This window comes from Erythrolamprus reginae, chromosome 5 (genome assembly GCF_031021105.1).
Source record: "Erythrolamprus reginae isolate rEryReg1 chromosome 5, rEryReg1.hap1, whole genome shotgun sequence".
Taxonomy (NCBI): Eukaryota; Metazoa; Chordata; class Lepidosauria; order Squamata; family Dipsadidae; genus Erythrolamprus; species Erythrolamprus reginae.
The window spans coordinates 65,373,514-65,517,692 of record NC_091954.1 but is presented as its reverse complement, the minus strand read 5'-3'; positions in this window follow the sequence as shown (position 1 = coordinate 65,517,692).

Genomic DNA, 144,179 nt, shown 5'->3' with positions numbered 1-144,179 from the left:
TTTTTTGTATATGTTGTGAGCTGCCCTGAGTCTACGGAGAGGGGCGGCATACAAATCTAATTATTATTATTATTATTATTAATAATAATAATAATAATAATAATAATAATAATAACAATGATAATGTTTATTTATTTATTTATTTTTATTTTATTTTTTTTATGCCGTCCTTCTCCTTAGACTCGGGGCGGCTTACAACATATTAGCAATAGCACTTTTTAACAGAGCCAGCATATTGCCCCCACAATCCAGGTCCTATTGTTTTGCTGGTGTGGCGTAGCAGGTAGAGTGCTGTACTGCAGGCCACTGAAGCTGACTGTAGATCTGAAGGTTAGCGGTTCAAATCTCATCACCGGCTCAAGGTTGACTCAGCCTTCCATCCTTCCGAGGTGAGTAAAATGAGGACCTGGATTGTGGGGGCAATAGCCTGGCTCTGTTAAGAAGTGCTATTGCTAACCTGTTGTAAGCCGTCCTGAGTCTAAGGAGAAGGGTGGCATAAAAATTGAATACATAAATAAATAAATTTCTTTTTTGTGTCCATCTATACCATTTAGTCCATTTATACCATTTAGTAGTAGTCAGAGTCCTTTTGGTCATTTAGTTCCATCATTAATCGGTCCATTTCTTGCTTGGAACTTTCTGGCCAACTTGCTACACCTCAGTCAGCCTGAAGCTGTTGCTCGATTGATTGACCCAGCTAAGACTGCACCATCAGACCAGGCCAGCATTCTCTGAGCGCTGATACTGACCAATACTCAGATTCACGCTTTCCTCTGCAGACTCAAACTCACCCTCCTCCTTTGAACTCTTGCCTGGAGAAGAGGGGTGGATTTATGACAGTCGCATACTGACTGACATACAACATTGTCTCCATCAGTGGAACACCTTTAAATTGTTACTAGGTAAAATAATTTTAAAGAAATAGTTTTCCCATTAACCTGGCATTTGCAATCTCAAAGTGTGCAAACGTGTTATCTTGGAGAATGCATTCAGCTGAGCTGTTGTGGGCATGACTAATGTTGGCAAATATGGATGTATCCTTTCTCCTTTGGTTAATAATCATTTTTCTCCAAGAATTTGAATTCTGTATTCTCATTTTGTTTTCAGTTCCCCTTCACATATATCACCTGGGATTTTCTAGAAGTCTCTTCCTCCAAATTAACCAGTTTTTAAACCAGAAATCAATCAAAATTGTTTTTATTTATTTATTTATTTATTTATTTATTTATTTATTTACTTATTTATTTACTTATTTACTTATTTACTTATTTACTTATTTACTTACTTACTTATTTTATTAGATTTGTATGCCGCCCCTCTCCGAAGACTTGGGGCAGCTAACAACAATAAAAAAGACAACGTGAACAAATCTAATATTAAAAATAATCTTAAAAACCCCAATTTAAAGAACCAATCATACATGCAAGCATACCATGTATAAATTCTATAAGCCTAGGGGGAAGGGAAAATTTCAATTCCCCCATGCCTGATGACATGTTTTGGTGCTGTCAGATATACATTTACTTCAATAATTGTTAGTGTACATTTCCCTACATCTGGCTATTATCTGGTATGTGGGTAAGAAAAGGAAGACCCAACTGATATCTGAAACTGTGAACCAGCATTCCTTAAATGGCCACCTTCCATATTTGCAGGACCACAACTCCCAACCTTCCAATTCATTGTGACTTTTGTTCTAGAGGTTTTAGCTTCCAGACTGGTTGATTCCTTTAAAAAAAAAGTCTCCAATAATGATTGTCTCTGAATGGGCCCTCAGGTACAAAACATATGCTATATGGATAGGTGATAAAGAAGAGAGAAGCATCATTGGATTACTGTATCTTGATTCTCTTCTTCCATAGTCACAGATGGTCCAGTGGAAGGGCTGAACAGAACATGCCAGAAAAGTTAGTCGTAACTTTCTTTCTTTCTTTCTTTTTTGGCCTGCCTTAATGGGCAGCTTCTTGTGGGAAAGCAAAGAAGGTAGATAGGTCAAAGACTGCAATACCTTTGGAACTGAGCTGCAGTAGAACAGATGGCTGGAAATGGGAGCAGAGGACTGGTCTCCTTCTGTATATAGGAAATGTACAAAATGTACATACTAGTAAGGCTTGCAAGATGGCCAAAACAAGGGGATAAAAAAGAAGTATTATATTTGTTCTGGTTAGCTCTGGCCCAGCTCCTGCCCCAAGGAATGTGCAGGTGGATGTGGGCGAAACATCCACATGCCGCAGGCCTGTTTTGCTCCCGATGGAATCTGCCGACGAAGCCTCTTCTGACCAAGGAAGTGTGAGTGACAGGGAAGAGGGGAGTTTGACAGACAGCCCAGGAGGAGATCAATCATCTGTATCATCCTTGGATTCTGAACAAGAATTAATGACACATCCACACATGCATAGAGTGATGCATAGGAGACAACAACTGAAGGATTATTACAAGAGAAAATGAAGCCACCTGCTGTAATTAGTGCTACAGATAAAAGTGCAACCTGGTGTTTTAGCCTCATGGCAGTTTATCTGATTCATTGTTTCATCAAGATCATGGTTTTTGTGCTGTTCAAGATTGTATGTGGACTCTCTGGACTTTAGAATTGGACTCAATTTCCCAGTTACTGGGTGAGCAATTGGATTGCATTTAACCTGTGCCTTGTGTGTACCAGAAAATCCCTTTGACATTTAAAAAGGGAGCTGTTTCTGTTTTTCTGTTTATAAAAACTTTTGGGTTTTCCTTTTATTGTGTGGTGTGTGTCTTCCTGGACTAATTACCCTGTAATTACGGGCGGTTGAAACACGCCGGCAGAACAATATTCAGGTCTCCCTTCTCGCTTTGACCAATCAAACCAACTGTCACCTTACAGATGGCTTAATCCTTTCAATCTCAAATCAGGGCTTGACATTTAATACAAGAATAAAGTTTTGATAGTTTATATATTTGGATATTTTGTAGGGTGGGCCTTGCTTAGATACCATTCCTAGGAAAGAGTGGTTGACTATGGAATAGAAACCAGTTCCCTGGAATTCTCTAAGGCCTCCCCTTCCATCTTTCAGGTGGATGTTGCCTCTGTGGGATTTTCTCTGGTTTGAGAATGCTCAATTTTTGACATTTTGAGGGATTTTGCTAATGTGGTTGGTTTTCAAAACTTAAACATGCGGCAAAAGAGAGCTCTGTTTGTTCTGTTTTCCTCCTGACACAAGATGTACAGTGTTCCCTCGCTACTTTGCAGTTCACCTTTCATGGACTTGGTGCATCGCGGGTTTTTATAAAATATTAACGGAAAAAATATATCATGGATTTTCACTACTTTGCGGGTTTTCTGCGGAACCCGCCTGCCCGAGACGCTACTTGCCTACATGAGATTGTAAACAACACACAATTGCTTGATTGATGGAGAAGTGACCAACTTTTGTAAGTGGAAAATGGTTCTTGAGAAGAGGCAAAAAAATCTTGAACACACAGTTCTTATCTAGAAAGGTTTGTAGATAGAGGTACCACAGTAATCGCTTTGAAACAGGGAGTCCTAGTTCCCTGAGAGCGGCCTACCCCATGGCTCCCACCATATTTATTTATTTTATTCATTAATTGGATTTATCTCCCGCCCCTCTCTGAGGACTGGGGGTGGCTTATATCAACAAATACAATAGCAAATCTGTTGTGATTCAGCCTGAGGCTGCTCAGGGACCAGCTATGTCTCTGCTGGCTCCATGCCCGGAGGAGGATGACAGCGCAGAGGAGGGGGCTGAACAGTTGGACGGGGGAGAGGAAAATCAGGAATGGGATGAAGGAGAACAGCATGAGAGCCCCGGGGGGGGGGGCTCTCCCCAGCCAGTATCTTGGAGTCATTAGGTGATGACGCACAAGCTGTCATTGACATGAGACAGCGACGTTCAGAGCAACGAAAGGAGCAATTAAAGAGATATTATCACCATTGAAGTAGAAACAGCTGGGTTTGGGTGTGGTCCTCATCAGCAGGGTTTAAAAGGCAGGCAAGCCCTTGAAGCCATGTGGAGTGTTATCAGCTTGGCGTGGCATTATCCTGTCTTGTTTCTCGGCGTCTCTGTTCCTGGCTTGTGGCACAGCAGCTTTGGAAGATCCGTGGGAGGTGTAGGTCTGCTATCTACAGCCTTGGCTTGGCAGCAAGAATTCTGTATTGCTGCATGGACTTTTGGCCTTTGTGAATATATCTGAAGATACAGCAAATATATGACTTTAGCAATCGAGTTGTCGAAGCATGGAACTCATTACCGGACTCAGTAGTGTCAACCCCTAGCCCCCAACATTTCTCCCTTAAACTCTCCACTATTGACCTCTCCAGGTTCCTAAGAGGTCAGTAAGGGGCGTACATAAGTGCACTAGCCTGCCTTTCATCCCCTGTCCAATTGTCTCTCCTTATCTCATATCTCATATATCTTTTCTTCCTTTCATATATCTTCTCCTCTACTTTAATATCTTTTCTTTATATATAATACTTCATGTCTATCCTCTTCAATATGTATTGTGTATTGGACAAAATAAATAAATAAAATAAAATAACCGCAATACCCCAGCTCTTCAACTCCTCAGAGGTCCCCTCCCTCATCACTTTGGGGGGGGGGCTTCCCCTGCAGGCAAAACCTCCCATCCATATTGTTGTGAATCAGCCTGAGGCTCCTCAGGGAATTTATTTATTTATTATTATTTATTTATTACTTAGATTTGTATGCCGCCCCTCTCCGAAGACTCGGGGCGGCTAACAACATGTAGAAACAAATCATAAGCAATCAGACAAATTTAAAATATTTAAATATTTTAAAAACCCCATATGCTAACAGACACACACACAGACATACCATGCATAAATTAAACGTGCCCAGGGGGGAGATGTTTCAGTTCCCCCATGCCTGACGGCAAAGGTGGGTTTTAAGGAGTTTACGGAAGGCAGGAAGAGTAGGGGCAGTTCTAATCTCCGGGGGGAGTTGGTTCCAGAGGGCTGGTGCCGCCACAGAGAAGGCTCTTCCCCTGGGGCCCGCCAACCGACATTGTTTAGTTGACGGGACCCGGAGAAGGCCAACTCTGTGGGACCTAATCGGTCGCTGGGATTCGTGCGGCAGGAGGCGGTCTCGGAGATATTCTGGTCCGATGCCATGAAGGGCTTTAAAGGTCATAACCAACACTTTGAATTGTGACCGGAAATTGATCGGCAGCCAATGCAGACTGCGGAGTGATGGTGAAACATGGGCATACCTAGGTAGGCCCATGACTGCTCTCGCAGCTGCATTTTGCACGATCTGAAGTTTCCGAACACTTTTCAAAGGTAGCCCCATGTAGAGAGCATTACAGTAGTCGAACCTCGAGGTGATGAGGGCATGAGTGACTGTGAGCAATGAGTCCCGGTCCAGATAGGGCCGCAACTGGTGCACCAGGCGAACCTGGGCAAACGCCCCCCTCGCCACAGCTGAAAGATGTTGTTCTAATGTGAGCTGTGGATCGAGGAGGACGCCCAAGTTGCGGACCCTCTCTGAGGGGGTCAATAATTCCCCCCCAGGGTAATGGACGGACAGATGGGATTGTCCTTGGGAGGCAAAACCCACAGCCACTCCGTCTTATCCGGGTTGAGCTTGAGTCTGTTGACACCCATCCAGGCCCCAACAGCCTCCAGGCACCGGCACATCACTTCCACCGCTTCGTTGACTGGGCAGGGGGTGGAGATGTAAAGCTGGGTATCATCCGCATATTGATGATACCTCACCCCATGTCCTTGGATGATCTCGCCCAGCGGTTTCATGTAGATGTTGAATAGCAGGGGGGAGAGGACCGACCCCTGAGGCACCCCACAAGGGAGAGACCTAGGAGTCGACCTCTGTCCCCACACTAACACCGACTGCGACCGGCCAGAGAGGTAGGAGGAGAACCACTGAAGAACAGTGCCTCCCACCCCCAGCCCCTCCAGCCTGTGCAGAAGGATACCATGGTCGATGGTATCGAAAGCCGCTGAGAGGTCAAGGAGCACCAGGACAGAGGATAAACCCCTGTCCCGGGCCCGCCAGAGATCATCCATCAACGCGACCAAAGCGGTTTCCGTGCTGTAACCGGGCCTGAAACCTGACTGCTGGGGACCTAGATAATCGGCTTCTTCCAAGGACCACTGGAGCTGGAGTGCCACCACCTTCTCAACAACCTTCCCCATAAAGGGAAGGTTGGAGACTGGACGATAGTTATTAAGCACAGCTGGGTCCAGGGAAGGCTTCTTGAGGAGGGGGCGCACAAGCGCTTCTTTATAGAGTGATGGAAAAACTCCCCTCCCCAAGGAAGCGTTGGTAATCTCCTGGGCCCAGCTCCGTGTCACCTCCCTGCTGGCCGAAACCAACCAGGAGGGACACGGATCCAGTAAACAGGTGGCGGAACTCACAGCTCCAATGGCCTTGTCCACTTCATCAGGTGTCACCAGATAAAACTCTTCCCAGACAGGTGGACAAGTACGTGCCCCAGTCACCTCGACTGACTCGTTGTCAGTCGACTCTGTTTTACAATTGGAGTCGAGGTCGGCCCGAATCCGAGCGACTTTATCAGCGAAAAACGTGTTAAAATCCTCGGCACTACTCTGCAAGGGCTCCCCAACTCCCCCCTGATTAAGAAGGGAGCGGGTCACCCTAAACAGAGCGGCCGGGCGGGATTCCGCTGATGCAATCAAGGCGGCATGGTACGCGCATCTTGCCGCCTTGAGCGCCACTTTGTAAGTCTTAATAAAAGCTCTTACAAGTGTTCGATCGGATTCAGACCTACTCTTCCTCCATCGCTTCTCTAGACGTCTCTTTTGGCGTTTCAACTCCCGGAGCTCCTCGTTGAACCATGGGGCTCTACGGGGTCTAACGCCTCGGAGAGGTCGCAAAGGCGCAATCCGGTCGAGAGCCTCCGCAGCAGCCGTGTTCCAGGCCTCCGCAAGAGACTCCGCCGAACTGTGGACGAGTGCCTCTGGGATAACCCCAAGCGCCGTCTCAAAGCCCTCTGGGTCCATCAGGCGTCTGGGGCGGAACATCTTCATTGGTTCTGCCTCCCTGCGGGGGAGGATTGGAGCCAGAAAGTCAAGCCGTAGTAGAAAATGGTCTGACCATGACAAAGGCAATGCTTCTAAGCCCCTTAGTCTCAGACCATTACTCAGTTGCTCGGAAAGGAATACCATGTCAGGTGCGTGCCCCCCCTCATGAGTCGGACCCCGTACTACTTGAATCAGGTCCATGGCTGTCATGGTGGCCATGAACTCCTGTGCCAACCCAGAGGTTTCGCCGAGTGACGGCAGGTTGAAGTCCCCCAAGACAATAAGTCTGGGGAACTCCACCGCCAACCCGGCTACCTCCTCGAGTAGCACAGGCAGGGCTTTTGACACGCAGCTGGGAGGCAGGTACTTGAGAAATAAGCCCACCTGAACCCCTAAGTCCAACTTCATCAAGAGTGACTCGCAACCCGCAATTTCCGGAGCAATGAGTCCACGTAGGCAAAGGCTCTCCCTGGCTATAATAGCCACTCCTCCCCCCCTTCCCTGGGGTCGAGGTTGATGCCATATCTGAAACCCAGCTGGGCAAATTTCAGAGAGAGGAACTCCTCCCTCTGGGCCCAGCCAGGTTTCAGTAATACATGCCAGGTCGGCCTCCTCATCCAGGATCAGATCCCGGATGAGGAGAGCTTTGTTTACCACCGACCTGGCATTAAGCAGCAGCAATCTGAGCCCAGGGCCAGAGTTACACTCATCACCAGTACCCAAGATTGGGCTCACAGAGCCAGAACAAGGGATCGTTATTAAGCAACGGTCCCTCGTTCCCCTGGAACGGCTAACTCCGTGGCCCCCGCCATATCTGCCTCTCCCCAGCAACACAGGAATATTCCGACCCTCTGCCACCCCAGAGATCGGTGCCCCATATCCTCCCGCCTCTTGAGCGTCAGGTGGGCCAAATCTACCATTCATACTCTTACCATTCTTCTCATCCATACCGTAGCCCCTCCCACCCCAGTCATCCCAATCATACCAGACATTCACCTCATGCACACAGGTAATTCTGTCCCAGTCATCCATTTAAATTTAGAACCCCCAATACTAAAAATAACACTTTAAAACACTAATAAATATGTAAAAAATGCAATTAGTTAAACATTAAAACAGATAGAAGTATAAAAATATAAAAATAGCTAAGAATAAAATGTATTAAGATGTATTAAAAATATAGCAAAATATAGAAAAAAGGAGTCAGTCAGCAATTCTTAAATAGTCAATAGCGAGGTGGTACCAAAGTCTAGGTAAATGGCTTCTTAAGATTTTATATAATTGTCCACTTAACAATTTTCCAGGTTTCTGGGGAAAAAGATCACCAAAGTGCTGGCCCTGACCACTGACCAGCATCCCCAGTCCAAGTCTATATGGTTTAGTGGAATGGCTGGAACTCTGCCGGATCCATGCTCAGAGGGGGAGGACGATGAACAGGAGGGGGAGGACCAGGCAGAAGAGGAAGAGGAGGAGGGAGAGCAGCCTGAGACCCCCGAGGGGGGGTTCTCCCCAGCGATTAGCCTGGATTCATTAGATGAAGACGCCCAGGCTATCATAGATATGAGGCAGAGACGGGCAGCCCAAAGAAGGGGCCAATTAGCAAGGTATTTCCATCCCTGAATTGGCAACAGCTGGGTTTGGGTGTGGTTCTCCTCAGCAGGGTTGAAAAGGCAGGCCCGCCCTTACTGTATTGTGGAGAGTTATCAATTGGGAGTCCTGTGACCTTGCTTCGATTCTTGGCATCTCTGATCCTGGCTTGTGGCTTCGAAGGCTGAAGACTTGGGGGAGACATGGTTTTTATTACCTCCAGTGTTGTTTTTGCCAGCAAGAATCCTGTTTTATTGCCTGGCCGTCGTGAAACCTCTGTGAAGCTTCATAACGTTCCTGTCTGTAAGAACAGTTTTTGTTACCTGTGTTTGCTTTCAAATATATAAACTGCCTTTGCTTTGTACCAGTGTGTCTGGATACTCTTTTTAGTTGGTGTTGGCGTCTGGGGGGACGCAGACAGAACACATATCAGGCGGGGGGTCATAACCGAGCTCCCATTGGCTGCTGTTTGCACACTCAGCAGAGAGGGCTCCATTTCTCAACCCCAGGTATCTCATTCCTCCCCAGTTCAGTCACTCCAACTTCATTCATTCTATCCAATCCATCCACATACATAAAGCACACACATGGCAAGGACAAAAAATATAAATATCGAGCACAGCAGACAGTGAATACAGGCAAGGAAATGCAGGGAAGTTATGGAAAGCATATGTACTAGACAGGGGTGGGCTACTGCCTGGACCCGGGGGGGGGGGAACGCAGTGGGGTAGCGAAAATGAAGCTCTACCCCAGAACACCCAATTTGCACTGAAAGATGTTGAAAGAAAATGCAGGGCATCCTGCATAAGCCACACCCACAGTGCGGTAGTAAAATTTTCAGTAGCCCTTCACTGGTACTAGCCCTCCAAGCCAACAGGGGGCGTCTTTTCTCGAGGGGAAGTTTTTCTCCACCTTGAAGATTATAAGAGTAGTTATGAAATATCTACCTAATCATTTCCTTAAAAAAAAACATTGTGAGGTCTAGAAGACACATATAATATTATACAGTGATACCTTGTCTTACAAACTTAATTGGTTCTGGGACGAGGTTCTTAAGGTGAAAAGTTTGTAAGACGAAACAATGTTTCCCATAGGAATCGATGGAAAAATGATTAATGCGTGCAAGCCCAAAATTCACCCCTTTTTCCAGCCGAAGCGCCCATTTTTGTGCTGCTGGAATTTCCCTGAGGCTCCCCTCCATGGGAAACCCCACCTCTAGACTTCTGTGTTTTTGTGATGCCACAGGGGAATCCCAGCATCGCAAAAACAAGCGCTTTGCTGGCAACGGAAGTCTGGAGGTGGGGTTTCCCAGCGAAGGGAGCCTCAGTGAAATCGCAGCATCACAAAAACACCAAAGTCCTCGAAACCCCACCTCCGGACCTCTGTGTTTTTGCGATGCTGCGATTTCACTGAGGCTCTCCCCGCTGGGAAATCCCACCTCCGGACTTCCGTTGCCAGCGAAGCGCCCGTTTTTGCACTGCTGGGATTCCCCTGCAGCATCACAAAAACACGGAAGTCTGGAGGTGGGGTCTCCCATGGAGGGGAGCCTCATGGGAATCCCAGCAGCAAAAAAGGGGGGTTCGCTGGCAATGGAAGTCTGGAAGCGGGGCAACCCAGCGGTGGCAGTGGGTTTGTAAGGTGAAAATAGTTTGTAAGAAGAGGCAGAAAAATCTTAAACCCTGGGTTTGTATCTCGAAAAGTTTGTATGATGAGGCGTTTGTAAGACGAGGTATCACTGTATTATATTTTGTCACAAGCCTTTGGTTTGCCATTCTGGGCAGAGTATTTAGTTAAGCTTGTTTCTTAGACAGAAGCCAGTGCAAATCTGATTCTTTCCAGAAGATGGTGGCAATGGCATATGAACACCTCCCAATGAATCTGCATTCTGCCCCTTAGTGTGATACCTGTGGCCACCATGTGGCAGGTTGATGAATGCACAGTATCACAGCAGCTTCTCTGTTAAACTGAATTACATAGGTTTAAGGAAGCCCCCAGCAACTTGACATAGGATTTTACAGTTTAAATTTTAAAAGGAAAGGAAAAGAGACACAAAAGCAAGCAACACTCTTAATGAAACCCCAACTTTGATTCTAAACATCTGATATACTATTTAGATTGGTGAAGTACTAAGCATTTCGGATGAAATATAAAAACAACAACAAAAGCTAATCCAAGAAACTGTAATGTCATCTAAGTAATATTCAAACATAATCTTGGTGATTAATAGTGTGTCTGTGTGTATATGAGATGATCCTGAGTTTGTTTTATGTTTATCTAACTTTCAAAGTATAGGTATAAATATACGACATGTGCCTCTTAGCAAACAGAGTATGTGAATATGGGTTAGAAAGGCTTTAAGCCAGTTAGAATAGTTTTTTTTTAAAATATAATTTTATTGATTTTTTAAAAATTTTACAAAAGACAAAACATATGCATAAAATGTGCCATTACCAAAAAGAAAAAGAAAAATTCCCTTCACCAGGGAAGATTCAATTTTGTATCCTTCATTTGCTTCATCTCTGGGTTACATTGTTCATTCTTTAGTTTATTTATTTATTTATTTATTTTATTGGATTTGTATGCCGCCCCTCTCCGTAGACTAGGGGCAGCTAACAACAGTAATAAAAACAGCATGTAACAATCCAATACTAAAACAACTAAAAAACTCTTATTGTAAAACCAAACATACCACGCATAAATTGTAAAGGCCTAGGGGGAAAGAATATCTCAGTTCCCCCATGCCTGACGGCAGAGGAAGGTTTTATGGCGCTTACGAAAGGCGAGAAGGGTGGGGGCAATTCTAATCTCCAGGGGTAGTTGGTTCCAGAGGGCCGGGGCTGCCACAGAGAAGGCTCTTCCCCTGGGCCCCGCCAAACGACATTGTTTAGTTGACGGGACCCGGAGAAGGTACTCCATCTCTCTAAAACTGTTCTTATACCGTAGTAGCTCTCCAATTTCCAACCAAGGTCTTCTCTATCATCTGCTTTCAAGGTCTTCTTACTGGAGATGCCAACAACTGAAATTGCACACACAAAGTACCTTCTCTGCGTATTGAACAACAAACCTTCTTTGGGAGCAATGGCTGCTGCTGCTCTTGAACATAAGTCATGTTGTGTCTAGCAAGCTCACTTGTGCCAATGAACCACATTTTCTGGACTATGATAACTGTCAGTTCTGCACAATTGCAAACCAGATACATCAACAGTTAGTGATATCTACAATAGCCATTTAGACAAACCTGTACCTGGATGCATTGGTATAAAATAAATGTTTTGGTTGGCATTATCTTAAATCTTAAAGCATCTTATAGTATGGATCATCGCTTTAATAAAGGCCTACCCTCCTTTTTTATATTGCTTTCCTTAGAAAAACTACTATCTTCTAAAGTGGCATGTTCAAGATCCGTAAAAAGGTATCCGAATCCTTGTTGGACTTGTACATTTGCATTGAAAGAATGAGAAACATTCACTAGTTTATCAATATTCCGTTTTGCTCTCCAATTTTGTCCACAGTGTCATATTGTGGTTCTAAAGAAGATATGCAGGTCTTCGAATCTCTTCAAACTAGGATCAGATAATGGTAAAATATTTCCTATGATTCAACATATTCCAATAAAACCTGGAGACGATTATGTCAAGTAACAGATTTCTGGCTTATGCCATTCCACAATAGCACCAATGCAGTCAAGATGATCTGAAAGACTTTTAACATCCTCTAGAGCAGTGTTTCCCAACCTTGGCAACTTGGAGATATCGGGACTTCAACTCCCAGAATTCCCCAGCCAGCATCCGCTGGCTGGGGAATTCTGGGAGTTGAAGTCCAGATATCTCCAAGTAGCCAAGGTTGGGAAACACTGCTCTAGAGCTGGGATGGGGAACCTATGGCTTGCATGCCAAAGGTGGCACACAGTTCCTTCTGTGGACATGCGGGCCATCACCCCATTTCAGCTCCACCATGCATGCGTGCACACCTCCCACTGGCCAGCTGGTCATTGGTCTCCCACATATGTGGGGGGCACATGCGGAAGGCCATGTTTGCATTCATAGGGGCAGAGTGTGTGTAGGAAGCTATGTGTGCATGAGTGGGGAAGTGTATGTGCAGGGAGTGCACACATGAAAGGGGACACATGTGGGGGCATGATCCATAGGGGCAAGGTGCATGCACGGGGAAGCACACACATTGCATTTTGGGGGTTCACATGCACACGGACGTGCTTTGGGCACTCCATACAGGAAAGGTTAGCCATCAATCCTCTAGAGCATGCGCCCCCTTCCAAGGCAGTCTCCTGGAAGCCTCTGTGCATGTGCAAAAAGTCCTACTGTCCACCTCAAGATCCATCACACCGGCCAATGGTGCACTAATGTTCTCAGATTTCTCCTTCTGCCCTGTGACAATGAACTCACCAGAGTAAAACGCAACACGGCAGATCTGAAAGGAATAGTTTGAATGTACCTTACAATAGTCATTAAAACAGAGTGTTTGTTCAAATGCATATTGTAAAAAAGAAACAACCATCAGACTTGAGTATCTCAGCTTTACCCATTGGGGAGACTTATAAATTAAAGGGACCACATTATAATTTTGGTAAAGCGGACACCATGGACCGGGCCAGGGGGGGGGCACGACTGAAAAAATCTCTGGAGCTCCGGAGAGGTGCACTCTCTCTCTTACACACACTTACTCACTCTCTCTCTCTCTTTCTCATTCTCTCTCTCTATCACTCTCTCACACACTGTCTCTTGATCTCTCTCACACACACATACACACACACTGTCTCTCTCTCACTTTCTTTCTCTCTCTCTCTCTCATTCTCTCTCTCTCTCACCTGATGAAGAAGAGGGCCATTCAGCGAATCCGCTGCTTCAGCTTCTATGGAAAGCCACCCAGGACTCACCGGCCACCTTGTCCATCCCATCTTTCTCTCTCTCTCTGCAAGGGGGCGCGCCGTCGGCCACTCAGCGATGAGTCAGACAGGCTGAGGAGCAGTGGCATCAGCACCTCTTCAGCAACATTGCCGCCAGGGCCCTCCGTTACATCCCTCGTGCCCATTCCAGCCCCATAGTGTGGAAGCTGAGTTACTTGCCAGCTGATCCTTCAAGCCACTTGATCGCACAGCGAGCAGCTCCAACGCAATCTCCAGCCGGCGTTCAAGCCGCCGGCTGGTATGTCTTCCAAAAAAGTGGGACTTTTTAAAAACCCCGCAGGACGTGGGACAAAGTGGTAAAAAGTGGGACTGTCCCGCCAAAAGTGGGAGGTCTGGTCACCTTATTATACGTGTATCAGGACTGAAACTTTCAGAGCTCAGGAATTTTTACAATTTAATTTTAACATATTTATACAGTATTACTGTATCTCATTGTATAAGGAAAATAATTACGTTTTTAAATGTTGCTGGAACAAATTAGAATGATCAGTGATTGTAACAGGCATTTAAGGAGTGCAAGAAGCTCTAATAAGGCCTTTGGTGGATGCTGTTTACCTTGATTACATTCAAGGATAAAAATTCAGCACATTTCCGTTACACATAGGGAAAAGTTTCATGCGTCCGAATGAGCTGTTTCAGAAAATAAATATGCAAAAATAAATTAGTTAAGCTTTAGGGTGGAACCAGACACTGTTGTTTTTTTGTTGCCACAGCCTTTTCCCAGATCCTCTGTTCAAAGTAGGATTGGTGTGTGCCTTGGTCTTATTTCATTTATACCGATCTAGCAGGAAGAGTCACCTAGAGACAATCTCTCCCCCTGAGGCTGAGGCTGCCACAGTGCATGTCAGTGATGATTTAATCAGCAAGAGAGAGATAGAAACTGCCAGCATTGACATTAGGGGACAGGTAGAGGAGAAGTGAACAAGTTAGCAATAAGAGATAAAGGTATAGCTAGACTTTATCAGGGGGAGAAGCCCCAATCTGGGGACAGATACTGCCACAGCTTTCTACAACCTCACGTCTCTTGAGCCTGGAACGCCTGGAATTCCAGATCAATATGGTCTTGTCTATTCCCAGCACATTTGGTGGGTTCCAGTTTGAGATAAATTGATACAGGCTCTGGCAAAAGAGCCTGTAAGAAAACTCAAAGGTTATTAATAAGGGTGTATAAAGAAACTCAGTTCTATGATTCCATTGTAACTGAATTCTGAAGTTTGTATTTAAGTATGCATGTATTTTCTCTGACAGGCAGTCAAAGCAATTTTTTGCTTGTTGCCATTATGAAAAATATAATAATCAGTACACAAATATACAATAAATGCTATGAACATTGTTTCTAGAAAAAGAAGTAAACATTCAAAGGAGATATGGAATATAGATGAAAATTGACTGATAAACAATCACCTTACTACTGAGATTAAACTCAGGATTTGTTCTGGTTTCTGGTAGAATTTTAGCTATTACAAATAACTTTTACTAAGTGCAGTATTTCATAAACAAAGAAGCTCCATCTTTATTCTCTTCCTTCCGTATTCAAAATACACTTCATACTAGCACATTTCTTGTTCTCTTGTTATCTCTCCTAATTACATTCCTTTTGCATTCCTCCCAGCCTCCTCCGTTCACCAAGATTTATGTACTCACAGCATGATTCAAAAACAGCAGAAATGACTAGAAAATAACACAGAATGAGTTTGCTTGCTTGGGAGCTGAACGGGAACACCTTCCATTTTTGTTCTACAACATTGAAACGCCACCCTTCTTCCCCACTGACCCAATGACGTACCAAATACATCACTCCAGTATTTAACCCATTCTTCCCCTTAATATCTTCTTCCAAACACTTGTTCCTTATGTTTTTGGACCCTTCTGAATTTAGGATCGACCCAGCAAACGTCTGATTCTTCCTTGCTAGATTCTGGACTCATAGCAACATCCTGTGGCTGGCCTCCCACCTGTTCTACTACCTGTAACCCCGGGCCCACCAGTAATTCATAAACACTATCTGTATCAGAGTCCTCAAGTTCTTCATCATCCTCCAACTCACCAGGAGTATGTACAACAGGATTTAGGAATTAACTCTTTTAATTTGGTCTTTTCCTGGTTTTGTCACTTTGGGAATTGACATCAGCATAATTTTAGTCTACATCGCCAGTATTTGGAGAATTGTAGATTTGGGAGACATGAGAACTAAGTAAAAAAAAAAGATGACGCAATACTGGAAGAACAAAAAAATTGCACTGATTTGTTTTTAGTTTTTATTTTATTTAAAGAATATATTGCTGCCTATTTTGAGCAACTCTGAGTAGCTCAACAATAAAGCCTTAAAGCAATCAGAAAAGAGTAAACAATATCTACAATGGCACTGAAAGAAAGAGACCGGTCCTCATGCTTAGGATTGTCGGAATCCCTACAGACAAATGCTCAAGATTTGGACCTTTGAGAACCAGCATGTATTTATGACAATTGCAAGTCTTGGCCTGGAGGATTGCTACTTGCAACCTTCCCAGAGGACTTTCAATGAACAAAGTCAATAAGGTGGTGGTGGGGTGTTGGACTAGATGACCTACAGGGTCCCTTCCCACCCTGTAAACCTATAAGGACAGTTAGATTTGCTTAACAACCATATGGTTCTCTTAACAACTGCGGTGATTTACTTAACAATCACAGCAAACAAGGTTGTAAAATCAGACTTTACTCACTTAACCACATCACTTAGAATTGACATTTTGGTTCCAACTATGATTGTAAGTCGGAGATACCTTATTTAGGATATGCCTAAATTCTTTTGGACTTTCTTTATACTGTAACATAATTTCCAGAAAATTTATTTCTTTTTCTTGTCTCCCTTTATTATCACTGCTATTAAATTTGTAATTATATTGTTTTCATAATACTGTTATATGTCTCTGTTCTTCTCTTCTATTGATAAACATAATAAATTTGGGAGAGACAATTGATTCACAATGACTTCTGCAGTGACAAGGCAACAGCCAAGCACCAAGTCAAGTCTTTTGCCCATCCAGCTGTATATTTCTCAAACCAAAACAGGGAATCTCCAACCTATAGGCTTAACCTGATCCCCAGAAGTCTTTGGGGATCTCTTTTTTTGAAAAAAACATGCTAACTTTTTTTGACATCTCACTCTCTTTGTTTATCATCTGAATTTAAGTCTAAGTTCTTGTCAGAATCAAGTTTGCCAAGCACCTTTCAATAACTTTTTTTTTGCGCTGGTCCTTGTTTTATATTTCTAGAATACAGCAATCTTAACTAGATAATTTCTGGGAAATTTGTAACTTTCTCCAGTGACATATGTAAAAGAATGCATGAGGCTTGGATAGCCTTCCTTGTTTCTGAGATATTTATAGTGAAGGAAAACTTGACCTTGGGGAATAGGAAGATAATCAAGTGTCATTTTCTTTCTTTCCTCTAAAATCTTGGGCTGTTTGCTTAAAATGTGATTTCTGAGTTACTTATACCAAAAAAAATTATTTAGAATTATTTAGAACTCTGGAATCCTTTATTTTCATCCTTAGCTAGTGGCCAGGTCATCCTTAGCTAGTGGTCAGGTCAGTAGGATTTGATGAGACCTATTTTGCAAGTGAATATGGACAGTATAATGTTTTTATTAAATTAACGGAATTTACCTTTAATAGACATGCATAAGGTTCTACTTTTTGAAGTAACTACATACAGGGCGGCATTAACTAACTAACTAACTAACTAACTAAATAAATAAATAAATAAATAAATAAATAAATAAATAAGATCTGGGCTTGTAAAATCTAGATGGTCACTAGATGACAGCAGAAAGACTTCCTTTTTCTTTGTCTTGCCAAAGGAAAAAGAGAGACCTTTACAAGGTTGTCTGGATATTTGCAACCTAAATACCGTAGCCATAGCCATTCTTCTTTAAATTCTGGAACTTAGCCCTTCCTTACATTCTCCAAATTAGAAATGGTTTCTGGAGCTGAAAAAAAATTCCCTATTCCTGGCTTACATCAATCCGTGTCACTTTCCACATGAGACTCCTTACATATTCAGGAATTAATTGTTAATTTCAAATGCAGATCATGTCCTCTGCCATTGAAGTTCTGCCCATCTTTTCAAAAATGATAAAGGCAGTCAAAGCAAATTGAATTCCAAAGACCTGGAACAAACTTCCAGCAGACGTGGTTGGTAAATCCACAGTAACTGAATTTAAACATGCCTGGGATAAACATATATCCATCCTAAGATAAAATACAGGAAATAGTATAAGGGCAGACTAGATGGACCATGAGGACCTTTTCTGCCACCAATCTTCTATGTTTCTATGTTTCTAGCTAGAAAATGAAACTACTGACAAACAATGGAGGCGTCTATTAATATTGTGGTGTTATTTACATCTTTGCATTTGTGTAGATTCTGTCATTCTAGGAAGTAAAATAACACATGTCTATATTATTTATCGGGTTGCTGAGGACCCCCACTAGTAATCACAGTAGCTTCTATTCTTATTATTGATTCAGCGATGACTGGATGATGCTAGATTGAAGATGCTCCAAGTCACCAGGAGAGATTCTGTCAAAATAAGAAAAGGATCACTTCTGGAATAGAGACGGCAGGACAGGAAAGGAAATATTCATTTCCTTTGATGAGATAAGTCTTTATTTGTCTTAATTTTTTTTCCCCCTTCTCAGCGCTATCTTTTCCTCAGGAAATATTTTTTTCCTCTTCATTTTTGAATTCAAGGGACAGGTTTAGCTGTGTGGCCTTGAGGAAAACTTAACCTCTTTTAGCCTCCGATTAAAAAAAAAGAAAAGGGAAGAAATATGTGCACACACTGCACAACAAACCAGAAACTCTCTGGAGGGCTAGAAACCGGTATATTAATCTCACCCAGGCGCAGGCGCATGCCACAAAGACACACACACATGCGCACCGCACATGCTATCTCCCTGTCAAGTTCTTTTTGTGCAGTTCTCACTCATCCTTCCACCTCCTCTCTGTCTCCTTGCCTTTATTTATACTAAAACTGCTGCCAGAATAAAACATCCATGTAAAATCCAATTTCCTCTGAATCTCTCTCAGAGACGAAGCCTTCAGACTGAGTAGGTAACCTCCACAGTAATTGCCTGAACCACTCCTGTTTGCTGGAAAGGTGAGATCCATTTTTCAATTATCTATCTGCTGTGACAGCAGCCAGCCACCCAGCTAAGAAGAAAGGGAGAGAGAGCGGATCCAGCCAAACAAGAGCCGTCTGTGTCAATCCTAGCAAATGGGAGGTAGGATAGATGCGGTCACAGCTCCCACCATCAATATCCTCTAATATAAATGTCAGCGATGCCATTTTACCCACACTCATTTCCCACACTGCTGATTACATTATCGTCTAATAGAGGGGGGCGCCAGTCTCACTGCTTTCTCTCTAACCCTCCTTGCGGTAATGTGTCAATAGCCTGCCTCCATGAAACAAGTCAATTTTCTGCAGGCTTGGCAGAGGAATAAATCTGACGGATATCTGGAGAGCTGGAGATATTTATACATGCCTGGCTCTTGCTCTTCTCCCCCCTCCACGCACACACACTAGTGTGTGTGTGTGTGTGTGTGTGTGTGTGTGTGAGAGAGAGAGAGAGAACATATCTGTGTCCTCAGCAGAATTGAATGATTTTCAGCCCAGACTCAATAAGAAGAGAATTTAAAGCAGTCCCACAGCTTGGCTTCCAGTAACAGCCTTACACGTTTATTTTCTTTCACTTAACAGGAAAGAGAGAATTATGGTGGATTTATATGACAAGGGCAACACTGCACAAATCCTTTTTTCTGAGGAAGGAATGAGGGAGGGAGGGAGGGAGGGAGGAAGGAAAAGGCTGAAAATTATTTTTCAGGTTAAATAATGTATTTTAATCAAAGGACTACTAGTAGTACATTTACAATAAAACAAAAGGCCAGTAGTAAACCTTGTGTGAGTTATGGATTAGCTGGCAAGCACTTGATACCATCATAGTTTTTTATAGCTGGAAAAAGCCATAATTAATGCTGTTTAAGGTTATAATGTAAAAATCACATTAAATAACTTTATGTAGCATTTGTTTTCTTACGACATAAAAAAAGATAAAAGCTAATGAAACAATCTTTTCTCCATTTAAACAAATCCATTTTGGAGGTGAAAAATATTATCCTTCCATTTTTAGAAACTCCGTAGCTTCACTGCCTGGGAATTTTGTATTTGAAGTCCCAATGTATCTATAAAAACCAGGTTGAAAAGACTGTTTCAATTCATTGCATTAGCGATCATATACAATAATGAAGAGTAGTCCTTCATTTATTTTATTTATTTATTTATTATTTAGATTTGTATGCCGCCCCTCTCCGCAGACTCATAGAAACATAGAAACATAGAAGTCTGACGGCAGAAAAAGACCTCATGGCCCATCGAGTCTGCCCTTATACTATTTTCTGTATTTTATCTTAGGATGGATATATGTTTATCCCAGGCATGTTTAAATTCAGTTACTGTGGATTTATCTACCACATCTGCTGGAAGTTTGTTCCAAGGATCTACTACTCTTTCAGTAAAATAATATTTTCTCATGTTGCTCTTGATCTTTCCCCCAACTAACTTCAGATTGTGTCCCCTTGTTCTTGTGTATACTTTCCTATTAAAAACACTTTCCTCCTGGACCTTATTTAACCCTTTAATATATTTAAATGTTTCGATCATGTCCCCCCTTTTCCTTCTGTCCTCCAGACTATACAGATTGAGTTCATTAAGTCTTTCCTGATACGTTTTATGCTTAAGGCCTTCCACCATTCTTGTAGCCCGTCTTTGGACCCGTTCAATTTTGTCAATATCTTTGTGTAGGTGAGGTTTCCAGAACTGAACACAGTATTCCAAATGTGGTCTCACCAGCATTCTATATAGCGGGATCATAATCTCCCTCTTCCTGCTTGTTATACCTCTAGCTATGCAGCCAAGCATCCTACTTGCTTTCCCTACTGCCTGACTGCACTGTTCACCCATTTTGAGACTGTCAGAAATCACTACCCCTAAATCCTTTTCTTTTGAAGTATTTGCTAACACAGAACTGCCAATACAATATTCAGATTGAGGATTCCTTTTCCCCAAGTGCATTATTTTACATTTGGAAACATTAAACTGCAGTTTCCATTGCTTTGACCATTTATCTAGTAAAGCTAAATCATTTACCATATTACAGACGCCTCCAGGAATATCAACCCTATTGCACACTTTAGAGTCATCGGCAAATAGGCAAACCTTCCCTACCAAACCTTCCCCTATGTTACTCACAAACATATTAAAAAGAATAGGACCCAGAACAGACCCTTGTGGCACACCGCTTGTAACTTGACTCTGCTCAGAATACTCGCCATTAACAATAACTCTTTGATGTCTACGCTTCAGCCAGCTGCAAATCCATTGAACTATCCAGGGATTAAGTCCAATCTTCACTAATTTATCTATCAGCTCTTTATGTGGAACCGTATCAAAGGCTTTGCTGAAGTCCAGGTAGGCAATATCCACGGCACCACCTTCATCCAACACCTTTGTGACATAGTCAAAGAAATCAATAAGATTAGTCTGACATGATTTGCCTTCAGTAAACTCATGAAAGCTATAATGCAAATAAGGCACTAACTTTTTTATATAGTCTTCCATTTTTATTGGGAGAAACTTTGAACAAATTGTCTAACAGAATTTGCCTATCCTTAAGCTTATTGCCTCCTAGTAATTGAGTCCAGTCACATGTCAATGTTATGCTTTGGCACCCCAAGCAATGATTCATTCTTGAATAATATTCTCTGATTATTTTCTTTCAAGCATGCATTAGGGTGTATTTGGTGAGAAATGTCTGAAGTGAAGGTGTTTCTCTACCATTCTTACAAGAATTGCAATTTTCATTACAAGTCAGGGTTATTTTTTCAAGCTAGGTGAGGAGATAAGTAAATGGGGGTACATATTACACAACACATTTCAAGTGAACACAACAATAACTTCCAGATTTTTAAAATTATCTGAAAAATATTCATAAAGAATAGGACAATCAGTCTTGATGACTGTCAGGAAGTATGCTTTGCTAACTACCAAGGATCAATAAAAGTACAGTACAGTACTGTAGACTTTTAAGCATTATCAGATTTAGGTTGCAAACATTAAAAAGGCCACATGGTGGAAGCAGAGAATTAGTTTTATGAAAGATATTGCTGCCACCCAGTGGTCATCTGCATCTTGCAGCTCAGATGAGGAAACCCTATTATTTTTCTCAGTACATTGTCAGCTTCAGGATACATTTGAATAATTACTTTTTGACTCAGAAGCTAAACTTCTTTGCCTTTGGCCTGGTCCAGTAGTACACTTCTTGTGCTCTTCTGTTTTCAAAAGAAAAATATCTCCCCATCCCCTCATTTGTATAATATATCCCCCAGACTTTAAGCTATAAAGATGAATTATAATACTTTTTTCAAATAATTCAATAGAGATTATAGTTAAAAAGATAAAAACTACAGTATATAAAATATCAGATGGATGGATGGATGGATGGATGGATGGAAGGGGAGAGAGAGGGAGGGAGGGAAAGAGAGAAAGAAAGAAAGGAAAGAAAGAAAGAAGGAAGGAATAAAGGAAGGAAAGAAGGAAAGAAAGAAAGAAAGAAGGAAGGAAGGAAAGAAAGAAGGAAGGAAAGAAAGAAAGGAGGAAGGGAGGGAGGGAGGGAGGAAGGAAAGAAAGAAAGAAGGAAAGAAAGAAAGAAAGGAAAGAAGGAAGGAAGGACGGAAAGAAAGAAAGAATTAGGATGTATTAATACTAGTGAGAGAGAAAGCTTATACAATAATTTGAGCCAATAAGTTTCTACCTATAAATAGTTCCACCTCTCACATATGTGCAAATAAATGTCTTCTTTAGAGCTATCTCCTCTAAACTGTTATCTTTTAGATACAAGTGATTTTAATCCTCTTGATTCTGACTCAAAACAATATTTGTTTTCTACTGGAGGGTGTTGGCGTTGAAGTTCAGCATATCTATCTAAAGGGTGCCAGGTTGAAGAGGTTTGTTCTAGAATCTCTCCTCTTGTCAAGTGTATAGTTCAAATCACTAATGTGGTAAAGAAAAAGTACCAAGCTACATCATGTGCAACCAACCTAGCAACAGCTGCTGCTGTTAGCACTCTCTTACATCTATTCAGGGAAAAAAATCTTTAGTTGACTTCTATTTCTATGAAAGAGAACTAAAATGATGATGGCATCTATTGCCCACTTTCACCATTGCAGGTGGTTTGCAACTGATACGATAAGGTGAGGAGGAAGTCACTGGCCTGTCTCCCAATTATCTCCAGGCCAGCTTTAGCCTCCTACAATGCCACATCATGCTTCCCTTATTTCTCCTCTAAAATAGTAAAGAGACAGATCAAAGATAAGAGACAAAACAATGGGTTGAAGCAGCCAGCTATCAATTCACAATTATTGTTTTCCCTAATTAAAAATAAATATTAGCAAAGTTTGGGCAGTCAAGCCCTTCTCTACTTATATTTGCTTTTGGATAAGCTAGAAGGCAGTGAGCATGTTTTAGCCAAGCACCAGTGATGGGCTTCTATGGGTACAGTCAGGTACGCAGAACCGGTAGAAAATTATGCTTTTTTTTCTATTCTGGGTTCTGGGCATGTTTTTCCTATCATAGTAAATGAGGTTGAATGTGTATAATTTTAGAAGAGCTGTGCGTGCGTGTGTTTACTACAGTTTATGTAGTAGATAATGTATATTTTTGTGTGCCTACGTGTAATATGTATGTACACATATGGCATATATACATAGAATTAAATAGCATATTTTGGATGTTCACTAACAGTAAATAGATAGGGAAATTGTATCTCTTTGAGGCGAGAAGAGGCCAGGCACACTAAGCTGGCCACCTTTAAGCCAGTCACATGACCTTTAAGCCACCCCCAGTCGCATGATCATCAAGCCAATCCCACCTGGTCACATGGCTGGCAAGCCACACCTACAAAATAAGCCATACCCACCGTGTGGTTTTGCAGCCCTTCATTGCCAAGCCCTGACAATTTATCGTTATATAAATTGTTTTTTTTCTTAACTTGGGAGCAATCTGTGCAATGTAATAAGAGGACATCGGATCAACACTCATGAAATACAAATATGATTTTTTAAAAATTGTTTTAAAAACATTTATTATCTTCCATTGCATTCTATAATGGGGTATAGATCAATAGTTAAAACATATGCCCATGTTTTAAATAATTCAAAATTTGTATTTTCATGTTACAGCTTTTCCCAACCTGATACACTCCAGAAGTGATTGTCTGCAGGTCCTAGAACTGCCAGCTATCAGGCACAAAGTTCTGATGTAAAAGGTCTACAGTGGACATTGAGAGGAAAAGCAGTTGGGGGAGAGACACTGAGGTATTAATCATAAGCTTCTGGTGCTAAGAACTATTACTTTTGCCAATAATTCTTTCAGACATCTCACAGTGATGTGAAACAGCCAGAAACATTTATTTTATCACCCAGAGAGAAAGTCAACATGAAAGATGCTAGCTAGGCTAAGAAATTCTGGAAGCCCAGACATCTGCCAAGTTTGAAAAGCTGACAGCTCCCACACTTGGCTTTTCTTATCTCAAACATCATATATACAGTAGTTTTCTGCCCCTTTTCTAGATTAGATGGGGGATTTTTCAAGTTGTTCAGCTGATCTGGTATGTCAAATGATATTCTTGCAAACCAAGAGAGCAAACTTTCTTTTTGTTTCCAAAACCTTTTTTGAACTTTTGGGCTTAGGTAGCTTAGAACTTCGTCACCTTCAATCTGATCTAAAAGTGGTTCATAAAATCATCTTCCACAATGTCCTACCTGTCAATGACTACTTCAGCTTCAACGGCAACAACATATAAGCATACAATCGATTCAAACTTAATGTAAAGTACTCCAAACTCGACTGCAGAAAATACGACTTCAGCAACAGAGTGATCAATGCATGGAATTCACTAGCTGACTCTGTGGTTTCTTCCCTAAACCCCCAAAACTTTAACCTTTAACCTTTAACCTTACAGTCGACCTCACCACATTTCTAAGAGGTCTGTAAAAGGCGTGCATAAGCACAACAGAGTGCCTACTGTCCCTGTCTTACTGTCCTATCTACCTGTACCTACTTTGCTAATTCTTTATTGGCCAAGTGTGATTGGACACACAAGGGATTTTCTTGGTGCATATGCTCTCAGTGTACATAAAAGAAAAAGTTACATTTGTCAAGAATCATGTGGTACAATACATGATTGTCATAGGGGTGAAATAAGCAATGAAGAAACAATATTAATAAAAATCTTAGGATACAAGAAGAGTCTAGACCAGTGGTTCCCAATCTTTTTTTGGCCGTGCCCCACCTAAGCATCTCTAAAATGTAAATCTAAAATGTAAAGTGTTGGGGATTTGTCATCCCCAAACCCCCAACACTTTACCCTTAGATTATCTACGGTTAACCTATCCAGATTCCTAAGAGGTTAGTAAGGGGCGAGTACAAGTGCACTAGAGTGCCTGTCCCCTGTCCTATTGCTCTCCTATATCTCCTATACCTTTCTTCTATTCCTATATCTCTTCTTCTATTCTTTCATTGATATGTTCTATTACTATATCTTCTTTTCTATTATTTCTTAAATATATTTTACTATGAGTATCTCCTCTATAACCTTCATCATGAATTTTACTATGTGTATATAGATATATATACCCACTAAAACCCTCATTGTTGACAAAATAAATAAATAAAATAAAAATAAAATCCTGATCTACACACACAAATACAATTCTCACTGTACAAAAAGTGAACTGGTCAAGCGGAGGAAGTCTAAAGGCCATTAACTTGGTTTAAACAAGGTCCCAATTGCTCCCATTAAAACTCAGATCCTCCCCCTGCTGGGGGCATAGGAACCACTAGTCTAGACAGTCCTTTGTCTGAAATAGTGTAGGGGCTGCACTAGAAGACCTCAAAGGTCCCTTCCAGTTCATCCCTTCTACTCCCAATTTCAAGCAACCCATGCGTTGTTTATCAGCCAGTCCCATTTTAGTGCTGCTCATTGCATTAGTTCATTGCATATTTATACCAATGCAAGCTATCTTGTACATGTTTGACAAACAAACAAACAAATAAATAACTGAAGGTCATGCAGACAATATATAAAGCCCTAAGAGCATATTGTGGTTACCAGGATGAGTTGCTTTTACAGATACTAACATTTCCACGAAACCCATAAAACCATGATGGGTGAAGTCTAGTACAGTGGTACCTCTACTTAAGAACTTAATTCGTTCCATGACCAGATTCTTAAGTAGAAACGTTCTTAAGTAGAAGCATTTTTTCCCATAGGAATCAATGTAAAAGCAAATTATGCGTGCAAACCCATTAGGAACAAAGAAAGTTCGGAACTTGGGTGGGAGGAGGAGGAGGAAGAAGAGGAGGAGGAGGAGAGTCACTGCCAAAGGAAGAAGGTGAGGTGAGGTGAAACAAAAAAATCCAAAACTTTAAGGCTTAAAAAAAAAAGAGGGACTCTGACCCAGTGAAGAGGAGCTCACGCCTCCCATACACTGGCTGCTGCTGCTGCTACCTGCTGCCTCTTCCTTCCCATGCTGAAGGGCTCCTCTCTCTTCTCGCTTGCTCGCTTTGTAGCCGGCACCTTTCCTTCGCTGTGGTGACTCCTCGGCTGCTCAGAACGAAGGGAGCGTTTCTTTTCTCTGGGCACTGGCAGAGAAAGGAAAATGCTTCGTTCTCTCTGGACTGCCAAAGCCTCCTTAAGCGCCACCAAAAGGCTCCTCTGGCAGCCCAGATGGCCGGGATTAATGGGGGAATGGCAGGAAACTGTCCAGGCCTTTCTGCCGTTATCAAATTTCCTGGGAAATTTTTCTGGGCTTCAGTTCTTAAGTAGAAAATGGTTCTTAAGTAGAGGCAAAAAAATCTTGAATACCTGGTTCTTATCTAGAAAAGTTCTTGAGTAGAAGTGTTCTTAAGTAGAGGTATCACTGTAGTAGGTTCTAAGACCCTTTACTACTGGTTTGTGTGTGCGCTTGCGCATACCGGTTCTGCACATACACAGAAGCATTCTGGGCCGGCAGGCTTAACCTCCTGCCACTGGTATTACTGGTTCTAAGAACCTGGTCAAACCAGGAGCAACTCACCACTAGTTCAGTCCCATAAAATTATTGATGTAGTTTCCAGAGTTCTCCAAATGCTGCTGAATTGTGATTTTTGTTCTCTGTGAAAATTATTAATTACATTATTTGTATCTAATTAACTTTTTCTCTTGGTCATACTTATAAGACACAAACCTACACTTTAAGTGCCAAGCGCAGCCTTCAGTCTGGAAAATATTTCTCTTCCTTATCCTAATGGATTATATGTACCACTCCTGGATCTATTGCTATAATTAAAGGCTTAAGCACCTCTGGTTCATGGAGCATCTTTTACCAACTTCAGCTAGTATCACTGCTATAATGTCCTCTAGAAAGGGGATAATTTAGTTTTAGGGGTCCTTCCTCTAGTGACCATTTGCTCAGATTACTGTAATATATTATACAAAAGGCCAAACAAGTCAAACCAGAAACTTCAGCTGGAACAAGGCAGCAAGAGTTCTAATATCAATAAAATATTGTGAACAAATTATCACAAGACTGTGTGAAGCAACGATTTCAAGATTCAATTCAAAGACAATTCAATTAAATCTCTCAATTTACTCAAGTTTCCAAATTAGAACAATTTGGATTGAATCATCAAAATGAGTCCTATCTTTGAGCTGATTTGTTTTGCATGAATCAGGGGTGGGTTTTTTTAACTCAAATAAAATTGAACCAATCTGATTCGACTATTTGAAGCATCAAATCAAATCGATTTAACACACTGAATCAAATAAATTATTCAAATAAAACCAACAATTTGAACGAAGCTGATTTGATAATTACATTCCTTTCTACTCTTCATTGGTTTCCAATTCATTCTAATATTGCAAGGAGCATATCTTCCTTATAGTACCTACTTGTTCTCTTACGTCTTTCCCTCTGAAATGGAAATTTTGATTTAAAAAAATAATAATGCTTTTCCAAGGATATTTCCTTTCTCTAGAGAAGTCAGTCTATATTATTATTATTTCAGCATCTTTTTAAAAAAAAAAATACTCCAATTTCTTAAGATTCCTTTGAAGTTTTGCTCCGAGTCTTCAGAGAGGGGCAGCATAGAATAGAATAGAATAGAATAGAATAGAATAGAATAGAATTTTATTGGCCAAGTGTGATTGGACACACAAAGATTCGCCCACGTTTCTTCAACACTCCGTGGCTTGCATTGGCTGCCGATCAGTTTCCAGTCACAAGTGTTGGTCATGACCTTTAAAGCCCTACATGGCATTGGACCAGATTACCTCCGGAACCGTCTGCTACCACGCGAATCCGAGCTACCGATAAGGTCCCACAGAGTTGGCCTTCTCCGGGTCCCATCGACTAAACAATGTCGTTTGGCGGGCCCCAGGGGAAGAGCCTTCTCTTTGGCGGCCCCGGCCCTCTGGAACCAACTCCCCCCAGAGATTAGAACTGCCCCCACTCTCCCTGTCTTTCGTAAACTACTCAAGACTCACTTATGCTGCCAGGCATGGGGGAGTTAAGATATTCCTTCCCCCTAGGCCATTACAAGTTATGCATGGTATGTTTGTGTGTATGTTTGGTTTTATAATAAGGGTTTTAGTTGTTTTATTAATTGGATTGTTACATGCTGTTTTTTATCATTGTTGTTAGCCGCCCCGAGTCTACGGAGAGGGGCGGCATACAAATCCAATAAATGAATGAATGAATGAATGAATGAATGAATGAATGAATGAATGAATGAATAAATAAATAAATAAATAAATAAATAAATAAATAAATTTGTCTTGGTGCATATGCTCTCAGCGAACATAAAAGAAAAAGATAGAAGTCTAAAAAATTGTTATTATTATTATTATTATTATTATTATTATTATTATTATTATATTGTAATACCATTTACTAGCATGGAATTCTTAGGGTAGTATCACACTTGTGGAGTAGTAGAGCAAGTAGCACAAATCTGGTTAATAGCTCTATAGACTGTTCTGTTTTATTAGTCTTTGTTCTTGAGGGTATCAGGTGGCTGCAAGGGAATTCCTCTATGCCCCAAAGCAATTATGAGAAGTGAGGTTCTCCAGAAGTGAGAGTGACTGATTGCAAGGTTCCAAGTACACAAATGTAACAAATGAAGCAGGAACAGAAAAGGAAAGAGGTTCCTGCATGGCTGTTTCTATCCTATCACTGTAGCACAAGGGTGGGTTCTGACTTCCCTCGCCATCAGTTTGCTTCCTGATGCATCGTACAGATGTGGGTGTATTGCGTACAGCCTGGGCACGCCACACACATGTATGTGCAAGGTTAAAAACCCAGCTTCTGCACATGTGCAGAAGCACAAAAAAAAATGATGGTACCTACAGCCATGCCGGGGGAGCCAGTTTGGGGGTGTGGCAGGCCTGGATCTGCCCAGACATTGCTCTGTGCCCACCCCCAGGGGAGTGGGGAAAATTCCCGCTACCAGTTCTATAGAAACAGTCGGGAACGGCAGGAACTCCCCTCTGCTGTAGCAGCAGGAGTAAGCCCTTCAAAGATCCCGTCCCTTTCCTTACCTTTAGACTCCTCTCCCCTCCCATTCAGAAATCAGGTGCTGAAGGGGGCAACACCCAGATCTCCTTCTTGAAGATGCTCCAAAACTTTCCTTTAGTTCAGTGCTTCTCAAATAGTGGGGTGGCCCCCTTTGGGGAGGGCACAGAGCAATGCCTGGAGTGGGGTGGCGAATGACCCCGGGGAACGTTCTTTTTTTCTTTTATTTTTGCTGCAGGGATTTTTCTTTTATTTTTGCTAAAGGGATTAGCCGCCCCGAGTCTACGGAGAGGGGCGGCATACCAATCTAATTAATAATAATAATAATAATAATAATAATAATAATAATAATGGGGGTTTTGCACCAAACAATAGCACACAGCACAGAGCAGGAGATATGAAGTGCAGATAACAAACCCTTAAGAGACACCGTGGAAAAATATTTAACAGGAATGAAAAGAAAGGAGGAGAGAGATGGAAATAATGAAACAAGTGTTAAGTCTGCCAAAAGCTAAGATGAGTAAATATGAGGAAGTGTACGTAGCACTTGGTTTCACTGTGACTATGGTGGAAGACGAGGAAAGACCGGTATGTTTACTGTGTCTAAAAATGTTGTCTGCGGACAGCATGAAGCCAAATAAATTAAGGCGTCCCTTAAACACATTACACCCCAATCACACTGATAAGCCGCTTGATTTTTTTTTCAACAAAACATGCTGAATATTGCAAACAATCATTCCGGCAGAGAGTTTGGGGGGGGGCATGAAATGTTTACTTCTTTCTAGGGGGGGACGTAACAGAAAATAAATGAGAAGCCCTGGTTTGGTTGGACATGGCTGGATTGCAAATGCCTGGGCCACCACTAGAGTTGAGAGTGATACTTTGCTCACATCTAGTGGTCAGTTCAGGTTTCGCAGCCCAGATTATTTGTTTATTGATTCACTAATGTGATTTACTAATAAATATGAATAGATGCCAGGAGGTTTCTGAATGGGACACTTCTGCCTTTTGGGTCCAAAACAACTGCCTCCCTTGCCTTTGCTTTCTTTACACCAGTGGTGGCTTCTTACCGTTGCCGTAAGTAACTTATCAGAGCTCTTGAGTTAAAATGGTATATATAAAATACGCCCCCATTTTGGTGGAGGGGTCTGAATGATGTCTGGTGGCGGGCACTAATCACTGAGCACATTGTTATATGTTGTGTGTATGTTCTAAATTATAAAATTAATAATAATAATAATAATAATAATAATAATAATAATAAGAAGAAGAAGAAGAAGAAGAAGAAGAAGAAGAAGAAGAAGAAGAAGAAGAAGAAGAGGAAGGCCAGATTGAAGGCAAAGTGGATAAAAAGAAGACCTGGTCATGGCTTACAAGTGGAACACTCAAAAAGGAGACAGAAGGACTAATACTGGCAGCAGAAGAACAGGCCATTAGAACAAATGCTGTCAAAGCCAGAATTAAAAAATCAACAGACGATCCAAAGTGCAGACTCTGTAAAGAAACAGATGAAACAATCGATCACATACTCAGCTGCTGCAAAAAGATCGCACAGACTGACTACAAGCATAGACATGATGCTGTGGTACAGATGATCCACTAGAACTTGTACCGGAACTACCATTTGCCAGTTCAAAGAACTGGTGGGATCAAAAGCCCGAAAAAGTGGTCAAAAATGAGCAAGCAAAACTACTGTGGGACTTCCGACTTCAGACTGACTGAATTCTGAAGCATAACACACCAGACATCCTGATTGTGGAGAAAAAGAAAGCATGGATCATCGACATCGCAATCCCAGGGGACAACAGAATTGAGGCGAAGCAGCTACAGAAATTAGTGAAATACGAAGATCTAAAAATCGAGCTGCAACGACTCTGGCATAAGCCAGTGAAAGTGGTCCCAGTGGTACTTGGCACGCTGGGCTCAGTGCCAAAGGATCTCAGCGGACATTTGAAAACCATCGGAATTGACAAAATCTCCGCTTTCCTGGGATCGGCAAACATAATTTGTCGCTACATCACGCAGTCCTAGGTGCTTGGGAAGCGCCTGACTGGTGATGAAATAGGAAATCCAGCATTGTGATCTCGTTTGCTGTGTTGTATTGATGATGATAAATATAACATAATAAATATAATATAATATAATATAATATAATATAATATAATATAATATAATATAATATAATATAATATAATATAATATAATATAATATAATATAATATAATATAATATAATATAATATAATATAATATAATATAATATAATATAATATAATATAATATAATATATAATATAATATAATATAATATAATATAATATAATATAATATAATATAATATAATATAATATAATATAATATAATATAATATAATATAATATAATATAATATAATAAAATATAATATAATATAATATAATATAATACAATACAATACAATATAATATAATACAGTATAATACAATACAATACAATACAATATAGATGATAATGATGATGATAATGATGATGATAATGATAATGATAATAAGATAATAATAATAATAATAATATAACATGACATGACATGACATGACATGATGATGATGATATTGATATTGATATTGATATTAATAATAATAATAATAATAATAATAATAATAATAATAATAAAAAGTAACTTAGCAGGGGTGTCTGGTCCTTGTGCTATTTGTGGACACTTGCCTGCTATAATAATTCAGCTTTTGAACCTGTCAAAACAATTTAGACTGAAAGGTAGGCAATAAATATAAACGCTTAATGCTGTGGAGAGCCGATCGTTGGGCAAACTGGTCCCTCAGCTGCTTTGGTTGGGTCTGGTCTCTCTGTGCGCTGCTCTTGATCACGAAGGCAGAAGGCAATTGTGACAGGAATCTGCCAGCCTCCCTGCCACTGCCTCCCAGCACACAGACCGCTGACATTATCCCTTTTTGTTCAGGCTGACAGCAAGCACCTGGCATGCTGTGTGCAATATTGCTGCCGCCGCCACACACATGTGCTTGCCCGTGCGCGCGCATGCACCCCCCCCCCAATACTTCCCTGCAGGTTTAAATAAATGCAAACATATGTTGTGACTAATAGAAGAATCACTGCTGTAAACATGAGTTCTTTTTATTCCTCCTTTTCCCTCCCCTCTCCTGCTAAGTCCACTGGGAGAGAAGGGGTCAAGTGGGGACGGCTCTCCTCCTTTTGTTTAAATCCCTGCCCCCCTCCATTTTCAGGGTCTGAGAGGGGGGAAAAAACGAATTAAGCTAATTGGTGTGCAAGGGAGTTGGGACAATGGCTGGCTGTGTGCTTCTGGGGGTTCCTCCGTTTTCAGAGACTTCTGCAAATCAGCCATACAGAGTTTCACTTTCCTTCACTGGTTTTTATTTTTTATTTTTTGATCTAAGACATAAAAGGCGTAATGCACAAGGTAATTATTTTGCAGAAGTATTGAGCCAAACGAAAGGGAACAATTGAGTTACTAGTCAATGGTGGCAAAGGAGCGCGTTAGAGCAAAGGCACCAAATATTTCCATAATTATCCATTATTGTCTGAAGCTAAACATTTGAATTTGGGTATTTTTGGCTTTCTTATATCTTCCAGAAAGGTTTGTTTTCTTGCACTGCTGGGCCTCTTAAAGGCACAGGGGATACACTGATAAGAAGAAATAGCTGAAATGTTACAGATGAAATACTTATCGTGACTATGATTACACTGAGAAATTCTAGAGTTGGATAGCGCTTTGAAACTGGAATGGATGGTGAACATACAGGCCAAGGATTCATCTAGTTACCAATATGTTCCAATTGAATAAGGGGCTTATAGCTACCAGAGTCAAATCTTTTTATTTTTATTTATTTATTTTGTCCAATACACAATAATACACAATGAATGTTATGGTGGATATAGTAGAGAAGAAATACAAGATATAGGAGAGACTATAGGACAGGGGATGGAAGGCACTCTAGGGCACTTATGTACACCCCTTACTGACCTCTTAGGAATCTGGAGAGGTCAACCATGGATAGTCTAAGGGTAAAATGTTGGGGGTTAGGGGATAATACTACGGAGTCCGGTAATGAGTTCTACGTTTCGACAACCTGATTACTAAAGTCATATTTTTTACAGTCAAGTTTAGAGCGGTTAATATTAAGCTTGAATCTGTTGTGCGCTCTTGTGTTGTTGTGGTTGAAACTGGAGTAGTCTTTGATAGGCAGGACATTGCAGCATATGATCTTGTGGGCAATACTTAGATCATATTTAAGGTGTCGTAGTTCTAAGCTTTCAAGACCCAGGATTGTAAGTCTAAATGGGCAAAAGTAAAGATAAAGTGAACACTTTGACTTCACAGCCAAAAAGGTTCTTTGAGTATCATGACTAACTTTATTAATGAATACCAAAATAGAAAAATTCAAAAGGATATATTTTGGCAGAGTGCTGCAGCTGCCCAAAAAGCCGATACTGGAATACTGCATCCAGTTATGGTATCCATGATGCAGGGGTGGGCTGCTGCCCGGATGGGGGGGAATGGAGTAGCGAAAATGGAGCTCCACCACAGAGCACCCAATTTGCACTGAAAGATGTTGAAAAAAGTCACAGGGCGTCCTGCATAAGCCACGCCCACAGTGTGGTAGTGAAAAAGCCCTTCACTGCCATAATGTATAAAAAATGTTGAGCGATTCTAGAAAGAGTTCAGAGGAGAGCAACAAAGATAATTAGGGGACCGAAGGCTAAAACATATAAAAAATGGTGGCTGAAATTAAATATGTGTAGTTTAATAAAAAGAAGGACTGGGGGGGACATGATAGCAGTGTTCCAATATCTCAGAGGTTGCCACAAAGAAGAAGGAGTCAACCTATTCTCCAAAGCACTTGAATGCAGGATAAGAAGCAATGGGTGGAAACTAATCAAGGAGAGAAGCAAGCTAGAAGTAAGGAGAAATTTCCTGACAGTTAGAATATTTAATTAGTAGAACAACTTGCCTCTTGAAGTTATAGTTGCACCAACTCCGGAAGTTTTTAAGAAGAGACTGGACAACTATTTGTCTGAATTGGTTTAAGGTTTCTTGCCTGAACCATGAGTTTGGATTAGAACAGTGTTTCCCAACCTTGGCAACTTGAAGATATCTGGACTTCAACTTATTATTATTATTTTTTTATTATTTATTAGATTTGTATGCGGCCCCTCTCCGAAGACTCGGGGCGGCTAACAACAATATAAAAAGACAATGTAAACAAATCTAATATTAAAAACAATCTAAAAAACCCCAATTTAAAAAAAACCACTCATACACACAAACATGCCATGCATAAATTGTATAGGCCTGGGGGGGAAGGAATATCTCAATTCCCCCATGCCTGACGACAGAGGTGGGTTTTAAGGAGCTTGCGAAAGGCAAGTAGGGTGGGGGCAACTCTGATATCTGGGGGGAGCTGGTGCCAGAGGGTCGGGGCCGCCACAGAGAAGGCTCAATCTCCAAATGAGATTGTTTAGTCGACGGGACCCGGAGAAGGCCAACTCTGTGGGACCTAATCGGTTGCTGGGATTCGTGCGGCAGAAGGCGGTCCCGAAGATAATCTGGTCCGATGCCATGAAGGGCTTTATAGGTCATAACCAACACTTTGAGTTGTGACTGGAAATTGATCGGCAACCAATGCAGACTGCGGAGTGTTGGTGTAACATGGGCATATCTTGGGAAGCCCATGATTGCTCTCGCAGCTGCATTCTGCACGATCTGAAGTTTCCGAACACTTTTCAAAGGTAGCCCCATGTAGAGAGTGTTACAGTAGTCGAACCTCGAGGTGATGAGGGCATGAGTGACTGTGAGCAGTGAGTCCCGGTCCAGATAGGGCCGCAACTGGTGCACCAGGCGAACCTGGGCAAACGTTTGCCCAGGGGAATTCTGGGAGTTGAAGTCCAAATATCTTCAAGTTGCCAAGGTTGGGAAATACTGGACTAGAAGACCACCAAGGTCCCTTCCAACAGTTCTGTTACATTCTGTTCTGGAACCTGTCTTCTGAAATATTACTGGATTTGAAAAGGGAAACGTAGTCATTCTTGATAAATGCACCTCAATCTATCTTACTAATAATCTACCTTATTAATAATTATTTTCAGCCTGTCTACAAGGCTGATCCTACCATTAGGCAGAGTTAAGCAAACAACAATTTTTGAACTTATGAAAGAACTGCTACTTGTGATTTAATTTATTAGCATTTTATTTTTATTTATTTTATTTTTACTGCCAGATATGGGTAAGGCACTTCTGAGAATTCCTGCAAAAAAACTTGCTTGGATTGAAATTCTTTGTCTTTTTTTAAACCTGGATTTACTACTTTAATAGCTTGGTCCTATGTAACAAATGTATACCCAGTCCTAGGAAGATCAGTCAATGCTATAATATACATTTCTAATTAAAAAAAAGAAAAGGAAGGTTTTACCTTATTTGTCTTGGTTAAATTAAGCTTTGACCATGCCTATTAGATATTATATTAATTGCTGCCTGACTTTACCTGAAAATGATTATGTTTGAGAAAATTATCCAAAAAAGGATGCTTTTTATGTTCCCGACTCATATGCCTTCATATTTTCATTAGTATATCCAAATCCTAAGAAGGCCTTGAAGATACCCATATCAGTTAGCATCAGAAACATAAGCAAGGATACTAGCTTTGTGGTCTCCACATTTTATGAGACCCAACATTTAATATTACTTGTTATTTCCCCCCCCAATTTGGTGCCAACCAGATATGTTTGATTTGAATTCCTATAATGCTCTACCTAGTATACAGGTAACAATAGGAGTGGAAGTCCAAGTCATCTGGAACTCAGTATCTAAATCTAGAGATCAGGCTAGGGAAGTGAAATTAAATAACTACCCTGTTTCCACAAAAATGAGACCCAACTGGAAAATAAGTCATAGCATGATTTTTCAGGAAGCTTGTAATGTAAACCCTACCCCCAAAATAAGTCCCAGTTAAGATCATCAACCAGATGGATATACGTAGTACCGTATTTCCTTGAAAATAAGACCTAACCAGAAAATAAGTGTCTTTTAGAGCAAAAATTAATATAAGACCTGGTCTTATTTTGGGGAAAACATGGGTATTTCTACATTTGCATTTATCGATAATATTAACATACACATATTTGCTTTGTGAAAATTTATATCGTTATTATCTGTTTTCATGGTGCATTCTCTATTTTTAATAATACAGTGTTCCCTCGATTTTCGCGGGTTCAAACTTCGCAAAAAGTCTATACCACGGTTTTTCAAAAATATTAATTAAAAATACTTTGTGGGTTTTTTCCCTATACCACGGTTTTTCCCACCCAATGACATCATATGTCATTGCCAAACTTTTGTTTGCCTTTAATAATTTTTTTTAAAATAAACTTTAATAAATAAACAGGGTGAGTAATAATCTAAACGGTTGCTAAGGGAATGGGAAATTGCAATTTAGGGGTTTAAAGGGCTAAGGGAAGGCTTGTGATACTGTTCATAGCCAAAAATAGTGTATTTACTTCCGCATCTCTACTTCGCGGAAATTCAACTTTCGCGGGTAGTCTTGGAACGCATCCCCCACGAAAATCGAGGGAACACTATATTTAAATAACGATTGTAGATAAGTGCTGGCAACTGTACTGAACTGAGACATTAATTAACAGCCATTGATATTTTTGCCTTTTTGTAGTCTTCTAGTCCCATCATGTCGGCCCATGGACATAACTTTCAAAGAACAATATTTATTTTTATTTTTATTTATTCTTTGTCCAATATACAATACATATGGAATGAAATAAGTAGTATATATAGGGATAGTAAGTAAAAAAGAAGAGGAGTGGATTGAGAGAATATATAGGATATATGAGAAAAGGAAAGGTAATTGGACAGGGGACGTTAGGCACATCAGTGCACTTATGTACGCCCCTTACTGGCCTCTTAGGAACCTGGAGAGGTCAATTGTGGAGAGTCTAAGGGAGAAATGTTGGGGGTTGGGAGTAGACACTATAGAGTCCGGTAATGAGTTCCACGCGTTGACGACTCGATTGTTAAAGTCATATTTTTTACAGTCAAGTTTGGAGCGGTTAATATTAAGTTTGAATCTGTTGCATGCTCTTGTGTTGTTGCGGTTGAAGGTGAAGTAGTCGTTGACCGGAAGGACATTGCAGCATATGATCTTGTGGGCAATACTTAAATCGTGTTTCAAGCGCCGCAATTCTAAGCTTTCAAGACCTAGGATAGTTAGTCTGTTTTCGTAAGGTATTCTGTTTCGAGTGGAGGAGTGAAGGGCTCTTCTGGTGAAATATCTTTGGACGTTTTCGATAGTGTTGATGTCTGAAATGTGGTGTGGGTTCCAGACAGATGAGCTGTATTCGAGGATGGGTCTGGCATAAGTTTTGTAGGCTCTAGTCAGTAGTGTGAGATTGCCAGAGCAGAAGCTACGTAGGATATTATGTTTATATAAAAGGAAGCAAATATACTCATGCATATTTTATCAGCTAGAAGAAAAAGAAAGAATCTTCTTCACGATTGCATTCCTTTTTTGGTCCATCGTTAACTGCTCTCCATTTGTGGTTTTATAATAAGGTGAGGTGGAAAGGAATAGCTAATTGATGTGTTAATTAATCCCACACAGCAAAGGGCAGGCATATGCAAACCAAGTGTATGTCAGGATAGCAGCTGCTAGGAACCACAAGTGGGGCCAGAGGGAAACAATGGCCCCTTTCACAACACGCTTCCTATGATCAGTGCTGTCATTACAGTATCACCAGAGCCTTGCTGGATCACACAAATTGCCCATCTAGTTCATCAGTCTATTACCAAGGTCAGCTATCTGTTGGAATCCTACAGTCACAATGGGAAGATCCTTACCCATAATAAAGTCCTTCAGAAGTAATACTAGTTCTGCATTGGTTAGATTTATATAAGTGTTTTCCATAGCTTTTTTTTCTGAATTTGATGTTTTCACAAAATCATCATCACCATCATCATCATCATCTTGTCACATCTTGTAGAACATACCAATCAAGAGACAGTTTTTTATTCAAGTCTTTTTTTTTCAAAACTTTATTAATTTTCAATAAAAAGACATACAAACTTACAAACATTTAAACACATAATAGGGGTTACAATTACCCCTCTTTTCTTGGAGTCAATTTTAATACAGAAAAAAGGATAAAATCTTAAATCTTTAAGTCAAACTAATATTCTAATTGAAAAGAAGAATTTTGTTTATATATTCTAATAAACATAGAGTTAAATTGATAAAAAAGAAAAACCAACAACAATAGCAACAACAAAAAATATCAATAACATTTGATTATATTCATACAGTTTTCATAACCTTATTTTTAACTTTATTCTTATCTATCCATGTATAAACTTTATCCCAAATAATATAAAAGTCAGATTCTTCTTGATCATTCAAGTCTTAAACAACACTTAATACCAATTTGAGTCATCATTTCAGAAATATACTGCTCAAAAAAATAAAGGGAACACTCAAAGAACACATCCTAGATCTGAATGAATGAAATATTCTCATTGAATACTTTGTTCTGTACAAAGTTGAATGTGTACAACAGCATGTGAAATTGATTGTCAATCAGTGTTGCTTCCTAAGTGGACAGTTTGATTTCACAGAAGTTTGATTTACTTGGAGTTATATTGTGTTGTTTAAGTGTTCCCTTTATATTTTTTTTGAGCAGTGTATTTATCTAAACCAGTGGTGAAATTCAAAATTTTATACTACTGGTTCTGTGGGCATGGCTTGGTGAACATGGTATGACTTGGTGGGAAGGATACTGCAAAATTCCCATTCCCTCCCCACTCCTGGGGGAAGGATATTGCAAAATCTCCATCCCCAACCCACTGTGGGGCCAGCCAGAGGTGGTATTTGCTGGTTCTCTGAACTACTCAAAATTTCTGCTATTGGTTCTCCAGAACCTGTCAGAACCTGCTGGATATTGTTGTAGCTGGTCACGTCTGGCTCAGCTGACCACGGATTTTGATGAGCGAGAGACGGATGCCACTGGCATTACTGGTTCTAAGACCCGGTCTGAACTGGGACCAACCCACCACTGGTAGACAAGGATTCCTCCCACCTGTTCCTTCCTCCCCCTCTCCCTTTCTTCTTCTCTTCCTTTTTCTTTCCAATAGACAGGTATGTGGTTGCTGCTGGGATGGGAAAGGAAATGAGAGGTTGTGAGATTATCTGAGAAACTGTTACGGATTATTGAAAATGAAGATCGTGTAACCCCGGCACCAGCCCAGCTGCCCAGCAGCCACAACCTCTCCATATTTCATTCCTTCAAGATTCAAGGGTCCCGAATTTTGGGTTGAAGTACCTCAAATGGGCTAGTTTACCAAGTTAAAGGTCATGGGTTTTACTAGTGTACAGATTTAATTATCTTTCCCAGTTAGGTAACATCCAGTGCTGGATTTCTGCTTATGCAATGCAACTCAGATGATCATTTTCCTTCTCTCCTATCATGTTTTTCTGAAAAACTGTCCTCCAGCTTTAAAGCAAGTTTTGGAAAAGTACCATCCTGGGTTTCTCAGTTATTCATTTTTATTCACTATACTGCCTAATTTTGGATTGTCCAGAAAGAAAACTAAACCGGCCACCACTCTGATTTCTTGATAATTTATAAATGTGAAATAGCATTCAGTCAATATATCTCTTTAGGCAGTCTTGCTGGCTCCTTTGCTCCATTTTGAAAACTGGTGATTTATTTGTATCATTAGCAATAGCACTTATATTTATATACCACTTCACAGTGCTTTTATAGCCCTTTCAAAGGGTTTATAGAGTCACCATATGGCCCACAACAATCTGGGTCCTCATTTTACCAACCTTGGAAGGATGGAAGGCTGAGCCTGCCAAATTGCACCTGTCCTATTATTATTATTATTATTATTATTTATTAGATTTGTATGCCGCCCCTCTCCATAGACTCGGGGCGGTTCACAACAATAACAAAGACAATGTAAGAACAAATCTAATAATTTTAAAAACACTAAAAAACCCATTATTAAAAGCAAGCATACACACAAACATACCATGTATAAACTGTATATGCCCGGGGGAGATGTCTCAGTTCCCCCATGCCTGACGGCAGAGATGGATCTTAAGAACTTTACGAAAGGCAAGGAGGGTGGGGGCAGTTCTGATCTCCGGGGGGAGCTGGTTCCAGAGGGTCAGGGCTGCCACAGAGAAAGCTCTTCTCCTGGGTGCCACCAAATGACATTGTTTAGTCGACGGGACCCGGAGAAGGCCAACTCTGTGGGACCTAACCGGTCACTGGGATTCATGCGGCAGAAGGCGGTCCCAGAGATATTCTGGCCCGATGCCATGAAGGGCTTTATAGGTCATGACCAACACTTTGAATTGTGACCGGAAATTGATCGGCAACCAATGCAGACTGCGAAGTGTTGGTGTAACATGGGCATACCTAGGGACGCCCATGATTGCTCTCGCAGCTGCATTCTGCATGATCTGAAGTTTCCGTACACTTTTCAAAGGTAGCCCCATGTAGAGAGCATTACAGTAGTCGAACCTCGAGGTGATGATGTCATGAGTGACTGTGAGCAGTGAGTCCCGGTCCAGAAAGGGCCGCAACTGGTGCACCAGGCGAACCTGGGCAAACGTCTCCCTCACCACAGCTGAAAGATGGTTCTCTAATGTGAGCTGTGGATCGAGGAGGATGCCCAAGCAGCATTCAGTCAATATATCTCCTTAGGCAGTCTTGCTGGCTCCTTTGCTCCATTTTGAAAACTGGTAATTTATTTGTACCATTAGCAATAGCACTTATATTTATATACCACTTCACAGTGCTTTTATAGCCCTTTCAAAGGGTTTATAGAGTCACCATATGGCCCACAACAGTCTGGGTCCTCGTTTTACCAACCTTGGAAGGATGGAAGGCTGAGTCTGCCAAATTTCAGGTAGCTACCTGTCCTATTGTCTCTCCCATATCTCTTCATTCTAACCACTGCACCATGGCGGCTCCTGTTACTTCCTTCTTCAAGACAACCAGTTGCCAATCTCCAGCAGAAGTCATTTGCTCTAGAGTTTCTTCTCTAGGAAGTGACCACTTTGTATCCAAAAGTCTTTATTCTAAAATAAGTAACCAACATTTTTTAAAAAAAGCAAAAATTGGCCGGTAAAAGTAGATATAAAACTTCTAAACTAAAGTTGGTTGACAAATATTGCATGGGCTATGGAGCAGACTTGAGATCAATTTGTAAGATCCACAGATAGTTCAAAATAAATTTTGAAGCTGTGTTCTGTGGTGACATCCGGATATATAATCCAGGATGAAGAATGTAATCATTTGCAATGTCTCTGCCTAAAGGAGACACTCCATAAGATATAACTGTTGCAGGAAGAGTTCATGAGAAATTACCTATTTGTGGTTCTCTCTAGTTTTCTCCCTGACCGAGCTAGACTGAATGCAGCCTGAAAACAAAGCTTTTGTTAAACGTAAGTCCCAAGATATTGGCATATGACAGCAATTATTAATGCTCACTAAGTTTTTGTTGCTGCTCTAAGCAGAATAAAATGCAGCCATACCTTTCAAAATATTTGTTACGGAAGGTCATTTAATGCGTTACGGTGTAAATATATACCCACAATCTTTATCTACACATGAGGGGGGGAGGGGTGATGGTGGCAAGAACCATAGATGGCAAAAATTACATTAAACAATTATTATTATTTATTTATTTATTCAATCTTTATGCCGCCCTTCTCCTTAGACTCAGGGTGGCTTACAACATGCCAGGTTAATGGGAAAACTATTTCTTTAAAATTATTTTACCTAGTAACAATTTAAAGGTGTTCCACTGATGGAGACAATGTTGTATGACAGTCAGTATGCGACTGTCATAAATCCACCCCTCTTCTCCAGGCGAGAGTTCAAAGGAGGAGGGTGAGTTTGAGTCTGCAGAGGAAAGCGTGAAGCTGAGTATTGGTCGGTATCAGTGCTCAGAGAATGATGGCCTGGTCTGATGGCGCAGTCTTAGCTGGGTCAATCAATCGAGCAACAGATTGAGGCTGACTGAGGTCTAGCAAGTTGGCCAGAAAGTTCCAAGCAAGAAATGGACCGATTAATGATGGAACTAAATGACCAAAAGGACTCAGACTACTACTAAATGGTATAAATGGACTAAATGGCATAGATGGACACAAAAAATAAATTTATTTATTTATTTATTTATTTATTTATTTATTTATTTATTTATTTATTTATTTATTTATTTATTCAATTTTTATGCCGCCCTTCTCCTTAGACTCAGGGCGGCTTACAACATGTTAGCAATAGCACTTTTTAACAGAGCCAGTGTATTGCCCCCACAATCTGGGTCCTCATTTTACCCACCTCAGAAGGATGGAAGGCTGAGTCAACCTTGAGCTGGTGATGAGATTTGAACCACTGACCTTCAGATCTTCAGTCAGCTTCAGTAGCGTGCAGTACAGCACTCTACCTGCTGCGCCACCCCGGCTCTCTGTAAACAAATGTAAGGTGCGATTTTTTTTAAAGAAGATACATTTTTTAAATTCACTCTGTCATTTATGTGTCTGCTGATTTTTCATGAGCCTACGTTGATGACACCCATGGTGAATGTTTAGCTATTCTTGGCTTATCCCCAAAAGCAGACACGAAAGCAGCCACGAAATAGCATCAGACTAGCTAGATGATTTGGATATTGGTTGTAAATTAAATTAAAGAGATTTTTTTTAAAAATCCCAGATAGTGGCAAATAACTTCTGCATAGTACTATTGGCAAGACCTGTCCATGTAAACTCCAGAAGGTGAAGACCTTGTGTGATGAACAATTTATATACTGCTCAAAAAAATTAATAAAGGGAACACTCAAATAACACATTCTAGATCTAAATGAATGAAATATTCTCATTGGATATTTCATTTGCACAACTATTCCATTTGCACAACAGCAGGTGAAATTGATTGTCAATCAGCGTTGCTTCCTAAGTGGACAGTTTGATTTCACAGAAGTTTGATTTACTTGGAGTCATGTAGTGTTGTTTAAGTTTTCCTTTTATTTTTTTGAGCAGTGTACATTTATAATATCTCAAAGACCCTAATAAGCTTTTTGAACATGCTTATTAATTTATTTTGTCGGGGTATAGAAATGGTGACATCAGTGAGTATCAATATGTACAACATTAACTTGTGAGCTTCTTTAAAGAAATCCACTCTTCTGAAGAGCTAATTTGATGGTGTAGAATGAAAAGAATAGAATAGAATAGAATTTGTATTGGCCAAGTGTGATTGGACACACAAGGAATTTGTCTTGGTGCATATGCTCTCAGCGTACATAAAATAAAATATACATTTGTCAAGAATCATGTGGTACAACACTTAATGATTGTCATAGGGGTCAAATAAGCAATGAAGAAGCAATATTAATAAAAATCTTAGGATATAAGCAACAAGTTACAGTCATACAGTCAACATGGGAGGAAATGGGTGAAAGGAATGATGAGAAAAACTAGTAGAATAGAAGTGCAGATTTAGTAGAAAGTCTGACAGTGTTGAGGGAATTATTTGTTTAGTAGAGTGATGGCGTTCGGGAAAAAACCTGTTCTTGTGTCTAGTTGTCTTGGTGTGCAGTACAAGAGAAACTGAAATTTCTTCCATGGTGACAAGGTTCATTATATAAAAGACTATGGTCCTGCATCGGAAAATATGCCTTTTAATTTGCCCTTAATAGACATTTAACATACCGGTAGGCATTAAAAATGGCTAAAGGGAAATACATAACTAATCCTTGGTGGTTTGGACCATTTCGCATTTGCACCTCAATGTGACAGAAAGGAAATTCCACTGCTCTTTTTAGTTAATATGGTGCTTGTTTTCACATACCTGCTGTTTAGTGTGGCTGTTATGCAAAGTTTCATTTTCTTCCCCCACCAAGTCCCCTGCTGAAAGTCCTTCTTTAGTCTTTCATTTCTAGACCTACAGGTCTTTCAGTCTGGGATGCCTGACTCCAGCTGTGAGCATTTGGAAAACCAGCCTATCGGAGAGCATTTACATGCATAACTCCAGATCCTAAATGACATTTTGGCAACATTTCCCTGATGTTCTGCCTTCTCCTTCCCTGGGTTTTTATAATGTGTCTTTGCACTGCTCATTGCTGGTAATGAGGCCCCGCCTAATTGCCATTCAATAAACTCCAGTTAAATTAACAGCTTCATCAGATGAACATCAACATCTGCTCTGTGACAGCTACAGCTCTCCCCCATCTTCCAATCCTAATGCCCATGATATTCAGTTATTGATTGACAGCCAACAAATCAAAGCCATGTGTTACCACTTGGCCTCAACTGTTACCAGTTGAGCAAATAAATATAAATAAACATATATGTGTTGAGAAAAAGAGAGATTCTAGCTGTGTTTAAAATCAATCCTAAGAATATACCGTAGGTATATCAGGGGATCATCCAAAGCTAAAGAAATTAGCCTCCTAGATCTGGGTTGCAAAAATCTGGAAGACCACAAGATAGCGTGATAGACATAGAGAATATTCTAGTTATAGCATTTAGCATTAGCAATAGCATTTAGACTTATCTACCTCTTCATAGTGCTTTTACAGCCCTCTCTAAGCGGTTTACAGAATCAGCATTTTGCCCCCAATCATCTGGGTCCTCATTTTACCCACTTTGGAAGGATGGAAGGATGAGTCAACCTTGAGTTAGTGGTGAGATTTGAACTGCTGAACTACAACTAGCAGTTAGCTGAAGTAGCCTGCAGGTGCTACTGCAGGCTACTTCGTACTGGTTGACTAGACATTATCTGACTTTTAGCTGCCCAGATCTGGTAACCCTCACTTAGTAATTGAGTACATCCATTTAAAAGGGTAAGTTGTGGGGGAAATATGCATGTATCTTCTTAGAACCAGATCAGCCCTGTGTATATTTCTCCCAGTGGTATGTTTTTCCTTTAAAACAACAATGACAACAAAACAGAAGTAGACTCAGAGGAGGCCTGCTTAGCTAGATAAATTGCTGGTTGAAGAGAAGGAAAATATGTCCACCCTTTCACTTAACAATGGCTAATTTTGGCTAACCGTATTTTTCAGAATATAAGACACATGTTTTTACTTCCCAAAAGAGGGTAAAAGCTTGGGGGCACCTTATATACCAAATGTAGCCCCACCCATTCGCCCCCACTCTTTGGCCTCTGCCTGCCAGTAATTTACTTCCTTGCAGCAAACAACAGCAAAGCCTGATAAACACAGGCCACTGATTACCTGCCTCTCAACACTCAGCTGCCCGCAAGCCCACAGTGCTAAAATGAAAGTGAAACTAAAGCTGCACAGAGGCAAATTGCTGCAGGGAGAGGCAAAGGCTGAAACTGTCTGTTTGTTTTTTGCTGCAAAGAGGTAAGCTAATAACTATAAATGTCTATAGAATGTTCAGATTATTAGACTTTATTTAAGTTGTTCTAGACAACAAAATGAAGAAGCTTTTTAAAATAAATGCTTAATCTGAAGAGGCCCAAGGCTATTGTATTTTCTTTTAAATAGCAGAGGATACTTCCAGAAAGCCGCATCAATTTTAAAGATCTGTAAAAGTATAATCTGAAATGTCCTGTTTTAATATTAAGTATTAGTGCTAAGATAAGGCAGCTGAGTTAAATCCTGACTTAGTCATGTTTGGAGTAGATCTATTTAAATAATTGGGAGGAGTTAATGTGATTAAGCTTAAGAAAAAAATCTGGGATTAATATACTGCCATAATGTACATTTTTCTAATTCTTTGCTATTTCTATGGGGCAGGCACACACACAGAGAAATACACAGCAAACAGTATACATCTTCTGTGCTGTTTACTGTTTGCAGTTTAGCAAATTGATGGAAGGCATAGGCCTTATTCCTTGTTTTCCTCCCCCAAAATGAAGGTGCGTCTTATACTTCAAAAAATACAGTAAATACCTCTAATAAAATAGCATGGATGGATCATTAAAGGAATCAGGACAGGCAATGTGATATAAGATGAGAACCAATGGGTGAAAATGTTACGGCGAATGTAATATTGAGTTACATTCAATAAGGATGAATTTCCTATCTCTGAAAGCTATTGAGAAATGTGACAACTTGCCTCCTCAAGTTGTGGGTCACGGGAGATTTTGAAGAAAAGATTGGACAGCCATTTGTTTGGGATGGTATAAGGATTTTATTTTATTTATTCATTTGTCAAGTACATATTTGTAATATACATACCGTGTTTCCCCGAAAATAAGATAGCGTCTTATATTAATTTTTGCTCTCAAAGATGTGCTACGTCTTATTTTCAGGGGATGTCTTATTTTTTTTCCAGTGAATTGTATCCTGTATCCTGCTGCAGCAAAAACGCATCCAAACACACAGCCGCCTGTTGGATGTGTTTTGAATCTGATTGATGCAGTGTTTTCGGATGCAATTTATGGACAGCAGTGTTATATATGTTCTGTTTGGAAATGCTGTGAAACAAAACATCTCCTACGTCTTACTTTTGGGGGATGCCTTATATTAGGCAATTCTACGAAACCTCTCCTATGTCTTACTTTCGGGGGTGACTTATTTTCAGGGAAACAGGGTAGCTATAACATTGTTTATTGCTGCCAACCTGCCTTCCATTGAGGACTTGTATACTGCACGAGTCAAAAAGAGGGCGGGGAAAATATTTACTGACCCCTCACATGCTGGACACAAATTGTTTCAACTCCTGCCCTCAAAACGTCGCTACAGAGCACTGCACACCAAGACAACTAGACACAAGAACAGTTTTTTCCCGAACGCCATCACTCTACTAAACAAATAATTCCCTCAACACTGTCAGACTTTCTACTAAATCTGCACTTCTATTCTACTAGTTTTTCTCATCATTCCTATCACCCATTTCCACCCATGTTGACTGTATGACTGTAACTTGTTGCTTATATCCTAAGATTTTTATTAATATTGCTTCTTCATTGCTTATTTGACCCCTATGACAATCATTAAGTGTTGTACCACATGATTCTTGACAAATGTATATTTTATTTTATGTACGCTGAGAGCATATGCACCAAGACAAATTCCTTGTGTGTCCAATCACACTTGGCCAATAAAATTCTATTCTATTGTATTCTATATACATAAGATGGCTACTGATAAGAGAGAACAATTGGAAAGGGACAGTCAGCACACTGGTGTGCTTATGCATGCCCCTTGCTGATCTCATTAGGAAGTATGCACATAGTCTATCAGATCCGATTGACAGGGAAGGTTTTAGGCCTTGTAGTGCTTTTTCAACGTTGTCTTCAGTGAAGTCTATATGTGTTAAATTGATGTGAGTGTTTGAGGTATGGCTAGAGAGTTTTGGGTATGAGCCATTGCTGTTTGACTCTACATTTTAGAATGTCTGGCTCAAGGTCAGTGGCCACTCCATCGTGGCTATCAGGGATATTAAGTTCGTTCTTGTATAGTTGTTCTGTGTAATTTTGCCACCTCTTCTTAAATCTCTCCTACCTTTGTTAGGTCCCTGCCATTTTGATCCTTTATCATGCTCATCTTTGCATGAAACATTCCCTTCATATCTTCAATTTTCTTGAAGAAATCTCTGGTTCTCCCTATTCTATTGTTCTCTTTTGATGTTAATTCTAGAAGGTGTTTTGGGGCTTCATAGAACTTGTCAGCTTCATCCTCTTCCGCACCAGTGGTTGAGACATAGACCTGGACTACTGTGATGTTGAATGGTTTTCCCTGGATTCGAACTGAGCTCGTAATGTCATTTTGGGAATTGTATCCCACTATTGCTTTTCCTACTTTTTTATTGACTATGAAGGCTACTCCCATTTCTTCTGAGGGATTCTTGCCCGCAGTAGTATACCTGATGATCATCTGAATTAAGTCCACCCATTTCTGTCCATTTTAGTTAGCTGATTCCTAAGATGCCCATGTCCAGCTTGCCTTGATTCATGGACCTTACATTCCAGGTTCCTATGGAGAAAAGATCTTTATAGCATCAGACTTTCCTTTCGCTACCAGATACACTCACAGCTGAGCAGCCTTTAGATCAGTGATTTTCAATCTTTTTTGAGCCGCGGCACATTTTTTACATTTACAAAATCCTGGGGCACACCACCAACCAAAATGACACCCTAAGACACTCTCCTCTCTTTTTCCATCCCTGTCTCCTCCCCACCCTTGTGTGTGTGTGTGTGTGTGTACACACTCTTGAACCATTTCCAAAAACAGGTGAGGGTTGGGTTTTTTTCCCTCTTATTCTTTGGGTGCTTTTTATCATATGCTTTAAATCAAGAGTCACTTCGCTCTCTCTTTTGTTTCTCTCTCTTTTCTCTCATTCTCTGTCTCAATCATTTTCTCATTTCTCTTTTTTCCTCCCCTTTTTGCTCATTTCTCTCTCTCTCTCTCCCTTCCTCTCCTTTTCTCTCTTCTTCTCTCTTGCTTTCTTTCTCTCTCTCTCTCTTGCCTTCTTTATCTCTCACTCTTGCTTTCTCTCTCTTTCTCTCTTGCTTTCTCTCTCTCACTCTCTTTCTCTCTCTCTTTCTCACTCACTCTCTCAGCAAAAAGTTGCGAGACCGGAATCTGAGCTTCCTTCTTCGCGGCACACCTGACCATGTCTTGCGGCACACTAGTGTGCCATGGCACACTGGTTGAAAAACACTGCTTTAGACTTTGACCCAGTCATTTCACTCTTTCTGGGACTACTGGTACTAGCCCTCTTCTCTACCCCAGTAGCATATTGGACACCTCCCGACCTGAGGGGCTCATCTCCCAGCATCATATCTGTTTCACTTTTAGAAACATAGAAAACTGACGGCAGAAAAAGACCTCATGGTCCATCTAGTCTGCCCTTATACTATTTTCTGTATTTTATCTTAGGATGAATATATGTTTATCCCAGGCATGTTTAAATTCAGTTACTGTGGATTTATCAACCACATCTGCTGGAAGTTTGTTCCAAGGATCTATTACTCTTTCAGTAAAATAATATTTTCTCATGTTGCTTTTGATCTTTCCCCCAACTAACTTCAGATTGTGTCCCCTTGTTCTTGTGTTCACTTTCCTATTAAAAACACTTTCCTCCTGGACCTTAATTAACCCTTTAACATATTTAAATGTTTTGATCATGTCCCCCCTTTTCCTTCTGTCCTCCAGACTATACAGATTGAGTTCATTAAGTCTTTCCTGATACGCTTTATGCTTAAGACCCTCCACCATTCTTGTAGTCCATTTTTGGACCTGTTCAATTTCATCAATATCTTTTTGTAGGTGAGGTCTCCAGAACTGAACACAGTATTCCAAATGTGGTCTCACCAGCACTCTATATAGCGGGATCATAATCTCCCTCTTCCTGCTTGTTATACCTCTAGCTATGCAGCCAAGCATCCTACTTGCTTTCCCTACCGCCTGACTGCACTGTTCACCCATTTTGAGACTGTCAGAAATCACTACCCCTAAATCCTTCTCTTCTGAAGTTTTTGCTAACACAGAACTGCCAATACAAAACCCATGGTACTGTCCATGGGTTTTTCATGGCAAAGATGCTGGAGTAGGTTGCCACTTCCTTCTCCAATGCTCATGCTTTGTCAGAGCTCTCTGCTATGACCTGTCCATCTTGGGTGGCCCTGCACAGCATAGCTCATAGCTTCATTGAACTACACAAGTCCCTTCACCACGACAAGGCATTGAACCATGAAGGGGATTAATTTACTGCTTATGAATAAAGTATGGGAGGTTAATCCTCTCCCCTCTCCATATAACTATATATACATTTATGATAAAGTTTTTGACTATAAGAGAATTTGTAATTTAATTTACACCTGCGTTATTCATATATGTAAACTATAGTAGTATTTCCCCACCAAAAAAATCCGTGTAGCAACATTTAAGAATCCGTCTTGCTTCTAATTCTATGATTCAAATAACCATGCTCTGTGCCCTATACATATGACCTTTTTAGAGCCAAATGCATCAATTAACATGGGGTGGAGGGAATTAAAATAGGAGAGTCACATGACATACAGATGTGGCTTATTTTTAGGAAAAACCGGGTTCTTTTTACTGCAATATAATTGTTACAGAGCTCACGGAATTCTTTTTTAACTTTACCCCTACTTGAAAAAGGCAGATTTTAACTTTCATCAGCTATGGTCCGAATCCGTTTAAAGAGATGTTGAAAGGAATTTCCAGGACCACATGTAGCTTTCTAGTTTTTGCTCACCCTTGTTTTATGCGAGTGTGTGTTTACCCTCCATGCTTAAATCATTTTTAAAAATAATTATGTAGCTTTATTTCACTTTTTCTAAAATAATTTTAACCAGTGATTTAAATGTGTTCATTTCTTTTGTTTGTGTATTGTTTTAAATGATTTCCTTTCTATTAATTTTAAAAATTACTCTCTTCTATCATTAGTCAACTTTCAGCATCATTAGAAGTAGAGAAATATATAGAGACATATGATTACTGTTACACATTTAATTTCTGTACTTGAATTATATTGGATATATTGTTTTATGGATGATTAGTTTGCAATTATTAATTGCTACAAAATTCATTTACATATACTTTCTCTCTACTGGGCTGACAGTCCAGTATATTTACAAGAAATATTATCCACGCTGCACAAGGATGGATGGCACTGCCCCGTTAGGAGAAAAAAAATAACCCCTCTTGCTTCTCCCACCCCTTTGGAAAGGGAATGTCTCTACATTTTAATTGCAGCTGCATGTCCCACATATTTGTAAATAAACTCTAGCTAATATTAAGAGAATGCTTTGTGCATAGGAAGGCCAAGCAAGCCATTTTAAAAGGTCACCTACATTATCAACTCCAAATCTAATTAGTTACTGCTTATCTGTAATGAAGGCTTGTTCCTGGAGAGCTCTAGGGAAGAATGAGCAGCAGTTGCAAACGCTGTTAAAATTTCCTCCAGAACTAAGAAGGAAGAGTTGCAATTGAAAGTATAGTTTTCCTATGGAACAATCCATTTCAAAAACAGACTGAAGTTTTACTAAAACAACTTGTGGATTATTACTATTTTAGTGGCTGCCAGTTGAAATTCATAAGCTGAGCATTTCAGCCAATTTGCCATTTTAATTAGTTAGAATTCTTTTTAAAATACTTAATACACATGTTTTGGAGCAAATCTGGCAGCCAAGATTGATAATAAAGAGAAAAACTGCAGGGTCCTTTACTTAATATTTTTTTTCTCAAATGTTGTTGCTTTAATAACCCATATCAAGAAGAACAATTCAGTGTTATTTTCAAGGCATCAAGACTGTACGTCTTCAGGAAGCTTAACCTATCACAGATATATTGACAAAACAGAGATTATCCAAGACCACCCAAAAACATCATGGTTTATTTGAAATTTAGATAGTCCAGGGCTCTCTGGAATAGCTTAACTCAGCTTTCCCAGTTTATGTTGTAATACCAAAAAAAAAACAAACCCTACAAAACTTTTGCCAGACCCATCCTAGACTACTGCTCATCTGTCTGGAACCCATACCACATCTCAGACATCAACACCCTTGAAAATGTCCAAAGATATTTCACCAGAAGAGCCCTTCACTCCTCCACTCGAAACAGAATATCCTACAAAAATAGACTAACAATCCTAGGCCTAGAAAGCCTAGAACTACGATGCCTAAAACACGATCTGAGTATTGCCCACAAGATCATATGCTGCAATGTCTTACCAGTCAATGACTACTTCAGCTTCAACCGCAATAACACAAGAGCACGCAACAGATTCAAACTTAATACGAACAGCGCCAAACTTGACTGTAAAAAATATGATTTCAACAATCAAGTTATCGAAGCGTGGAACTCATTACCGGACTCAATTGTGTCAACCCCTAACCCCCAACACTTCTCCCTTAGACTCTCCACGATTGACCTCTCCAGGTTCCTAAGAGGTCAATAAGGGGCGTACATAAGTGCACTGGTGTGCCTTTCGTCCCCTGTCCAATTGTCTTTCCTTTCTTTCACCTATCTTATATATTCTCTTCCTTTCATATATCCTCTCCTCTAAGTTCACTTTCACCCTCTTTTATATTATCACACGTCTATTTTCTTCCTATGTATTTATGTATTGGACAAATGAATAAATTAAAAAATAATGGAAATCAGGCAACTGGAGTCCAATAAACAGGAATGACCAGGCTGGAAAATCTAGACTTAACCTGAGAGTTAGATTAAATCGTGGGGCTATCATAGTATTGTTAAAATAACATGTTAACATCAGTAGTAAACCAAACCCAGCACTACTATATTGTCAGAATAATGGTTCTTGGGAGGATAAAGCAGTTTTCAAGCTTCCAAGGATCTAAGTTTAGAAATAAAGTACAGTGTTCCTCGATTTTCACGGCTTCGAACTTCGCGGAAAGTCTATACCACGGTTTTTCAAAAATATTAATTAAAAAATACTTTGCGGGTTTTTTCCTTATACCACAGTTTTTCCCACCCGATGACGTCATATGTCATCACCAAACTTTCGTCTGCCTTTAATAAATATCTTTTTAAATAAACGTTAATAAATAAACATGGTGAGTAATAATCTGAATGATTGCTAAGGGAATGGAAAATTGCAATTTAGGGGTTTAAAGTGATAAGGGAAGGCTTGGGATACTGTTCATAGCCAAAAATAGTGTATTTACTTCCGCATCTCTACTTCGCGGAAATTCGACTTTAGCGGGCGGTCTCAGAACGCATCCCCCGCGAAAAGCGAGGGAACACTGCAATACTATGAAATGATTACATACCTCTGTCCCTAGTCAAGCCACTTGAATCCTAAAATTAGGTCAGTTGCAACCTAACTGAGATCTTTCTCTGCTGAGCCTACATTACTAAGAAATTATTTGAGTGATAGGCTAAGAAAATAAATAGTTTCTTCATACAGTCATCCATGTAAATTCTAGCCTATCGTTGGCCTGCTCTGTGCCATCTTACTTCTTACCAGCTAGCCACACAAAGAGTCCATAGGCATTTCTTCATTCTTACTTTCCCTCGTCAGCTAAGTAATTTATGATAGAAGCTAAATGTTGTTAGTGTGGCACATTCTAAACTCCCTTGTTCTTTCTCCTCATAGCAGGTGGTGTTATCTTGAAGGGGAACATGCTTAAATCTCTCACATGGTGTTTTACAATCTCCCATCTGTGGCAAGACACAGGTGGACAGCTTTGCAATAACACTTTGTGCAACCCTATGGATTTTCACAGCAATCCATTTTCCTGTAATCCAAAAGGCTGCAATGAGATGGTGTGTCTAGCATCTGCCTTCGGAGAGGAAGGATACACTTTCACATAGACACCCATCCATTAAAGGGGCAGCCTGCCCACCTGGGAGCAGCTGTGAGGTATGTGTGTTGGGTATTTGTCAGAGGAAAGCATGAATAGGATGGAGACATAATGAGAAGTGGAGGCAATCAGAGAATGAAACTGCTTGCCACTTGTAAATGTTCAGGAAAATGTTGTGTGTCTTGTACAAAGTCAAATTCTTTGTCCAAAGCCTCAAGCAGAGGTTTTTCACATCATCTACAGACATCCATGGGCTGGCTTGGCTGGAGGCATGCAGGCTCAGCATTGATAAATATATAAAAATGCCAGGAATTGAATGTGCTCTCTAAGTTATAGGTTCCTCCTTGCAGGAAGTTCATTGTGGGGTTTTCACTAAGAAATGGGTGCTGTTAGTAGCTTTCAGCAGATTCATGGAGAACGTTTGTCATTTCTTTCTAGTTCTCCAATCCAAAGCAAATAACTGCTGTGCAAAAAATCTTTGGTTGTACAATGTTCCCTTGATTTTTGTGGGGGATGCGTTCCGAGACCGCCCGCGAAAGTCGAATTTCCGTGAAGTAGAGATGCGGAAGTAAATACACCATTTTTGGCTATGGACAGTATCACAAGCCATCCCTTAACACTTTAAACCACTAAATTACCATTTCCCATTCCCTTAACAACAATTTACTCACCATTATTCACCATTGAATAAGACACTTAGTAATCCTGATATTTATAAACATAATTATTTATTAACAATAATTATTTTTTTTGTTATTTATTTGCAAAAATTATTAGTTTGGCAATGATGTATGATGTCATCGGGCGGGGAAAACCCGCAAAGTATTTTTAATTAATATTTTTTGAAAAACCGTGGTATAGGCTATTCGCGAAGTTCAAACCCGCAAAAATCGAGGGAACACTGTATTGTGTGGTTAAGATTTGAAACAGTTAACTTATCCTTTGTGGAGAAAGTTGCTTGGATGGCAATTTGCAAGCTTTTGAATCAATCATTCTTAAGCATATATATATTTGGTATTGATCTAATATAGTATTATAGGATTTGCTGCATTGTTTGTTTGTCATTTGTTTATCTATTATAACATTACTCGACCATTGGCAAATGGTCAGATAACACAAAAAGTGAAAATGCATATAGTAAATTATTTTAAAAAAACTTCAAACTTATTGTGGTGCTTCGGGACAATTCAGACTGAAGGGATGGTGAAGTAGGACACTTTTCACTTCCTTTTGAAATTCAAGGAATGGAAGGACCATAATTTCATCCAAAGCAGAAAGTTTCATAAGGCTACTATTAAAGACATCAACCATCTCATCTGAATTTTATAAATCTTGTGATGAGAATTCTCACAAGGGATTCTAGGTAATACAATGCTGCACTATGATAGGGCTTTAAAGGTAATGGCTAAGATTTTGAAGTCTACTGTTCACTAATGGAGCAATTTTAAAATAGGTACTATTCTAGACTGGTAGATTGATTCCACCAACAATATGATTGCTTCAATTTCTATCAACTGTTATTTCTGGGTGATCTCCTATATACAATGCCTTTGAATAGTCCAGCCAAGTGGGAATCAAAACATGAGTTACCATCACCAGGGTTTCTTCTTTTAAGCTAGGGTTATAATTAAAAAGTCCCATGTTTGCTACTATTGTCTTCTTGACTTTTAAACTGTTTCTTATTCTATTAGCTGCTCAGAATCATATGTTTTGAGATTGGTATCCTTTTAAACTGTGTAAGTAAATAAATAGACAGATAGAAAGACCTATTGTTTCATTCACCACAGTGGATTCTGCCCAAGTGGCAGCTGCCCCCAAATAGACACAAACAATTTTATCTTCAAAGAAACCTGCAAAATCATTTGATGTGCTAACCAAAGAGCACACAATGAGGTCTTTTGCCCATCTTACCCTTATAGCGTCCAGGTAATCTTGCATAGAATCTCTAAGTAGAAAATCTGCAGGTGTATAACCAGAGGTGGACAGCACATAAATTAACAAGATGTTTGCCCAGCACTAAAAATGTGATGGTGCACTAGCGCACACGCCATCCACTCAGCCTTATGTGCATGTGCTTTGCTCATGTGTGCATGGCTAAATAGGACAGCCTAGCACCAGGGTGGGTGGACAGGGCCACCCGCAGGCCTCAACTACCAGTTCACGCAAACTGGTCCAAACCAGCAGCAGCGGTGTTCGGTTGTGACAGCTATGTGCTAGGCACCTTTTTAGACACTTCATTTCCTTTAGCAACTTAGAGGTCCAAAACTTGTATTGGACCAGCAATTGGGCATCAGCTAAAGACTTTGCATCCCATAGGTCAACCAGGCTGCTGTAGTTATTAAACTCTGGACGTAGGATTTTAATTTACTGCAAGTGTAGTTCAGCTTTTCGTGCTAAGAATTTTCCTTAGTTGTACTGTTTAATTGGTAAGCAACATCTTCAGTTAAAACCTCTCCATTGTTACTCTCCCAGTCAACTGGAAATTGTAAGAATAACAATCTTAAAATCTGGAAGCAAGAGCCATAATTGTTTATTGTTACAAACTGTCTGCTTTTCTAAATAGTTATGGAATTGTGGACATTCTTGATCATCACCCTTTTCATTATAATTTGCCTTTCTAAGACATTGTATTTATTTTTGTGAAATGTAAGAAAATACAGTTATTTCAATGGTATTTTTAGAAAGGTTTTGAAATCTGAAGTGGCTTTTTAAGAGCATATTAAAACTAAAAAAATAAAATCATATTTCAATCTTGTTTGTTTATTAATACATTTCCTTAGCACTTGAATGAGAAGTAGATACTAACCCATCAGTATGAACTCTTTTTGGACCAGCCTGATAGTAACACAAAACCACAATGTCTTTCATCTTATAAAAGAAAAGACAGAAGAGGCAGTGTTGGTACACAGGCCATTAACAGAGAGTCACTTCATTAACTTCTAAGAGTAAACATCTCCTTTATTTTTTATCCCACTCTTTTACAGTGGAAATTGTGAAATAGGATGGTATCCAGTGCCAGTGATGATGATAACAAAGAATAATGAAAAAAGGAGGAACTAAACAAAATCCACATCTTGAAATTCCAAAATATAAAATGCTTCTTATATGATATTCAAATACCCATGAAATGCCACCTTTGTTTGAAATGTTGTAATTTGTTTTCCATAATATCCACATACACACTTTATTTATTTATTTTTTGAAAAGTTGATGCTACAGTATATTTGATGAGTCTCTGACTAATCCTATGTTTAGGATATAATGCTTTGTAATATTATACAAAGTAGCTCTCAGCCATGATTTTTCAGATGTCATTGTACCACCTTTTCTTTTGACATGAGTTTTATCCCCCAAATCTTTACATGCAGTCTGAAATCAGTTATTTATTTTATTTATTTTTATTTATTTATTTTGTCCAATACACAATGAGGGTTTTAGTGGGTATATATCTATATACACATAGTAAAATACATGATGAAGGTTATAGAGGAGATACTCATAGTAAAATATATCTAAGAAATAATAGAAAAGAAGGTATAGTAATAGAACATATCAATGAAAGAATAGAAGAAGAGATATAGGAATAGAAGAAAGGAATAGGAGATATAGGAGAGCAATAGGACAGGGGATGGAAGGCAATCTAGTGCACTTGTACTCACCCCTTACTGACCTCTTAGGAATCTGGATAGGTCAACCGTAGATAATCTAAGGGTAAAGTGTTGGGGGTTTGGGGATGACACTATGGAGTCCGGTAATGAGTTCCACGCTTCGACAACTCGGTTGCTGAAGTCATATTTTTTACAGTCAAGTTTGGAGCAGTTAATATTAAGTTTAAATCTGTTGTGTGCTCTTGTGTTGTTGTGGTTGAAGCTGAAGTAGTCACCGACAGGCAGGACATTGCATCACATGATCTTGTGGGCAATACTTAGATCTTGTTTAAGGTGTCTTAGTTCTAGGCTTTCTAGGCCCAGGATTGAAAGTCTAGTCTCGTAGGGTATTCTATTTTGAGTGGAGGAGTGAAAGGTTCTTCTGGTGAAGTATCTTTGGACATTTTCAAGGGTGTTAATATCTGAGATGTGATATGAGTTCCAAGCAGATGAGCTGTATTCGAGGATGGGTCTGGCAAAAGTTTTGTAAGCTCTGGTAAGTAGTGTGAGATTGCCAGAGAAGAAGCTACACAGGATTAGGTTTACAACTCTTGAAGCCTTCTTGGTTATATTGTTGCAGTGGGCTTTGGCACTTAAATCTTTTGTTATTAGTATACCAAGATCTTTAACCGAGTTTGTGTTCTACTTTGAAATGATGAGAAACAGGAATGAAAATCAGGGTCTCAACCAAGAAGAAGCCACTTACAATAAAAGAGAAAGAATGAAAAAGGATTTTAAAAAATCTCATAACTTTGCTTCTAGCATTTCCATGGGGCTAGAAATACTAATATTAGCAGGACTAAGAAAATACAGACGCATTTGTGTGGGCTGCTGATGGACCTTAGGATATGAAGCAGTAAAGAAATACACCCTTGATCTTATCTAAAGCACTCCTTTGAATTTTTCCTGGCAGTAAATGGCAGAACAGCAAAATAAAATGTTTTCTAGACTGTCCATGACAGGACATAAAATTCCATCCCTTGAATATTTCTGAAGAGTTGTTTGAAAACTTGATCCAAGGCTTAGGTTTCATGACTTCCCTTGACAAACGTGACTTTTCACAGGGAAAGTGACAGAAGTGCACTTTTCTTTTGTTTCTCTGGGAATTGGCTCATGCCTGCAACCTCTTTCACGCCTTATGCACGTTATCGGATCTGACATGAATGCCTGTGGTTCAGTCATTTGATCTCTTCCAACATGGTTAATTTGTTCGCTGCTGTAGCCTTTTGCTTGTTGAAATGTGAAGATTTTGATCTATTTATGAAGGTCTCCACTGTTAGGCCATGGTGTAGCAGTGTTCAGCTACACATATACAATATAATTAAAGGGTCACAGTAAAAAAAGAGGAAATCAAGAAATTATCAAAAGCTAGACCTACGGTTAATTCTGAAAGCAAAGGAAGAAATCTGAAAGCTTTTACAATTGAAAAAGAGTATCAGTGGTATCCTAAAATATTATATTACCTGCTATCTCAGAAATCACAAGCTGATCAGCTAATGTAACTCTTTGGGGATTAAAATAGAATACAGTATTCCCTTGATTTTTGCAGGTTCAAACTTCGCAAATAGCCTATACCACGTTTTTTCAAAAAATATTAATTAAAAAATACTTTGCGGGTTTTTTTTCTATACCATGTTTTTTCCCGCCCGATGACATCATAAGTCATCACCAAACTAATAATTTTTGCAAATAAATAACAAAAAAATTATTATTGTTAATAAATAATTATGTTTATAAATATCAGGATCACTAATTGTCTTATTCAAGGGTGAGTACCAGTAATAATGGTGAATAAATGGTTGTTAAGGGAATGGGAAATGGTAATTTAGGGGTTTAAAGTGCTAGGGGAAGGCTTGTGATACTGTTCATTGCCAAAAATGGTGTATTTACTTCCGCATCTCTACTTCGCGAGTCTACGGAGAGGGGCGGCATACAAATCCAATAAATTATTATTATTATTATTATTATTATTATTATTATTATTATTCGTGGAAATTCAACTTTCGTGGGCGGTCTCAGAATGCATCCCCCATGAAAATCGAGGGAACACTGTATATAAAATAATAGTAACCTACAGTCAAATGATTAATAGGCAATTATTAGATTCTAATTTTTATCTGTGAGGGAAAAATATCTGAAAGGTCTTTAATTTGATTCCTTTGAATTGGCAGAATTCCATAATCCTCCTAACCATCCAGAACAGATGTTCAGCCAGTCTGCTTTCATTAATATTAGCTGATATCCCTCATTTTAAGACAACTAGCTGGTAAGGCATATTTTTGATCATCAAAAATGCAACTGTAACTAAATAGTACAAGCAAACACAATTTAAGCAGGGGACAGAGGAGTGTGGAACTTTCAGTGGCTGTGAGGAAAACACACTGTAAGGAAAACAGTGATGGGCTCCTACGGGTATGGTCAAGTTCGCAGAACCGGGAGAAAAATTTTGATTTTTTTTTTCTTTTTTTCCCTTCTGGGCTCTGGGTATGTTTTTCCTATCGCAGTAAATGACGTTGAATGTGTATAATTTTAGAAGAGCTGGGCGTGCATGTGTTTTTATATAGTTTATATAGTAGATAATGTATAGTTTTGTGTGCGTGATAAGACAGAGTGGCTGTGGGTTTTGCCTCCCAGGGACAATTCCACCTGTCCACCCATCACCCTGGGGGGGGGAATCATTGACCCCCTCAGAGAGGGTCCACAACTTGTGCGTCCTCCTCGATCCACAGCTCACATTAGAGAAACATCTTTCAGCTGTGGAGAGGAGGGCGTTTGCACAGGTTCGCCTGGTGCACCAGTTGCGGCCCTATTTGGACCGGGAGTCACTGCTCACAGTCACTCATGCCCTCATCACCTCGAGGCTCGACTATTGTAACGCTCTCTACATGGGGCTACCTTTGAAAAGTGTTCAGAAACTTCAGATCATGCAGAATGCAGCTGCAAGAGCAATCATGGGCTTTCCTAAGTATGCCCATGTTATACCAACACTCCGCAGTCTGCATTGGTTGCCGATCAGTTTCCGGTCACAATTCAAAGTGTTGGTTATGACCTATAAAGCCCTTCATGGCACCGGACCAGAATATCTCTGGGACTGCCTTCTGACGCACGAATCCCAGTGACCAATTAGGTCCCACAGAGTCGGCCTTCTCTGGGTCCCGTCGACAAAACAATGTCGATTGGCGGGACCCAGGGGAAAAGTCTTCTCTGTGGCAGCCCCGGCCCTCTGGAACCAGCTCCCCCCAGAGATCAGAATTGCCCCCACCGTTCTCGCCTTTCGTAAGCTCCTTAAACCACCTTTGTCGTCAGGCATGGGGGAACTGAGAAATCCTTTCCCCCTAGGCCTATACAATTTATACTTGGTATGTTTGTGTGTGTGCTTGTTTGGTTTTTAATAAGGTTTTTTTTAGTTATTTTAAATATTAGATTTGTTATATACTGTTTTTATTATTGTTGTTAGCCGCCCCGAGTCTACGGAGAGGGGCGGCATACAAATCTAATAAATAAATAAATATGTATGTACACATATGGCATATATACATAGAATTAAATGGTATATTTGGGATGTTCAGTAACTAACCCTAACCCAAACTCTTGACGTGAGTGATGTCAAGTTGGCCTTTAAGCCAGTCACATGATCTTTAAGCCAACCCTGGTCTCATGATCGTCAAGCCACTTCCGCCTGGTCACATGGCCAGCAAGCCGCACCCATAAAATAAGCCATGCTCACAGTGTGGTAGTAAAAATTTTTTGCAGCCCTTCACTGATGGAAAGGCACAAGTGTGCAACAGGTGGGATGATAATCTAATAATGCTAAGGCTATGATTTCCATTTCTTAAATTTTTATTTGCTTTTCCAATGGGTTATGCTATTTTCACACTTTCGCGACAGTTTTTTTGTGATCAAAATGATGGGAAATTGTGATGCAATTGCAGCACAATTTTTGACAATTGCACTGCAGAATCACGACACTACACCCAGTTATGGCACTTCAGCTGCAGTTTGCCCATCCGCCTTTTTAAATATAGGTTTATTTTTAAAATTAGCAGCTATGAATAAATTGGGAACATATTCTTGGAGCAGATGTGAAAGTCGAGTCCTAAGGTCGTTCTCTGACTCTGCTCAGATATTGCACAAAGACCTGATGGGAATTAGGAAGACGCTGACTGCCAACAGTTTGTGTCGTAAATGGTTTGGAGGGTGTCTATAGTCGCCCTATCTCTTCAATCAAAAGCCGAAGATTCTTTCTCATCTTGGTTTTCTGATAGAGCATAGCTCTAAAATTAGAGACAAATACAGCTGTCAGAACAAAGAGCTCAAGCTATGATGGATGGCTGCTGAGATGACTTTGGCTTCTCGTTATCCCTTGCTCTGCCTTGGCACTCAACAAGGGAATGATGCAGTGGATTGCTATCAGCCATGGAAGCAGAGAACAACAGTAGCATCCACTCTGATCTAAATAGTTTGCTTGCAAAATCTAAACAGATAAATGAACTTTCAAGTTATATAGTCTATTACTGATGAGATCAAGCAGTATAGTGGTACCTCTACCTAAGAACGCCTCTACATACGAATTTCTTAGATAAGAACCGGGTGTTCAGGATTTTTTTTGCCTCTTCTCAAGAACCATTTTCCACTTACAAACCTCAGCCTCCGAAACTGTAATTGGAAGAGGCTCCATGGGGCCTCTCTAGGAATCTCCTGGGAAGAAACAAGGCCAGAAAAGGCTGGGAGAATCATCCATGGGGCCTCTCTAGGAATCTCTTGGGATGAAACAGGGCCAGAAAATGCTGAGAGAACCATCCAAGAGGCCTCTCTAGGAATCTCCTGGGATGAAACAGGGCCAGAAAAGGCTTGGAGAAGCCTCCATGGAGCCTCTCTAGGAATCTCCTGGGATGAAACAGGGCCAAAAAAGGCTGGGAGAAGCCTCTATGGGGCCTCTCTAGGAATATCCTGGGAGGAAACAGGGCCTCCACCCTCCCTGTGGTTTCCCCAATCGCATGCATTATTTGCTTTTACATTGATTCCTATGGGAAAAAATGCTTCTTCTTACAAACTTTTCTACTTAAGAACCTGGTCACGGAACGAATCAAGTTTGTAAGTAGAGGTACCACAGTATATGAATGGCATTTCATAAAAGAGACAACTATGAAAAATCCCAAGAGTAAAGATTTCTAGTAGTTATTCTAGTACAGTGATGGCAAACCAATGGTACGCAGGCCACAGGTGGCACGCGGAGCCATACCTGCCGGCAGGTGAGCTTTTGCCCTAGCTCAGCTCCAGCGTGCATGTGCAGGTTGGCCGGCTGATTTTCAGCTTGCGTGGAGGTTCTGAAGCCTGTGGAGGACAAAAAATGGGCCTACCTGGTCCACTGAAAGTTGGGAAATGCGGGACCAGGGGGGTTTTGCACAGGGAACAGGGCAGCATGGTGGGGAGGGGGTCACACGCACAGGTGCAGGTGACAAGAGGAATTGAATTATGGGTGTGGGCATTTGTGTGTATGCGACATTGCACATACACGCACTTTTGGTATCCAAGGAGAAAAAGGTTTGCCATCACTGCTGTCGTAGAATTTTTACTCAGATTTTCATGTGGTGCAGTTCTGCTCCAATCTCTTTAGGTTTTTTTTTAAGTGTCATCCTCTTTCTTTTCCGATCTTATTTCTTCTCAAAGAAAATGTCATTAAAAGCTACTAATAATGCAAAACAATAAAATATAGTAACATCTTGCTCCTTCCCCCTGTACGTTGATCGCTCTGTGGCATTCAGTACTGAACAATAAAATAAAACCATATCCCATTACCAATAGCATTGACAACCGAAGCATTTATATAAAACTATCAAAACAAGTGCCACTACTGACAGGTTGAGTAGACATTGCTTGGTATTTTGATGAAATCTGAGCACAGGCGTTCCACGTTTAATATAAAACTAAAGGCTTAACCTTCTTTCAAATGTTTACTAAATGCTCAAGATAGGCAGATGTAAGAAAATACAAAAATAAGAAATTATAACCCAGGTTTTCCATTTCTAACAAAAATTGCCCTTTGCCCTTTTCCTAGATCAGCTGGGAAAAAAAGTAAAACATTTAGAAGTAGAAATACTCATTTTAAAGATCTCAAAGTGAAAGGAAGTGGGAAATCAGAATAGTCTAAATATTATAAAAATATTGAAGAATGTTTCTTAAAGAATAGAAGTCATCTGCAGACACTTCAAACTAAAAATAATAAATAGGGTAGATCAAATCTTTCTGAAGAATTAGCAGTAATGTTTCCTTTCGTTTGGCGGGATCCAGGAGAAGAGCCTTCTCTGTGGCGGCCCCGACCCTCTGGAACCAGCTCCCCGCAGATATCAGAGTTGCCCCCACCCTCCTTGCCTTTCGCAAGCTCTTTAAAACCCACCTCTGCCATCAGGCATGGGGGAATTGAAATTTCCCTTCCACCTAGGCTTATAGAATTTATACATGGTATGCTTGTATGTATGAGTGGTTCTTTAAATTGGGGGTTTTTTAGATTGTTTTTAATATTAGATTTGTTTACATTGTCTTTTTATACTGTTGTTAGCCACCCCGAGTCTTCAGAGAGGGGTGGCATACAAATCTAATAAATACAAGTACAAATATTTCTATTTCTCTTTCCCTTTGCCAATGAAATTTCTTCCCCATGTTTTGATGTTGGTGTACTCTGTCCATGCCCATCACCTGCATCGCCCAAGATGGATGGACTATTATGCAGGCTCTACCCAAGCAAGACTCTTGTGTGGAACGTTACTGAGTGGCAGCACAGCAGGAGTAGTGTACAACTGGAGAGTGTGTCTCTTGAGCTATCAGACGTCTTATATATGGGAGTGGTGACATCCTGGACACCTTCCAGCTTGGGAAATTACCTTCTGCCTCCCTGAATACCCCCTGCAGTTTAAATTACAAGCAGCCTTCTTCCCTCTGTCTCTTCCAACTGCTCCATAGGGGTTTTTTTGTGATCTGTAAAACAGCTGTTGTCAAAAGTAGGAAAAGTAGTGAGCTGCTGACAGTGTGGGACAGCAAAGACTTAAATGATTCACACACCTGCTGACTTGTCAGCAACATTGTCCAGATCTTCTTTGTTGTGGTGGTTAGCTCTGGCCCAGCTCCTCCCCCAAGCAATGTGCAGGTGGATGTGGGGGAGACATCCACATGCCGCAGGCCTGTTTTGCTTCCAGTAGAATCTGCTGACGAAGTCTCATCTGACCAAGGAAGCGTGAGTGACAGGGAAGAGGGGAGTTTGGCAGACAGCCCAGGAGGAGATCAGTCATCTGTATAATCCCTGGATTCTGAACAAGGATTAATGACACATCCACGCATGCGTAGAGTGATGCATAGGAGACAACAACTGAAGGATTATTACAAGAGAAAATGAGGCCATCTGTGTTTGGGTGGGGCTGCTGTAATTAGTGCTACAGATAAAAATGCAGCCTGGTGTTTTAGCCTCATGGCAGTTTATCTGATTCATTGTTTCATCATCGTGGTTTTTGCTGTTTAGGATTGTGTGTGTGGACTCTCTGGACTTTAGAATTGGACTCAATTTCCCAGTTATTTGGTGAGCAATTGGACTGCATTTAACCTGTGCCTTGTGTGTACCAGAAAATCCCCTTGCCATTTAAAAAGGGAGCTGTTTCTGTTTTTCTGTTTATAAAAACTTTTGGGTTTTCCTTTTATTGTCCTGGACTAATTACCTTGTAATTACGGGCGGTTGAGACATGCCGGCAGAACATTTGTGATGGACCCTTTGCACCAGAATATTGACGTGTCTGGTGAATACTGTTAGGTCATCTCTACTAACAATCATAACCTTAATGGTAGCACATTTTCTAACAAATTTTATTATAGGTAGCCCTCGCTTATTGACTGCTCCTTCAGTGACCATGCATAGTTACAACAGTGCTGACAAAGGAGATGCAGGATGAGTCCCCAAACCTCCAGACATCACACCATCCTCACAGCCATGGGATGCTGTCCGCAACATTCACTGCCAGCTTTCAACAAGCCTGGTCAATGGGGAAGCCATCGGGAAACCCCAAGCTTAATCGTGTGATGTATTTAATGAGTATAGATAGTTCACTTCGCAACAGCACTTGACTTACAGTATATCAGTTCTATTCCAGAGGAAGATTCCTGCTACATAGAATACCCATCATCAGGACCCACTTTGGCAGGTGAGGATCCTCAGAGCTGCTTCCTAGTTGTTTAGGTAAGATTGGCAGAAACTACTGGGGAAAAGCAGTTCCTAAGCCAGGGATGGCAAACCATTTTTTACTCAGATGCATATGCTAACATTTATTTATTTATTTATTTATTTATTAGTTTTCTATGCTGCCCCTCTCCGTAGACTCGGGGCGGCTCACAACAACAATAAAACAATTCAAGACATATCTAATAATTTAAAAACATTTTTAAAAACCCATTATTAAAGCAGACATACACACACACAAACATACCATACATGAATTGTATAGGCCCGGGGGAGATGTCTCAATTTCCCCATGCCTGACGGCAGAGGTGGGTTTTAAGGAGTTTACGAAAGGCAAGGAGGGTGGGGCAGTTCTAATCTCAGGGGGGAGCTGGTTCCAGAGGGTTGGGGCCGCCACAGAGAAGGCTCTTCCCCTGGGACCCGCCAAACGACTTTGTTTAGTCGACGGGACCTGGAGAAGGTCAACTCTGTGGGACCTAATTGGTCGCTGGTTGGTAATGGAAAGGAAAGCAATGCGCCTTGGCCTGGCCCTACATGGACCTTCTATGCTCTTGGTTCAATAACATGATGTTGTATTAACTGGAAGGAATTTTCATTGACAAAGCTTGGCTAATCTTCACACAAACAAGGTAAATTTTGTCAGGTTACTAAACCTAAACATTCTGCTTTTTCCTTTTTTAATTTCCATTATTTGTCGTTAGGACATGTCAGAAAATTTTAGTGTTTCTTCATTTTAATAAGCTTCTCTTCTCCCCTTTTAAACCTAATTGTATTTATAAAAAATCAGAATGACACTTTTTTCATCTCCATACTGATATTACTAATGAAAATGCTGTCATGGAAATGCCAACATTTTCCCAGTCGTATGTCATATTCCATCTGGGTGCAAAAAAAGAGGGATATAGAAAACCTGTGTGAGGTTACTGATACCATAATGGCAAAAGCAAATACCCTGCAGGCTTTCTTCTGAAGTTCTGAAGCTTGTGACGGATAAATTCATGTAGGCTAAATAGCTTTTAGCTAAAGCTACACACAGCATTTGGGGACTGTCATTTTCTTATGCCAGAATAAGCCATATGCAGAAAGATTAAAAACATACCTCGGTCTGACATAGCAGACTATGCAATAGATTCTTATGAACTGTGAGGTGCATTCAGTTAAATAATCTTTGGGACAAACAAATTTCTGGGTGCAATGCTATAATTAACTCATTTTCCCTCTGTTGTGGTTAGCTCTGGCCCAGCTCCTGCCCCAAGGAATGTGCAGGTGGATGTGGGGGAGACATCCACATGCCGCAGGCCTGTTTTGCTCCCAATGGAATCTGCCGATGAAGCCTCCTCTGACCAAGGCAGCATGAGTGATAGGGAAGAGGGGAGTTTGGCAGACAGCCCAGGAGGAGATCAATCATCTGTATCATCCTTGGATTCTGAACAAGAATTAATGACACATCCACACATGCGTAGAGTGATGCATAGGAGACAACAACTGAAGGATTATTACAAGAGAAAATGAGGCCACCTGTGGTTGGGTGGGGCTCCAGCAATTAGGGCTGCTGCTATAAATAGCAGCGTGTGGGTTTGGCCGTTGTGAAAGAGTATCTGATCGCAGTTCTTCAGGAATCGTGTGTTGCTGTTTTCTGGACTTCATTTCTTGATTTTTTTCACGCCTTTGAAACCAAAGCAGAGCAACGTGTGTATGTGTGTGTGTGTCTCACTTCATTGGAAGAAAAAGCGGTGTGAAGTTTCTTCACAGCTGCTGGCTAAGTACTTAATGACTGCTTAAGGGAAATTGTACAGACTACCTGGTTGTTTTGGGACGAGTGCTCTTTGCAATACAAAAAGAGTGCTTAGTTTATTTTGACTTTTGTGATAAAGAACATTGTTTTGAATTTTCAAACGTGTGTGTGTGTGTCTGAAATTTGTATCCTTCAATTTTTGGGAGGCTCCTACCAGAGAGCCCGGCAGAACATAAATCTAAGTGCTATTGTTATTGCTATGCTCTTAAAAGCAAGCAAGGAACTGTTTTCCTAGCACATTAAAACACATTTTTCTGTCTACTGAGCCATCATCTTGGAATTCTGAAAAATAAAAAAGACACCTTTACTGAAATATAAACATTAGGGTTAGGCAAGGGGGGAAAACCCCTGATATTGTTGACCAAGCAAGAGACAAAAATTAAGGGTTTTGTCTTGTTTTGTTGCAGAAACAGCAAATCTTCTGTACACACTGTCAGGCTGAAGTCCATGTTTTCCTAATGCATAATAAGAAACGGATGAGGGTCAGTGTGCCTGCTGACAGCATCAGTGGCACGGCCCGTGCGCTTGGATTTTCTTTTCTCCCTGTCTACCTCCTTTGCTCTTCTGCGGCATGATGCTCATCTATCACGATCATTTTGAATGCAAGCACACGGCTGCATTCGTCATGCTCCCCATTTCCTGCTCATTGCAAGGCTTGGCCTCGTTCAGCCACCTTCATGTGCTTTCGCCTGCTGAAAATCTGTGATCCTCTATTTGGTTTAGTTCCACTTGGCTTCATTGTATGTGGATGAAAGAACCCAATGGGAGAAGAGTGAATGACACTAAACAATAACAGGCGGTTTGCTCTGATAATTTTTGTAATGACATGGGCAGACGCATACGTACATTCATTCACATGCGCACACATCTTTCCGAACTATTCCAAGTATCAGAGATAAACCTGAAGAAATCCCATGGAGAAAAGAAACCCAATATCTTAAGTTTGTTTGTTTGTTTGTTTGTTTGTTCATTCATTTATTTATTTATTTGTATGTTTGTGTGTTTGTTTGTTTGTTTGTTTGTTTGTTCGTTCATTTATTTATTTATTTGTGTGTTTGTGTGTTTGTTTGTTTGTTTGTTCGTTCGTTCATTTATTTATTTGTGTGTTTGTATGTTTGTTTGTTTGTTTGTTTATTGATTGGTTGATTGATTGATTGATTGATTGATTGTTAGAGTTGAAAGGGACCAAGAAAGCCATCAAGTTCAACCACCTGCCCAAGCAGGAATCCTATAGCACACCAGTCAAGTGGCAGTTCAATCTTCTCTTTAAAATGTCCAGAGTGTTAGATTTACAACGTCCGCTGGTAGGTTGTTCCATTGGTTGATCGCTCTGACCGTCAGGAAGTTCTTTCTTATCTCCATGTTGAATCTCTCCTTCGGTCAGCTTCCAGCCGTTGTTCCTCGTCCAGCCCTCCGGTGCCCTGGAGAATAAAGTGATCCCCTCCTCTCTGTGACATCCCCTCATATACTTATACACTGCTATCATGTCCGCTCTGGCCCTCCTTTTCTCTAGGCTATCCATGCCCAGTTCCCTCAGTCTATCTTCGTAAGTCTTGGTTTCCAGTCCCTTAATCATCTTGGTTGCTCTTTTTTGCACCTTCTCCAGAGTTTCAATGTCTCTTTTGAAGTGTGGTGACCAGAACTGAATACAGTACTCCAGGTGTGATCGGACCAGGACGTAGTAGAGTGGTATTAAGACTTCCCTGGTCTTGGAGTATATTCCCCTGTTGATGCAGCTTAGGATTGTGTTGGCTTTTTTAGCTGCTGCTGCACATTGTTGGCTCATGTTTAGTTGATTATCCACCAAGACTTCAAGGTCTCTTTCGCAGTCGCTACTGCTAAGAGGGGTTTCTCCCAGGTTGTATGTGTGTCCAGGGTTTTTTCTGTCTAGGTGAAGGACTTTGCTCTTGTCGATGTTAAACATCATTTTGTTGGTATGGGCCCACTGTGTTAGTCTGTCTAGGTCTTTCTGTAATTTTAGCCTGTCTTCTAGGGTATTGGCTACCCCCGCCAGCTTGGTGTCGTCTGCGAATTTGATCAGTTGCCCTTCTATTCCCTCGTCCAAGTCGTTGATGAAAATGTTGAAGAGCACAGGGCCCAGGACAGAACCCTGTGGTACCCCACTGCCTATACCTCACAACTGTGAATTTTAGGGAAATGAGTAATCCACATATGTAAATATATTCATTTACATTTTCATTCCATTTTTATGGCTACTGTAAAGCAGATTGGAAGATTTTATTGTCTAGACCAGTGTTTCCCAACCTTGGCAACTTGAAGAAATTTGGACTTCAACTCCCAGAATTCCCCAGCCAGCATTCGCTGGCTGGGGAATTCTGGGAGTTGAAGTCCAAATTTCTTCAAGTTGCCAAGGTTGGGAAACACTGGTCTAGATCACATTTGTAACAATCTTTCCAAAATGGGGAGTATCAGCTGCATTTTACAGATAGAAAAATGAAAGTTGGGGCCACTGCTGAGTTAAACTACAATCCTACTATCCATAGCAAACCTTTATCAAGCCTCTGTCCTGACTCACTGCCAAATGATGCTGTCCTGGTAATGTGTGTGCAACTTATGGCAGACAAAGTGATTGGCAGAGTTTTATGGCTTGGCCATCTTTGCTTTTCTTCACCTCATCAGCTGGTGAGAAAAGCATCTTCTAATTACAACCCTATAGGAGGAACAGGGCAGCCTGAGTTCCTCCCTATGCCTTCATTATGTTGTAACTTGGGTTTAAATCATTTTAAAATGTCACAAAAGGAGCTGAATCATAAGCAGTGTTTTTGTTTGGGATTACTATGTAGAAAATGTGAAATGGTGACCTGCGTGTCATATTTGGTACGCGAGTTGAAGGATCTTTATGGCAAGCACTTTCAGAGGAAGTTAAAGCATAATCAACACATTGCCTCTCTATGAAGCTTTGGTTATTGTATTGCCATTTGTAGATTAAAGTTCCCAGATTCTAGTACTTGCTTCATTAGATGTCGATCCAAAACAGCACATGGACTCCTTCAGAAAACCTCTGGATTTATGAGAGGAGAAACCAAATTTGCTATTTGTCCCAAGAGATCTTAAGGGTATAAAAGATAACTAAACTCGTGGGCCCACTATAGTTTGTTTATTTGTCAAACATGTATACAATAGTAGTAGTTTGTATAAGCATCAGTAAAAAGTAACAATAAAAGAGGAATAGCACTGTAGGGTAGGGATGGTAGGCACAGCGGTGTCCTTATGCACGCCCCTTACAGATCTCTTTGAAATGGGGAGAGGTCAACTGTAAACAGTCTAAGGTTAAAATTTTTGGGGTCTGGCAAAGAAACCACAGAGTTAGGTAGTGCATTCCACGCTATTGTTGAAGTCGTATTTTCCGCAGTCGAGTTTGGAGCAGTTTACCTTTAGTTTGAATCTATTACAATTTATTTGTTTGTTTGTTTGTTTGTTTGTTTGTTCGTTCGTTCGTTCGTTCGTTCGTTCGTTCATTCATTCATTTGATTTGATTTGTATGCCGCCCCTCTCTGTAGACTCGGGGCGGCTTGTGTATTGCTGTGGTTGAAGGTGAAGTAGTCATTAACAGGAAGGACATTTTGGTATATGATTTTATGAACTACATTTAAAACAGAGCGGAGGTGACATATTTGTAAATTGTCTAATCCCAGTATTTCAAGTCTGGTGATATAAGGTATTTTGTTGTGAGCGGAGGAGTGAAGGACTCTTCTTGTGAAATATTTCTGGAGGTCTCTCAATTGTATTAATGTCTGATATGCAATGCAGGTTCTAGACAGGTGATCTGTATTCCAGAATTGGTCCAACAAATGTTTTGTAAGCTCTGGTTAGCAGTACAATATTGCCAGAGAAGAAGCTATTTAAGACTAGATTAACAACTTTTAGTGCCTTTTTGGAAAGGTGGTTAAAGTGGGCTGTAACACATAGGTCATTGGATATGAGTACTCCAAGGTCTTTGAAAGAGTGGGGGTAATCTACAAGTTCATTTCCTCCATTTCCTTCTGATTCTTTTTGCCAATGTGTAAGACACAGCATTTTTTTGTTGAGATTTGAAGTTGCCAGTTGCCAGTGGAGAGCTTTTTAAAGAAGTATGCATATAGTCCATCAGGTCCAATAGATAGAGATGGTTTTAGGTTATCTAATGCCTTTCTAACGTTATCTTCTGAAAAATTGATTTGTATTAGATCGTTGAAGTTGATTGTGGCATGACTAGGAAATATTGGACATGAGCCATTGCTGTTTTCAAAAATTGAGCTGAAGAATGTGTTAAAGAGGTTGACTTTAACTGTTTCATCGTTATAGTCTTTACCATTCAGTCCTTTAAGGGGTGAGATGGATCTTGAGTCTTTGAGTTGGTTGTTTACAAAGTTATAGAAAGCACGTTTGGACTTTGATTGATGTGATAGTGGGTGCATTCAGTCTTTATTTGGTGACACAGATTTTTGTAGTGGCTTTTAAAATTTGCAACGTAGCCTGTTTTATTTTTTTGCCAAAGAGATCTTTTTTTGGATTGGAGCTTTCTTGTTTTTATGGATAATTTATTTTTCTTGGTTTTGGTGATTATTAGTGGTACATGCTGTATAACTTAATAACTCTTTGGATTTTTAGCAAAAATATATTGTAGTAGTCTTCGGCAGTATGAGCCGAGGTGGCGCACTGGGTAGAGTGCAGTACTTCAGGCCACTAAAGCTGACTGCTAGATCTGCAGGTCAGCAGTTCAAATCTCATCACTGGCTCAAGGTTGATTCAACCTTCCATCCTTCCGAGGTGGGTAAAATGAGGACCCGGATTGCAGGGGCAATATGCTGGCTCTGTTAAAAAGTGCTATTGCTAACATGTTGTAAGCCACCCTGAGTCTAGGGCAGCATAAAAAATGAAATGAAATTAAATATAAAATAATAAAATAAAATAAAATAAAGTAAAGTAAAATAAAAAAAATAAAAATAAAATAAAATAAAATAAAATAAAATAAAATAAAATAAAATAAAATAAAATAAAATAAAATAAAATAAAATAAAATAAAATAAAATAAAATATAAAATAAAATAAAATAAAATAAAATAAAATAAAATAAAATAAAATAGAAAGAAAGTTATAGCCAGAGAATATTGTATGCCAATCAAGAGACAAGAGGTTGGTATCTATGAAATCATAGCTGGTTTTTTTAAAGTTGTAATTGGTCATTCACTCTAACTCTCTTGGAGAATGGAAGCACAGGTTGGGTTACTTTAAAAATCTGGAACAGCGTGGCAGGGATAAATCATGCTATCGTCTCACTGTTCATTTACCACTGAAGCAGCCTTTTGTTGAGCTCCTCTATTTGTCATTTCAAAAATACCCCAGACTCCATGTGACAGAGATTCTTTTGAAAAGAAATGTTTGGAATGAAGAATGGGCCGCCAGGCAAAGCACAACTACATGGAACAGAGTAACTTTTCCCCACTTTTCCCACCATCCTCTTCCCAATAAATCTTCCATTTCCAAATGCCTGTTTTTGTTCGACCTACAACTACACCTATCTCCTGATTTTTTTTAAAAAAATAGTTTGTTTTAATTGCAATTTGTTTTCTCAGCATGTTCCCAAAATAGAAGGAGAGAGAGAGAATTATTTAAAAGGAAACCCCTTAGGTGGCAGACCTGAACATTTCTAATTATAGAAAGCAGAAGGTGCACTAGTGCTGTAGGAAGAAAAATGTTTTTTTCCCCCTCAGATAGAAGTTGGGATGGCATTCTGTGCCTCATTTAAGCTATAGGAGGCCTAATGGAAAAGTTGGGGATTGGCCACATTGGGGTGGAAGTAGGCCTACAGAGAATCATCCTTAACCACTGGCAGGAAGACAGATCTGTGCAAGGCCTGAGGCCTTTTGCTCAGAAGAGCCAGTTAGTTATGTAAATTGGAGCTAATGAAATCCAACCCAGGTGGCATCATTAATTAGAGTAAATCAGCCTGTGTTGCCCTGGCGCCAAAATAGGGATGCGATTGTGGGTGGCCAGGGGATACAGGGCAGGACTGAAGAGAAAAGCTTGAGGAAGCCTAGATCCCAACAGGCAAGAACCCCGTAGGTTCCAAATGGAATCAATGAGGGGAATTGTTTCAGGGAATTACGCGGAGTGAATTTTCCAGACAGAACAAACATTCATTGTATTACAGTGTTCCCTCGATTTTCGCGGGTTCGAACTTCGCGAAAAGTCTATATCACGGTTTTTCAAAAATATTAATTAAAAAATACTTCGTGGTTTTTCCCCCTATACCACGGTTTTTCCCGCCTGATGACGTCATGTCAGTGCCAAACATTAGTCTGCCTTCAATAAATTTTTTTTAATAAACTTTAATAAATAAACATGGTGAGTAATAATCTAAGTGGCTGCTAAGGGAATGGGAAATTGTAATTTAGGGGTTTAAAGTGTTAAGGGAAGGCTTGTGATACTGTTCATAGCCAAAAATAGTGTATTTACTTCTGCATCTCTACTTCGTGGAAATTCGAGTTTCGTGGGAGGCCTCGGAACGCATCCCCTGCGAAAAGTGAGGGAACACTGTATATAGCGACATATCACAGATCTGAGAAAGTGGGGAACCCAGAGGCTGATGGGAAGATCTGCTGCCTGTGAGAGAAAGGTAGATACAAAGTGCCTTCATTAGATTTTAACTTCCCAGAGGCTGGTGGGAGGAGCTCCTGTCTGTTAATGGAAGAAACTAAGAGGGAGTACAGAGGATAAAGGTAACGCTCCTAGTGGCGCGTGAATCATATAACTACAAACCAGTGATGGGCTCCTATGGGGAATGGTCAGGAACACAGTTCCGGTAGCAAAATTTGGAGCTCCACCCCAGAGCACCCAATTTGCACTGAAAGATGTTGAAACAAAATGCATAAGCCACAGCCACAGTGTGGTAGTAAAAATTTTGGTAGCCCATCACTGCTACAAACCAAAAAAAAAGCAGTACTACGTTCAGGGTTAATGCGCTTGAGATTGTCATTTTATTTTATTTCAAAATGGCTGGCTTATTTTAGTGTAATGCTTGTTTTCCGTTGTGTTTCGAAGTACAGTACTCTTTTCGAATTTGGATACTGTCCTCTTTGTAAACAAATTAGTCATCTACGTGGACAGATTACCTATCTAGAATCTCTAGTCCAGAGTTTCTCAACCTTGGCCATTTGAAGATGTGTGGACTTCAACTCCCAGAATTCCTGGACATGGAATTTCTTGAAACTACAACTTTGAATCACTTTATATGAATTACTAAGTGCCATAATATACTCAGTAAGATTAACATACCCAGCGAATAAAAAAGACTAAAAGAAACTTTGATTGGCTAACTTTACTGGATATCAAATCAGATATTAAAACTTCATACATCAACCTTCTCCAATATCAGAGTTTCAAAATAGCCGTGGCTGCAATTGCTATTAACCCTAGACAACAGAATCAGTGACAAGGAATGATAGGAGTTTCAGTTTAATCTGGATAATATCAGATTGGGGAACATTGTTATAAGACAGAATCGCTTGGCAAAAAAACCAGACAAATTCCCCTTATGCTGAACTTGATGTTAATAACAGGGTAAATGCAACCCGATAAGAGTTATACCTCATTTTTCTAATCAGAATTTCATTTACATCTACTGATTTGCATTCTCAGAAACTGTTATTTTTGTTTGTTTGTTTGTTTGTTTATTATAATAATCCAATACTAAAAACAGTTTGAAACCCATTATTATAAAAACCAAACATACATACAGATATACCATGCATAAAATTGTAGAGGCCTAGGGGAAAGAGTATCTCAATTCCCCCATGGGTTTTAAGCAGTTTACGAAAGGCAAGAAGGGTGGGGGCAATTCCTAATCTCTGGGGGGAGTTGGTTCCTGAGGGCCGGGGCCGCCACAGAGAAGGCTCTTCCCCTGGGTCCCACCAAGCGACATTGTTTAGTTGACGGGACCCGGAGATGACCCACTCTGTGGGACCTAACTGGTCGCTGGGATTCGTGCAGCAGAAGGCGGTCCCTGAGATAATCTGGTCCGGTGCCATGAAGGGCTTTATAGGTCATAACCAACACTTTGAATTGTGACCGGAAACTGATCGGCAACCAATGCAGACTGCGGAGTGTTGGTGTAACATGGGCATATATCTGATGGATATTATAAAGATAGAATGAAAAATATGGAATAATCATGATGAAAGGGCAGAGGATGGGATTGGATGCCAGCATCTTTTCTTCTGCCATGCTATAAAGCCAAGAAGCATTTGCTGTTCCCTTTCAGTGTTACTAGTTCTCCACAACTTTATATCTCTCCAGTCTTCCTTGTTTTGCTCCCAGGACTATTAGCTGTCACTTATTTTGAGGAAATGCCCTTATTTCAGAACTCTTTTGTATTAGGGAGAATGATAAAGCAAACACTCCTCCCAAACACACACAGAATACCAAAAGAGTCTTATATTTGGGGAGTTTTGCCAGATACAAGTAACACATTTTGCTCCCTCCCTGTTCATACAGCTGTATAGGCATCCATACATTGACACTGGCCAAACAGATGGAACGGGGAAGTAATGGCTATACGTCAGCTGCATCCAGGCCAGAAGTTGATCTATAAACTAATCCCACCCTGATCTATAGCCTAATTCACCTAAAACACAATTACAATCTGGAAGAGAAAAATATTGATTTCAAAATTGCTTTTCAGCTGGAAGAAAGAGGGGGGGGTGTAGAATGGCAGTGGGGAGGGAGGGAAAGGCAGACAGCAAATACCGAGGAGACTGCAAAGATGCCTTGCCAGTTTAAGGGAGAATGCAGCCCGGTATAAGGCAAGCATTATTTCCTAATATAATTATTATTATTAATTATTTATTAAATTTGTATGCCGCCCCTCTCTGTAGACTCGGGGCGGCTCACAGCAGCAATAGAAAAACAAATATACAATACAAATTTAATAATTAAAACTAAAAACCCATAATTTAAAAATCATGCACACAACATACCATACATAAACTATATAGGCCTGGGGAAGTTATCTCAGTTCCCCCATGCCTGACGACAGAGGTGGGTTTTAAGGAGCTTAAGAAAGGCGATGAGGGTGGGGGCAATTCTGATCTCTGGGGGGAGTTGGTTCAGAGAGTCGGGGTCGCCACAGAGAAGGCTTTTCCCCTGGGTCCCGCTAATCGACATTGTTTAGTCGACGGGACCTGGAGTAGGCCAACTCTGTGGGACATAACTGGTCGCTGGAATTCGTGCGGCGGAAGGCAGTCCCGGAGATATTCTGGTCTGATGCCACGAAGGGATTTATAGGTCATAACCAACACTTTGAATTATGACTGGAAACTGATCGGCAACCAATGCAGACTGCGGAGTGTTGGTGTAACATGGGCATACTTAGGGAAGCCCATGATTGCTCTCGCAGCTGCATTCTGCACGATCTGAAGTTTCTGAACACTTTTCAGTGGTAGCCCCATGTACAGAGTGTTACAGTAGTCGAGCCTCGAGGTGATGAGGGCATGACTGACTGTGAGCAGTGACTCACGGTCCAAATAGCGCCGCAACTGGTGCAACAGGCGAACCTGGGCAAGCGCCCTCCTCGCCACAGCTGAAAGATAATGTTCCAATGTCAGCTGTGGATCAAGTTGCGAACCCTCTCTGAGGGGGTCAGTGATTCCCTGGACAGACAGATGGAAATGTCCTTGGGAGGCAAAATGGACAGACAGATGGAAATGTCCTTGGGAGGCAAAATGGACAGACAGATGGAAATGTCCTTGGGAGGCAAAACCCACAGCCACTCCGTTTATCAGGGTTGAGTTTGAGTCTGTTGACACCCATCCAGACCCTAACAGCCTCCAGGCACCGGCACATCACTTCCACTGCTTCTCTGACTGCTGACTAATATAGTCAGCAGTTGGAGGCACCTAGTCCAAATCTAACCAGAGAACATAATAAGGGATGAGGGGAGGGTGGAGGTGAAGGTGGACTAATGATAGAAGAAGAAACTGGAGCGGTGAACCCCATTCCTAGCAATACTTCAGGAGGATAACTGGATGATAATGGTCAGAGAAGAGTAAAAGACATTGATGAAGGCAGAAACTCCTGACTTAAGTGCCAACCCAGCAAAAAAGGGTTTCTAAAACACGATTTAAGTATTGCCCACAAGATCATATGCTGCAACGTCCTACTGGTCAATGATTACTTCAGCTTCAACCGCAACAACAAAAAAGCACACAACAGATTCAAACTTAATATTAACCGCTCCAAACTTGACTGTAAAAAATATGACTTTAACAATCGAGTTGTCGAAGCGTTGAACTCATTACCGGACTCAATAGTGTCAACCCCTAACCCCCAACATTTCTCCCTTAGACTCTCCACGATTGACCTCTCCAGGTTCCTAAGAGGCCAGTAAGGGCCATACATAAGTGCACTAGTGTGCCTTTCGTCCCCTGTCCAATTGTCTTTCCTTTATGTCATACTGTATATCATATATATTTTCTTCCTTTCATAGATCTTCTCCTCTATTTTTACATATTATCATTATATATATATTACTTCATGTCTATTCTCTTTCATATGTATTTGTGTATTGGACAAATGAATAAATAAAATAAAATAAAATAAAATAAAATAAAATAAAATAAAATAAAATAAAATAAAATAAAATAAAATAAAATAAAATAAAATAAAATAAAATAAAATAAAATAAAATAAAATAAAATAAAATAAAATAAAATAAAATAAAATAAAATAAAATAAAATAAAATAAAATAAAATAAAATAAAATAAAATAAAATAAAATAAAATAAAATAAAATAAAATAAAATAAAATAAAATAAAATAAAATAAAATAAAATAAAAAATAAATCTATAACAGTTCTTCTACCTGCCAGTGGATCAAGACACATTTCTTGAGTTGAGTACAGCCTAGAGGGCCCTATAGACACCATCGCCCCACCATACCCCAGTCAGTGACCACTTAATATATAATTTATTAACTGAATTTTGCAAAAAGAAATGTAATAAAAGTATCATCCAGACCATTTTACCTTCTAAGGGAGATTATGACTGAGGTGAGACACAAGCAGATACCATTTAATGGTCCAGAATGAGTCAAAATGATGGAATATTTATTCTGCTAAAGTGCAATCATTTGCATGTTTGCTCTAAGTGCCATCCCCACCCAATTTGGTGAGATTATTTAGCAGACCACAGCAGGGTTTTGGATCCGATTCCAAAAAAAAAGAGCTCCGGAAGATGCGGGAGTGCGAACAGAGCATCTGTCTGAAGCATCTGTGTGCTCCAAAGCACCTTTTTGGAACTGAATATGAAGTAGTGCTCAGCCTTATTATTTTGTCATTAGATTTATGTTCCCCTTTTTCCTCCAGGCATTCAAAGGAGGTAAGTTGGACCGTAGCTGAGGCTAGATATGAACTGAAATACCCGTTCTAATTTAACATCCTAACTATTGACAATGTGTTTTGGGGGGTTTGACCTTAAGCACTTGCTCTTCCAGCTGTAAAGCTGCAGAAGCCATAACTTCATCTATCATTTATGGAGGAAGCTGTAAATGCATAGGGGTGTAATAGAAACATAGAAACATAGAAGACTGGCGGCAGAAAAAGACCTCAAGGTCCATCTAGTCTGCCCTTATACTATTTCCTGTATTTTATCTTACAATGGATATATGTTTATCCCAGCCATGTTTAAATTCAGTTACTGTGGCTTTACCAACCACGTCTGCCGGAAGTTTGTTCCAAGGATCTACTACTCTTTCAGTGAAATAATATTTTCTCATGTTGCTTTTGATCTTTCCCCCAACTAACTTCAGATTGTGTCCCCTTGTTCTTGTATTCACTTTCCTATTAAAAACACTTCCCTCCTGGACCTTATTTAACCCTTTAACATATTTAAATGTTTCAATCATGTCCCCCCTTTTCCTTCTGTCCTCCAGACTATACAGATTGAGTTCATTAAGTCTTTCCTGATACGTTTTATGCTTAAGACCTTCCACCATTCTTGTAATATTTCTAGGCACAGCTTTTAAATCTATAGATTATAATATAGGGCTATATGAGAGGTTCAGATTGTTTTCTAGGTCTTCCTCTTTCCCTTTCTTGTGGAACTGACCAAATTTTACTAGTTCTAGGGCTTTTTAGCAGAGATGGGTGATCATCTTTTAGTAGCTTCTAGGAAGCACCTAGAAATAGATTGTTCAGTGTTTGTGGGACAATTGTCTGGACATACCATATCCCTCATTTGCTATATAAACTGTCCAATCATTGTTCACATGGGCATGAACATCAGTGTGCAATTTATTCACAAGAAATTTATAACAAAAAGAACTCCAAAACAGAAATATAAGGAAAACTATGATTTATATAAAGATGCTAATTTCCAACAACAAGAAAACCAGCAGCTTTAATAACACTGGGGAACAATTTGTAACACAATTTCTGTTGAGTCTGATTTTTGAGCTTTTTAATAGTTAATTAGGCACGCTGGTTTCAAAACTGTAGTTAGTTTTCTTCTACCACTTCAAGTTTTTTCTCTACACGTTATATATATATATGATATAATTAATTAGGCAACATGAGCATCAAATTGCATTTTTTACATAGCCGTCTTGCTAACTTCCCGGAAAATCTTGGTGCACTCAGTGATGAGCAGGGTGAGCGATTCCACCAAGATTAGAAGGTCATGGAGGCACAGTATCAAGGTAGATGGGATGTGCATATTATTATTATTATTATTATTATTATTATTATTATTATTATTACTATTATTATTATTATTATTATTATTATTATTATGTCTGTACAACACAGCAAATGAGATCACTATGCTGGATTTCGTATTTCATCACCATATTATATATATATATATATATATATATATATATATATATATATATATTAGTATATAATATATTATAATAATAATAATAATAATTATTATTATTATTATTATTATTATTATTGTGTCAATACAACACAGCAAACGAGATCACTATGCTGGATTTCATATTTCATCACTAGTCGGTCACTTCCCAAGCACCTAGGACTGCGTGATGTAGCGGCGAATTATGTTTGCCAATCCCAGTAAAGCGGCCTTTTGCAATTGACAGATGGAGATTTTGTCAATTCCGATGGTTTTCAAATGTCCGCTGAGATCCTTTGGCACTGCGCCCAGCGTGCCAAGTACCACTGGGACCACTTTCACTGGCTTATGCCAGAGTTGTTGCATCTCGATTTTTAGATCTTTGTATTTCACTAATTTCTCTAGCTGCTTCTCCTCAATTCTGCTGTCCCCTGGGATTGCAATGTCGATGATCCATACTTTCTTTTTCTCCACAATCAGGATGTCTGGTGTGTTATGCTTCAGAATTCGGTCAGTCTGAAGTCGGAAGTCCCACGGTAGTTTTGCTTGCTCATTTTCGACCACTTTTTCGGGCTTATGATCCCACCAGTTCTTGGGCACTGGGAAATGGTAGTTCCGGCACAAGTTCCAGTGGATCATCTGTGCCACAGCATCATGTCTATGCTTGTAGTCAGTCTGTGCGATCTTTTTGCAGCAGCTCAGTATGTGATCGATTGTTTCATCTGTTTCTTTACAGAGTCTGCACATTGGATTGTCTATTGATTTTTCAATTCTGGCTTTGACAGCATTTGTTCTAATGGCCTGTTCTTGTGCCGCCAGTATCAGTCCTTCTGTCTCCTTTTTGAGTGTTCCACTTGTAAGCCATGACCAGGTCTTTTCTTTATCCACTTGCCTTCAATCTTCTCCAAGAACTGGCCATGCAATGCTTTGTTCCACCAACTATCCATACGACATTGAGTTACAGTTTTTCTGTACTGGTCCTTAGTTTGCTTAACCTTGAGAAGCTTCCTATTGTTGACCTCCATCAATGCTGACTCTTTGCTCTCCTTCACGTAGTCAGCTAATACATGCTTCTCTTCTCTTCTATTATTATTATTATTATTATTATTATTATTATTATTATTATTAAAATTTACATGCCACCCCTCTCTGAAGATTCCACTGCTATGATGGCTGACTATTGTTGGAGCATCGAGCGAGAATGTCCACAGATTAAACACTCCAGAAAAAGCTATAAGTGAAAATTCTTACTTTAATATGTATAATTATTGTTTGATAAAAAAACAACTGTTTGTATGAACACAATTTAACCTACAGTAACTATTATAGCCTTTGTATTAATAAAATTATTCTTTGTAAAAAGTATATTTGGTAAGTTTTTACTTTCCTTTCCTTTATATGCACATTTATATGACTTTTGAGGGAATCTGTAGCTTAAAAACTTGATGTGATAGACAAAAACTGTGGTTATTTTTGGATCCAGAGCCCAAAGGTTAGTTGAAAAAAAGTCACAGATTTAAGACAACAAATTTGCTGTTGCCCAGGGTAATCCAAATTATGTTACAATTCTTTTTATTTTTAAAAGGTTTTTCATTCAGCCAATATTAGGCTACATCCACACTCCTGGCATCAGCATTGAATAGGATGATACATGACATTCAAAAAGAGGAAGGATACATTTAATGGCAGATGGAAGCATTCTATTGATTACACATACAAGGTATAAAATACCATCATAGCTTAAAGAATTCACTAAACCAGGGATCTCCAAACTTTTTACACAGGGGGCCAGTGCACTGTCCCTCAGACTGTTGGAGGGCCGGACTATAAAAAAAAAACCTATGGACAAATCCCTATGCACACTGCATATACTTTATTTCAAAGTAAAAAACAAAATGGGAATGTACTATTTAGAGGGGGGGAAGAAGTCTGAAATTCATATACGTTTATGTTTTGTTTTTTATTTTCTTTTGTTAACATCTGATTGTAGGTTTTCTTGGCTTATATAAAAATGTATAAAGAAAGAAGGAATAACTTTGGCATAATGGTTAATAAGTTAGAAATATAATTGGTGTACTTTTTGAAGGAACATTAAGGAGGGAATTTAATTAAAAGAAAATGAATGTAACTGGATGACAAAATTAGGGAAACAAACTTTTGCAACTTTTTTGATGATTGATATTAGTTACTAACAAAATACCGCATTTTATTCATAGAAAATTAGATGGAACACTGTGTTGCGTCACTCATTCACGGGCTGGATAAATGGCCTCAGTGGGCCGCGGGCGGACCGCGGGCCGTAATTTGGGGACCGCTGCACTAAACAGTTATGGAGAGCAGTGGAATAACCACACAAATATTTCCTCTCCTTAGAAAGTACTGCAAAAGTTCATTGGCTCCTTTTCCACACCAGCCAAGAAACCTTCTCTGTTTATTCCAAACTGCCTGTTCGCTGTCTTATTAGATAGATTGGGTGTTAGAAGGCTACAAGCAGTGTCAATACATGGTCTAGACTGCATCCTGTATGACAATTAAGGCTAATAGGACTTCTGGTGCAGCGTGCCTAGCATGCATGTAGCTGAGAATGATGGAAAATGTAGTTTACATATCTGGAACACAATCTATAGCCTAGATTATTCTGTATGTTTTCTTTATAATTTATTTTGGAAATTAAAAATTGGTTTGCATCATCCGCTCCTTTTACAAATAGTATTGAAGGCTTAATTATTTTGTAATCTTTCTGTTAAAACTGTTCATAACTATCTGATTTTTTTCTCTTGCAATGAATTCCACAAAACAGCTATAAATGGCATATGTTAATTTTGCCGTTCTATTGTTTTGATAAATCATCAGATCACTTGGAACTCTTGCATTGTGAGAGCAACTAAATAAGGTCTCCAGGCTATATTGGTTCACATTATTTGTAATCTTGTGTCCTATCATTTGCCAAATGTTGCAAGCTCAGTAACATATAAAATGCCAGCTGAAGATGGTGAATTTTATTTCACTTTCTGCTTGTGATTGTTTTAGCCTTTTTATCATGCCTATCAGTATAGCATCGTTATATCAAGCATAAAGATTGAAATGTGGATAGCATAGTATAAAGGTGGCAGCTGGTAATACAACAGCATCAGATGCATATAATTTCTTTCAAAATTAGATTTATTGAAGTCCTGTCTAGTGGAAATCATTGTAGCATGGAACACTCAGCATATGGATTTGATCATTGACTTATGCCTGACTACATCTTTCATTAGGGGAAATATTGGCTACGAATGTTTTGACCTCATAATCTTTGCAGTTTAAACAATAATCAGAACAAAGGGGGAGCGGGTAAAACAGGGGTGAAATGTTACCGTTCACCAAAATGTTACTTCCGGTTCTCCAAACTGGTAGTTAAAATGCTTTTTAAAAGTTTTGGTTTTTTTTAGTTTTTCAGGATGGTCTGGCACAGCTTATTGTCACAGCTGATGAACCTTTTTTTAAAACCTTTTTTAAAGCATTGTTTTTAAAACTACCTGTTCACGGTGACTGTGAGATTCCTGCTTTCTTGCAGGAGCCATTTTGTGTGAAGTCCAGTTGCTTCTGCATTATGAGTGAGTCAGTTGTATAGCAGTCAGTAGTGTAGCTTTTGTGTTTGTTTATTTATTTTGTATTTATTTATTCATTTTGTCCAATACACAATGAGAGTTTTAGTGGGTATATATATATATATATATATATACCCACTGGATAGGTCAACTGTAGATAATCTAAGGGTAAAGTGTTGGGGATTTGGGGATGACCCTATGGAGTCCGGTAATGAGTTCCACGCTTCAACAACTCGGTTACTGAAGTCATATTTTTTACAGTCAAGTTTGGAGCGCTTAATATTAAGTTTAAATCTGTTGTGTGCTCTTGTTTTGTTGTGGTTGAAGCTGAAGTAGTTGCCGACAGGCAGGACGTTGCTAGCATATGATCTTGTGGGCAATACTTAGATCTTGTTTAAGGCGTCTTAGTTCTAGGCTTTCTAGGCCCAGGATTGAAAGTCTAGTCTCGTAGAGTATTCTATTTTGAGTGGAGGAATGCAGGGCTCTTCTGGTGAAGTATCTTTGGACATTTTCAAGGGTGTTAATGTCTGAGATGCAATATGGGTTCCAAACAGATGAGCTATATTCGCGGATGGGTCTGGCAAAAGTTTTGTAAGCTCTTGTAAGCAATGTGAGATTGCCAGAGCAGAAGCTACGTAGGATTAGGTTTACAACTCTTGAAGCCTTCTTGGCTATGTTGTTGCAGTGGGCTTTGGCACTTAAATCTTTTGTTATTAGTATACAGAGGTCTTTAACCGAGTGGGGATTATCTGTAATAATTAGATTATTCAGTTCTTATTTGAAGTTCAGATTCTTCTTCCCAATGTGTAGGACAGAGCATTTGCTAGTTGAGATTTGGAGTTGCCATGTGTTAGACCATGTTTGTTTGTGTGTGAAGTGTAAAAGTTGGTTTTTGAGGTCTTTGTGGCTCTGTGAGGTTCCTGCTTATTGCTGGGGCCATTTTGTGGGGAGTCAGCTGTTTTTGCATTGTATGTGAGTCATTTGTGTGACTTTTGTGTTATTTGTGTGTGAAGTGTGAAAGTTGGTTTTTGAGCTCACCTGGTCACATGGCCATGATCGCCAAGCCACACCCATCCAGTCACATGCTCAGGGAATTCGGTAGCAAAAATTTTTAGATTTCACCACTGGGCAAAACATTTTATCTGAAGTGTTCTGTTAAGGATGTAAACTCCACTGTCAGAATCTGAAAGGAAAGCCAATACTGTAAAAATAAAAGCCAGGAGAATGGGGGGAAAGAGCTACTTCTTTGTCTGATAACCAAATACAGAGAGGATAAAATAGCACCATGTTCAACAGTGGCTAAATAAAGATGGATGGATGGATGGATGGGAGGATGGATGGATGGATGGATGGATGGATGGATGGATGGGAGGATGGATGGGAGGATGGATGGAAGAATGGATGGATAGATTTGTTTGTTTGTTTGTTTTTTTACTTACTTACTTACTTACTTACTTACTTACTTACTTACTTACTTACTTACTTACTTACTTACTTATTTGACTTCTATGCCACCCAGTCCCAATGGACTCAGGGCGGCTTACAACAACGGTATAAGTACAATAAGAATAAATACAAAACAGTAAAAGAAGTCGAACAGTTAACAGATGTTAAAAACATAACAAACTAAAAAAAACCATAAAAGGTTATTATAAAAATAAAATCACACTCATATACTCTACATACACACCATTCTTACAGTTGGCCATCAAGCTGTGAATTTATGCCCCCCAGGCCTGTTGCCAAAGCCAGGTCTTTTTAGCTTTGTGAAAGGTCTGCAGGGTGGGAGCAGTACGGATATCGGGGGGGGGGAGTTGATTCCATAGAGCTGGGGCAGCCACAGAGAAGGCTCTCCCCCGTGGTCCCGCCAACCTGCATTGCTTAGTCGATGGGACCCAGAGGAGGCCAACTCTGTGAGCTTTTATTGGTCACTGGGAGGTATGCGGCAGGAGACGGTCCTGTAAATAGTCTGGCCCTGAGTCATGTAGGGCTTTATAGATAATAGCCAACACCGTGAATTGTGCCCGGAGACTAATAGAAAGCCAGTGCAGCTCGTGGAGCAAAGGTGTTATATGGGTGTACCGAGGTACACCCATATTAGCTCTCGCGGCTGCATTCTGGACTATTTGCAGTCTCCGAACACTTTTCAAGGGTAGCCCCATGTAGAGTGCATTGCAATAATCAAGATGGGAGGTGAGGAGGGCCTGAGTGACTGTGCAGAGAGCCTCCTGGTCCAAGTAGGGCCGCAACTGGGTGTACCAGGCGAACCTGGGCAAAGATTCCCCTGGCCAAATCTGAAATGTGATGGTTAAAACTCAGCCATGGGTCCAGGAGGACACCCAAGTTGTGGACCCTATCTGAGAAGGACAATATCCCCCCCCCCCAAAACAATGGATGGACAGATCGAAAAGTCCTTAGGAGGGAAAGCCCACAGCCACTGGGTCTTGTCTGGGTTGAGTCTGAGCCTGTGCTCACTTGGACAAGAGACTAAAGAAGCTAAACTTGGCATAAGAAGACAACTTAGTTGAAGATAGAAAGAAGTGGTTTAATTAAACAAACCAGAAATTTATCCAACTACTTCTGGCACACTAGTTCTATATTAAAGGGCAACATGCATGTCCAAATATGCAACAGTGGGTTGCTCCCAATTTGGCCTGGTTCTGTGAACTGGTAGCACCACTGGTGGTGAGCTCCATCCACCTGTCCAGGATGCTTCTGCGCATGAACATTAGAGTTCTTCGGACCACCTTCTACTGCACGAATCCCAGCAACCGATTAGGTCCCACAGAGTTGGCCTTCTCCTGGTCCCGCCGACAAAACAATGTCGTCTGGCGGGCCCCAGGAGAAGAGCCCTCTCTGTTGCGGCCCCAGCCCTCTGGAATCAACTCCCCCCGGAGATTAGGACTGCCCCCACCCTCCTTGCCTTTCACAAACTATGAAAACCCACCTATGCCACCAGGCTTATGGGACATAACTGACCCTTAGCTGTTTCATTTTATGCATAGTTTAATTGGATGGTATGACTGTTTTATAATGAGTTTTTATCATTGTTTTTAATATTAGATTTGTGCTTTGTATTTTGTTGTGAGCCGCTCCGAGTCTTCGGAGAGGGGCGGCATAAAAATCTAATAAAATAAAAATAAATAAAAGAGTCACACATTTGCACAAGCGCACGCACAAACCAATAGGAAAGAATTTTAGAACCCACTACTGTAAATTTACATATAAATGTTTAGTCATCTATGATCATAGGCCCAGAACTCTTCGGTAGTACATCTAAAAGGTTGACAAGATTAGAAATAGCCTGTTTCTCTCTGTTTAAGAACAACTGGAAAGTTATCTAATGATATATTTATATGATATGATAGTTATGCGTATCGTAGAATATGGACTGCTTACTTGCTGTTCAATTCTGTTCAGGATGGCATCCTGGAGTAATATCTGAGGGTCAACCTCCAGTTTGACTAATTATGTGGAAAATATTAAGCACAACTGTTCTGCCGAGCTCTCTGGTATGAGCCTCCCGAAAATTCAAGGGTACAAATTTCACACACACACACGTTTGAAAATTCAAAACAATGTTCTTTATCACAAAATTCAAAAGAAACAAAGCACCCTTTTTGTATTGCAAAGAGCACTCGTCCCAAAACAATCTTGTAGGCTGTACAATTCCCTTAATCAGTCCTTAAGTACTTAGCTAGCAGCTGTGAAGAAACATCACAGCCCTCCTTCTTCCAACGAAGTGAGATACACACACTTTGCTCTGCTTTGGTTTCAAAGGCATGAAAAATCAACAAAGTCCAGAAAACAGCAAAGCACGGTCCTGAAGAACTGCAATCAGATAATCTTCCACAACGGCCAAACCAACACGCTGCTATTTGTATCAGCAGCTCTAATTACTAGAGCCCCACCCAAACACAGGTGGCCTCTCTTATCTCCTGTAATATGTCCTCAATTGGTCTCTTCTATGCATAACTCTGTGCCTGCGTGGGTTCAAGACTTCCGCATCCGAATTGACCAAAGATAATGGAGATTGGCTTCCTGGGCTGTGTGCCAAGCCCCCCTCTTCCAAGTCACTCCCACCTTCTTCGTCTGAGGAAACTGCACTACCTGACTCTGTCGGCAATAAAACAGGCCTATGACATGTTGATGTTTCCCCTGCATCCATCTCCACATTCCTTGGGGCAACTATTGAAATAAAAACTTTAATCCAGGAAATTTACCCAAATAGAAAGGATATGTTCCTGTTTATACTGGGTGTTGGATGAAGCTTTCAAAAATCACATCAAAATTGGCTTTCATAATAAAAGGCATGCTGAGACCTGACCTTTCTTAACCCCAAGGTAGAGATTTTTGGCTGGGGAGGCCAGTAGTATGTGAAACCAATGTTCTTAAATTCCAAGGTCCAGCACGCCAAAGGATTTGATTGACTCAGTTGGTTGATTTGTGCTTAATCCCAACAAACATCTAAAGGTTTCTCATCACCTTAAAAAAAAAAGGACTAAGGTCAACATTTTTGACCACATTAAAGTGACCGTGACTGAATACAACCGTTTTTTAATAGCATCAGGAGGAAGTGAGATCATATCATTGTAATCTATTCGGCCACATCAAACTGTGTAAAAGACCGTTTTATGACCACAGCTGAGAAGATAATAAAATGTACTTTCTATCATACAGAGTTTTGTCCTTGTTTTTTTTGAGTGAGTGTGCCTATTCACTTGCTACCAGTGATGAAATTCTCAGTCTGTGTTCCCCTTTTTGACAGCATTGGCTTACCTTCTGAGTTTTAAGATTGCCATCAATTACTGAGAAAAATTATCTCTGTTTTTGTTGTTATATCTTTTTAAAAAATGGCTTGAGGCAGCATCACAGAAGCAAAAACAAAACAAAATACCCATGAAAAGAATTAATCAAAAATGGCTAATTTCTTCCTCACCACCATCCTTCTTCCCCAAACCATGAAATCTGATCTCCATGAAAAAAAAGAAAATGTACTTTTACTGATCATCTTTTCATGGATTTTATGCACCTAATCAAACTAGAAACACTTCCTCCTTGTCTCCAATCATTATAAAAACAAGTCGGTAATTCTGGCAGATTTTAGATATCAGAAAAATAGATTCTCTTTTATACCTCTCAGGATGCCCCTTAACATTAAAGCCCTCTCCAGGTTCAGATAAAGTTCTGTGGTATACTGTAGTCCGAATACAGTGGTCCCTCGATTTTTGCGGGTTCGAACTTCGCGAAACGCTATACCATGGTTTTTCAAAAATATTAATTAAAAAATACTTTGCTGTTTTTTTCCCTATACCATGGTTTTTCCCGCCCGATGACGTCATACGTCATCGCCAAACTTTCGTCTGCCTTTAATAAATATTTTTTTTAAATAAACTTTAATAAATAAACATGGTGAATAATAATCTAAATGGTTGCTAAGGGAATGAGAAATTGCAGTTTAGGGGTTTAAAGTGTTAAGGGAAGGCTTGTGGTACTGTTCATAGCCAAAAATAGTGTATTTATTTCTGCATCTCTACTTCGCGGAAATTCGACTTTCACGGGCAGTCTCGGAACGCATCCCCCACGAAAATCAAGGGAACACTGTATATGGTTTTTCCATTTCTGAAAATAAAGAGCATTATTTCACCAAAAAAATTAAAAAATTAAACAATATTTTTGACTGCAATTCCCAGTGATTGGTGAGTCTGCATAACATCCTTGGTACTATCCCCTTCAAGTCTACACTCTGATGATTACAAAAATAAATAAATAAATAAATAAATAAATAAACAAACCCCCAGTCTTTTCTAAAGATGCTTCCATTCTCCCTCACTTTCTGATTATCTCTTTTCCTATAACAGAGTGATAAAATGTTAGAAGCTATTCAGTTTTATGACGTTTCTCCCACCCTGGTAGACCCACAATTGGCATATCCACAGTTATTAACTGCATTGTTGTCTGGTATAAACAACTTCCTCCTCCTTCTCTTCCTCTTTTTCCATGACTGGCCAGGCAGATTCTAAAATAAATTATAGGAGCCACTTACTAGATACATTAGACTTCAGGTTCCCGACCACAGCCAAGAGAGCTAATATGGAATAGAAGTAAATAGGCAGAGACATAATAGACCGCTCTGTATGTCCACCTAAACCATGAGTGGTTTTATTATACCCAGTAATTGCTATATAATTATGGGAACAGAAATATAACATATCTAGAAGACACTAAGTAAGTGAGAAAGGAAGGAAGGAAGGAAGGAAGGAAGGAAGGAAGGAAGGAAATATAACATATCTAGAAGACACTAAGTAAGTAAGTGAGAAAGAAAGAAAGGAAGAAAGAAAGAAGGAAGGAAGGAAGGAAGGAAAAGAAAAGAACAGAAAAGAAAAGAAAAGAAAGAAAAGAAAAGAAAAGAAAAGAAAAGAAAGGAAAGATATACCAAAGAGGAAATGGCTGGAATTCATACAGTACTAAATCAATCTAATAGTCCATCTTGCAAATCTTCTGACAGGAAACAACTTTTCTTTTTTTTTTTCTTTTTTTTTTTTAAATTTTTATTACAAATATATACACATTTACATACAATATATGTTTTATATTAATACAAGGCTAAATCAACGCGTAACAAATACACGAACATACAAACATGACAAACAAACAAAAAAAAATATTCTTTAAAAAAAGATCTAATTGCTTATTTAAGTACATTAATAACAATAACTATTCACTTAGCATATTTTATAATATTTGTACTTGTATTCCCTTCAGGAGGTAAGTTTTGAATGATTTTTGATTTTAAATTATTTTCTGGTGAAGCATGTTGTGTCCTCAGCGTATACCATTTTCTCTTGTAGGTTGTCACTGTTTTTTAAATCATTTAATTCTTTCTTATCCGCCTTCTTTTATTCATATTCAATTTCTTTAATGTCATACAGATCTTTTTTTATAAAAAGGTTTTTTGTATATATGTCTTTTGTATATATTTTTTTTCTATGTAATGAAAAGGATATAAAGTATTGTTAATTTGATTTTTTCTTTTGAATTTTATTTCTTTTCTTAAACCAGTTATAAAGATGTATCCAGGTTTTATCGTGTTCGGAATCCTCTTTGTTTTTTAATTTAATTGTTAGTGCGTCAAATTCAGCACAATCTAATATTTTTTTAATTATCAAATCGTCTTCAGGTGGTTCGGGTTGCTTCCAATTTTGAGCTATCGTTATTCTAATTGCTGTTAATATATGAATTAATAAGTAGTGTTTGTTTTTTTCAATTTTTTGATCTATAATTCCCAGGAGAAAGGCTTCAGGTTTTTTATTTATCTTCATTTGTAAGATCTCTTCTATCCAATTCTGCATTTTGTTCCAGAATTTTTTTATTTTTGAGCAGGTCCACCAAATGTGGTAATATGTCCCCATTTTTTTGCACCTCCAACATTTTGGGCTTGTTCCTTTATACATTTTGGCTAATGTTGCCGGTGGAAGGTGCCACCTATAATACATTTTGTATATGTTTTCCTTATAAGCTGTAGATTTTGTTAATTTATAGTTCTTGGTCCAAATTGATTCCCACTTATCTAAATTTATGCTATAACCAAAATTTTTGCCCCAACTATGTATACTATTTTTAACGATATGTTCCTCCATTTTATAGTGTAGCATATATTTATATATTTTGGAAATCATTTTTTTTTCTTGGCCTAAAATTATCTTATCTAATTCTATCTCTTTTATTTGTATTTCCTTCCTTTTCCCTTCTTGATATTTTGATTTAATTACGTTATACGCCCACCAGTCGATTTTGATTCCAATTTCTTCTAATTGTTCCCTAGTTTTTAATTCCCCATTTTTTTCTAATGTTTGATAATAATTTAACATTTTGTTTAGTTCTCTTGAGTTTGGATATATCGTCGCCTCTAAGCTTGAGTACCATTTGGGAGTTTGGTGATAGTACATTTTTTTGATTTTTTTCCAAGTTGTGTATAACGAGTTTCTTATTATATGTTGTTTGAAGTAACTATGTGTTTGTTCTTTATTTTCCCACAGGATAGCATGCCACCCTATTCTCATATCGTGTCCTTCCAGTATTAGAAGTCTCTTATTTTCCAATTTAAACCAATCTTTCAACCAATCCATAATTGCTGCAGTATAATATAATTCGAAATCTGGTAGTGCAAATCCTCCTTGTTTGATATTATCTTGTAGATATTGTATTCTAATTCTAGGTTTTTTTCCGGCCCAGACGAATTTTGTAATCATTCTATTTAGTTTTTGAAAAAAGTCTTTTCTTAATATAATTGGAATCGTCCTAAATAGATATAGAATCTTGGGTAAGATAGACATTTTTATTGTTGAGATTCTACCTATGAGCGAAATAGGCAATTTGTTCCATTTTTCTAATTTCTTTTTTATTTCTTTCATCAAAACCGTGTAATTATCTTCCTTTATTGTGATCGCTTTTGCTGTTAATTTTATTCCCAAATACTTAACTGTTTTTACTATTTGTAAGCCTAATCTGTCTTCTAATATTTTCTTCTCTGTATTTGTTAAATTTTTTGTCAGTATTTTGGTTTTTTGTTTATTAATTTTCAGTCCTGCTACTTTTCCGAATTCAGTAATCTCCTTTAATAAAACTTCCCCTGATTCAATTGGATCTTCTATATTGAATACTAGATCATCGGCAAATGCCTGAATTTTGTATTCTTGTCCTTTCAAATTTAATCCTTTAACATTTTTATTTAACCTTATCTGATTTAATAAGGTTTCTATGGCCAAAATAAATATTAATGGGGAAAGGGGGCATCCTTGCCGTACTCCCTTTTCTATTTTTATATTTTGCGTTAATTGGTCGTTTATTATAACTTTTGCCGATTGTGTAGAGTATATCGTCTTGATTGCTTTTATAAATTTTTCTTTAAATTTCATTTTGGTCAGTTGTTTAATGAAGAAGTTCCAATTCAAATTATCGAATGCTTTTTCCGCATCTAAAAATATTAGTGCCAAATTCTTTCCTGGGTTTACCTCATAGTATTCTAAAATATTTATAATGTTTCTCAAATTATTTTTTATATTTCTGTTTGGTAAAAAGCCGTTCTGGTCCGGATGTATGATTTCATTAATTATCCCTTTAAACCTTTCTGCTAATATTGTTGTAAAGATTTTGTAATCTGAGTTTAGTAATGCAATTGGTCTGTATTGTTTTATTAAATATCTTTGTTCCAAATCTTTTGGTATTAGTGTTATTAAACCTTCCTTCCAGGATTCAGGCATTGCTCCTTTGTCTAACACCTCGTTCAACATCTGTAGTAATAATTTTTTGACTGGTTCATATATTTCTTTATAATATTCGGCTGGTATTCCATCTACTCCTGGGGTTTTGTTATTGTTTTGTTTTTTAATTGCTAGCTCTAATTCTGTCATAGTTATAGTTTTATCCATTCTATCAATGTTAGTCTCCGATATTTGGGGTAATTCAATCTCGTTCAAATATTGATCTATTTCTTCCTCTTTTATCTCATCATTCCTATATAGCTGTTCAAAATAGTTTTGTATTATCTTTTTTTTTTCTTCTATATCGATTTGTTTTTTTCCCTTTTCATCTTCCAATTGTTGGATATATTTCTTCTCTTTCTGTTTTTTAATTTTATAGGCAAGCCACCTTCCCGGTTTGTTTGCGTGTTCGAAGTAATTTTGTTTTACACTTTTGATTTTTTGGGCTATTTCTTCCTGTGCTATCAAGTTTATCTTATGTTTAATTACATCTCTTTTTTCTTTTAGTTCGATTTTTTTTGGATCTTTTATCCATTCGGCTTCTATTTGTTCTAATTCTTTTTGATTTTCTCTCATCTCCCTATTTTTATCCTTATTTTTTTTACTAGTGTATGCAATGGTTATCCCCCTTATATAGGCTTTGGTTGTGTCCCATATGTTTTGTATGGTTGTGTCTTCATTCCAATTTTTTTCCAGAAAGATATCTAATTCTTTTTTTGAAAATTCTTTGTATTTATTTTCTTGTATAATTTTTGTATTCATTGTCCATCTATTTTTTTTGGTTTGGTTTCCTCTAATTATAATACTTACTGGGTTGTGGTCTGCCCAAAAGTTGGGTTCTATTTCTGCTGATATTATCTCTTGTTGTAATTCTATATTTGTCCATATCATGTCCAATCTGGACCATGAGTCATGTGGGTGTGAATAATAAGTATACTTACATTCATCTCTGTGTCTTTCCCTCCACGTGTCTTTTAGTTTAAATTCCTCTATAATATCTTTGAGTTTTTCTGGTATTGTTTTTTTCTTTTTACTCTTTTCTTTACCTTTATAGTCTTTGTCGTAATCTATTATTATATTGAAGTCCCCAATCACACAGATGTTTCCTTTTTCAATTTTTATTATTTTTTGGTACAACGTTTTATAAAAAGATTTTTGGTCTTTGTTGGGAGCATAAATCACAATTAAATTTGTTTTTTTTTTATTAATTTCAATTTCTGTTATAAGTATTCTACCCTCTTCATCACTGTCAATTACTTTTGGATTTAACCAGCTTTTGATATATAGTGCAATTCCCCTTTTTTTTTCGTTTGCAAGTGATGTGAATAGTTTCCCTAGTTTCGGGTGTTCCAATACTTTCTTATCCTTTTTCCTTACATGAACTTCCTGAAGGCATATTACGTCTAAATTTTGTTTTATTAATTTTGTAAATGTTTGTCCTCTTTTTTGAGGAGAGTTCATTCCGTTTATATTCACAGAAAATAATTTAATTTCCTTATTCATTCTTCGTCAACTATCTTGCCCTTTTGCTGCTTCTAAGCTCTCTGTAATTTTCTGTTTTCTCCCCTTTCCCCTTGCTTATCTTGTCTGTTCTCTCTTCCTCTATCTCTCCCTCCTCTTGGCTTGTTGTCTCCAGTTCTATGCTGCTTTCCCCTTCTTTTTTCAGGTGTTCTCGGATAAAGTTATCTGCTTGTTCTAGTGTTTCTATATTTATTTTCTTCCCCTTCCACGTTAGCATCACCCCCTCTGGCACTAGCCATCTAAATTGTATCTCGTTTTTTATTAATTTGTTTGTGAAGTAGTGGTAATCCCTCCTTCGTTCCCTAATTCTTTTAGGTATTTGTTTTAACACAATTATGTCTTTCCCTTTGTACGTTAAGACCCCTCTGGTGTTCCTGTATATCTCGTCTCTCAGGGTTTTTTTTGTAAATCTAAGGTGGACCTCTCTGGGGAGTTGATGGCGACGTGCGTAATTGGTTTGCACTCGGTATACCTCGTCTACGTGGTTAATTAGTTCACTATCATTTATTTTTAACTCTTCCGCAAAGAGTTCAACTACAGTCGCAAACAGGTTCTCCCCTTTTTCTTCGGGTATATTTTGTAGCCTGAGATAGAATGAGGCTTTTTCGAATTCTAATTGGGCAATGGCCCCTTCTAAATCTTTATTTACCCTCCTAAGGTCTTCTTCGTTTTTAGTTAATCTCAGCTTGTTCGCTTCTGTTGTCTCTTCCACTTGTTGAATTTTAATTTCCTGTCTGTCTACTGCTTCCTTAACATCTTCTATTATACTGTTAAATTTGGCAAAGTTTTCATTTACTTCCTCAAATTTTTTTTGTGTCTCTTGGTGGTTTTTAACTATAGTTTCTTGGGTTTGATTGGCGGATTCCTGTTGTTTTATCATAAATTCTTGAATTTTGTCTAGGGAATTTTGTAAGCTTTGAAGCGAGGGTGCCTGATCCTTAATTTCTCCTGTAACTATGTCGGAAGTTGAAGAGGATTTCTGCACAGCTGGTGATAGTAGGGTTAAATTACCCCTTCTCAATGACTTGGTTAAAGTCTGTTGAGTTGCCATTTGTAATAGGTTTTAACCTTCTAATAATTAAATCAATATCTGATCAATCTATTCTATATCTAATCAATTAGTCAAATTACTCTTTAACAATTAATTCAGTATATGACCAGTCGAACCAATCAATTTATACAACTTATTTTTCAAAAAAGAGAAAGGGTAGAATTAATGCTTTCAATTATTATCGGTGTTTCAATATTTAAACAGTATTTAATCTAACTTAGCTTATTCTTTTCAGACTTATGCTTGATATTCTAACTTATATCTTAATATTTAATATTTAATCCTTAATATCTAATATCTTAATATCTAATAATATCTAATACTTAATGCTATAGTATTTAATACTTAATACTTAATCAATATTCAATATGCAATATATAATACACAGTTAATTAATTAATGGTTAAGAGATCAACAGTTGAGTAGTTAAGTAGTTAAATAATAGTTGAATAAATCCTTATAAATATTATATATAAACAATTTTTAAGAGTAGAGGTAGAGGTTTAAATAATAATAATATAGTTATAGCTTTAGCAAGTCCTTACATCAATTAATCACTTAATTAATTTGTTAGTTGATTGGTTAATTACATTTATTAGTATTGTTAGTTAATAACAGCAATTACTTTGATTTCATCTAGTTAGATTTTATCTAATTGTATTCCTGTCCAATCTGGTTTCTGTCCTTTATTTTCCTCTAATTTTATATATTGTCCAGTATACGTTTCTTGATCCTAATATTGGCTTTAGTCCAGACTATTGCAAAAGTAAGTGAATTTAGCAGTCCCACATTCAATATTCACAGTTTAGTAGATTGTAGCTTAGTGTCTGGTAGTTTAATTTCGCGTAAATTTCTAGTTTCCTATGGGAGGATCTGCTATGATAACGTTGATGACGTTGAAAAAAAAGACCAGCCCAGTCAAGTTGATATCTGATTGAGTCAAATTTCTGTCTCTTTAAGGTTATACCTTCTTGTATTTTATGGGATTTTAAGTCGTTGTGTAGTCCAAAGGCAAGCGCAAACCAGATAGACCAGATAGACCAAAAGAACCAGCTAAACAAAACGAAGGGGCGTAGATCTCCACGATGTTATCTTGCTGTTTCTGCTTCCTGCTTTCGTAGCTCTATGCTTCCGTCATAGGACCCATCAGCATATGTTTGTATCTTGCTTTGGTTTATTTTTATTAATGTATCTAGCCTATTCACAATTCAAAGTGTTGGTCATGACCTTTAAAGCCCTACATGGCATTGGACCAGAATACCTCCGGAACCGCCTGCTACCGCACGAATCCCAGCGGCCGATAAGGTCCCACAGAGTTGGCCTTCTCCGGGTCCCGTCGACTAAACAATGTCGTCTGGTGGGCCCCAGGGGAAGAGCCTTCTCTGTGGCGGCCCCGGCCCTCTGGAATCAACTCCCCCCGGAGATTAGAACTGCTCCCACCCTCCTTGTCTTCCGTAAACTACTTAAGACCCACTTATACCGCCAGGCATGGGGGATTTGAGACACCTTTCCCCCAGGCTTATTATAATTTATGTTTGGTATGTATGTGCTGTTTGGTTTTTTTTAATTATGATAGGGTTTCTAGTTTTTGCTTAATATTAGATTTGTGCCTATATATATTGTTTTATCGTTTGTTGTGAGCCGCCCCGAGTCTTCGGAGAGGGGCGGCATACAAATCTAATAAATTATTATTAATTATTATTATATCTAGATCAGTGTTTCCCAATGGGTAAATTGTCCAAAATTGAGTAAAAATGGTTTATCTTTGGGTAATGACGCACAAACATATTTTCCACCTAGGGACATTTAAATTGACTTAGATTGCCACATGTATTAAAATATATTTGACAGTATTTTTATTAAGATGGAAATCAATAAAATTACCAATGATAATTTATTGGAATGACATAAAGATCATTTAATGATATTGTATTTATAATACAGGTAGTTCTCAAGTTGTGGCCATTCATTCAGCAGTCTTTTGATGTTACAACAATGCTGAAGGAAAGGACGTAACAACCAATTTCCAAGGTTTAATAAGACTTTCTGAGAAGTGATTTTACATAATCACACACACACAAACAGTCCACAGAAAAATCACCCTCTATGGTGTTCTGTCGGGCTCTCTGGTAGAATCCTCCCAAAAATTCACAGGTACAAATTTCAGACACACACATGTTTGAAAATTCAAAACAATGTTCTTTATAATGAAAATTCACTTAAACCAAGCCCTCTTTTGGTATAGCAAAGAGCACTGGTCTCCAAACAAACTGGTAATTTGTACAAGTCCCTTATCAGTTCTGTGATACTTAGCTTGCAGCTGTGAGGCAATTCACAGTCCTTCTTCTTTCACAAAGTGAAACACACTTTGCCCTGGTTTAGTTTCAAAGCGGGGAAAAATCAGCACACAAAAGGTCAAAGTCAGTAAAGCAGTCACGAAACACAAGGATCAGATAATCCTCCACAATGGCCAAACCCACAGGCTGCTATTTATAGCAGCCTCACTAATCACCACAGCCCCACCCAACCACAGGTGGCCTCATTTTCTTTGATAATAATCTCTCAGTTGTTGTTGCCTATGCATCGCTCTTCTTATGCGTGGCTTTATCATTAACTCTTGTTCTGAATCCAAGGAGGAGCTAGATAATTGATATCCTTCTGAGCTGTCTGCCACACTCTCCTCCTCCCTGTCACTCATGTCTTCTTGGTCAGAGGAGCCTTCATCAGCAGATTCCACTGGGGGCAAAACAGGCCTGCAGCATGTGGATGTCTCCCCCACATCCACAGTCCTTGGGGCAGGAGCTGTGCCAGAACTAACCACAACATATGGCAGTGTTTTTCAACCAGTGTGCCGCGAGACATGGTCAGGTGTCTGACCACAATCCCTCCAGCTATCAGCAACAGGAAGAGTGGCTGGTAAGAAAAACCAATGCTCACTGACCAATCACCTTCTAGGATTCAACCCAACCACTAGCGATGAACCAATAGCAGGCCATCTCTCATCCACACCCAGGAAGGTCCCTGCTCGGGCTGCCGTGCACACGGTGAGTAGTTGAAGCTGCTACTCCTCCACACGGTCCCTATTTCCAATCCTGGTCAGGATTGGAGGTAAATGTTGCCACCATTACATGAAGCCTCAGCCTCAGCTGGCTATGTCTATCTGATGGTGTATAATATGTACTATGTTAGAGTGTCATTTTGTGTCATTTTGGTTGTTTGTGTGCCCCAGGATTTTGTAAATGTAGAAAATGTGCCGCAGCTCAAAAAAAGGTTGAAAATCACTGTTCTATGGAACCAATGTCTGGTGCCCAAAAATTAAACAATCTTAAGAGAATGAATACTGAGTATGGCCACAAAAAATGCATTGTCTCAAATATCCTTGATGAGGGAATAAAAGGGGAACTAACCAAATTTGCAGATGATATCAAGCTGGCAGGGGTAGCTAATACCCCAGAGGGCAGGCTCAGGATCCAGATGGATCTTGACGGGCTTGAACACTAGGCCCAATCTAACAAAATGAAATTCAATGCAGAGAAAAGTAAAATCCTACACCAGGTAAGAAAAACCAAAGACATACATTATAAACTGGGTGAAACCACATTCAATAGCAGCAACTGTGAGAGGGATCTTGGGGTCTTGGTGGAGAACCAACTAAATATGAGCCAGCAATATGCAGCAGCAGCCCAAAAAGCCAATGCAATCCTAAATTGCATTAACAGAGGGATACAATCTAGGACTAGGAAGGTACTAACACCACTCTATAAAGCCTTAGTTATACCACCCCTAGAGAACTGCATCCAGTTTTGGTCACCACACTACAAAAAAGACATTCAAACTCTAGAGAAAGTGCGGAAGAGAGCAACCAGGATGGTAGGGGGACTGGAAGCTAAAAACCATACAAAGAGCGGTTGCAGAAACTGAGCATGGCCAGTCGGGCGAACAGAAAGACCAGGGGAGAGACCCGCTTCAACCACAACAACACAAGAGCACACAACAGATTTAAACTTAATATTAACCGCTCCAAACTTGACTGTAAAAAATATGACTTCAGTAGCCGAGTTGTCGAAGCGTGGAACTCATTACCGGACTCCATAGTGTCATCCCCAAACCCCCAACACTTTACCCTTAGATTATTTATGGTTGACCTATCCAGATTCCTAAGAGGTCAGTAAGGGGCAAGTACAAGTGCACTAGAGTGCCTTCCATCCCCTGTCCTATTGCTGTCCTATACCTTTCTTCTATTCCTATATCTCTTCTTCTATTCTTTCATTGATATGTTCTATTCCTATATCTTCTATTCTATTCTTTCTTAGATATATTTTACTATGAGTATATCCTCTATAACCTTCATCATGTATTTTACTATGTGTATACACACTAAAATCCTCATTGTGTATTGGACAAAATCAATCAATCAGTCAATCAATCAATAAATAAATTTATTTATTTATTTATTTATTTATTAGATTTGTATGCCGCCCCTCTCTGAAGACATAGCAGTGATAGCAGTGTCCCAATACTTGAGGGGCTGCCACAGAAAGGAGGGGGTCAGGCTGTTTTCCAAAGCACCAGAAGGCCAGATAAGAAAAAAAGATGGAAGCTGACCAATTAAAGATGGAAGCTGAGAGATTAAACTTGGAAGTAAGGAGGAACTTTCTGACGGTGAGAGCGATCCACCAATGGAACAGCTTGCCTGCGGAGGTTGTGAGAGCTCCAACACTTGAGACTTTCAAAGGATGATTTGACTGCCATTTGTCCGAAATGGGGTAGGGACTCCTGCTCGAGCAGAGGGTTGGACTAAATGACCCACAGGGTCCCTTCCACATGTAAGAATAAATTTAAAAATCGTCAGTTACCTTGTTATAAAGTTGGACATATAACAGAGGGTCTGTGTGAAAGACTGATTTGAGGTTTAAATTGTATTTACAAAGTTACTTGAAAATAAGTGTTCCATATCCCAAAATATATTTTAAAGCTTGATTTTGGGATGCTTTTCGAGGATAGCTCCATACAATAGTAGAATTACAGAAATCTAGACAATTAAGGCATGGATCATTGTACCCAGACCTTCTTCTTCCCATGCAACATTGCAGTAATGAACTCTCTCAGCTGTTGGCTTTTTAAAAGCTAGTTGAACTATTAGCCATTATACACCAGACACCTTGTGTCAGTAAAGCAATCAATGCATTTAATTAAGACTGCAGATATTTCACCCAAAGCACTATTGTTGTTCTTAATCTATTAAACTCAATAGGGCTTACTTCTGAGTAAAACAGTAGAAGATTGCAGTATAATTATGGTAAATGAGTGTTTTGCTGCCCTGCTATCCAAACCCTAAAGGGAGGCAAAATGTCAAGATATGTGTTGAGTTGTGTAAGGCAAAATCATAACAACTTATGGCTTACACAGTAAAAGAAGGAAGTACCAAGATGGAAAGGTTTATTGCAAAAACTTTAGTGAGCTTGCCAAAGAGCGATAGCCCAGGAAACAAGCACCGGAATGTCAATATGGTGGCATTTTAACAGCTTTTATTAATATCTGAAAACAAACAGCAGGTGTGGAATGGGCCAGGAACAGCAATTGCATCAACACAATCATATAGCTTGTCATCTGCATATCTATAACCCGTTGACCTTTGGGGTTTCTTTCTGCATCCAGAAGCTATGTTCTCATTTATTGGTTCTATTCTGCATTCAAAACATGGTCTCGCAAGGAAAACAGAATTCAAAACCATGAAAACTGGGGGGTGGGGGAAGAGTCCTGGTGGATTTCAGAACAAAGCCTTGTTATATATTGCTTCCAGCACAAACCTTTTCTATAAAAAACAAATGCAAAAGGCAATTGTCTGGGGGAATGAAAATACATTTGAATCAATAGGATAAAAGTTAACAGAATAAAAAATAAAATAAAATAGAATGAACCAAATGGGATAAAAATTCCTGTGGATATATTAAAGCTCAGTACCAGATTTAAAAGCAGCTGTGAAACTATATGATGGGCCAAAACCCATTCTGGTGTAACTTTATATAGTTTTCATCATTGATGCTTTATACTTGATTTGACTTTTTTTTTTGACACACTGCAAGCTTTCAAGCCTCCAAATAACATCGCTAGAGCTTGTTGTGAAGTGAAGATCTCCCCCCCATATTTCCACACTACAGAGAATTGCATAGCAAGAGAGTTCGTGACATTACAGGAATTACTGACCAATGAAAGAGAAAATGGCTAAAGGCATGGATTCAGAGGAACATTACTGGACAAGGTAAAAGAGGCAGACTAAGGAAGGAACGGGAAAGTAAAAAACAATAATTCCAAAAGACAAGCCAGAAACAAGTAGGGAAAATAGAGCAGACATGATAGAGTGTGCTTCAGAAGAAATCTATAATTTAAGCTAGTCAGTACCCTCCATAGTAAGAGCAAGTCTCAGATTTTCTTGAAATAGCAATATTTCAATAGGAATATTTGTTTGATAGTGGAGTCTGCTTAGATTATCCATTCTAACTAATTTGCAAGGCCACCATTTTGATTCCCTCCAAAATTAACCAATCAGATCACAGTTTTGTCTAAAGAACATGGTGAAAATGATGGCAGTATCCGAGTCTTCGGAGAGGGGGGGCATACAAATCTAATAAATTGAATTGAATTGAATTTGGTTGTGCTAATTAAAGACGATGAAAACTATACTCTAGCAAATCTGGAGGGTACCAAAGTAGAATTACAGTAATTTAGTAAAATTTTGGGCTAGCATGTCCACTGTCTTTTAATAAGAAGATGAGATACTTTGCTCGACAATATTAAAAAAAACATAGATTGACAAGTACTACTATTATTTCATCAATCTCATTTTTGCTGTCGTTATGGTATTTCCATTCTTATACTGACCTCTGAACATTACTGTTCTATTTAGGAGTTCTGTTTAAAGGAATAGCTATCAGGCATAGCTAAAATACTTGATTGTCAGCAATTCCTTTGCCGAGATAATACTACAACATATCATTGTCTCACAGCTTCAATAAATATATTTTTATACACTAATTTAAGTGGCTAATCACAGTCTAAACATATAATATCCCTTTTTATTTTGCTATATATCTTTCTAGCATGAATATTGGTTAATCAATGTGATTAAATATGTACAACCACTTAATCTATCTGATGAAATAACTTATTTGCTAAGTATAAACATTTAAATATTAAAATCGGAATATCTACGATGAGCTTCAGTTGGATGTTTTCAACAATGTGTTCAGTGCTTGTTGTAAGCAATTCATATTCATTTATTGAGTCAGACAATTATCTCCTTGATAATGAATGGTTAGTCTGAGGAAGTATTTTCATTCCAAGACTATTTTTTTTAAAAATTATTTAAAAACGTTTAAATAACTACCCATCTTATAGCAAACATTGGGCATCCCCCAATCAAAAATTAAAGCAACATAAAAACAATATTAAAACTATAAAAAGCAAACAGATTAAAAACAAAAATTTGGTGCTGAGCCAAGTTTCTAATATGCAGTCGCTTCATCTTATATCAGCGCTTGGAGAAAAAAATCAGATCTTCCGGGCTTTATAGAAGGCTAAGAAGGCTAAGAGGCCTGCGGAATTTCAGGGGAAGGAGTATTCCAAGAGGCAGGGGTTGCTGCAGAAAAGACGCATTTCTTACATCTCTTAAGGTGGTAATGTTTAAGAGAAGGGAATAGGAGCATTTCCACACTGTCTAATCTGATAGGATTGATAGATATCCTTAGAGAAAAGTGGTCCTATAGAGCAGTGATTTTCAACCTTTTTTGAGCCGCGACACATTTTTTACATTTACAAAACCATGGGGCACATTGAGAGGGGGGGGGGGGCCGACTAAAAAATATTGGACAAAAAAATTCTCTCTCTTCCTCCCTTTCGCTCTATTTCTCTCTCCCTCTTTCTCTCCCTTCCTCTTTTTTTGTCTCTCTCCATCCCTCTTTCTTTCTCTCTTCCTTCTTTCCTCTTTTTTGCTCTCTTTCTCCTTCCCTCCCGCCCTCTATGTCTTTCTCTCTCCCACCTTCCCTCCCTCTCTCTCTCTCTCTCTCTCTCTCTTGCTTTCTTTCTTTCTCTTGCTCTCTCTCTTGCTTGCTTGCTTTCTCCCTTGTTCTCTTTCTCTCTCTCTTTCTTTCTCTCTCTTGCTTGCTTTCTCTCTTGTTTGTTTTCTCTTTCTCTCTCTTTCTTTCTCTCTCTTGTTTGCTTTCTCTGAGCTTCGCAGCACACCTGACCATGTCTCACGGCACACTAGTGTGCCACGGCACACTGGTTGAAAAACACTGCTATAGAGCAGTGTTTCCCAACCTTGAGCACTTGAAGATATTTGGACTTCAACTCCCAGAATTCCCGAGCCAGCGAATGCTGGCTGGGGAATTCTGGGAGTTGAAGTCCAGATATATTCAAGTAGCCAAGGTTGGGAAACACTGCTATAGAGAACCTACACTGTTTCCCCCCAAAATAAGACATCCCCTGATAATAAGCCCAATCGGGTCTTTTGAGTATATGGCAATAAGGCCAAGTGCTTATTTCAGGGTTCAAAGAGATAGGTTCTTATTTTGGGGAAAACACACTAGTGCTCTGCTATATAAAGCTTTAAAGGTGATGACCAGCACCTTGAATTCCACCCAGAAAGAAGCTGGAAGCCAGTACAACTCACACAACAGAGATGTTACATGGGGTAACCTAGGGCTGCCCATCACTGTACGCACTGCCCTGTTCTAGTCCAGTTGAAGTTTCTGGGTGGTCTTCAAGAGCAGCCCCACATAAAGAGCATCGTAGTAATCCAAACAGGTGACAACCAAGGCATATGCAAATCTTCCCAGTATAGAAAGGGATGCAGTTGACACCCTAGACAAATCCACCTAGAGATGGGCTATTAAGGTGACATGCGCTCGCCCCCGTGGCTCTGAGTGCTAGCGGTGTCTGGCGCAATTCTGCTACTGCACCTGTACCAGAATCGCACGTGGAGATGCAGGTGTGTCCGTGTTTCAGTGCGCGCGAAAGCAATAAACCACACCAAAACACGGGTGCACCTGTGTCTCCATGCGTGATTTTTCTACCTGCACAGGTGCAATAGCAGAATTGTGCCGGATTCTGCTAGCACACAGAGCCACGGTGGCAGGCACATGTCACCGTTCCACCTTAGCAGCCCACCTCTGCCTCGACCACCACATCCATGGCTGCCACCTGCTTGTTGAATGCAGGAAAACCTCCAAATTGCAAACTAGAACAGTCCAGAGAAGTACCACCTCATCCAGAGTCAAATATGAAATATCCTCTGGGCCTGGGGGACCAAAAACCCAGAGCCACTTCATATTGCCTGGGTTGAGTCAATATTCCTTCCTTTCAAACTCTTACAGCCTCCAGGCACTCGAACAGCACTGCACAGCATCACCTGTTCAGCAAAGGTGGGACATATAATTGGGAATCATCAGCATACTGATGATGCCAGACCCCATACAAATGATGATCCCCACCAGTACTGAAATATTGTAGCTTTCTCCAATTCTTTCATTGTGAGTCATAAACAACATCTCCAGTACTTTTTGATCATCTCCAGTACTTTTTGTTGTTGTTGTCGTTTATAGGTTCAGCATTCTGTTGTTTTCCTCCAGCTTAGTTAACAATCTACAAAAACAGCTGTAGTGAAAGAGGCAAGATCCATTTCTATAATCTTATGCCATGAAACCTCCATTGCTACTTTCTTCCTCACCACTTCACAGGGACACTGCTGTGATATTATACGTTTACAGAAACTTCTCTGGATCTTGTGCTTCATTGGGTTTGGGAGGAGCTGAGATCCTGTAATCAGATTTCAGTTGAGTTCGTTGTGTAAGGTGTGTTCAGTGCTATGAGAGAGAGGGGGAGTTTTATAGAATGGATGTAATGGATGTAAGGTAGTGGCATGTAAAAGCTTTAGTTAAATAACTTTACTTCTCTTTGAGAATCCTGGGTTGTATATAATGATACAATGAGTGCTAAGCATTTTATTAACAGTATTCTAAACACTCAGGTTTATCTGAGATTTGTTGGAAAATGAATAATATACCCATGTCCTTTCTTTTCTTTGCTAGGGATTCTGATACTTTTATTTTCAACCTCAAAGATAGGCATAGCAGGTTTTTAAAAGAAGAGAATATCATGCACACGTAGAATTCACCCAATATTTGTCTGGGCTAATATTTCTCAAACTATTAGGGAAGCTTCCTTAGGAAGATGCAAACAGTTGTTAGGAAAGATGCCAAATCTTCACTGAGTATTTCTTTTGCCAGGTTTCATGTTTGCCTTGACTTGGCCAAGAGGCAAAATGTTGGCTGATGCTTTTCCCAGTAACCCAATCAATGTAACACCAGTGCTTTTGTTCTGTTAGAGCTACAAACGAAGAGACATTTTGCCTTTGGTCAAATCAAAACATATGCTTAAGCTCTGGCCGACAGCATACAGCTACTGCTCAAGACATTCTCGTGCATTTTTCTAAATTATATCACTGCCTTTTGTGTGCTTCAGGTATGGGGCACAAAATTATGTCATTGAGTCCCTTCCTGCTTTTTGAATATTGTATAAGTTTTATCTTTATAAAGGTGCATGCATATACAAATGCGTCGTTTATTTATTGTAATTTTTTCCACACACACACAGAGAAATCTAACAATACCAAAATAACAATCCTCCCAAGAGTCTAGATAATATTGTATCAACATCTCTGCATTCTATCAGTTCAGAATAGTTTTGCATCCTACATTTAAGATTCTGTTGATGCAGAATGTTATCCTCTACTTAGGAAAAAATGAATATTGTTACTGAAAGAAAGAATCTTTAACTATTTCTTCAAAAAATGCAGAAGACTAAAGGAACTGTACAAATAATTCTGAGTTCTGAAATGGTTCAAGGAAATGTGCTCAATGTTTATTTCATATTGGTTCGCTATTTTGTGGGTGAAATGCTTTTTAAAAAATCGGAAGATATAACCAGATTGGTCATCATGTTATTTTTTCTCCTTTCTGGCCGTCTGATATATCTTCTCCTCTATTTTTATATCTTTTATTCTGTCCTTTTCTTTATATATAATACTACATGTCTATTCTCTTCAATATGTATTGTGTATTGGAATGAATGAATGAATGAATGAATGAATGAATGAATGAATGAATGAAGGACTTTGGACTGATCGAGTCCTACAGTTTGCTGAAGAGATTATTAATAGTTAAAGATAAACAGATATGGAACTGATGGAACAGACTCAACTACACCTTCGAGTTCAGCAAAGCCTTTGATACGGTTCCACATAAAGAGCTGATAGATAAATTAGTGAAGATTGGACTTAATCCCTGGATAGTTCCGTGGATTTCAAGCTGGCTGAAGCATAGACATCAGAGAGTTATTGTTAATGGCGAGTATTCTGAGCAGAGACAGGTTACAAGCGGTGTGCCACAAGGGTCTGTTCTGGGTCCTATTCTTTTTAATATGTTTGTGAGTGACATAGGGGAAGGTTTGGTAGGGAAGGTTTGCCTATTTGCCGATGACTCTAAAGTGTGCAATAGGGTTGATATTCCTGGAGGGGTCTGTAATATGGTAAATGATTTAGCTTTACTAGATAAATGATCAAAGCAATGGAAACTGCAGTTTAATGTTTCCAAATGTAAAATAATGCACTTGGGGAAAAGGAATCCTCAATCTGAGTATTGCATTGGCAGTTCTGTGTTAGCAAAAACTTCAGAAGAAAAGGATTTAGGGGTAGTGATTTCTGACAGTCTCAAAATGGGTGAGCAGTGTGGTCGGGCAGTAGGAAAAGCAAGTAGGATGCTTGGCTGCATAGCTACAGGTATAACAAGCAGGAAGAGGGAGATTGTGATCCCCTTATATAGAGCGCTGGTGAGACCACATTTGGAATACTGTGTTCAGTTCTGGAGACCTCACCTACAGAAAGATATTGACAAAATTGAACGGGTCCAAAGACGGGCTACAAGAATGGTGGAAGGTTTTAAGCATAAAATGTATCAGGAAAGACTTAATGAACTCAATCTGTATAGTCTGGAGGACAGAAGGAAAAGGGAGGACATGATCGAAACATTTAAATATGTTAAAGGGTTAAATAAGGTTCAGGAGGGAAGTGTTTTTAATAGGAAAGTGAACACAAGAACAACGGGACACAATCTGAAGTTAGTTGGAGGAAAGATCAAAAGCAACGTGAGAAAATATTATTTCACTGAAAGAGTAGTAGATTCTTGGAACAAACGTCCAGCAGACGTGGTTGGTAAATCCACAGTAACTGAATTTAAACATGCCTGGGATAAACATATATCCATCCTAAGATAAAATACAGGAAATAGTATAAGGGCAGACTAGATGGACCATGAGGTCTTTTTCTGCCGTCAGTCTTCTATGTTTCTATGAGTTTGATAAAAGAAACTCCAACTACTTTTGCATTTATTTATTTTTATTTCTAGTTAAATCAGACAGTCCTCAAAATATGCAGGAGATAGAAATCAGGAGATGGTGAACATTACCCCAAATACCACTAAGTTCCTGTCACTCCAATTAGAGGTGAATTGTTATTGTCAAAATATTTCTTCTTTAATGCCTACTACATAAGCTGGATCATGCATCTCTGCGGGGTTATGCTCTTTCTCATTTATCTGCCGTCCCAGTGTCCAGATCAGATATCTTCATTGCTCTCCACCTCCTGCCCTCCTCTTGGTTTTCAGAGACAGTCCGTCTCCACTTACGCACTCTCTCTTTCTTTTCCCTCCTATCAGCAGGGCACAACACAGCCAATTGATAAATGAGAACAGGAATGGTTTGATAGCCATGTTGAATTTGGAAGCAATCTTGTGGTGGTGAAAATTAGGGGACATGCTTCTCGAATGTCGCTCAATGTAACAGCATGACCTTTACTGGAGTACCAGCGCTCTCTGCTACCTTGACTTCTTTTAGAAATGCTGCCACTGTTTGTATTTCTTTTGAGGCCAATTTGGTGTAGTGGTTATGGTGCTGGCCTAGAAATCGGAAGATTATGAGTTCTAGGCCTCCCTTGCCCCTAAAAGTTGGCAGGAAGCTGGGCAGGCATTCCCTCTCAGTCCAAACCACCTTACGGGGTTGTTCTTGTGGGGAAATAGGAGCAGGAGTATTAAATGTGTTCACTGAGGTAAATTGTATACATAAAAAGATGCGATAAAATTAAGAATCATTATTGTAAGAAGGATTAATAGTTTTGTATTCATATACTTTTTAAAAATCTGTATACAGTGATCCCTCATTTTTCATGGGGGATGTGTTCCAAGACCACCCGTGAAAAACGAATTTCCATGAAGTAAAGGAAAGATATTTTTTATGTATTTAACGAGTATTTGGACTTTTAAAACCCATCCTTTGCATTAAACACTCATTCTATAATGTTTCTCAGCTGGAACTACATGTGATAGCCTACCAGTTTCTTTAATAGAGTACAGTAGAACAAAGGGGCACAATCTGAGGTTAGTTGGGGGAAAGATTAGAAGTAATGTGAGAAAATATTATTTTACTGAAAGAGAAGTAGATGCTTGGAACAAACGTCCAGCAGACGTGGTCGGTAAATCCACAGTAACTGAATTTAAACATGCCTGGGATAAAACATATATCCATCCTAAGATAAAATACAAGAAATAGTATAAGGGCAGACTAGATGGACCGTGAGGTCTTTTTCTGCCGTCAACCTTCTATGTTTTTATGTTTCTAGTATATGCAGATACAATCAAGATATGAAAAAGATGTTAAAAAGAAGAGCTTTTATATAAAATTAACAGAAGTAGACAAAATCCTAACAGGAACAGAAGAAACACTAATTAAAAATTGTATAGTTATTTATTAGTCATAAAATTGGAAGAAGAACAAGTAAAAGTAACAATGATAGCATGGGCAAAAAACGTTGGTTACACAATAGAATTGAATAAATGGGAGAAGTTGTGGGATAGAAATTATAAATTAACAATGTCAAGAATTTGTATAAGATGTTTTATAGATGGCACCTATCACCGGCGAGATTGGCAAGACCTGTTTAAGGATTAATCAGAGAAATGTTGGAAATGTCATCAAATACCAATATCCTATTATCATATGTGGTAGATATGCGAAGAAGTGAAAAAGTATTGGATGAAAATTAAGACATGGTTGGAAGAAATGATACAACAACATGTTGACATGCAACCAGAAATATTTGTATTTGCACAACACTGGAAAAATTGAGAGATTCCTAATGATGAGAATGTGATAAGGAAAATATTAAAATGTGTAGAAATGAATAGATTGACTTTAGAGATTAAAGAGATTAAATTTGGGAAATATTATTATTATTATTATTATTATTATTATTATTATTATTATTATTTATTGAATTTGTATGCCGCCCTTCTCCACAGACTCTATGGTAGAAATGGTTGGAGAATAAAAAAAGTGTTTTGGAATTGAATGCTAAAATTAGAAAATATATATTAACAGGAAGAATAAATAAAATAATTGACAGATTATAAGAAATAAGAATAAAATTGTATAATGTGAATGAGGTATAATGAAGATATTGAAAGAGGATGTTTCTGGGTGAGATCATCCAGGGGCATGGGGTGAGGTATCATCAGTACGCTGATGATACCCAGTTGTACATCTCCACCCCATGTCCAGTCAACAAAGCAGTGGAAGTGATGTGCTGGTGCCTGGAGGCTGTTAGGGTCTGGATGGGTGTCAACAGACTCAAACTCAACCCTGATAAGATGGAGTGGCTGTGGGTTTTGCCTCCCAAGGACAATTCCACCTGTCCATCCATCACCCAGGGGGGGGATTATTGACCCCCTCAGAGAGGGTCTGCAACTTGGGTGTCCTCCTCGATCCACAGCTTACATTAGAAAACCATCTTTCAGCTGTGGCGAGGGGGTTCACCTCGTGCACCAGTTGCGGCCCTATTTGGACCGGGAGTCACTGCTCACAGTCACTCATGCCCACATCACCTCGAGGTTCGACTACTGTAACGCTCTCTACATGGGGCTACCTTTGAAGAGTGTTTGGAAACTTCAGATCATGCAAAATGCAGCTGCGAGAGCAATCATGGGCTCCGTGGTCTGCATTGGTTGCCGATCAGTTTCCGGTCACAATTCAAAGTGTTGGTTATGACCTATAAAGCCCTTCATGGCATCGGACCAGAATATCTCCGAGACCGCCTTCTGCCGCACGAATCCCAGCAACCAGTTAGGTTCCACAGATTTGACTTCCTCTGGGTCCCGTCGATGAAACAATGTCATCTGGCAGGACCCAGGGGAAGAGCTTTCTCTGTGGTGGCCCCAACCCTCTGGAACCAACTCCCCCCAGAGATTAGGATTGCCCCCACCCTCCTTGCCTTTCGCAAACTCCTTAAAGACCACCTCTGCCCTCAGCCAAGGGGAAATTGATTCCCCTGGGCCATTCCCGTTTTATGTATGGTTTGTATGAGACGTATGATTATTTTTTATATTAAGGGTTTTAAATTGTTTTTAAGTATTGGATTTGTATTTTTCTTTTTCTGTGAGCCGCCTCGACTCTTCGGAGAGGGGTGGCATACAAATCTAATAAATAAATAAATAAATTTTAGAGTGAAAGCGTTGTAACCAGATGACACACTGCTGGCTGATGGATGAATGGAATGCTTATTTTGTATTTGTATTTAAAAAAAAAACATTTTAAAAAGAACGTAGTGGTAGATGTGTATTGTGATAGTACCTGTTGGGATCTTGGCAGTGCCTGAAAATACTATACTGACATTGGAGCTGCCTGACAATGAGAAATACAGCATGCCTCAGAAGAAATAAAACAGCTATGGGTGACTTCAGTTAACAATAAATAAGGGAAGACAATAAAAAAAACCCAACCAGCTAATAAAGCCTGCAGGAAAATTCTGTTCAAGGGAAATACTGGAGAAAGAAGAAACAAGAGTTTTAGGGCATTGCAAGTGGATCAGGTCAGAAATATGGAACACTTTAGACAGCATGATTTTAATACTTTGCAGGGGAAGAATTCAAAGAAATGTTTAATTCCTTTTAAACTGTTGACACTCCAGAAAAGAAAAAGTAAAGTTTTGACTGTTCGGTTTAAAGCATACTATGCAAAGAAATGAATGCATGGGTATATGAATATATGTGCAGTATACCAAAGATGTACATTCTTAAGTTCAAATTGAAGGAGAACTAAAGTGACTAATTAAAAACCATTTGCAAACATTTGAACACTTAAGGAAAGTGAGTTTCAAATTACCAGTACTTCCTGAAGATTGCATAGTCTGTGGCATAATTTTTGAAGCATGGGAACTGAGGATCCTATCAATGAAATGGGTTTACCTAGTTGACAGATAAACTTCCTTTGAACTTCAATATCTAAGTCAGGCAACTGATGCCCAGTTTTGAATGACTATCTGAAGAAGACATTCTTCAGTTTGAAATATGACTACTTTTAGACCAATTGGACTCTAGCATATGATTATATTATTACTCTCCAAGAGTTTCAACTACGTACAGCCTCCCAAGTTTATAAAATGTCCCATCTCTGTACTAATGTTTGTAAATCTAAATTATCAAGTCTTTGAAGAACAGTCATAAATACCGTATTTCCGCAGTCTGCAATGGTTGCTGATCAGTTTCTGGTCACAATTCAAAGTGTTGGTTATGACCTATAAAGCCCTTCATGGCATCGGGCCAGAATATCTCTGAGACCACCTTCTGCCGCACGAATCCCAGCGACCAATTAGATCCCACAGAGTTGGCCTTCTCCGGGTCCCGTCTACTAAACAATGTCGTCTGGCGGGACCCAGGGGAAGAGCCTTCTCTGTGGTGGCCCCGACCCTCTGGAACCAGCTCCCCACAGAGATTAAGATTGCCCCCACCATCTTTGCCTTTTGCAAACTCCTTAAAACCCACCCCTGCCGTCAGGCATGGGGGAATTGAGACCTTTCCCCCCAGGTCTATATAGTTTTATGTATGGTATGCTTGTGTATGTTCTTTTAAATAATGGGTTTTTATATTTTAAATATTAGATTTGTTCTCTGTATATTGTTTTATTATTGTGAGCCGCCTCAAGTCTGCGGAGAGGGGCGGCATACAAATCTAATAAATAAATAAATAAATAATAAAATAAATTTTTCGGAATATAAGACACACCAGAATATAAAACGCACCTTAGTTTAGGGGGAAAAGAATCTGCTTACCAGGTATTCATCTGTCTGGCATCCTTAGCCAGGACATTATTTTATTCCACTTAGGGCTTTTAAAAAAGATTGTTTGCAGAGAGTAACAATGAAAGAGCTGGCAAGCCAATAAGAGCTAAGAACATCATTAGCACCTGGTTAGGGCTGGAAAGAAACTGTTTCAGAGCAAGTTAGCGCAATGAAAAAAAACCTTCAAAGATTTAGATTAGATTTATTGGATTTATATGCCGCCCCTCTCCATAGACTCCGTAGGGCTTGGAAAACATTTTTCACAGAGAAACAATGAAGCAGCCTGCATGGTAAGAGCTGGGAAGATCGTTAGCAGCTAGTTAGGGCTGGGGGGGGGGGGGAAACTACATTCAGAGTATAAGACATAGAGTATAGAGTATAGAGTCCAATTGGTCTAAAAGTAGTCACATAACTACATTCAGAGTATAAGACGCACCCAAATTACCAGCCTCTTTTAGGGAGGTAAAAGGTGCGTCTTAAACTCCAAAAAATTTGGTAGGCTGTATTTTGTTATATAAGAGTCCGGAAAATTAGATTGACAATAATATTTAGGATTATTTATTTATTTATTTATTTATTGTTTGTTTGTTTGTTTATTCATTCATTCATTCATTCATTCATTTATTTATTTATTGGATTTGTATGCCGTCCCACTCCGTGGACTCGGGACGGCTAACAACAATGACAAAACAGAATGTAAAAAATCCAATACTAAAACATCTAAAAACCCTTGTTATAAAACCAATCATACATACAAACATGCCATGCATAAATTGTAGAAGCCTAGGGGGAAAGATTGTCTTAGTTCCCCCATGCCTGACTGCAGAGGTGGGTTTTAAGGAACTTCCGAAAGGCAAGGAGGGTGGGGGCTATTCTAATCTCTGGGGGGAGTTGGTTCCAGAGGGCCGGGGCCGCCACAGAGAGGGCTCTTCTCCTGGGCCCCGCCAACCGACATTGTTTAGTTGATGGGACCCGGAGAAGGCCCACTCTGTGGGACCTAACTGGTCGCTGGGATTCGTGCGGCAGAAGGCGGTCCCTGAGATAATCTATTTCAATTATTGTTCCTCACTTTGCCCTTGGTATCCTAGGTAGGTAGACTGGATAATAACCTTCTCACATAAATGTCATTGGAGCATCCAAAAATATTTTCAAAGCTTTGTGGAAGAGAAAGAAACCAAAGCGGAGTGCCCATTGATGCTCAGGGTGTCTGCTGAAATATCTGAATATTTACCAGCTTCAAAAATTTATTCCAGTGCAGACAGGCAGACAAAGACTTGCAAAGTGGAGAGCCTTGCTTTGCTCTGCCAGATAGAGAGAAAGTCTGGCTCCCACAACCCTGTGCAGATGCTTTAGCTTTTAAAGGCCAAGACTACCTGCTAGAGCTATTTTGTGCAACATCAAATTTTTACTTCTCCGTTGGCAGCTCCTTTCTCATAAAGCAGTTAATTTCCCTTCCCCTTATGCCTGCCAGTTTAAAATGATAGGGTATTAATGGTTCAGGCCAAAGCACATTTTTTAATTTTCCAAATGGTGGCTGCTTTTCTCCTCTCCCAGCTATTATTCCTGACCAAAGCCCAGCGTGAGGTTGTTTGTTTTGATGTATTTTTAATCCCATCCTCCTCGTTTCCCCAGTTTCACATGGCAGCCAACCCCATTACCCTATATAAAAGCTTTTCCTCTGGATTGCTGGCAGCCAGACTTCCAAGCCCAGCTTGCAGTTTTCCCCCAGAGTGGCTGGATTGATTGGCTACAGGCAGAATGGGCACGGTTCTCTACTGCTTGGACCGAAATGGAACCATCTGTTACACCTCTAGTTAAAAGTACATAAAGTTGAGCATTTGTGTGTAGACAATACCACCCCTGATACACTCCCCACCGCACATCTCACTCGCACTTTGGCAGAATCTCACACCATGATGAGGCCCAGTGCAGGAAAACCCGCACTTCAGCTGTGCTGGAATGAGGCAAAACAGCGACTGCAGTGCATAAATCAACCATTGCTTGCTTCATTGCGGTCCTTGTCTTTGACAGGCCTACTAAACAGGGGTGGGCACAGGCTGGGGGGGGGGCGGTGTCAGATGCGTAAAGCCCACCATTTGATAGTTTTCGGCATCTTGGGGCTTATCCAGTTACAATTATATTCCCAATCTTTCTGTCACAGACAGAGCCACCACAAATTCATAATTTTTGTCTTCATTTCAGGTTACTCGTATTGGCTCCATGAAATACAGTTCTTTTTGAAAGCCACCATTCAGATTTTATTTGCTCAGTGTCATTCGTATGATCTGTCCAAGGTTCTGCATTTTTCAGTTTTATCGTTTTCAGCAGAAAGGTAGACAAAGTGCTTTACAATTTTCTACATAAATCAGTGAACACTTCTATGGTAGCACGATGCCCATTGATTTTATTTAAGATGAAAAGACGCTTTTTTGAAAACTTAGGTCAGTGTTTCCCAACCTTTTTTGAGCCGCGGCACATTATTCACATTTACAAAATCCTGGGGCACATTGAGCAGGGGGAGGGTGGGGGCTAAAAAAAGTTTGGACAAAAAAAATTCTCTCTCTCTCTTCGCTCTATTTCTCTCTATTTCTCTCTCTCTCCCTCTTTCTCTCCCTTCCTTCTTTCTCTCTCCATCCCTCTTTCTTTCTCTTCCTTCCTCTCTTTTTTGCTCTCTCTCTCTCTCTCTCCCTACCTCTTTGTCTTTCTCTCTCTCTCCTTCCCTCCCTTTCTTTTTCTCTCTCCCTATTGCTTTCTCTCTCTTTCTTGTTCTCTTTCTCGCTTTCTTGCTTTCTTTCTCTCTCTTGCTTTCTTTCTCTCTTGTTTTCTTTCTCTCTCTGAGCTTCGCGGCACACCTGACCATGTCTCACGGCACACTAGTATGCCACGGCACACTGGTTGAAAAACACTGACTTAGGTGAAAAGCCTTAATGGAGATCTTACCTACCTGCCCAGACTGCAAGTGACCATCTTGGTCTTTAACTGATTCTTATTTCACTATGTTTTCTGATGCCAATGGCACTATTGCCTACACACTATTGCCATTTCAAGATAACCATCAAAATTCCAGTTCTATATTAAGAAAAAGTTAATAGCAGCCAGTATAAATGTTATGAATAAATTACCTTACTTGGATTACAAAATATTGTTTTTTTATTAATTAGACAAAATATCTCTTGGTGTCATTCAGGAAATATATTTCACACAAGAAGAAGCAACCTGAAATATCAAAAGGGTGAAGCAAATATATTTTGAACAAGCAAATAAAACTGGGAGATGGCTGGCCCACAGATTAAGAAAAGAGAATACAAAGAGAATGATCCAACAATTGAAGGATGAACAGGGGAACCTACAACATGAAATAGAGGAAAAGAAAAAGATTGTGCGAAATTACTACAAGGGATTATATGAATGGGAAGAAATTAGAGAAAAAGACATTAAACCCTTCAGAAATTGCCAACCTTGTCAAAGGAGATGAGAATGATGTTAAACAAGGAAATCTCACAAGAGGAACAGAAAAAGGCCACTCAAAGACAAACAAAAAAAGTAACAAAGCGCTAGCACCGAATGAGCTTCCATCAGAAATATATTAAAAATTTCAAAATGTACTGGAGGATAAATTATTAGAATTATATAATGAAGTGTTAGAAAAAGGCAAGATGCCAAAATCCTGGGGGAAAGCACACATCACCCTGATACCAAAAGAGGAAATGGATAACTGTCAAATCCAAAATTACAGACCTATATCTTGGCTGAATACAGATTATAAAGTGTACGAGATTATGGATAAAAAAAGAAATGCATACAGTATAAAAGAATGGTTGCTGCAATAAATAAAGACAATAGAAAATATATTGTATAATGTTAGAGGAATGGTAGAGAAAAAAAGTAATTGCAAACTGTGGTAGTAACACAAGAGTAAGAAATAGTCCAGACCAGTGTTCCCTCTGAGGTGCGCGGCCGCGCAACTGCACACCCAGCACTTTTCAATGCTGCACAGGAGACAGGAGACATTTCTCCCTGCCCGACAGCTGCTCTCTCTCCTTGGCAGGGCCACTAGTCCGCTACACCTTCTGGAGCCTTAGCTTCCACTTGGCCCAGAAAGGAAGAGGCTCAGGGAACCCCAGCCACCTGGTCTCCTGGCTGGGAAGAAGCTGAGAAAGAAAGAGAGAGGTAGACTCTGCCCTAGGAGGGGACGAGGAAGGCAGGGAGGAAAGCAGGCAGGCACAGGGCTACAGGGACCTGCCAGGCATCCAATCCCAGGGTAGAGCCACGTCCGGCAGGATTCGTGAGAGGGAGGAAGGGAGGAAGATCAACACCTTCCACCACCGCCTGCCAGCCACCTGCGGGAGACCCACCCATTGTCAGCCGGGACTTTAAGGGGGGAGAATCTCCAAGCATGCTTTAGACGCTGTCTCATACAGTTCTCTTAAAACAGAGCTCTTATAAAATTGAACATTAAATAACATGCTAATTTACATTTCCAAACTTTAAACTGGAGGAATCAGCAAATGTATGATACTTTAGTGACTAGACTGATCTTTAGCAAGATATTTAGTATATTCCACTGCTAGTTGGCGTTTATAGCTAAAGAAACATGCAAACAATTGTAGCCTTCTGTTAAAATGAAGCCTTCTCTGAACATGATATACTAGTTGGGAGCAAATATATCTTTTAAATCTATTATTTCCACTCATAAATTAGTTTATACAAAATTAACAGAAGTAGAGTCTTAACAGAAACAGAAGAAAAACTAATTAAAATTTGTATAGTTATTTATTAGTCGTACAATTGGAAGAAGAACAAGTAAAAGCAACAATGATAGCAGGGGCAAAAAACTTTGGTTACACAATAGAATTGAATAAATGGGAGAAGTTGTGGGATAGAAATTATAAATTAACAATGTCAAGATAAAGGGAAAAAAACCCAAGTTATATAATATTTTGTGAGAATATAGGTTTTGATTGATATTTTATAGCATAACATATGATAGAGTTAAAGCATACATAAGAATAAATTGAATGTTTATCTAATGTTTCAGCATTGGGAGGAAAGTAAGATAAGGATCTGTAATATCCCCTTGCTTGAGATAATTATCCATAAATCCTTGGGGTGGTGTTAGATGTGTATTAGCTGGGGGACTTAATCAATGTTTATTTTGTATGCAGATGATGCCCTGTTGTAGCCAAGAAACTGATTTACAAATGTAAATGTTAAATTTATCATAAGATGCAACAAGAGTACAGTTCTGAAAGAGGGTTTGTTAAATAAGAAGACATTTGCATTTTAGAAGGAAAATGCAGTAAATGATAGCAAGTTCTAAGTCAGTGATGGCAGAACCTATGGCGTATTTACCACAGGTGGCATACAGAACCATTTCTGAGGGCACGTGAGGCATTATCCTATGTCAGCTTCAACATGCATATACGTGCTGATTTTCAGCCTTCTTTTCAGCCATTTTTGCTCTCCCCAGGATTCAAGAAAGCCTCCTGAAGACTGGTGACGGCAAAAAATGGTGCAACAGGCCTACCAGAAGTTCATTTCTGAACTTGTTATCCCGTTTGGCCCTTTTTCACTCTCCCAGGGCTTCAGGAGATTTTCCTGAACCCTGGGAATGGCAAAAAACCAGCCCAACGGGCCTACTGGAAGTCCGGAGGTTTCAGTGAGGCCTGTGCGCATGCATGGGAGGGGGAGCAGCAGGGGGGTTATGCATATGCATGGTGGAATGCAGGGGTTGTGTGCATGCACGGGGGAGGCATTGCATTATGGGTGTAGGCATGCACACACTTTTGGCACGCAACCAAAAAAAGGTTCACCATCACTATTCTATGTAAATGGTAAAAATAGATAAATCTCACCTTACTAAATGTGAGAGAATCAATGGAGACGTTTTAGAATGTGCAAAGGCTTGTATAAAAGTAATGGGTAGAATGTGATCTATTGTAAAAATGTTTGTCAAAAGAAGTAAAAATGGTGGTATAGAAGTGCAGGCTTCTACTTCATACATAGAAGTGAGCGAAGCAAAGTATCAAGAGGCAATAAGACACAATGCAATTATACCAATAAGTTGTTGTGTAGTTGAATCAGGGAAAAGGGTACCATGGGTTCCCTAAATACCAAAATATTTATTTTTGCATAAATAGGAAGTAAAGAAATAAAGTGTATTTAAGTTAGTGGTGCAATATATGCTTTGAATATCAAAGGTTTTACATTACTAACAAAGTTGAAAGCAACAAGGCCTCAGCCCATCAACCAAAGCTTTCTAGATTACTTTCAAACCATAGACAATATTATTTAGAGTAGGGTCACTTTCAAGCCAGGTTCAGCCATGCCTTCATGGGCATATCCAGATGGTTTCCTTGGAACAGGGCAAAAGTGTTCTGGGCCTCTGGCATTGTCTTCTTTGAGATAATTTCCAAGTTCACAATCCAACATGCAGTCCTGAAGCCACCTAGCAGAATAATAATAATAATAACAACAACAACAACAACAACAATAATAATTTATTAGATTTGTATGCCACCCCTCTTCAAGGACTCGGGGCGGCTCACAACAATAATACAATACAAATACAAATCTAATATTAAGAAAAAACTAAATTAAAAACCCGCTATGCTTAAAAAGCAATCAAGCTAGACAATCACACCACACTCAAGTCCTACTAGTAAGAAGTCAGAAGAGGGAGGGCATTAATCCCCCCATGCCTGGTGACATAAATGGGTCTTCAACATCTTACGGAAGGCGAGGAGAGTGGGGGCAGTTCGAATCTCCATAGGGAGTTGATTACAGAGGGCCGGGGCCACCACAGAGAAGGCTCTTCCCCTAGGTCCCACCAGACGACATTTGGTTGATGGGACCCAGAGAAGATCAACTCTGTGGGATCTAATCAGCCACCTGGATTCGTGCGGCAAAAGGCGATTCCGTAGGTATGTCCGATGCCATGTAGGGCTTTATAGGTCATTATCAACACTGAATTGTGACCGGAAATTAATCAGCAGGCCACGGAGTGTTGACGAAACATGGGCGTATCTAGGAAGGCCCATGATTGCTCGCGCGGCCACCTTTATTTTTCAGTATTCTAACATCCTCCTGTACTGTAACCATATTTCATTCTCTCCATTGTCTGTTATAGCAATAACTTTTTTCTGGGCCAAAGAGTTGCAAAAGTTTCACAGCTTTAACACAAATAATCATTAAGACATTCCCTTAATGCTATCAGGACCCAGTTTCCCCTTTGAATACGAGCTTTTATCTTCTAGTTCGGTACAACATATACCTGCATGGCTAGGCCATGAACTCAACTAGTGGGTGAATCCAAGGCTAATTGCTTTCTTGTGGATGTTGACATGCATTTTTCATATGATTGCTCTGCTATTGTGTCCAAGTGACAGCGACATACACTGGCCCAGAAACTTACCATAGAATTTCAATCTCACCTTTTTGCTCCCCGGTGTTGTGATTTCTCTGAGCTGCTTCACTTCCATTTCATGTGTGTTACTCTGGGTCATGGGGCAGAGAGGTCATGGGCTTGAATTCTAGGGAAAGACGGTGGCACTTGCTTCTTTCTTTCTCTGTTGTGACCTAGACAGCTCATCCCTTTCTCTTGAATAAACTCACAACTCACACTTTATAGAAACATTTCCATTTATACCCTTTACAATTTTTAAAGGGGATAGATTTTTACTAGAGCTTCTATTGTTGTTGTTTGGCCATGTTGTGCTCTCATGTCATTCGCAATGCCAGTGGGCTTTATCTCTGATTGTGACTCTTTGTCTTTTATTGCTTACAGCTTATCCATTTTTTCCCTACATGTTTAGTGTTTTCAGTTCTAGCCTCTTGTGCTACTGCTTGACACAGACATAATATATCCCCATGGCTTGGTTTTGTTTAAGGAGATGTGTAGGTCACATGTAAATAGAACAGAGTACGCACTTATTCTTTGATCTAGAAAACATTTATTGCATTATTTTTGACCTGATTTCAGAAAAAATCTCAGTTCAAATCATAGATAAGATATGCACTGACTATGAAACATAGGAGAAATTATCATTTTATCCCAGTTCCATTGTAAAATGGGTATGATAAAAATATTCATTACAAGACTGTCCTAAGGAAGAAAGATGTAATTGCATATCAAAAAATACCAAAGATTTAATGTCTGTTTAAAATTGCCACTGTGTTTCCACACCTAGTCATCAAAAAGGAAAACTTGTTGATATGATAAAAATTATTATTATTATTATTTATTGGATTTGTATGCTGCCCCTCTCCGCAGACTCGGGGCGGCTAACAACAGCAGTAAAACAGTACAACAAAATCCAATACTAAAAAAAACAGTTAAAAACCCATTATATAAAAAACAGTCATACATACAAACATACCATGCATAAAATTGTGAAGGCCTAGGGGGAAAGTGTATCTTAGTTCCCCCATGCCTGGCGGCAGAGGTGGGTTTTAAGCAGCTTAGGAAAGGCAAGGAGGGTGGGTGGGGGCAATTCTAATCTCTGGGGGGAGTTGGTTCCAGAGGGTCGGGGCCGCCACAGAGAAGGCTCTTCCTCTGGGTCCCACCAAGCGACATTGTTTGGTTGACGGGACCCGGAGAAGGCCCACTCTGTGGGACCTAACTGGTCGCTGGGATTCGTGCAGCAGAAGGCGGTCCCTGAGGTAATCTGGTCCGGTGCCATGAAGGGCTTTATAGGTCATAACCAACACTTTGAATTGTGACCGGAAACTGATCGGCAACCAATGCAGACTGCAGAGTGTTGGAGTAACATGGGCATATCTAGGGAAGCCCATGATTGCTCTTGCAGCTGCATTCTGCACGATCTGAAGTTTCCGAACACTTTTCAAAGGTAGCCCCATGCAGAGAGCGTTACAGTAGTCGAGCCTCGAGGTGATGAGGGCATGAGTGACTGTGAGTAGTGACTCATATTTGTTTATTTGTTTGTATCCCACCATTATTATTTTTACAAGTCATTCAAGATGGCCTCCTCCTCCTCGAATTACCCCACAACAAGAACCCTGTGAAGTAAGTGAGGCTAAGAGAAAGTAACTGGCTAAAGTCACCCAGCTGGCTTTCATGGCAATTTGAATCCACGATCTTCCACTTTCAAGCCCCGTGATGTGCCACAGGTGGCATGCGGAGCCATATCTGCCAGCACGCAAGCAGTTGCCCCAGCTTAGGTACACAGGCCTAGGGTACCAGGCCACAACCATCTCTCGATTCTCAGGACATGGAAGGGCTACAACAAGAATTCTTATTTGTGCCATTTTTAACCTTACTCTTGAGTACAGTGATGGCAAATCTTTTTTCCTTTGGGATCATGTGTGTGCATGCAATTGTGCATGCACGAGTGCCCACACCCGTAATTCAATGCCTGGGGAGGGCAAAACCAGCTTTCCTCACCCACTGAAGCCCCACTGGAGCAGGAGGCCAGAAACAGCCTGTTTCCCAACTCCTGGTGGGCCCAGTAGGTTTGTGTTTCACCCTCACCAGACTCCAAAGGCTTCCCTGAAGCCGGGGAAGGGAAAAAATGCCCTCCCCATCCCCCCAGAGGCTCTCTGGAAGCCAAAAATGCCTTCTCAGAGTCTCTGTGCAAGCCAAAAATTAGCCGACCAACACACACATGCATGTGGAAAAAAGAACACACCTAGGTGTTTAAATTGTATCTGAAAGCTTAGATAGCAAAAATGAATGAACTAATCTGCACTTATAATTGCCTGCTCCACCACTTTTTGGACAAACTACAACTACTAAGTGATCTTTAAGGGCAGTCTTTATCACAATAGGTCCCCCCATGGTGACTAAAACAAGAATGACCATGAGAAGGGATTCCACAGCTCAGGAAAGGGCACAATTCAGAAGTTAGAAAGTCTTGATAATATTTGTTTGTTTATTTGTTTGGATTTATATGCCGCCCCTCTCCGAGGACTCGGGGCAGCTTACAACATATTAAAAAACAATGCAACATCATAATCTAATTAATTTTAAACTGTTAATCTAAAACCCCTGTATTATTAAAATCAGTCATTGCCATTCACACAACAAACATACACTACATTCATTTGGCCAAAGGGCTAGGGTCTAATGGCCCCAAGCCTGGTGGCATAAATGAGTCTTGAGACTCTTGCGGAAGGTGGAGGTGGGGACAGTGGGGACCTCTGGGGGAAGCTGATTCCAGAGGGCCGGGGCCCTCACAGAGAAGGCTCTTTCCCTAGGTACCGCCAAGCGACATTGTCTAGTTGACAGGACCTGGAGAAGACTGACTCTGTGGGACCTAACCGGTCACTAGGACTCATGCAGCAAGAGGCAGTTCCACAAGTAATTTGGTCCGATGCCAGGTAAGGCTTTAAAGGTCATAACCAACACTTTGAATTGTGTCCAGAAACCAATGGACAACCACTGCAGTCCCCGGAGTGCTGGAGGAACATGGGCATATCTGTGGAGGTCATGACCGCTCGTGCAGCTGCATTTGCACGATTTTCAGTTTCCGAATACTTTTCAAAGGTAGCCCCATGGAGAGAGCATTGCAGTAGTCGAACCTCAAGGTGATAAGGGCATAAGTGGCTGTGAATAAAGACTCGCCTGTCCAAATAGGGCCGCAACTGCTGTAAGAGAAGAATCTGAAATACACAGCCACTAGACCTTGAGTTTAAGTGTGTTTTTTCCCCATTCAGGCCCAACTAGGCTGTTTCATGCATGGGCTAAATGGAAAATGAAAGCAATATCATGGGGGTAGATGGGAATATACAGACAAGGGAAGGCCCATAGGCAACATAATACATAATCCTGAGCAGAATGCAATATATATGGCAAGTATGATTTAACAAGTAAAAGAGAAACCTAGTCAGGTGAATCCCATGACTGGAGTACACCAGTTACATACAAATCGTTTAAAAGGAACAGAAGCAATAGAAAGAGAGGAAGAATTTGTAGTCTATGTTAAAAATATCCATTCTTGCTTAGAAATCCAAATGAATGAACTTAACAATCCTACAGGGAGCATCCGCATTACAATAAGTGGAGGAACAAATAAACACAATATTGGTGTTCGTGTCTACTATCGCCCACCCAACCAAGGAGAAGATGCAGATGATGCCTTCCAAAAACAAACTGTAGAGCTTTCAAAGAGGCATGAAATTGTAGTGATGGGAGACTTTAATTACCTTGACATCTGTTGGGAGGCAAACTCTGCCAAGCATGGTTCTTCCAGGAATTCCTGACTTGTCTTGCTGGCAACTTTCTCTTTCAGAGAGTGCAAAAAGGCACAAGAGGATCAGTTACCCTTGACATGATACTAATCCAAAGGGAATACTTCCTTGGGGAAGTGGAAATAGTGGGAACATCTGGAGATAGTAATCGTGTAATGCTGGAGTTCTTGATTCAAGGAAAACTGAAACTGAGTGTTGTCAAAATATATCGCGTACTTTATAAAGCAGATTTTAAAGTAAATCAAATAATTAAGCAGGGTCTCGTGTCAAGGGAAGCTAGTAAGAAAAGGAGGTCAAGATGAGTGGGAGCTCCTAAAGGAAAAGGAAATTAAAATTCCATGTACTTCAGCTGCTCAACGAAGACAGCAAAGAAATGCAAAGCTACACAATTCTGTATTCTCTAGAAGGTGGAGGAAAAACTATGCATTCCATCTGGAAATTGTTAATAATAGGAAAAGGGAAAAATAGGAAATTTGAGACGGAGAAACATGATCAAGGAATGTCTCTTTATTTTGAAGGACTAGAAATCTCCAGAAACAGAAATTGTTACATTCTAGAATAATGAAGGAATTGCTTGGTTCTCAGACTGAATTGTAATATTGTCCTAATATTTCCAAAATATATTTTTATTTTATTATTTATTTATTTTATTATTTAGATTTGTATGCCGCCCCTCTCCGCAGACTCGGGGCGGCTCACAACAAGTGAAAAAACAATCTACAACAAATCTAAATTACTGTTTAAAAATATTTAAAAGACCCCATATTCTAAACACACATACATACAAACATGCCATTCATAAATTGTATCTGCCCAGGGGAGATGTTTCAGTTCCCCCATGCCTGACGACAGAGGTGGGTCTTAAGGAGTTTACGAAAGGCAATTTTGGGAATCCACAGGAGAATGAATGAAATAGCAGATAATTAAAGGAGAGCAAATATTGTTGTCTTTAAAAGGGGAGAAAGGTTGTGGTCAGGAGAGAAATGACAAATTATAGAGAAGTCTGACATAGATACCCACAAAGTCTCTAAAGCAGCTCATAAATCATTCTGTAAGCAGCTTGAAAATATAATGGTAATTTATTTTTTTGAAAAGCATGGATTTCTCAAAATAGATCTACACTAATACGATCTCTCTTTCTGATCTAGCTTTCTTAAGAGATTAAGAGATGGACCGTGAGGTCTTTTTCTGCCGTCAATCTTCTATGTTTCTATATTCTGGGAATTCTACAGCCATAATGGCCTTTGACTTCAGCAAAGCATTGGATAAAGTATATTATGACATGCTGATTATCAAGCTAAATGGGCCAAATGACATTTTAATTTAGTGGATACATTTCTGGCTTGACAATTTTACCCATTGTGGTCATCTGTGGTTATTCAGCAAATTAGAGATAGTGAGGATACTATGAAGATAAGCCCTGGCTTGAGTATACTATTTTTTTATTATTTTCATTAATTATTTGGATGGAGAACTAGAGATGTATATCAAAATTGCAAATAACAAGGCATATTCTAGAAGATAGAAATAAAATGCAAATTAATTTTGATAAGTAAGAGAAATGAACTAAGAAAATAACATTAAAAAGAGGCAAATTCAAACTTCTTCATTTAGAAACAAAAGTCAAATGTATAAGTATTGGTTAGTGTATGTTTGGCTTTGTAAAAGAATTTGTGAGAAAAGATCTTGGACTGTTCATTCAGTCATTCATTATATTTCTTCTAATTCTTTTATGATCCAATAGACATAATTTTGTCAGAATGATAAAAATTCTGCAATGACGTGCCTTCGTATGTTCGAAATATTAAACATTTAGCTTCATTATTTGTGCTTCCAATGTGTAGTTTGATTTTGTTTCTTTTTGGTGCTTTCAGGTCAGTGTTGATTCCTGGCAATTCCCTGAACAAATCCTTGTAGTTTTATTGACAAAATTTGAAAAGAGGTTTGCCATTGCCATCTTCCTAGAGCTAAGAGAGAAAGACTGGCTCAAGTCAGCCAGTTGACTTCATGCCCAAGGCAAGACTAGAATTCAGTCTCTTGTTTCTCTCCTGGTGCCTTAACCACTATATGAAACTAGCTATTCATCAATATTGAGCTGTGGTTATTGTAGCCTGTATTATATTCAACAATTGTTTTCAGCACCTCACTTTTAAAATATCTTTTTTTCCCCTTTTTTGTTTTATTCAGCCTTTCTTATGGTCACAGCCATGTTACAGCTAGAATCATCGTATCAGTAAATGCCTTATCAGTAAATGTCTTAGTTATCATTACGATGACTTTAATACGAATACAAGCTATCAAGTCAGTGTCAACTCTTAATGAACACATACATTTTCTTCAGGATGATCTATCCCCAGAAGCAAGCAAGCATGAATAAGGGATGAACTGTTGGAAGATTTACAGAATTATCTTTAGGTCTTCCAATAGTTAACCCATTACTGCTGGTTGCTCTATTTTCTTTCACTTTTCCCAGTGTTACATATTTCTTAGGAGAAATAGGATTTGCATGACACATCCAAACAACGACAATTTGCGCTTGGTCATTTATATCTGAAGTGAGAATTCTGAATTGATTTGCTCTATGATCCATTTGTTTTCTTGGCTTTCTATGGAAGTCTTCTTCAACACAAAGTACAAAAGTCTGTTCTGCTTTTTTTTGGATTTCAGTTTTCACTTCCATAGATGCTACAGAGAAAACGGTGACCTGAATTATTCTGATCTTGATAGGTAGACACATCACAGCATCTGAATATATTTTCCAAACTCATTATTGCTGTTTAACCATAGTTCTCCTTTGTGACATGTTTCTTGAAAGCTGGTCCTTTTGCTATTAATAATCAATCCAGTAAAGCAGAAGCTATTCTCCACTTCTTAGATCACTGTTCTGAGGCTGATTCTTTTACCTGTTGTTATTAGTTTGATCTTCTTTATACAGTGGTACCTCGAGATACGAGTTTAATTTGTTCCGGACCTGGGCTCTTAAGTCGAGCAGCTCTTATCTCGAACGACTTTTCCCCATAGGAATTAATGTAAATAATTTTAATTGGTTCCAGCCCTCAAAAAACTCACAAAGTTAGTCTAAATTATGCAGAAAGACATGTTTTTAATGAAGAAATGTACATGTACATATAAATGAATAATGAAGTTTCTTTCACTTAACTTGTAAACTTTCTTAAACTTTTAAATTTACATATGTTCAACTTCTCTGCCACCCAATCCTGTAGGACAGAGGTCCCCAACCCTTTTTGCACCAGGGACCGGCTTTAAGCGATCAAGAGAGGAATGGGTGAATGAATGGACGGAGGGTGGGAAGGGAGGAAGGAAAGAGGGAAGGGACAGGAACAGAGGAAGGAAGCAAGGAAACTTATGAAAGGGGAGAGTAAGAGAGGAATGAGTGAAGGGAGGGAGGGAAGAAGGTGGGAAGGAGAAAGAAAAGAAGAAATAGAGGAAGGGAAGGTAAAAGAGAGAAAGAAAAAGAGCAAGAAAGAAAGAAAGAAAGAAAGAAAGAAAGAAAGGGGGAAGGGACAGGAACAGAGGAAGGAAGCAAGGAAACTTATGAAAGGGGAGAGTAAGAGAGGAATGAGTGAAGGGAGGGAGGGAAGAAGGTGGGAAGGAGAAAGAAAAGAAGAAATAGAGGAAGGGAAGGTAAAAGAGAGAAAGAAAAAGAGCAAGAAAGAAAGCTGCAAGCACCCCCCCGAGCCCCCCAGGCCGGCTGCAACCTTTTAAAACACGCGCGCCGCTTCGCAGCTGTCTCCTGAAGCCGAACGCGGAAGTTAGCGTTTGGCTTCAGGAGACAGCTCCTTGGCGCTTGTATCTCGAATTTGGGCTTGTAAGTAGAACAAAAATATCTCTCCCCTCCCAGCTCTTATCTCGAGTTGCTCTTAAGTAGAGCAGCTCTTATGTCGGGGTTCCACTGTACTTAATCTGTACTTACTGTAGTCCTGAATGTTAAAGTTTGCAGATCATTTCCCTTTTCAGCTATCAAAGTGATGTCATCAGTGTAGTACAGGTTATAGATGTTTCTTCTTTCAGATTTGTGGCTTTTTGTACTTTTGTGGTTTTCCTAAATCTGTCATAGTTTTTTTTTTCAAAAATAGCAAGTGTTTATTTTAGGACTACCATCCTTCTAATTTATTTATTTTTTAGTTTTATTGATATTTCAGAGAAATTCAACAGCTTGGTAACTGTAAGCATTTCCTTTTTGGGACAATGGAATATAAGCAACTCTTTTCCAGTCCCTTGGCTGCTACTGCGTTTTCTACTGCAAATAAGCAGAGTTTTTTTGCGATTGCAAAAAAAAAAAGGCAAATGTAATTTTACCCTATATCTCTAATTCCAAATCATGGAAGTAATTGTTTTTGTTTACTCTGCTTGTGTCTCCAAATGAGTACCATTTCTGTTTTGGAATGATTCAGAAAAACTGGAACAATTTCAGATAATGGCAACAAGGATCATTTGAGGACAAGTCCTATGAAGACAGACTGAAGGAGTTCAATTCAATCTGAGTGGGAAAAAGGAAGAATAATGATAAGACTCTTTAAATACCAGAACAGGTGTCCCAACCTATTTCCTCTCATTCTGGAGTGCAAGACTTGAAATTCTGTAATGAATTAAAATTACAGGAAAGCATATTCTGGTTGAACATTGAGAGACTAATCCTATCAGTAGCAGTAATTTGAAAAGGGAACCAATTATGGAGAGAATTGGTAGCTCCTCTTTCAATGACTATCCTGGAGTAGAGGGAACATTTGCCTTGAATAATTCCAATTTCTGTCTAAGCAGAAGGATGGGCTCCGTGACCTAAATGACCTCTTCCAATTCTACAATATTCTACCACTGGCCTTCCCTATTTATACCCAACTTAATGCTCAATTGCTTTCAACTTGCTACTTTATTTCCCGTCTTTTCTTGACTGGGCTATTTTTGACCCTGCCCTTTTCTGCCAATCTTATTGTGAATCAACTTGGATTGTTCAATCCCAGACTGAGATTGGACTGCCATTTGTCAGAAATCATGCGGAGTCTCCTGCTTCGGTGGGGGATTTGACTAGATCAGTGTTTTTCAACCAGTGTGCCGTGGCACATTAGTGTGCCGCGAGACATGGTCAGGGGTGCCGCAAAGAAGGAAGATCAAGTTCCGGTCTCGCAAATTTTTGCTGAGAGAGAGAGTGAGAGAGAGAGAGAAAGAAAGAAAGCGAGGGAGAGAGAAAGAGAGAGAAAGAAAGCAAGAGAGAGAGAAAGAGAGAGAAAAAGAGAGTGAGAGAGAAAAAGCAAGAGAGAGAAAGAAAAGAGTGAGAGAGAGAGAAAGAAAAGAGAGAGAGAGAAAGAGAGAGAAATAAAGCAAGAGAGAAAGAGAGAAAATGAGAGGAAGGGAGAGAGAGAGAGAGAAATGAGCAAAAAGGGGAGGAAAAAAGAGAAATGAGAAAATGATTGAGACAGAGAATGAGAGGAGAGAGAAACAAAAGAGAGAGAGAAGTGACTCTTGATTTAAAGCATATGATAAAAAGCACCCAAAGAATAAGAGAGAAACCCCCCCCCCCCCAGCCCTCACCTGTTTTTGGAAATGGTTCAAGACTGTATGCACACACCCATACACCCACACACAAGGGTGGGGAGGAGACAGGGATGGAAAAAGAGAGGAGAGTGTCTTAGGGTGTCATTTTGTTTGGTGGTGTGCCCCACCAAATGTAAATGTAAAAAATGTGCTGCAGCTCAAAAAAGGTTGAAAATCACTGGACTAGATGACTTACAAGGTCTCTTCCAACTCTGTTAATCTGTTAAGACTGTTTGTCTAAATATTAACTAAAAGCTTAAAAATTGGTTGCTGGAATCAATAGCCAGAATATTCTTATAGTAAAAATAACATAGGAACATGATCACTTTTGTGACATAACAATATCATTATTTAAAGTGCTATGTCAACTATATCCCCTAACACAATTATCATCTATATTAATTAGTCATTAATTTATCTAATATAGTTTTGAATGTCTTGTTTTATTTTCGGCGTATTGTTTTTCTAGCTATGTGGTCACTAGGAGTTGACAACAATATGATAGCACACAATCAATCTGTTTTATTGTTTGCTATGTGGTATGATATAGAGTTTTTTTAACCATGCCTAAAGAATGACATTTTCCAATTCTTAAAAAAACAAAGTAATAAAGAGAGAAAGCAGCCTAGAAAGTTATCTGTGCCAGCAAAGCTTCTGTTTAAGCGGATGGTTTTCAACATAAGACATTAGGAAATCTATAAAATGCTGCATGTGGCTTTATTTAGCAGCCTGTCTTGTTCTGTCCATGCCAACACTGGCCAATGCTGCAATCAGACATTTTTTATAATTGGAACATTAAGAATTGCAAATTGTACTGCTCCTGGCTAGGGGAAACATTTTATGAGATGCTTTACAGAGACTTTTTTTTACTTTATATAATAAAGAGACGATATTATACTTTATATAATAAAGAGGCGATATTATTATTATTATTATTATTATTATTATTATTTATTTAGATTTGATATTATATTCTCTTTCCTAAAGAGAAGCAATAGTGTGTGTGTGTGTGTGTGTGTGTGTGTGTGTGACAATCCTACCAACATACAATAAAATGTAACATAAATACTAGTATAATGGCTGCAGTGATGAACGAACCTGACTATAATCAGGGCTCTCCAACCCTGGCAACTTTAAGACTTGTGGAGTTCAATGTCCAGAGTTGAACTCCACAAGTCTTAAAGTTATTTATTATTTTATTTATTATTTATTGGATTTGTATGCCGCCCCTCTCTGCAGACTCGGGGCGGCTAACAACAATGATAAAAAACAACATGTAACAATCCAATTTAATAAAACAACTAAAAACCCTTATTATAAAAACCAAACATACACACACACAAACATACCATACATAACTTGTAATGGCCTAGGGGAAGGAATATCCTAACTCCCCCATGCCTGGCGACAAAGGTGGGTCTTGAGTAATTTGCAAAAGACAAGGAGGGTGGGGGCCGTTCTAATCTTTGGGGGGAGTTGATTCCAGAGGGCTGGGGCCGCCATAGAGAAGACTCTTCCCCTGGAGCCCGCCAAACGACATTGTTTGGTCAACGGGACCCGGAGAAGGCCAACTCTGTGGGACCTTATCGGCCGCTGGGGATTCGTGTGGTAGAAGGCGGTTCCGGATGTATTCTGGCCCAATGCCATGTAGGGCTTTAAAGGTCATTACCACCACTTTGAATTGTGACCGGAAACCGATCGGCAACCAGGTTGGTGCCTAGTGTACATAAAAATGATTTTTTGCAAATAATGTTTATTACCCTAACTCTTTTCTTCTACCCCTGCTAAACACAATCCATATTAGTGCCCTAACAAGTTTCCTGCTGAGCACAAAAAAGGAGTAAATCCCCAAGATGGCTGCTAGCAAAGTAAATCCCCCAAGATGGCTGCTGAACAGTAGGAGGATTTTTCTCTCCTGCCAAAATCTGCTGATTTTGGTGCCAAAGCTGATTCTTTGACAATGTTCCTCCCTGGGTTTTAATGGGGGCATTCAGGAATAACCCTAGACAATTTTCAGATGACCAGGTTGGGAAGAGGAATCTTGAAGAGTGCCCTTCCCAGTAAGAACATAAGGAATGTCAGGTCATCCATTTTTTCCTCTAGTTCAATCATGTTTTTTGAAAGCACATCTGGGTTTGAAATCCATTGCTAGACGTTTCTAAAAATTTCTAAAAGTATTCTAACCTTCTCTCTGGACTTTTTATGTATTCTCTGCCTCTTTCTTTTGGTCTATTTTTCTGCTTTGACTAACTCTAGCTTCTCCATAAGGATGTTACAGTGTGTTCTTGGGTAGTGAAAATGTCTTAACTTGATTTATATTTATATTGGATTTTCAATATAGTGATTTTGCATTTTATTAACTTGTAAAAAGTTTGGAGCTTGTTTTAAATTTTCTGTTTATTGTGGAATTAAATTTCAAAAAAAAAATCCTTCCTGTTTTTCTATCCATTTTATTTTTACTATGAGGAATATCACTTCAACATTCTTTGTTCCTTTCCTTGAAGAGTTTTCTAATCTCCAATTGCTAAGCTACAAGGCAGCGAAGAATAGATCAGTTTCCAGACAAGAGACAGGTAATCCTTGATTTACAACCATAATAGAGCCAGACCATTTCAGTTGTAAGGCAGGAGGACATTAATTGAAACTCAGTAAGTGAAAGAGCCCTCATTCTGGATCACCCCAATGTGTATGTTAAACAAATGTAGGGTGAATGCAGGGTTATTAAATATATTTATTTGTTTGTTTGTTTGACTTCTATGCTGCCCAATCCCAAAGGACTCAGGGCGGCTTACAACATAATAACAATACAAAAAGATACAGCAATAAAAAAGAAGTCGATTATAAACTCTAAAAAACTAACCCCGATAAAACCCATTAATATAAAAACCAATCAAATCTTATGCATGCACACCATTCGTAAAATAAAATTTGGCCATGAAAGATGGACAATTCATGGCCCCCAGGCCTTCCGACAAAGCCAGGTCTTTATGGCTTTGCAGAAGGCCAGTAGGGTGGGAGCAGTATGGACCTTGGGGGGTAGTTGGTTCCATAGAGCTGGGACAGCCTCAGAGAAGGCCCTCCCCCACAGTCACGCCAACATACATTGTTTAGCTGATGGGACCTGGAGGAGGCCAACTGTATGTGCTCTTATTGGTCTCTGGGAGGTATGTGGCAGGAGGCGGTCCTGTAAATAGTCTGGCCCTGAGCCATATAAGGCTTTATAATTAATAACAACACATGAGGTGCCTCAGGGATGTCTGCCTTGAGCCTCCCAGACCTTGGATAACCCCATGCTCGGCTTCCTTTCCTTGGGGCCCCCACAGCCTTCTCCATCCTCACAATGCCTTGCTTATGTTCCATAGATCTACAGAACTCAGTAGTGTGGGCTGTTCTTACCTGGGTCACATGGAGCAGCCATTTGCAAACTGATCCCAGCAAAGCATCATTCCCTCCACCTTCTGCCTTTCAGCATAGCCTCTTTAGCTCAAAACAGGATAATGAGCCACAGTTTGTTTCATTCATTTCATTTCATTTATTAGATTTGTATGCCGCCCCTTTCCGTAGACTCGGGGCGGCTCACAACACAATAAAAACAGTTTATAACAAATCTAATAATTTACAATATAAAATATTTTTAAAACCCCATTATTAAACAGACATACACACAAGCATACCATACATAAATTGTATAGGCCCGGGGGAGATATCTCAGTTCCCCCATGCCTGACGACAAAGGTGGGTTTTAAGGAGTTTGTGAAAGGCGAGGAGGGTAGGGGCAGTTCTAATCTCTGGGGGGAGCTGGTTCCAGAGAGTTGGGGCTGCCACAGAGAAGGCTCTTCCCCTGGGGCCCACCAACCGACATTGTTTAGTTGACGGGACCCGGAGAAGGCCAACTCTGTGGGACCTAACCCGTCGCTGGGATTCGTGCGTCAGAAGGCGGTCTCGGAGATATTCTGGTCTGATGCCATGAAGGGCTTTAAAGGTCATAACCAACACTTTGAATTGTGACCGGAAATTGATCGGCAACCAATGCAGACTGCGGAGTGTTGGTGTGACATGGGCATACCTAGGGAAGCCCATGACTGCTCTCGCAGCTGCATTCTGCACGATCTGAAGTTTCCGAACACTTTTCAAAGGTAGCCCCATGTAGAGAGCATTACAGTAGTCGAACCTCGAGGTAATGAGGGCATGAGTGACTGTGAGTAGTGAGTCCCAGTCCAAATAGAGCCGCAACTGGTGCACCAGGCGAACCTGGGTAAACGCCCCCCTTGTTCCTTGCAGTTTCCATATATCCTGGTAAAAAAAGTTTTAGAACAAAAGGGAAGAAACAAGACTAGTGAGACAGAGAACAGACAACGAAGGGTTAAGTGTTAAACCAGCAGAGAATGCTTTGCCTTCCAAGTCAGGTTTCAAGCAAGGCAAAGCCTCTCTCTCTGCTTCCCTCTTTTGACCCTTCATTGTTCTCCATCTTACTGCTCTTGTTTCCCCACCTTCCTTTTAAAGCTTTTTTTAGCCAGGAAATAGAGAAACTGCAAAGTGTGGCACATTGTCTTGTTTTGAGTTAAAGAGGCCATGCAGAGAAGGTAGGGAAAATGCTGCTTTGCGGAGATCAGTTTGCAAATGGCTGCTCCACATGGCCCAGTAAAAATGGTTTATAATACTGAATTCTGTAGTTGTCCGGAAGGTAAACAAGGAATTGTAATTAAACCAGATTTACAAAAGGAATTTGGTTTGAAATTGGCAGATTTGGTGGAGAAGACTGAAAGAAACGTGACTTAGAACTCACTAAATGGATAAGTGATGATAAAGATTTCCCTTAAGAAGATTGAAGAAGATTGGGGAATGAATTTATTCTACTCAACTGGAAAACAATTGCATTTGAACTCTTTTGGGAAGACAGATCAATTTTGGAGAATGGATTTATTATATTCAACCAGACAACAATTGATAAGAGATATTATTAAGAAGCAAACAGGAATTTTTGATTCAGGACAAAACAGAGTTAACGGTTAGGACAACTTGGGATAGACAAGCATAGTAAACTTTCTATGAGTTGTATATAATAATAAATTGTTAACAGGTTTTGAAATTTTAATCTTAAAAATAAGATTTTATTTCAATAGTTAAACTTAGATAATTCTCACTGATTCCCCTCTTATTTTATTAAACCATTTTCCCTGTTTGAATCTTTCTACATTTTAAAAATTAGTCCATTTGGGGAAATGTACAATCTTTTAATATTTTGTAAAACTTTTCATTAAAAAAACTAATTACTTTTTCCAATCTATTGTGCTATTCACATATTTGTTAGGAAAGTGGTGAGGACAAGACAAAATATGAAAATGCCCACAGAACACAACCCATCCACCACCACCACCCCGAAAACAAAAGAGGAATTGCTTTAGTGTGAAAATGGAAAGTTTTAAAATGCCTTTAAGTATTTGATTACTGCTCACATTTTATCTCCTCTATTTATCATTGTTTTCTTGGGAAACTCCTGATCTTTAGTTGTAGATTATTTGTGCAGTAAATTGTGCATAATGTTAATGAGACTAGTATGAAGTCTCAAGGGGCTTCTGGCCATGAGTTGTCTAATATTTATTATTCATTATTCTTATTACTTGTTATTTATTATCATGATTAGTTTTGTAAACAACTCCATGCCTGGAGTGATGAGGATGCCATTTTAAGAACTGTAGGCTGCTTTCATTCATGGTTGCAAGGATCAGGTTTCTAAGAGAAATTAGTGTGATATGAATGTACCCGAACAATCAGTTAAATTCTAAAGAGGGGTATGTTTATGCTACATTCCAGATGCAGCCCTACAAGGCCAAAGATTTGATGGCATATACAGTGTTCCCTCGATTTTCGCGGGTTCGAACTTCGCGAAAAGTCTATACCACGGTTTTTCAAAAATGTTAATTAAAAAATACTTCGCAGGTTTTTTCCCTATACCACGGTTTTTCCCGCCCGATGACATCATATGTCATCGCCAAACTTTCTTCCGCCTTTAATAAATATTATTTTAATAAACTTTAATAAATAAACATGGTGAGTAATAATCTAAATGGTTGCTAAGGGAATGGGAAATTGTAATTTAGGGGTTTAAAGTGTTAAGGGAAGGCTTGAGATACTGTTCATAGCCAAAAATAGTGTATTTACTTCCGCATCTCTACTTCGTGGAAATTCGACTTTCGCAGGAAGTCTCGGAACGCACCCCCCGCGAAAGTCGAGGGAACACTGTACCGGTATACAAGCAGACTATTCAGAATGACTTTATTTCTGACACACTAGGAAACTCAAAAATTACAATATCAAAATCTAAGAATCTAATATCAGGTTTCTGGCCCTTATCATTTGGGAGTCAATTAATAATCTGTAGCAAAAATATGGAATAGACTTTAGAATTTTCAAGTGACCCCTAGTCATTTTTCAAAATGATTGTGCATCTCATTATGATGGCTGGATCACTCTAGATTAGAACAGTCTTTTTCAAACTTGGGAACTTTAAGACATGTGGACCTCAACTGCCAGAATTCCCCAGCTATGTGAAATAACTTTTATGATAATTCAGATCTTATTAAGAGTTTTTTAGTGCTATTGCTTGAACCTGCAAAAATAAAACAAAATTATACAGTATGTAGAATATTCCTATTCACATTCTATTTGACCAGCACAAGATAAGTTCATAAGAAATCTACTTCTGATGAGTTGTGATACAATAGTTATTATCTGATGCATATGTAAGAGTGTGATTGTATTGCAGTTCTTAAAATATTTGACACTTGACTTCTGTGACTAAGAGGTCCTGCAACTTTGCTATAGGAATCATCAAGAGCAAATGTCTGCATGCCATCTATCGAGGAGAATATTTTGAGACAATGTCTATGGAGATGCTCAGCTTCTTATATGAGAAGGAAAAGGTTTTCAAAGGAAAAAAACAACAAGGAGGTCCAATTGCCTTTTGGAAAAAGCATCACTGGGATATTTTGAGACAATGAATATAGTTCTAGCTTGGGAAAAATTTTAATAGGAAACAAGAGACACACAAGTAAAAAAAAAGTTATCTGCAAGCAAACAAGTTCCTTTCCCTAGCAAGATTGTTCAGTAGGTTTGCAGATAACTCATCAAAGAAATTATGGTTACCAGTATTTATTGATGTATTTGATTTAAATCCTGCCTTTTCTCTAGGAGCCCCAGGTGCATATAATGCTTCCTCTTCCAGTTTTTTCCCCAGAAGCAAACTTATATGGTAAGCTGACCCTAACATGGTAAATAAACCTCCATGTCTGAGAAAGTTTTGCCTTTGCTACATATATTGTTTTATTATATGTGCTGTTCCAATAGCTTAATAAATCAGATGGTAAGCTTTTCTGTACAGTGCTCAATCATCTGGGCCATGGCTTCCCAGAGAGAAAAACTTGCAAAACAAAAGAAAATCCAGGATGGCAGTAGAAAAGCAGTTGTAGTTGCCTAATAGATGTAGTGTGTGTCAGCCCTAAGCTGATTAAAAATAGAATGAATGCACAAGTGTCGGAAAGCTGAAACTATGGACAGAGTGTTCCTCTTTTGATGCTGCACTATATGGCACTCCTCAAGGCCAGTAGGACACGTATGTGTGTGTTCCTATTCTCGCTCTGATCCCAAAAGTAGGTTATATCAATAAAATAAATAAATAAAAATTTATTTACGGTCAAAGAGCATCAATGTAATATTAATAATAATTAAAAGGAAGAAGAACAGGAAACAGGACTGAGCAACCAAGATTGACCCATTGTAACTATACAAGAGATGTACATATCTCGCTATGAAGGCACACATTTGCGACGAATCCCCGCTGCTGCCACGCAGAATCTGGCCACCTGTGCCGTAATCCTGGCCTGCTCATCCCCAAGCAACCACCGGAGATAGGCAACGTCCGAGCGGCCAGGATATCCCTCAATAAGTGGTAGAATATGCTTTCTCCTAATGTCAGTGTAAAAGGAGCATCTCAGGAACATGTGTCCCTCAGTCTCCACCTCTCCTGAGCCACAAGGGCAAAATCTTTCAGTGGCTGGATATTCCCTTGTACTTGCCGTACAAAACGCCGGATGGAAGCGCACGGCACCGTACAAGAGCAAATGCCTTTCGATGGCTTGCTGACTCTAGATGTCCCAGGTATCTTGCAGGAGCCACAACATATCTAGTGGCATCTGGGGACAGCAACAGCGGAGCTCTTACCCAAGTCCTCCTGCCTCTCGATGTCCTCCACCCTTTGTCGCAAGGTCTGTCCTGCTAGATCATAGTTCATCTTGAGTATTAAACATGAGGAGAAGCCTAAAAGTGATTGCTGCTGGATGAGCTCTCCATTTTTAATTTGCCTTTGCTGTCCTTGGGGAGGCTTGGATGGTTTCCACCCACCATCACCACCACCACCTAAAACAGGCCACTACAGTGGTACCTCGAGATACGAGTTTAATTCGTTCCGGACCTGGGCTCTTAAGTCGAGCAGCTCTTATCTCGAACGACTTTTCCCCATAGGAATTAATGTAAATAATTTTAATTGGTTCCAGCCCTCAAAAAATTCACAAAGTTAGTCTAAATTATGCAGAAAGACATGTTTTTAATGAAGAAATGTACATGTACATATAAATGAATAATGAAGTTTCTTTCACTTAACTTGTAAACTTTCTTAAACTTTTAAATTTACATATGTTCAACTTCTCTGCCACCCAATCCTGTAGGACAGAGGTCCCCAACCCTTTTTGCACCAGGGACCGGCTTTAAGCGATCAAGAGAGGAATGGGTGAATGAATGGACGGAGGGTGGGAAGGAAGGAAGGAAAGAGGGAAGGGACAGGAACAGAGGAAGGAAGCAAGGAAACTTATGAAAGGGGAGAGTAAGAGAGGAATGAGTGAAGGGAGGGAGGGAGGGAAGAAGGTGGGAAGGAGAAAGAAAAGAAGAAATAGAGGAAGGGAAGGTAAAAGAGAGAAAGAAAAAGAGCAAGAAAGAAAGCTGCAAGCACCCCCCCGAGCCCCCCAGGCCGGCTGCAACCTTTTAAAACACGCGCACCGCTTCGCAGCTGTCTCCTGAAGCCGAACGCGGAAGTTAGCGTTTGGCTTCAGGAGACAGCTCCTTGGCGCTTGTATCTCGAATTTGGGCTTGTAAGTAGAACAAAAATATCTCTCCCCTCCCAGCTCTTATCTCGAGTTGCTCTTAAGTAGAGCAGCTCTTATGTCGGGGTTCCACTGTATTATAAAAGGCAAGAACTTCTAGTTCAGCTCATCTTCTCCCCTGCTGCTAAGCCAGAAAGTATGAGAGTTTAACACAAATACCGGTGGGAGAGCAAAACTGTGCAAATTAAGGTCAAAACTAAATCCTGCAGGTAAAGAGATGTCTATATAAAGAGGACACGCTGCAAGAGGATGCAGGGCAGGCTCATTATTGGACTGCTTTTAAAAAATGAATAATACGCCATACTTACACAAAGAAGATAGCCACAAAAGCCTGTTCCTTGTTATATATATAGCAAAGGTATTTCTTAACCTGCTCCAGCTAGCAATGCAGAATAAGTTGAAAAGAAAAACGGGGTGCAGAGGCTGAAAGTGTTGCATCAGCTAAGGAGGCTTGCTCAGAATAGAGCAAGAGTCATGGTTTGTATCCATTTGTCAACTGAGTTTTGCCATGTGTCATTTTTCATTTTTCTTTTGAAATTTCAGCGCAGTTTTCAGTGCTAAAACCTTTATGCATGGCTTATATAGTGAATATTTATTCATGAGCTAATCCCATTAATCTCCTTGATTGTAGTTAGTGCACTTGAACTGTATCTTTAATCCCATCAGTATCAACAAACCATCATCCAAGACAGTGGTTTCAGGGTCCAGGGCAGACCTCACCAGCTGACCACACTGGTGGTCTAGCTATCATGAGAAAGGGATAAATCTAAATAAGAACCTGATTTCCTTGGAGATAATCACTGCAACTCTGTTTGAAATGACATAGCTTTCAGTTTTTTACTGTATCAAACCATGCAATTCAATCTTATAAATGTTTCTTGAGAATAAGATTGATGTAAAGCGAAAATATTAGCAACATTTAGGGTATGATTGTTGAAGAAAGGGTAGTGTACATATGCACCAAAACGCTCTAACTATATTGCGGTAAGCTATGTGAAAACATTATCATTATTGTATAGTTTCCTAATATGATACTTATAGCTTATCCTTTCATGTTCCTATAAATCTGCAGGTTTCTCCAGATGAAGTTAGTCATACTCTCTGGGTAGAATTCATCAGAAAATGAAATGGTATTTTCTTTGAATTTTGATATTCTGTTGTTTTCTTTTTGGAACTCGGGAACTAGATAGAGATCCTTTGTAATCTGAATTCCTGTAGGCTTGATCCATGCCCTTTCTGGATTCCTTGGCCAACCAGGTGAAGCATGAGCAGCTGGATCCAGAAGTTCATGCTTCTTTGATGACAACTGCAATGTAACCTGCCATGGAGAAAATGTGTGTTTGGGTCAAAGTTTAGGTCCAGTCATGCAACTACTATTAGACCTCTTTGTGGCATTCAGAATTATCAACCATAATATCCTTCTCAGTTATTTATAACAGTGGAAGGTGAGGGTAATATTCTCTGACATTTCACACCTATTTGAGTGAGTAATTCCAGTTGGTGGCCATGAGATAAAATAACCAGTTATATCAATGTGAGGTTAACCTTGCCTTGGTTGATCCAGACTTGGGTGATCTCTCCTAGGTTTTTTCAACATCTATTTGAAAGAGCTATGACAGGTCATCTGAAAGTTTGGAATAAGGTGCCATCAGTATGCTAATGTATTATTTTTTTGTTTGTTTGTTCAATTTATAAGCCTAAATTATATATCATCTTATCAAGCAGAGCTATAGAAGTCTGAACCAATGCTTGGAGGACGCAGCATTCATCTGGATGAGGTGAAACAAACTCAGATTAAACCTGACCAATGTGGAATAGCTACTTAACCATAAAAGCTAGGGCAATAAAATATATTGTCCCCATGAATTAATCTCCATGTCATATTCTCTCCATATCCTCCTAGACCAGTGGTTCTAAACCTGTGGATCGTGACCCCTTTGGCCTAAGACCATCAGAACTGAGACACCACTCCTCTATCCGTCTTCAGGTGGGTCCATCCACATGCAAATAGACTACTGCAAATATAGATTTTCAGCCTGAAGATGACAAATGGGACCTCGTCGAAATGTCGCCAGGAATCTCTGAAACTTACACGGAAAAAAACCTGAATATGCCAAGACCTTCTCTCATTTTATATATATATATATATACATACATACACACACACACACACACACACACACACACACACACACACATATATATATCGAAACATCTGAGCATATGTAGAAGCCGAATTTTTGACACTGTACATGCATCTCCATCTTGTTTTCAGCTTTTTATTTTTAAAAACATTTTTCGGCACTGCACATATGTGTGCGCGCAAAGTAATCACACACCTACAAGGTGCAGCCACACCGTGCAGGAGGAAGCGAACCAATAGCAAGTAGGTGAGAACCCACTTGAATTTCCTAATAATTTCATTCTGTATTAAAGAATGGTGGCATTAGGAAGGTTGATAACCACTGACCTAGACTCTAGATTCCAACTCAAAGAGCAGGCTGTGGCTGGGAGGAGACTTCCCCCGGCTTTGGTTGTATACCGCTTACAACATTGTTTGCCCCAAAATACCCTGTTAACAATAACTGCTGCTTGATTACTAGCTCATATTGAATATTACATTCAAAACCATATATGGCTCAGCACCAGAATGAAATTTGCCTGTTCAGCCAGGATACTAAGAGAAGACATGCTGAGAATCATATGAGAAGCAGAGATTGAACAACCATTTGTTTTAAATGGTATAGGACTTCCTGAATGAGCAAAAGGTTGGACCAGAAAATCTTCAAAGTCCCTTCTAAGTCAATTATTCTGTTAGGCAATAGGGCTTCTCAGTGGTAGTTCCCACCCTCTAGTACAGTGTTTCCCAACCTTGGCAACTTGAAGGTATTTGGACTTCAACTCCCAGAATTCCCCAGCCAGCAAATGCTGGCTGGGGAATTCTGGAAGTTGAATTCCAGATATCTTCAAGTTGCCAAGGTTGGGAAACACTGCTCTAGTATAATCTTCCTCCAGAAGTCCATAAGGCCCCTGTCCTAGTTGAGGTTGGGGGAAAAAACCCTAACACTTTTTCAATAAGCTTCATATCTGGATAATTATGGATTGCCTCCAGAGGAGATCTTTATTTATATTTTCTTGCTTATGGATAACAGGCATGGTTTTGGTTTTAACTTTCTTTGGTTGTTAACCATCTTTGAAGTTTGAGGCAAATTATAAATATGGTAAATGTATTTTTAAAATAACATATGAAGAGGAACATGGGCATCTACTGGAGGAGGAAAGAGATGCATTTCGATGCTGCAACACAAATTCTACAGTTTCCTTAGTGTGTACAGCATCCGAATAGAAGTACAACATTGTGGAACTTTTCATAATTTGGATGTCATCTCGGCTGGCTGCAGCTGTTTAGGAAAGAGCAGGAGAAACGTTTTCCTACAAATGTCTAAGCTTTTGTTAATAGAAACTCAAGAATATATTGCTTACTTTGGTTAGCAGTTCCATGTAAATAACAGGCAACCATAGTGGTCCCTGATCAATTTGTTTACAATATAGAGTAAGAGGGTAATTCAATCTTGCAGATCCATGGTTTTATTTCCAAACTTTTTACTTAAAGAAACCTTTTCACATCAACTTATACGGTTTGTGTGAACCTTTCAGAGATCTTTGGGAAACATGTATTTGTAAACCTTGCAAGGAGCAAGGTGCATTGTGTATCATTTGATCCTGGATCGCCAAAAGTCCTTCATCACCCTCATACATGGTCCAATACTAGTAAATCTAACAAGCAAACTGATTTTCTGAGAAACTTATAAGAAACACTGATATCTTAAAGAATCCCCATGTTGAACTAATGGAAAGGTTACATCACTATAGATGTAGTGATGCAGCCTTTGCTGCCTTATTCTTCTGAAAGTCAGATTTTACAGCCATTTTTAACGTACTAGCCAATAATCTTTGTGCAACAATATTATTACCCTGCCTTACATGGCCTGACTTTTCCCCCTGCCTAGTATACATCCGAGTCTACGGAAAGGGGCAGCATACAAATCTAATAAATAAAATAAAATAAAATAAATAAATAAATAAATAAATAAATAAATAAACAATGTGTCTATTATTGCAATAACTCTGGTGTTCTCCCAACAGCCAAAAAAAAAAGCAAGGGAATGAAATGATAAAATGATAAATGATAAAAAATTAAATGAAGATTTTCCTGATATAAAAAATATATATGTCCACAATTAGCTTTAGTGGGACAGCTGGAATTCTTGTAATCTTTTTCTAAAAGAGTGAATGCTTTAAAAAGTAAAGATCTTGGCAGGACATGGCACAGAAAGGCTAGTCTTAATATTCCATCATCACCAGTCTGCTTGAGAAGAACACCACCCCCTCACACCAAACCAGGGGTCTTTGAGTTAGCTCCTTCTGGGTAGGCTCCAGCTGTACTGATACCCATTTGCATGCATTCTTAGTCTGACTGCTCTGCTTTGCTCCAAATCCCTGTCAGCATTAACTGTGTCTAAAGTAAATAACAATGGTCTGGCTGCTTCCAGAGGAGATTACCAACAGCTGCATTCTTCTCTAAACTGATTAACTTTCTACTCAGATGTTTAAAGGGAGAAATTAGACCCAACTTGGAATGTCTATCCTCAGAAATGTGGCCCGACTTTTTTCTTTTAATACAAAAATGCAAGTTGACTTTGTTTTCTCCTCAGCCATAACATAAAGGGAAGAAAGAACCACAATAGCACATATAAGGGAGTCCTCGACTTACAACAATTCATTTAGCGACCGTTCAAAGTTACAATGGCACTGAAAAAAGTGAGTAATGACCATTTTTCATACTTATGACCATGGCTGCAGCCTCATGGTTATGGCTTCCCCATCAAAATCCATATGCTGCTTGGCAATTGACTCATATTTATGATGCTTGCAGTGGCCCAGGTCATATGATGACCTTTTATGACCTTCTGACAAGCAAAGTGGATGGGGAAGCCAGATTCACTTAAAAATTGGGAACTCACTGATCAACTCAGTGATTCACTTAACATCTGTGGCAAGAAGGGTAATAAAATAAGGCAAAATTCATTTAAAGTCTTGCAGAAATTTTGGGCTCGATTGTGATTGTAAGTCAAGGACTACAACTGTATACTTTTCTTTACTACTTTACTACTGTATACTTTTCTCATAGTTATTTTCATATGCACAGATGTTGAGGTTCCTGAAAACCTCAAGTGAAGAGTTTTTAAAAACTGTATGTTGAGTGCTGACTTTAGGAGAACACAGAACCTTGTTCTGCAATCTTAGTTCAAAGTATAGCATGGACATAGGTGGGTACAACTATCTAATTCTTCAAACAGTTTGTTCACACAACTGTCATAGCTAAGAAAGATGTTGCCTTCTAAATTGATTTAATGTCCCCACTTCTGAATACAGTATAAAGCTAATTTGGATGGCAAGGTCAGTAGCTCTTAATATTTTAATAGTTCAGGACCTATTGGCTGGGTCTGCAGCTTTATTATTATTACTAGGGTTGGTTGCACAGTCAAACAGATGTTTAGACTGGGTTTGGCACTTTTATCCCAAGGACCCAGGATAGGCAAA